Source organism: Musca vetustissima, unplaced genomic scaffold (assembly GCF_032173495.1).
Source record: "Musca vetustissima isolate MV318-11 ecotype Yass unplaced genomic scaffold, APGP_CSIRO_Mvet_v1 utg14204, whole genome shotgun sequence".
Lineage (NCBI taxonomy): Eukaryota > Metazoa > Arthropoda > Insecta > Diptera > Muscidae > Musca > Musca vetustissima.
Window position 1 is genome coordinate 186,149 of NW_026882906.1, and position 144,179 is coordinate 330,327.

The 144,179-nt window shown below is 33.3% G+C and overlaps 13 protein-coding genes across 17 annotated transcripts; 7 read left to right on the top strand and 6 right to left on the bottom strand.

The window, feature by feature from the left end:
• Positions 1–16,771: 16,771 nt before the first annotated feature.
• Positions 16,772–18,945, top strand: LOC133329628 (homeobox protein B-H1). Its single transcript, XM_061538104.1, has 4 exons — positions 16,772–17,570; positions 17,638–17,662; positions 17,704–18,021; positions 18,494–18,945. The coding sequence occupies exons 1-4, from the start codon at positions 16,791–16,793 to the stop codon at positions 18,943–18,945; spliced, it is 1,575 nt and encodes a 524-aa protein (XP_061394088.1). The 5' UTR covers positions 16,772–16,790.
• Positions 18,946–19,628: 683 nt separating this feature from the next.
• LOC133329629 (zinc finger FYVE domain-containing protein 26 homolog) lies at positions 19,629–27,240 on the bottom strand. Its single transcript, XM_061538105.1, has 7 exons — positions 25,567–27,240; positions 23,710–25,003; positions 21,887–23,625; positions 21,566–21,824; positions 20,306–21,486; positions 20,127–20,251; positions 19,629–20,067 (listed from the first exon to the last, which is right to left on the bottom strand). Exons 1-7 carry the CDS (start codon positions 27,238–27,240, stop codon positions 19,635–19,637), a joined length of 6,705 nt encoding a protein of 2,234 aa, XP_061394089.1. The 3' UTR covers positions 19,629–19,634.
• A 2,721-nt stretch (positions 27,241–29,961) lies between these two features.
• Positions 29,962–32,988, top strand: LOC133329642 (vam6/Vps39-like protein). The gene is made up of 6 exons (XM_061538118.1): positions 29,962–30,038; positions 30,112–30,380; positions 30,442–30,645; positions 30,705–31,220; positions 31,280–32,587; positions 32,647–32,988. Exons 1-6 carry the CDS (start codon positions 29,969–29,971, stop codon positions 32,953–32,955), a joined length of 2,676 nt encoding a protein of 891 aa, XP_061394102.1. The 5' UTR covers positions 29,962–29,968; the 3' UTR covers positions 32,956–32,988.
• Positions 32,989–33,159: 171 nt separating this feature from the next.
• On the bottom strand, positions 33,160–34,635 carry LOC133329636 (retinoblastoma-binding protein 5 homolog). The gene has a single exon (XM_061538112.1). It carries the CDS (start codon positions 34,628–34,630, stop codon positions 33,161–33,163), a length of 1,470 nt encoding a protein of 489 aa, XP_061394096.1. The 5' UTR covers positions 34,631–34,635; the 3' UTR covers position 33,160.
• Positions 34,636–37,246: 2,611 nt separating this feature from the next.
• On the top strand, positions 37,247–37,964 carry LOC133329631 (DNA polymerase zeta subunit 2). The gene is made up of 3 exons (XM_061538106.1): positions 37,247–37,256; positions 37,303–37,775; positions 37,843–37,964. Exons 1-3 carry the CDS (start codon positions 37,247–37,249, stop codon positions 37,957–37,959), a joined length of 600 nt encoding a protein of 199 aa, XP_061394090.1. The 3' UTR covers positions 37,960–37,964.
• A 62-nt stretch (positions 37,965–38,026) lies between these two features.
• LOC133329634 (splicing factor 3A subunit 3) lies at positions 38,027–39,552 on the bottom strand. The gene has a single exon (XM_061538110.1). It carries the CDS (start codon positions 39,542–39,544, stop codon positions 38,036–38,038), a length of 1,509 nt encoding a protein of 502 aa, XP_061394094.1. The 5' UTR covers positions 39,545–39,552; the 3' UTR covers positions 38,027–38,035.
• A 3,394-nt stretch (positions 39,553–42,946) lies between these two features.
• On the top strand, positions 42,947–84,455 carry LOC133329620 (E3 ubiquitin-protein ligase TRIM33). 5 transcript variants are annotated; one of them, XM_061538093.1, is made up of 12 exons: positions 42,947–43,172; positions 78,950–80,045; positions 80,118–80,402; positions 80,615–80,704; positions 80,823–81,235; positions 81,469–81,595; positions 81,667–81,944; positions 82,027–82,201; positions 82,763–83,099; positions 83,314–83,449; positions 83,977–84,340; positions 84,397–84,455. In XM_061538093.1, the coding sequence occupies exons 1-11, from the start codon at positions 42,978–42,980 to the stop codon at positions 84,337–84,339; spliced, it is 3,495 nt and encodes a 1,164-aa protein (XP_061394077.1). In that variant the 5' UTR covers positions 42,947–42,977; the 3' UTR covers position 84,340; positions 84,397–84,455. The 5 variants fall into 5 exon arrangements, with proteins under 5 accessions (XP_061394077.1, XP_061394076.1, XP_061394079.1 ...); XM_061538092.1 differs by lacking the exon at positions 84,397–84,455 and having other exon boundaries at positions 83,977–84,379; XM_061538095.1 differs by lacking the exon at positions 84,397–84,455 and having other exon boundaries at positions 83,314–83,437; positions 83,977–84,379.
• Positions 84,456–88,056: 3,601 nt separating this feature from the next.
• Positions 88,057–92,060, bottom strand: LOC133329632 (meckelin). Its single transcript, XM_061538107.1, has 9 exons — positions 91,841–92,060; positions 90,810–91,507; positions 90,360–90,683; positions 89,538–90,179; positions 89,202–89,474; positions 88,596–89,135; positions 88,444–88,531; positions 88,220–88,383; positions 88,057–88,137 (listed from the first exon to the last, which is right to left on the bottom strand). Exons 1-9 carry the CDS (start codon positions 92,058–92,060, stop codon positions 88,057–88,059), a joined length of 3,030 nt encoding a protein of 1,009 aa, XP_061394091.1.
• Positions 92,061–94,199: 2,139 nt separating this feature from the next.
• On the top strand, positions 94,200–96,144 carry LOC133329643 (probable ATP-dependent RNA helicase DDX55 homolog). The gene is made up of 3 exons (XM_061538119.1): positions 94,200–94,301; positions 94,372–94,767; positions 94,822–96,144. The coding sequence occupies exons 1-3, from the start codon at positions 94,200–94,202 to the stop codon at positions 96,136–96,138; spliced, it is 1,815 nt and encodes a 604-aa protein (XP_061394103.1). The 3' UTR covers positions 96,139–96,144.
• A 1,313-nt stretch (positions 96,145–97,457) lies between these two features.
• LOC133329622 (DNA replication licensing factor Mcm2) lies at positions 97,458–100,258 on the bottom strand. The gene is made up of 3 exons (XM_061538097.1): positions 99,212–100,258; positions 98,060–99,151; positions 97,458–98,001 (listed from the first exon to the last, which is right to left on the bottom strand). Exons 1-3 carry the CDS (start codon positions 100,175–100,177, stop codon positions 97,480–97,482), a joined length of 2,580 nt encoding a protein of 859 aa, XP_061394081.1. The 5' UTR covers positions 100,178–100,258; the 3' UTR covers positions 97,458–97,479.
• A 2,478-nt stretch (positions 100,259–102,736) lies between these two features.
• On the bottom strand, positions 102,737–103,254 carry LOC133329635 (large ribosomal subunit protein mL51). The gene has a single exon (XM_061538111.1). It carries the CDS (start codon positions 103,214–103,216, stop codon positions 102,743–102,745), a length of 474 nt encoding a protein of 157 aa, XP_061394095.1. The 5' UTR covers positions 103,217–103,254; the 3' UTR covers positions 102,737–102,742.
• Positions 103,255–103,570: 316 nt separating this feature from the next.
• On the top strand, positions 103,571–106,577 carry LOC133329639 (ribosome quality control complex subunit NEMF homolog). Its single transcript, XM_061538116.1, has one exon. The coding sequence runs from the start codon at positions 103,574–103,576 to the stop codon at positions 106,541–106,543; it is 2,970 nt and encodes a 989-aa protein (XP_061394100.1). The 5' UTR covers positions 103,571–103,573; the 3' UTR covers positions 106,544–106,577.
• A 2,442-nt stretch (positions 106,578–109,019) lies between these two features.
• Positions 109,020–111,061, top strand: LOC133329633 (alpha-1,2-mannosyltransferase ALG9). Its single transcript, XM_061538108.1, has 4 exons — positions 109,020–109,123; positions 109,199–109,564; positions 109,625–110,102; positions 110,172–111,061. Exons 1-4 carry the CDS (start codon positions 109,020–109,022, stop codon positions 111,048–111,050), a joined length of 1,827 nt encoding a protein of 608 aa, XP_061394092.1. The 3' UTR covers positions 111,051–111,061.
• Positions 111,062–144,179: the final 33,118 nt, after the last annotated feature.

The following is a 144,179-nucleotide window of genomic DNA, read 5'->3' on the forward strand; positions in this document are numbered from 1 at the left end:
TTTTCTATTTGAAAGTATGAATAGTGTGTCCTCCTTCCGTTGCCATTTTTTATTCGGTTGGCTGTGCGCACATCCGCACAGGAGGAGAATATGTTATGAAGTCAATGATGATATTTTTTGGTTGTAGATTTTCTGTAATATGTTTTTTTTTCTGTTGGTTCTCTAGTATATCCTTTTATGAAGGTCGGTGGTGAAAATGGGTTATGAAATGTTGCTTTATTTTAAAATACGAAGGTCGGTCATTGAAGGCGGTCAAGGAAGAAGAAATCCTCAGTTATCAATTTAGTCATGGACATTTAAGGAACTATCGCCGCTATAAGCGCATAATTTTTAGAGAATATTTGCAAGGACTGCTAGCGAAATGTTTTATCAATGACTATCACAGGCTAAGGCTTGTTTTCTTTGAGTAATATTTATTCAATGACGAAGTAAAATGTTAAATCAGATTCACAGGCATGGACTATTGGAATATAAAGATATTTCTTCAAGGAATATCAGAGGAGTGAATTTTTAAAGATATATTTTTTCAAGGACTATCAAATTTAAAGACACGGTTTTCAAAGAAATATTTTTTCAAGGACTATCAAACTTAAACACGAGGATTTCTAAGAAATATTTTTAAGGACTAACGGGATCCGGATTCAAAGGCATTGATTATTAATATATAATTTAAATGATTCCAAGGTTTTAATTTTTAAAAAATATTTTTAAGGTCTATCCTAAGAGATTTTTAAGGAATATTTTTTCAAAGTTGTGGATTTTTAAGACATATTTTTAAAATACAATCCGATTCAAAGGCGTGGATTTTTAAGTAATATTTTGTGAGCACTATCCGATTCCAAGGCATGCATTTTTAAGATCTGTTTTTTAATGAACATTTTTTTAAGAATTAGGCGGATGGATTTTTTTCAAGGACTATCCATTTTAAGGCATGGATTTTTAATAAATATTTTTTCAATGACTATCATCGGTTCAGGCGTGGATTAAAGAAATATGTTTGCCAAGGACTATAACAGTTTCAAGTTTGTCTTTTTTAAGAAATATTTTTAAGACTATAAGGACTTAATATGTTTTCCAGGACTATAAAATTTAATAGCGTGGGGTTTTAAAGACTATCCGATTCAAAGACATGGATTTTAAAGGAATTTTTTACAAGGACTATAAATTTTTAATCCGTCGATTTTTAAGGGTGTTTTGAAGGATGATCAAATTTAAAGGCGTAAATTTAAAATTGGTGATTTTCATACAATATTTTTAAATGACTATCAGATTTAAGAACAATTTTTTATTTATAATGCTAGATTGTTAAAAGAATATCTAATACCTTTTTTAGTCAAATAATTGAAAGGATTATAAAAGAGTCGAATATTCTAATCCTTCATATACTTGAGATTCATTTTTTTCCACATCCTGAGTTCGGTCCTCGTATTTCTGTTTAACAAGATTATAAATTTTGAAGAACAAAATAAAAATTCATTAAAAGAGTCCTTTAGTTTACTGATGTTTCATGGCATTCTCATGATAATGATGATGATGGCAATTATAAATGCTGCTTGTTTTTGTTGTTCTGTTTCCTTTTTTGTTTGGTCAAAATTAATATTGATAATATTAATTAAACCCACTTGCCAAAGGAACCGACACACACACGTACGTACATTCACATACACAAGTTCAGATTAACGATAAAATGTTGCCTTTATGGAGCAACTTAACTTTTGGAGCGAATGAAAAATATTCTGCCTTACAAGCATCCTCACACAACAATGGAGACAAACAGACGGCAAAAGGAATGGCTATGTGGTCGCTTCCCTTGTGATATGGGGTTGGTTTGTTGGTTGCCTGACATTTTTTTCACATTTTTTATATCAATAACATTTCGCTGTACATGTGTGTGTGTGCATGTGGGGCGGAGATGTACTATGAATGCATAACTTTTGGGGGGAGAGAATTTGTGGGCATGGGGGAGCAGCGTTGATAATGATGGTAATTTTGTTTCCTGCTCATACACAACAGCTTTGGCATGCAAAGAATTTCAATTAATTCCCATAATTTCCCTCCCTCGCCTTTACCGCCATCATCATCAACATCATCACTAAGAGAAATCTGAACAGAAGACCTACAAGGAGAATGGAGAGGCTAGGCAAGTAACTGGCTGGAATGGCTACAAGCATTTATGTAAGACCAAATGTTAATCGCCTAGTTAATGTTGATATATTTTTTTTGTTGGACGCTTATGAAGCCAGCCAGTCAGCCGAAAAATTACATTAAGAGCAGCAGCAGCAGCCAAATGCTGTGTGAGGACTATTAAAATAAGTGTTCTGCTTTATTAGCTAAAAATTTAATGGATAATTTGTGTGTAAAAGCAGGATTTTTAGTTAATCATTATATTCAATTTTTAGATTGGTTTGTGTGTAATTAAATGATAATAAGGAAGAGATAGAGGGGTAAGATGCGGTGATTTGAAAGTGAGAGGAATATATATTTACCATAAGTTTTTCGTAATCAAAACTCTACAATATAGAAATATAATTGACTAATATCTATGTATTCTCTGTAATGAAGAATATTTTTATAGCAATAAATCAATCTTTATTAATCAGAATTTTTTGGTATTGAAAAATATAAATTTTTTCTATAGAAAATATTAGTTTTAGTAACGAAGAATTATTTCTATAACAAAAAATTAGTGTAATTTTTTTCTAGACCAAAAAGAAAAATAATCCTTAGAAATAATTTGGATATTCTTTATTAGTCCTCTGTAATGAGGATTTTATTAATAAGAAATGAAAATCCTCAGTGTTGGGATAGTAATCAGTACTTTATCAGTAATGATAATTTTTCTATACAAAAAATCAGTCCTCAATAATGAGTATTTTTCTCCTATAGAACAAAATTTGTTTTCCATAGTTAGGAATATTTTTCCATAGAAAAAAATCAATCCTTATTAATGAAAATCCTCAATATTTAGGATTTTTTATATAAAAATATCAGTTCACTGTATATAGGAATATTTTTTCTTAAAGAAAAAAATATTATTAGGCAGGATTTATTTCCTTGGTAAAGCATTTTCAATTAAAAATTCTAAAGTATTTTTCCATTAGAAAAAAAATCTATTTGGGAAACTAGATTTGGTATCCTGTAGAATGTCACATACACACAAAATTTTTATATGTACGCACGCCTGGTCATCTATTAATATTTCAAATAAATATTTAAAACATGTTCAATGAAAAACATTTTTTTTTTAAACAATATTTTTATTCATCTTTTTTGTTGTTGTTGTTGTTAAAATACCAACAATTGAAACGTTTATTAAATTCTTTGAATTATTTTATTATTTAGGAAAATAATAATAAAAAAATAAATAAAATAAAAACAAATAAACCGATTATAAGCCTAAAATTCCTTTACAAACACATTCAAACATACTTGGCCATTTAGAAACACCAATACAAACTGACATAAAATAAAAATACAGAGATTACAGAAATTGGTTACCAAAAAGTATACGATCAAAAAAGAAAAAAAAAACGTAATTTTTGAAATGCCACCCATCCTACCGAACAACCTTTTCCAACATTGTTGTCTAAAAATAAAAAAAAAAGAAAACACGAACGAAAGGAACATCGTTACAACCAAAAAAATACAAATCATAATGGGGATAAACAATAACAACAACAACGACGATGACGTTCTGAAGCATATAAAAAATAGAATAAGTCAAACGAAAGAGCAACTTTCGAGGGTTATAACCCTCATCCAATAGAGGACAACATTATTAAAAACATACCACAAATGTTATCTCCATCGTCGTCATCTTCGTCCTACTCCTCCTCCCCATCTCTGCTCCACCTCACTCCGCGGAGCTCATATTCAAGTTTATTTTGTTGCTGTTGAAACATGGCAATATAATTAGAACGATAATAATGATGTTATGTTATATTTTGCTGTTTGCTATACTATTTTGTTGTTGTGATCGAGAGGATGCGGTAGAGGAGAAAGAAGAAAATGAAAGAATAACTTTGTTTACTAAAACTCATAAAGCTATGAAATTCCAGTTATAATAATTATATTGAGATTAAGGCAAGTCTAGGGCGATCTTAAAGCTTCCTATATGCTTGGAATGTGAAGATATATGTTGGGCGCCATTTTTATGATTTGTTTCTATCTCCACAAAGAAAAGACTTAAAAATTATTAAAAAATCAATTCTTTACTTTTTCCAGTAATGCTATTAAAATATACCCTTTAAGGCACAAATTCTTAAAAGATCCAAGGTTTAAGATCTTCGTAAAATATGTAAAAATCTTACAAAAAAAACCTTCAAGGGAATGTGAAGATATTTTTTGGGCGCCATTTTCATTGTTTCTTTTTATCTCCATTAAATTGCGTGGAACATTTCTTTACAAATCCTTTTTAAATTATCAATGTTGAAATTTAAAAAAAAATATTTTTTAAAAATCTAATCTATAAGGCCTTAATTTAATAATCCAAAGTTTAAAAACTTCGCAGAAGCTGTAAAAAATCTTTCAAAAAACTATGATTTTACGCCTCAAGAAATGTCTTTAAAAAACCTTTAAAACATGATTTAAGTCCTTAAGGAAAGCTGTTTTTAAATCACAGGCTAAAGGCTTTAGGACATTAAAATTTTTTTTAAAAAAAATCAGAAAAAGATGTTTTCAAACCATTTAAGAAGCTTTGAAAATATACGCTTTAAAACACAAACCAGATGTAACAAATCTTTACAAAAGGCCTTCATACTTACTTAGATGAACTAGCCAACGTAGTCGCTGCAGCTCGATCTGACTATGTCGATGTCCGAGAATAGATGATGTAGCTCATGGTTCATTCGACGGCGATATTCACCATCGATCTTCCGGAGAATTTTTCCCTCAAACACTCCAAGAGCTTCAGATCCTGCTTGCTTTCTCAGACCATTACAAAGCTGATGTTATTAGTTTTCGGGCATGTTCTGGCATTCACTTCAATTTTGTATACTATTATCGGGACAAGAAGTGCTTTCGTCAAGCAAGTGGGTAAGTTGAACGGAGTAGGCCTCTGCTACCTGTTGTGTTTGCAGCTTTTTCGTTTCGTTTCTTATGTGTGAATTCGCGGCACAAATTACAACATTTTTAAAAATTATTTTAATTTCTGTAAAAAATCTTAAATATATATTTTTTTAAATATGTAAATGATCATACGCCACCTTAGTTATTATTTGTATAGAAAATAATCATTCGCCCTATTGGACCCGATTTTTCCCAAGAAAGTCTATACTATGTTATATTGAAAAAAATATTGTATTTAAAGAAGAGGTTTATAATTTCAAAAGACCATTTTCATCATCTGTAGGGTACCAGATATGCTCCTATCTCCCTGGCAAAAGGAATCACAGCCAAACATTCATCTTGTGTAAACATCTATTATGTGAATATTAAAATGGAGTAAAAATAAAAAAAAAAACGTTTATATACACACAACCATACATAACTTTTTACATCCTTACAAATTGTATGGTGAATGTTGTTGATGATGATTTTATTATACCTACCAGAGAAAAGGCAAGGAAGACCCTTGTTGGTTTGGAAGGCGGCGAATAGATACATGGAAAGGTACTCGTATAAAGTAAAAGTTTCAAAAATTGTTTAGCAAACAATCTGAGTTTGCAACAAAATAATCTCAATTCGTATATGTTTATTTATCTGTGCGTGTATATAGTATGTACAGAATGGGTGAATGTACCATATTGCGGGATGAAAACGTAAATAAAAAACAAATATCTACAATATATTGTTTCGTTATTTAGGTGTTAATTGGTCCTATTTTTAAATGGAATAATGTTCCATATATTACAAAATAGTAATATACCAATCAACGCTTTAAAACTTCATAATCTACATTACTGATCATGTCCTCCAAGCATAAATATGACGTAATTGAGGAATGGTAAGTAAGGCGACCAGGTTTTAAAAATTTGTTTTAAAATACAGAAATTTATTTTCTAAATATTTGAAATTCCATAACATTTATTATTTTATTTTAATTTACAAAAATAAATATTGATCATGGTTTTAAAAATGTAGATTACAAAGATGAAAGATTATAGAAATAGATGACAGATAGAGGACATTCATTTTATAGATGACAGCCAGATAAAATAGATAATTTTCCTCTAAAACAGAGGACGTATGGTCACATTAATGTAAGAAAATTATATATTTTTCAAGATCGCGACATATGGAGAAAATATTGAAATAAATGGCCTTTACTAAGTTTTACATTGGTATACGACATATACAACTTTGTCACACAGACCATCCCTGCCTTCAAGCATTCAGGAAACTATGTTTTCCAATTTCAATCTCTATCTCTATGTTTGCAAAAACTTCGCTTTAATGTAATCAAGGATCTTTAAAAAAATCTAATTCAAATTTTACAAGACTAAATGACATCGTAATAAACAGCTCTTTTCAATATTATTTATACAATATTTAAAATCTTATTTAAAACAATTATCCTTCTTAATAATGAATCCATTTCAAACAATCTTAATCTGCGATCCATGATGCGATATTTGTAATCCTTTCAACAAACAATGAATAAAAATATTAATGAAATCTCAACTAAAGCTCCTTACTGAGGATAATGATGTAAACTAACAGCAATATCTGTTTCTGTAGTTGTAAAACCCAAATCATAATGATTAAATGGTGGAGAATTTTTATAACAAACCCATTTTATGGCTTTAAAATAATGTGGCTAAGAGCAACAGTACTTCATTCGAGAAATATGTGCGGGAGTGTGTGTGTTTTTTTATATGTAATAGTGGAGAAAAACGATAAAAACTCACGAAGTTTATAAAATGTTAAAAAAGATGGAAAATAACAATGGCGGCTATATCGTCTACGACACGCACACACACACATACATACGTATATGCATAATATTAAGCCGACGGAAAACCATTCGCCTCCCCCATAAAAACCATAAAAATGGCATAACGAAAAGAAAAAAACTCTACACACATACAAACAACAAACTCTCACAACAGCCATTGTATAATGTGACCCCCCCTTCCCCACACTCACATGAATTCATAACAAATCGACCACCATCCACAGCCAACCTCTAACTAGATGGAGTTATTTGCCACCATATGAGTTTGTTTGGAAATTTTGTTGGGGGGTTCTCATCACCATTTCTCTGCATGTATGTTTGTATGGGTGTGCTTACTTTCCTCTAGTAAAAGAGTAGTAACAATTTATTGCAAGAGAGAAAGAGAAAGGAAGAGTATATTATTATGATAAAAAGCAAAACAAATCATAATTCACCACAATTTCTAAAACAAACATAACACCTTAGTCATAAGTACCAACCCACCTCTCCCCTCTTACATGCTCTCTGGCTTATCATTATTCTCATTGTTTATGTTTTATTTTTTAAAAAATCACATTCCGCTTTGGGAGATACAAAACAAAAAACGACATCGTTTGTACTTTGTTGTAAATCTGAATATTTGTGTAAAAATGCTTAATTTACTTTGCTTTATGAGAGCGAGCAGTGATTTTGCGCAGATTTGTATACTCTCACTCTCTCGTCATCTATCTCTATTTTTGTTGTTTGCTCTTTTTGTGGGATATTGGCAAATTAGCTGGAATGGCTAAATCTCTTGTTGTGAGAATTGAAGGCCATGAAACAGGAGTTGTCCTAACAATGGAGTTACCATTAAATTTTCGGCCAAATTAGTTACTGAACCTTTTCGGCCTGGAATTTAAAATGAGGCATTATTTTAAAAGGTTAGGGTAACATTTGACATCATTTTGTTGTAATGAACAATAAATGATTTTTATGATATTATCCTTGGTTCACGGTCACAAAGGTCCTATTTCAATATTTTCTCCTGAAAACATCATATATTAGAATACTTTTCTGTAATATTAAATTTGTGTTTGTTTTACATCGTATCTTTAAGTTAAAATATATTTTTGGTACAAACGTATATTTCGAACATCTGGTAACCTTGCTAAAGGCATCCCTGTAATATTTGTGGGTACATTAGCTCTAATGATGATTGAAATGTGTTCTGTCTTCTTTTGTTTTTGCTTTGGTTCTATTAAATATCACTGTGTTTGTGTGTGGGTGTGTTTTTGTGTCGTTGGGTGTCGGTAAAGGGTTATTATTGGTTAAATTTTTACAAATGACTTTTTTTGTTGGTATTTCGTAATGGAGTTGTTGTTACATTTGACAAGTTAATAAGCGTGTGGATAATAGCTACGTAACCAGTTAGTATACGAGAACGAGTATAAATTGAAAATCACGAAATTGTGTTTAAAAAGTGAGAAAGTGTTTCAATAGAACAAATTTGTATTAGATTTGTTTTCAATCATCCTGGGTAGATTTAAAAAGTATGATGTGTTCACACTTTTCATAAGTACCGTATTAGTAGGAAATCTATAGGTCGAAAATGCAAAGAATATCTAGGCATCTGACATTTTCAATGGAGGATTTGACTTTTTAAGCATAAAGTACTAAGTACAAGTTGAGGTCATATCAATTAATTGGCTGAAGCAGAATGTGCCAGCCGAACTATTCATGGCCGGTGGTCAGACGCTGATCAGGAGCATGCACCAACTGATTAGTACAATTTGGCGACAGAAATACATGCCCAATGATTGGAAAATCAGCATCCTGTGTCCGGTGGTCACACACAAAAAAGAGGCAAGCGTGCTGTGTGAAGCCAAGGTCAATGACATTGGACCATACCAATGCGGATTCAGACCTGGCAAATTCACCATAGACCAGATTTTCACACTGCGCCAAATCCTGGAAAAGACCCACGAATATACATCGACACATTCCACCTATTCATTGACTACAAAACCGCATTCGACACTCCAATCCGCTCTGAGGTGTTTAAAGCCATGTCTGTGTTTGGCATTTCTGCAAAATTAATACGGCTATGCAGGATAACTTTAACTGGCACAAGCTCAGCAGTTAAAGTTGGAATGAACCGCTCAGGGTCTTTTAATACCGAACAAGGATTCAGACAATGTGGCAGTTTGTCGTGTGATCTTTTTAACATCCTTTTGGAAAAGGTCATACGAGACGCAGATATGAACAGAAATGACAATCTGTACATCAAACAGCACATGTTGCCTACGCCGACGATATCGAACATTGCGAGCGGTAATTGTCACCTTTGAACGAATTGAGAAGGAGTCTACCGAAGAAGAACTGACAGTAAATGGCGAGAAGACTCGGATCAACTGTGGAATTTGAAAACTACATCTTCTCTACATGGAAAAACAAATTTCCATGGAAAGCTAGCTATATTGACCCAATTTTTTCTTGGTCAAAACTATAGCAACTTTTTGATTTTTTCTCATAAATAAGTAAATTATAAGTAATCGACAGGATAACCATTGAATCTATAAGATTACCAATTTGATCCTTGGGTATACTACTATGGTTATAGGTTATGTTTGTTTCTTCTTTTGATTTTGATATCTATGATACTACAAAGATGTTTCTATAGGGCGAAGATCTGATGATGGTCTTTAGAAACCGCTGATTTTTTGACTCCCGCAATCCATAAAAAGAAAAATATCCCCATACCCATATTGACTTCCTTTAATTATTTGATTTTCTCACTGTCATTTTGATCGTGTCTGAGTTTTCAATTTTTAATATAAATTCATCCGGGAACATAACATTTCTCCACTGAGTTGGATTCCAATTAATATGTCCTTTGAGAAAGCCAGTGTGGCATTCCGATTTTTTTAGAAATAATATGGCTTTCATGATAGTTTCCGGGCATGGAGACCTGCTATATTAGCTCGTCCACATTCTGTTCTTGAACTCTTAAAAAAGTATTTTTTACTTTATATTATATTTATATTTTTATTTATATATACCCGATTTAAAACTAAAAAAACAACACGATATCTTTACTTTTGAAAAAAGTTATCCGGCATTCCTCTGGGATAGTTCTGGGATAATAGATATAGCTCTTCTATGGCAAAGGAATTAGTTACGAATAGAAGACATATTACTCATCTATGAAAATAAGACCGATAGCTCGTATATGAATAACGACCTTAAGCTCATCTATAATGTAAGTTTCTATAACTATTCTATAGATAGACAAAAGAATATATATAGGTATTTTATGAGTAACAAACCTATAGTTTGTATTTTTAAGGAAGATCTATAGCTTTTTAGGAACAGAAGACTATAGCTCTAGTATGAATAGAAGACCTTCAGTTCTTTTACAAATGTAGCACTTAAATATTTGTAAATACCTTTTATAAAGACCTCTAGTGATCTTAGCTCCTTTCTGGAATAACCTCATCTATTTGACCTTCTCCAGAACGTGTGCAGTAGTAAATGTATCACTGAAAAATGCAATGCATCTTCAATCACCCTTTAGTGACAATTTGTATTATCTTTCAAAATTTTATAAAATAATTTAAAAATCCGTTAAATGTAAATAGTTTAAATATTAACAAAAATATATTCCAAATAGAAGATTATGCCAATCGAATGGGATAGTAAGCTAGTTACAACATAATAAATTCCGCCTAAATGACTCTTAAATAATGTTTCAATTGTTTAAATACAAAAAAACAAGGATGAGTTAGAAGGGTTACGCACATTCCCAACATCACTGGGGAAAAACATGCTAATCATTCTTGTCTAATAATGATGTTATCCTTAAACAGGCAGGCAGCCAGCAAACCATTCCGCCATCCCCATTCAAAAATAGAAAAACAGCAACAAAAAATTAACCGCCACAGTCGACCAATATTAGAGAGCAACAATTCTTTTTGGTATATGACGAGGGCGAACATTATTGTGTTTCCTACAATAACCACCCCCCGAAAAAAGGATATTGAGCCTTATCACCACCCAACTACACTTGTTTTTTCGTGTCCTCCCTTGCAAACCTTTGTTACCGCTGCTGTTGTTGCTGCGATGATGATGATGATGCCTTTTTAATGCTGAGCAAATATTTTAATCGTTCAGTTACAAATGTGAAAAGCTCGTGATAACACGTTTTATGTTCCGCAAAAATCAACAACTAACGGCAAAGGACTTCACTCAACTACAGAGCAAATACAAATAAATAAATCTTAGCTGCTCTCTTTCTTTACTCCCCAAACAATTGTGTAAATGTTGTAAAACGGAAGGAAGTTATTTGCTGTTTGCCGACGGATTTTTTATCAAAAATTTTATTAGTGTGTGTATGGTGCTATAAAAACGGCGTATTAAAAAAATAAACATTACTTTTATGAACTAATAATACAATTACATTTAAAATACATTTTTATCATCAACGTATTTTTTGGATTATACCCAATTCATGGATTATGAAAAGAGAATTATCTAAAAGGTTTGTAAATACATTTCACTCAAAATAATTTTGTAATTATAAAAAAAACGTTTAGTATAGATGTTATAGAATAGAAATATAAAAAGTATAAAATATAAATATAAGTAGAATACAAAATATAGATATTTTCTTATATATTTTCATCCGTAATATTTTTAACATAGCTTAAAGTTTACGTATTTGTATATTATTAAAAATATATATACAAAAACCAATACACTCCTAGGACTGTATCGGAATTCTAGTTAAAAAAATATAAAAGGCATTCTTCATTTGTAGAAGAACGTCCATTCAGCGAAAATTATTAAAAGTAGGAAGAAGGAAGAGTAATAGAAATCATAGTATTGGCCAATTACATAATCGGTCAATTTGATATGGAATTATATGTCGGTTTTATGCAACTAAATCGGCAGTGAACGTTCATAACGGAGGAAGGCTGCAAAATAACATCCGTTCTTACTGATTAACACATTGCCATAGCAGTAAAAACAACCCATTCAAGGCTTCGAGGGAATTGAGGTTATATCCAACGATAACCACGTTGGATATAACCTCAAATAACAGGGGTTTTATAATGGCCAACACAATCATCAGGTCGTCTCCCTAAAGAACATTTTTTGTAATATCATAGATATCAAAATCAAAAGGGATGATTATGTTGTCGATTACTAGAAAAATTTACTTATTTCAAAGAAAAAAATCAAAAAGTTGCTATAGTTTTGACCAAGCAAAATTGGAAGAATTTAGTTTTCCACAAAAGAAGTTTTTTATTTCAAAATAAAGTTTGCGTTTATGTTTTTTGTTATTTAAATGTGAATAAATTACCTATTTATTTCTGAAAAACTTTCACCATAAGTTTTTATAAATTACAGGACATTTATACTGTTAGCAATTTTAGTTGCTTTGGTTTTGGCCACCAGTGTGTATATGTCAGCCTCCATAGCCCCACAATTCTAAATTACAGTTACTTTGGTCGGGAATGTAATTAAAATCTTCCATATACTGGAATTGGGTTGGCACCTTTATATAGGAGATTTTTCAAAACATGGACCGGTATTAATATTTTGAAGTAGGACGACTTGACACCCATGAGAATCCCAAAATACCAAATAATTGATCATTTTTGTTAGGTATATTTTCTACCCAATGAGAACAAAAATATCAAATTAGAGCCAATTCGTATGTAAAAAGCGCTTCAGCTGTCCTAAATACTGAATTATGGGAGGTACTGTAATATGGGGGCTACCCTATAAAGTTTACCAATTATTGATCATTTTTAGTACATTAAAGATTATGTTGAAGACTTGCAACTGTACATACATGTATCTGAAGACTGAAAGAAGAAGAAAATAAAGTGACAAAATATTGTCATGTTGATGTTAGTTTTTTTTTCGATGACGGGCATGATTGGCCGATCACTGGAACATAGTTCATACGATTTCTAAGTATGTCCAGAATAACGTGCTAAAATTTGAAACCGATTGGATTGCTAGTTTTTGATTTATTATGCCCGCCCAATTGTAAAAATACTATTGCAACAAAAACGCGTTTAAAGTTTGAGAAACACTGTTGCCGTCGTTTGATGCTAACACAATAAATCGGCTATATCTTCAAGAGTTTTGAGATTTCACTTGAAAGTTTAATGAGGCATTCTTGAGAAGATGTAGGTTCATATTAAATAAATAAAAAAATAATGATATTTTGTAACCGATAATGGATTTCTTTCCCAACAAAATTCCGTTATCAACATTTCCTATTCCTATTCAATTTATTTGCTATGGTTAATCTGCAGTATATTTGTTTAACTTTTAATTGTAATATGAATATTGAATTTGACATTCTGTTTGCAACATCTCGAAATATTCGTAAGATTGCTGAGAAGAAAATGTCGATTCATTCATACAGATGAGTGAAGAGATTGTAATTTGGAATTACGGGTTCTTAGTAAGTTAAAAAACTCTCTTATAAATATAAAATGACTTTTTCCTATAACATCAAAATTCGATTTTTGACCCATTTTACATAAAAACTTGTAATTTTTCTCAGAAAAATACACGAAAAATAGTTAAAATATGTATGAAACGCCCTCTCGAACCCATGAACCCCCCATATACAAAGATTATATAACGGTGAATAAAAAATCGATTTTTGAGTCAAAATGATGTTATAGGAAAAAAATTTTTTTTTTGAAAAGTGGGAGACTCGAAAATCGGTATAGACCTATGGTTCCCTCACCAAAGTTACTTTGAATTGCCCATAGAATCATCCTAGAGGCTAGATTTAATCGACAAAAAATTTGGTTCGCCCTAGTGCACACCCATAAAAATATATTTATTAAAGCAGGTATATCTTTTCACGGTTCCCCAATTTAGGTATTTTGATAGTCCTAGGCGAATTATGTAGTTTGGTATTCCGGAATCTTGGTTGGTATGTTTTAGAGCATTTTTGGAGCGTCTCAAAAACTCAAACGATTGACGAATTGATATCTGTGACACGAATATCAAAGCTCAAATTTGCCTAATGAAACCATTACCCATTATTTACGATAAATAAAAAACGAAACACTGAGTCCCGATCCCCTAGTCCTACGTATTCCCAAAATTGGGGCGATTTTCAATACATAGATATATTACTTCTTCTTTAGTTGAATTTTTGGTTATTGCTAGGGATATCCTATGAACCTGTGAAGAAAAAGAGATCCATTATTTTTATATGAAATATAGGACTTTATTTAACAATGTCCCATTTGGGCCAAATATGCACCGTTTTATTATATGATTTGTTGTCATTTTAAATGTAACTTCATAATGCCTCTCTCATGGAAGTCCTACTCCTGCTATTTGCAAAAAACTGTAGTAGTCGATTTTCACCCATCCAACGAGCATAAATCTGTAATTGTTTGATCTATACTTTACGCGAAATTTATCAGTACAGTTATCTGCCGAAAAATAATGGATTTCTTTTTCCCTGATTTTTTTTTTCCTTTTGAGTTTATTAGATATACATTTCCTTTTACTAGTTATGTTAAATAAAGACCGGAAATTAATGTATCTCATTTACTCTATTAGATATCAAATCACATGTAAACATACATAGTGATATTTAATTTAAATGTGACATGACTGAATACTCCGAACATTTGAAACGCTTGTAAAGATGTGACATTTAAATACACGCAACTTCCGTAATTATGTGTCACTGTTATCGTCGTTGTTGCCCCTGCAAGTTTAGGTCCACTGCATTTGTAGTCTTCTTGAATGACAACATCCTCAGCATATTAGCACTTCATAGAATAGCCAACAACATACTTTATGTGAGGTGAATAATTGTCATGTGATAGCTTCATTTCGTTGTCGCATTTACTCTATTTTATATGAAGTTCACTTGAATGTTTGGAAAGCAACATAATCATGGCAGTGCATTTTCATTTTGATAAAGTTAATTCGTAATATGACGACATTAGAACCTACTGGACAAATCATGTGAGCGAATATCCTTTAACACTAATATTAATGTGTAAGAGGTACTAAATTTCGTTAATTAATAGAAGATTATTTTAAAATGGAAAGTGATAAAAGTTACTACATAATCAAGAATATTGTATTTAAAAGGAGGTAAAAAACTTAAAAAATGTTTGAATAATACGATGTTCGAATCATACGATTTTTTTATTTATAAAAAATACAAATATTTAAACTTTGATTTTTGTACATAAAACATTTTTGTTAAGATTCATCCTTATGTCTCATATACACCCTAATGTACATAAACTAAATATATGTTATCACATCGTTATCATAGTAAATGTCACATTCACATCTTCATTTAGTTAATTCAATATATATTTTCCTAAGATGCACACTTTACCATGTGATGACAATGTGATTCAATTGCAACGACTACGGGAGTAGTTACGTATTGTGGTACAATACATACGTTCATACATATATATGTGGCAGGGTATATGCCGGCACTTACTACTCACATTTATAAACTATCCATGCAACGGCAACACAGCAAATCTTCAAGTACTTTAAAAGGCATTTGCACTCTGGGACGAAAAGAAATGTGATGAAGATGTGGAGAGTGTAATTTAGTCAGACATACAACCACATGGTGCAATTGAATCACATGTTACGTCTAATGTTTCAGCATTCCTATTTGTGGTTTAAATAATAAGGTGGAACAAGAACTTCATGAAGTTCGAGGTTGAATTATCCGGAATTGCCCTAATTGAATTTATTTTGCAAATGTCATACTTCACAAAATACTAGTAAAGACGTCATAAAGGTCGACCCGATTTTTATACCCCTCGCGATGAAGTAGACACCTAATATGTATAATCGGTTAGTACCTTTAAATGCGGCCATGATAAATAGCTGTCACAAGTGTTTTGATCACCTGAAAAAGAAAAAAAAAACAAATGTAAAACTTAGGTTGGGAAATTCAGCTAGGTCCTTCAACATTCCATTCACCATACCTAAAATGGGAAAGGGATTTTTATGTGTGGCATATGTATTACAAACGGAAATGCAATTCTAATGTACAGTCTGGTTTTCCGTTAAAAGATATATTAAAAAAATAATAAATACAGTACTTTTCGTATGTATACATATATAGTCGCCCTACGAGGATGTCGGACATGTGAATATTTTAATTTATTTTTTTGTGATCTAATTATACAATGAGTTTCTTATTTATTTATTTTATTATTAATATTTTTTTGTTTGTTTTTTTTTAGTATTTCAAATATATATTTTTTTAATCCCCTTTTACCCTAAACTTTCTTTATGAAAAAAGAAACAAAATCGTTAGTTAACTAACATAAACCAAGTTTAAATTTAACTTCTTTTTCCGCCTGGTTTAGGTTAATTGTTACACTCGAAACAATTACATATCGGATGACACTTGCCACGAATAGCCACAAAATGCCTACAACAGTATTTAACGCCATCCAACTAATGTCCAACTTTTTTCTTTTCTTCTCTCTTCTTCTTTTGCATTTCCCACACTTTATATAGAAAGATTGCAGCCACCATGGCCATACATATATACATGGAACAATAGCTAAGACCATTGACCGAACGACAATACAACGCAACAATAGCTGGCTATCTGGCTGGCCCCAAAACTATTAACCAAAGATTGTCACTTAACTAATGGAGCTATTTTGCTGCTGGGCTCAAATGCAAAACTGACACCAAAGTGCCAACAACAGACACGTCGTGCAGTCCAAAAGACTAAATACCAACAGAATACTTCTATCTACGGATAACTTCATCAACATTACAACAATTGCTGCAACAGGAGCGCAAAGCTGGACGGAGTTACCAAACATATGCTGCACACACAACCGCACCCACAGAACTAACAAAAGCAACAGGATTTCTATAAACAAGAATGCTACAGAAATATCATCCGAATCCTTTGTCCCATTTTCTGGCTCTGCACAATTCACAGGCAACGCACAATCATGTGGTGGATGCCCATACCTTGGCGACAACTATTGCAAATAGTCACAGTCAATTTCAACAACAGCAACATACCCTACATCACCACCATCATCTTCACCAGCAGCAGCAGCAACAACAACCACATTTGCACCACCATAATCAGCCACAACAAACTGCCACGGCCTTATTAGCGAATCAACATCACAACACCCACCATCTACAACTGGCAGCAGCAGCCCAACATTTGATCTCTCATAATTCGCCAAGCCAACAACAGCAGCTGTTACACTCACCCATACATTCACCACGCGAAGGCCAAACAACAAACCCCAACCTGCGCCATTCCACTACACATAACACCCCCACACACAGACACACACAACAGTTAATAGAGGAGGCAGCGGCAACAGTAAATACAACCCTTGATGCTGGCAAATCCTTTACAATAGCCGCCATTTTGGGTTTACAAAAGAGTGCCATGGAGAGCTCGGGCAAAGAGTACAGCAACAATGTGATTAACCTTTCATTAAATGGTGGTAGCTCAAATTGTAACAGGAGCAGCAACAATAACAACGAAGAAACCGTCAATGGCCATGATGACATAAATGGCCAACAGCACCACAATCTAACCACCCCCGAACAAAGAAATACAGATGAACCCCCACCACATTTACCAATACACCAACAGCAGCAGCAACAACATCATCATCCACACCATTTGACCCATGCCAACCTTAACAACAACAATAATAATAACCACAGAGATATTATAAATTTAAATCTAAATAAATCAGGAATTTCCTCATCATCCTCCTCCTCGTCATCATCAAATATTTGCCACAATATTATGACCTCTGTAGCAGCGGCAAATAATGTAAATAATAACTGTGATAGTGTTCCAGTTGCAACGGCTGCTGCAGCCAACGCTCTAATGAATCGCTATCTGCCCTCGGCCATGGTTAATGTGACAGGAACAGCATTTGCCACAACACCGGCTATGGCTCATCAGCAACATTCTCGGGCGAATAGTTTTGTTGCCGCAGCAGCCGCGGCTGCAGCTGCTGCCGCCAATGTACCAGGTGCACCATCGGCATTACAAAGCCTACAACAACTACACCAACAACATGCTGCCGCACATCAGTCGAATTTGAGTTTTCAACGTGAAAAATTGAAAGCTGGTATGTTACAAATGAATGAATAGATATTTAGGTTTTGAATATAAAGTAAATTTGTTATATATGGTAAATAATAAGATCTCTAATGGTTCTCCATAGCAATTTCTATTTGTAAGACTTATATAAACGGAAAGCCATATATATCTCCTCTATATATAAGATATATCTATAATCAATACATATTATAATAGATTCGCTCGTTTACACAATAATTTGTACAAAATTTGTTTACCCTTCTCCTTTCGCTCTTGAGAGGGAAAAATCGTATTTACTCTCTGCAAATTCTTACTAAGTTAATGTTACTGAAAAGATAAAATATAAAATACTAAAACCTTCAGAAGGTCTTTCGGATTAAAAACCTTGCAATAACCATTGGAGAACTATAAATATTCATAATTTTGACATACTATATATTTGTATATAATCTACATTCATATGTTCCAATTTAACATATTTTCTTTTTTTTAATTTTCAGATAATAATTCGAAAAAATCCTCATTGAAAAACAAAAGAGTACGTACTATATTTACTCCCGAACAACTGGAACGTTTAGAGGCTGAATTTGAGAGACAACAATACATGGTCGGTCCCGAACGTTTGTACTTAGCGCACACACTACAGCTAACCGAAGCTCAAGTCAAGGTGTGGTTTCAAAATAGACGTATAAAATGGCGTAAGCATCATTTAGAAATGACCCAACAGCGATTGGCCCTTCTTCGACAAACACAAATAGTACCAGAAAATAATAATACGGATCAAACAACAGTTAGAGTAGATGGAACCGATGATGAAGATTGTGATAATATAAAACGTGAAGAGCTTAGAGATTTAAAAGATGATAGCAGGCAAGATACCGAATCCGAATTGTCGGTGTGTAATGATTCAATGGATGCTGAAAGTATTTTAGATGATGAAGAAGAAACGTAAAAAGTCGAGGACGTTGGCAGAATATTTGTGTTAAATTGTTTTAGTAATTTGTAAATAGCGGTTTTTAATATTTTAGGTTATGTTTAAATGTAATACAGTGTAAATAACTTATTAGTAATTTATGATTTAAATTAATTCAAAATAAAAACAAAATGTTAAAATCAAGGCTATGACTGAATTAAAAATAATGGATACAAGATTTGAGAGTACGCAGTCAATAAAACAGTTTACATGATTTGCTTCTCCCATGCTGTTATTATTATTTTTTGTTCGATTCTTGGTGAAAGTCGTATGTGCAATATATTATTCCAAAAGAAGTGGATGGGCGAAAAATCTATTTTTATTAGTATGAAGGAATTTTCTCCCTAAATAAAGTTTTTCTTCAATGAACTTTTTTATTGTCAAAGCCCTATAGATGTTGTAGAATTGACAGAGGTGACAGTCATTGCCCAAAAGAATCTCACGTCCATTACCGACGGTTACTAGTTTATAAGTAATTTAAATTAAATTAAAAAACTAAAATATTTGTATATAAAAATATGTTTTTATTTATTATATAATATGATTTAAATTACAAAACAAGAAATATTATTATCATAAAATAATACGAATATTGTATAAGTGTACATACGTATATATTTAGAAAACAGAACAAACAAAAAAATAATATTCTTCATATATATCACATATTATTTCGTTTGACTTGTACCCGACAAAGTCATTTGCAGTTTCTTTTCGCACAACTTTTTTATATGCACTTGATTGGTGGCCTCTGCTTGTCTTAGTATTTTGCGAATATCTCCAATACGTTCGTATTTGTTAGCCAACAAATAGGCCGATTTCAATTGACCAATATATATGTGTGCCGAAATACGCATTTCCACATTGTGTATCTTCTTCGTTAAACTATCTAAAATGGTCTTGGTTTCGGTTTCATGATTATTAACAGCCGAATTAATGGCCACCATTAGGATTTCATCAATATCTTGATTATTAGTTCCCGTGTTGCTGGTAATACAGTTGATGAGCTTTTCAATTTCTGGAAGACGTTGATTAAGTGCCAAATATTTGGCGCTGGCCGCATACACTTTTAAGGCCGGTAATTTATAGTGTTGAATAATTCTAAGCGAAAAGAGGTATTAATGCACAATTAATATTGAGATGTACGTGAAATCTCTTACCGGTATGTTAATCCAAACCCTTCTTCTATGTTTTTACCACATAACAAAATTAAAATGCAAATTTGTATTTTTTCTGGATTTCTATCGAACAAGGTGGGTAACGATTTTGATGTTTCAATACGCAGCTAATAGACGGAAATTGGTTATTTTTATTAAAAATAATTTGAAAAAATAATTACCTGTTTTAAAAACTTCTCGGTTATCAACATATCTGCTGAACAATTTTCCACCTCACATTTGGCCAAAAATTTGGCAACTTCTAATTGATTTTGTATTGTATTTATGTGAGCATTCAATGATCTGGCATCCATTTGCAAAAAGAAATTTCCCCCACCTCCCAGCGAGCCCGTTGTGCTTGATACACTTGATCGACGACTACCACTTCTAGTCGATTTTCCCATTGGTAATAAATTTATTTTCTCCCATTGGGCATTATCCAATTCCGATTGCAAATGCATTCGTGCATTGTGTAAATGTTGAGCATTCAAAAGTTGTTGTTGGAAATTTTCACAATCCATGGTATAGAATTTCACGCAGGTCATCGATGCCCGAATGGGATCTTTGAGTAATATTTGTAGTTCATATAGGGAATTCAAAAGATTTTGTGTTTCCAAATAACGACAAGTTTGCAACAGCGTCGGTTGCCATATTACCAAACGACTATCAAAATCTGTTAGCATTTTTATGAGATTGACAATTTTACCCTTTCTTAGCAAATCCATAAAAATGTGTTGAATAAAAATGTCAGCATCAAGTTTTTGGAGAAGATAATATTTCAAAGTAGCCATCAAATCATTGTTATTCATCAAAAATTGTATAATATCAGTGTGAGATCCATAAGTTAATAAATAATACAGACATTCTTCGAAACCACGTGTTTTGCGGAATAATTCTTTGCGCAGCATAGCAGGTGAACCTGAAGCTAGAGTGCTGCTACTACCACTTCCATTAATTCCACCTGCTGCGTATTGGCCTTTGCTTATACGTTTCAAATTGGCTAAGGTATTGAGAACATTTAATGCTGGCTCGTTCATACGCTTAACGTAGGGTTCTTTTTTGCGTGACAATAACGATGCTAATGATGTATTTGAGCTGCGTATAATTGAAGCCCGTTGCAAAGTCTCTGGTTGGGGTTTATTAAAGGGCAGAGATTCAATAAGTTTTAAAATTTCCTGCAGCAAGGGGGGACCATTGTGTGGACGTTTTATAACAGATATGTCATTATCTTTAGCTAGTGCCAGTATACTTTCCACACTATCCGCACTTGCATTTATGTTGGGGTTGAAAATAACCTTTGTTATTGCCACATTTATTGTTTCATTGGTTAGTTTGGGCATACAATGATAAAATTTCTCACGGGCTAATATATTCATGCATTTTAGAAAGTTTTCAAAATACGATCATATTATTTCAAGAGTATTTAAAAGAGAGGTACTTACCAGTATCAAAACACCCAGCACGTATACATGAAAGGCCATGTGCTGCCATAACTCCAGCCGTAGATAGACCACATTTTAAATGCACCTCCAAAGCCAAATCCCATCGTTCAGCCTGCACCAATGAGTCGGCAAGTTTGCGTAAACCATGATTATTAAGTGGATCGGGTGGTATTAGAGACTCACAACCATTCTGCACCACTGATATTATTATTTCGGAATGTTCACGAATCGTTTCGAATTCAGCAGATGCTCCACGAACCTGGAAGGAAACAAACATATTAACCAAAAAAGTATAGATAGACACTGATAGACATAAAATACCTTTGCAGCCAAAGCCAAGCAATTCATCATTTTTGCCACCAATTCATAATCAACTTCCGGATTAGGTATCATTAACTTTTCCAATTTTCGGCAATGGAATAATAGCAAATCTACACACTTCTGCTTATCCAAATGATATTCCAATATCGATAGACATAACGCCACACTGGGAGCATGTTCATAACAAAATTCCTCCCGCAATACCTTGTCATGTGTGATATTACCACTTAGCTTCCATTTGAAGCGCTCATCTGGTTTGCGGCGCACACGCTGTTCTGCAACATTTTGTGAATCTTCAATTTGACTATCACGATTTGCCTTACGTTGACTGATGTCCTCACACAAACGTTGGCAATCATTACAAATTCGAACCTCAACATCTTCGTAGAGTTCGGGAATACGCATACGATGAGTGGAACACGAGTAACATACAACACGACCACAACGGCGACAATGATGTCTACGAATTAACATAGAAAATGCGGAACGTCGACAACACATACAATGTGTAGCATCCTCGTCGCGTATCCATTCGCCACGAGTCGGGGCCTGAGACGGCATTTGAAAGGCACCGCATAACGAATCCAAAGATTGTTGCATATCACATGTACTCTGTGAACAGGGTTCCGATGTTGAATTTGTATCCGAGATTTGATAGTCCAAGGCTTTTGTAGCGTATATCCGCAACAGCAAATCAATACAATCATTTGTTATGAAATGATCCTTTTGATAGAGATTAAAATTGAGTAAAATAAAGGCGGATACATTTGACGACTCGTGGGAGCCCAACTGGAAGCGAACTTTGTGTGGAGTGTTCGGAGCATTAACTTGCATATTATAAACATTACCATTCTTGTCGTAACAAAATGAACACAACTTCTTGTATTCACTATCTTTTCTCGTTAACTCCTGCCGGACGGAGGTTAAAACCTTTGTTAGTATCTCAAATTTAGCATTCATAATCAATTGTTCGACAATTAACAGTGGATACTTTAGGAGGCTCCAACAAAGTTTACGTAGGCATGGTGGTAGTTGTTCAAATATCATTATTGAAATTTTATAATTTTGAAAATAACTTTTCTCCTCCACTGGAGCTGATCGTTCCAAATATTCAATAGCAAATTTTAACAAAACCATACAGCGCAATTTGTCCTTGTTTAAGTTAAGAAAACTTTTGCAATCATCTGGTGGAAAGAATGTTTCCAATATTTGTAGTAAGTATTCATAATCGTTTAATTCGAAATTATCCATTTGATCTTCGTCGACCAAATTCAATAGGGCATCAAGCAGAATGTTTAGAAATTGTTTACGCTGCGGCACAAATTGGTCTAGTTTAACCACTTTACACCATTTGTAGCAAAGTTTATATAAACGCAATTGTAACAAGCGTTCAAAAATCGTCGTAGGAGTTCTCAAACCAAAATCATATGCCTGAGGCCAGGATTCAAATAGTAACACATCGGAGACCTGAGCATATACTGTTATATCGGCTAAAGTTACTTCGAGTTGTTCTCGTAGTTCTTGTGGTATTCTCTTGGCGGCATATCGATGGTGTAGTGTAGTCTCAATTATTTCTTTGGCTAAACGTATTGTGGCGATTTTAGTAAAATTCTCATAGATAAGTTTGGCACGTATGGCTATGTCATGGATTTTGGAAGACAAATAAATGTTTTTAGGATCCTCGCGTATTAGGTCTACAATAAGGCAGTCCATGCGTTTCAATTTTAATGGTCGAGATTCTGGAAGGAAAAAAGTTTAAATATTTTTATATTAGTTCAAATTTTATTAACTATAAAAAATTATAACATATTTATTAGACATACCTTGTATACCCATTTCTAATTGCAACAACTCCAATTGTTTTCTCTTCGATTTAATTTCATCCAATAATTTGATACTAACATGATCACTTCGAAGTGCCGAGATTACTTTATTCCCACCATACAATGATGACAGCTTAGCTATTTCCGGCATATTTATTAGCCTTCCTAAAAATCCCGAATGTATTTCATTGACCCCTGCAACCGATTCGTTGCCAAAATGTTCTCCATTACTGATGATACCTTGTAACAGGAAAACCAATAAACGATTACAATTGGCAATATAATTGAGTATAGTCGATTCCTTTTGTGGTGGTATAGAACGTTTCTGGGCCGAACTTTTACCCAATATTTCCGGACATATATTCAATGCAATAACATGAACTAAATTCAAATTTAATGCCGTTACATTGGCTTCAATCTCCAGTGGTGTCATATTTCGCATAAATATCAATTCACCTATCACATCACAGACATCTATTTTTAACAATTGCTCAATGTGATATTCACAATTGGAATCACGTAGATGTACCAACGTTGTAAGATGCTGCACATAATTACAGAAACGTTGATAATAATTATATTTCGATTTTAAGGCAGCAAATTGAGGCATTAGCGATTTTAAGTCTTCGCAACGACCTAGATCCTTGGACCTCTTGTGGAACACTTCATGGAATATTTGCTCCTTTGCCATTTCCCTAGACAGTTTTTGAGGTTTTAGGGAATATATGTTGTCACACAAAAGATCCTTTATGGTTTTATCACTTTGCACTCGCATACAATCGGCAATGTTCTCCAGAAAATGCAATGGACCAATATTGGAGGGTAATTGTAGTTTTTCGACCATTGTTTCGATTTCATTAAAATGTGACTGTATGGCTTGATGGCGTTTAATAACCATTAGAATGCTAGTAGTTATATCACGATTAAATGGCATACTCAATATCAAATCACAAATAATGACAGCATTTAAATTGCCCTCCTCGAATTGTGAAAGAAATCGATATTGCGGATTTTGTTTGTGTTTCTTTATTAGGTCCTTAATCGTTTCAGACTGTTTGATACGTTGCATTTGTGCAAAATTATCAATAATACTGATAATTTTAGATATTTCAAAACCCTTTGCAGCAACATTGCGTATAAGCTCTACAGTTGGCATCGGCTCAATGGTATTGCGTGTTTCCTTCTCCTGCTGCTGATAGTTATCGTAAATTGCTGTTAGTTTTTGTTTAACTTGAATTTGTTGTTCCATATGTTGTAATTCGGCATTTAATTGAGTATCGTGTAAATTGAAATTCTGAAATGAAATAAATGAATACAAGTTGTAGATACTGTTGTACAAGATTCTTCTAAAAAAACACACATTTTTGAATCTAAGAAACGTGCCCCTATACCAATAATTCGCGGTTCCACCAATCTTGGTAGCTTAATACATAAAAAGGTTGTCCTAAATTACAACCAATTATTTCTTTTATATATATTTTTACTAACAGAGCCAAAGTAGAAAATAATTAACTTAAATCTATTTGGCCTATAGAAAATAATGTTAATACAATTGTGTCTAATACGTAATGTATGTATATCACATAGATATATTTCTTGTTTCGTTATAAAAACAGAAATGTATATTACAAAATATTATCTTATACAAAATATTATTATTTTCTCCTTTACAGATACTACAGTTGTATTTAACATGGATGCATGTGTCATATGGGGATATAATATGGGAAGAACCTCAAATTGTGAATTATTATTATCACGAAAATTTTCCAATATTGGAAAATTCTACAATATAAATATTTGATCACTAATTTTGAATATTAAGTTACTAATTAAATAAATTACATTCATTCATACCTCAATAATTTGTTTCGCTTCGTGGAATTGACGAAATGACAATGCCAAAATTGCCAATCGTTCGGAGGAACTTAACAGCTTTGGCACTACACTCTTTTCCTCAGCTACATCCAATGTCGGCAATATTTTCACAGAATTCGATAAAATACTGGCACGTAAACGATGTTGTAGTAATGTCTTATCTTCGCCAGATCCTTTCGCCGATGGAACTACCGTGTTACCACTAAATGTTGCACGACGTCTCTTTTTGATCGATTTACGACGTGACAATGTATATTCATTGATCAAATTAATATCTTCATCATCACTCGATATCCGATTCATATTGTCCACATGAAAATGTACAAGTCGCATCAAATTATCTCCCTCAAACTGTACGTAGGTGTCATTGGCCAAACTTTGATCTTGTGACCGTTCCATTTTTTCGAAAAATTCATATTTCCACAGTAAATCCGTTATTGTGTCCAGTACATTTGAAAAACGACATTTGATTTCCAGTGCAGACAGTTTGTATTCGGCCGAATGAAGTTTTTTGGTAATATATAACTTCAAGAAATTGCATAGACTTGTAAATGATTTAGAGCGACATATAAAACCAGTTTTCATACTTTTCAAATTCGCCTTGGCATCATTTCCTTTAGAAGATTTCGTGGATGAATCTTGGATAATGTCATCATCAGTGTATGAGGAACCGGATGACTTTTTATGAAACCTACTTTGTTTGTCATCCCTGCGAAAATGTTCCCATCTGAGATAGATGCATTTTAGTATATCCTCCATGACTTGACAAAGCAATTCAAAGTTTTTGAGTTGGCGTAAAAGAGAATTGAGGATTCGTAGTTTGGATGAATAGTATTCATCCATTTCTATGGTGGTTGTGGTAATGATATCACAGACAGTTGATAAAATATAATAACAGCATAATGTATCTGTCTCGTTTTCTTTTAGGGATAACAATGCTAAATTTTGTTGCCATGTATAATACGATTCCAAGAAGTCCTTAGCTTCCTCGTACGAGTTTAGTAATTTGTGTTTATTCATTATGGCCAAAATGTTTGTGGAATCCAATATCTCTTCAACGTTTATGTTGGCTGTAATTGATTCTGGAAATGTGCTCACATAGTGCAATAATATCGATAAACGTTTAAAATCTTTATAGAAGAGTGTATAAACGGGTAATAATTCTTCAGACACATTTTCCATATCCATCGACTCTAATATGGCATCCAAATGAGGCAATTGATTTAGACTGCGTGAAACATTTGTGGAAAATTCATGTACCAGTTTTAAAATAATTAAATTATTTCTTAATGTTCCATCTGTAATATCATTAAACACGTTCAGCTCCTTGATCATTGGATAGATAAAATGAATTTTTGTTTTCAATGCATGATAGAGTATAAATTCTTTACTACCCAAAGGTTTTTGAAAATATTGCCATTGTGTTTCTTTTAAATATTCCATAATGTCGAACAGCAAGTGTTGATCTTTGCGACATAATAATGATAAATATAGTTCCTCCTGCATGTGGCAGTTGTTTTTGTTGTCAAGACAATGCTTAAATTTTTCTCTTAATTCGCCCTGTAGTGCCTCATTAAGTATATCATCGGGTAGACGAATAAGAAATTTTAAAAAGTTGGATGTAATACCAGATTTTGCAACAATTCGAAGCATTTCTTCAAAGGTCTTAATTATGGCCCATTTTATGTGTACCAAAACATGTGGTGGCTGTAAAAGTAATATGTTCAGTACCGGATATGGTTTATCTTGTAATAGGCGGAAAGGTTTATTTTGCAGCAGGGTTTTATTATTTAATTGGGGATTTTGTAAATATTGCTGTAAGTGAAAATGAAAAAACAAATCTATTATTAGATAACTTTAAAAATACATAATTATCAGATGTATAGAGACAAACTGTTTGCATTTCAAAGTGAATAGAAAAATATGCCCATATAAACAAATTTTGCTTAATAATCAATTTAAATGTTACATTGAATGACACAGTTGTATATTACATTACATGATAACAACAATACGACATATGTATATACACATGTAAATTTAACCAGATAATCATGGTAAACCGTTTATAAATATGTACTAAAACTTTAACCACAGAGTCATTGAAATGCAGCATGGAATGACATTTTCTTTACCTGCACCTTTTACACTGTTTGAATATTTATATATGTATGTAATTGTAATTCGTTATTAAAAAGTAAACATTAAAAAATACGTTTCGAAAACATTTATTTAATAATCTGTATTTAAAATTTATCAAGCCAAGTGCAAGGCTCCGATATTGTGTTATGCACTTTTTTACACCCATCTACGATAATTTACTCCAAACCCCAAGGTTGTTATCTATTCAATAATGTTGAAACAATCAAAAACAAACCTTAAGAAACTGTCGCTCTTCTGGACTCAATAGCAGCATAAAATGTTTCTCCATATTGTCCATTTTGAATTAGATTCCTTTGTCAGCTCGTCACTGGTTTCGATGATTTAGAACCAACAAATCAATGCTGAGAACAGTAACAAAAATGCTGATAAGTAGGAGTTCTTTGATCCACCCTCCCTTGGATTTATCAGCCACAAGTACGTTTACATGAAATTACTTAACAACAACAATGACAATGAGGCTCATTACTGTGCACGATTTAATGTCATTTTATTTCTGACAGTATCACATTTTATGGACAACCCATTTATTCTTATTTTCTGGGCAATGTTTCAAAATAATTTAATTAGATTAAAAATAACAGACGTCTACGAAATCTTCCCACTAGCACCAACTTCTCTTTCGATGACCTGACTGACTGACTGAACTCAAAACAAAAACAAACAATAAACTGAGAATTTGTGTTGCGTAGCTCAGATGAACAATTGAACCGCAGGGCAAATGAACTAATTGCCACAAAGGTTTATATTGTAGCAATAGGGGGAAAATAACCCACTGAAATATAAATATAGAATAAACGATAAGATTAATAACGAACGACTGAATATCTGAAGCAATAAAACAAACTGTATGACTTGGAAAACATTGTATTAGGAATGCTCTTTTCGGCAAACCAAAATTCCCACCACTGTTGAAAATTGCAGATGCAGCAACAGCTGTTTTCATTATAATAGGGTTGCCGAGTGTTATATTAATCGCCTGTGTAAATTGGTAAAATATTTTTTTAGTAGCCCAATATCCCTCCCTTTTATATTTTAATGAAATTTATATTTAATTGTGAAATGTATTTACAGCCGTAAGGTCTAAACACTGGGCAATATGATATAACAATAATGATTGTTATATATTTTTTTAATTTAATTACAAGTTAAAATTTATATATTTTCTTGAAGGGTATAATATTGAAATTATCAGTATATTAATAAATTGGTTATTTCGTCCTCATTTCTGCAAACAGAGAACTCAAGCTGATCATGGTATAATTATACAAGGTAACTGCAATACTCAGCTGATTTGATTATATTGTAATACTCGTGTCAAGTTCGATATTACATGTCTGATTTATGTAGAACAGTTGGAAAATTGTATACACATTATATTTGAAATAAAAAATACGATAATACAATTTGAGCTTTTCTATATATAGGGAACCAGAAAAAAATACAACATAATTTTGTGAAAGGTTTGACTTTTTTTGCTATATTTCAAATCTGCTGATTTGAAATATTATTAATTGAAAAGAGTACAAATCGCGCGTTAGCAATTATAAATTTTCAAATCAAAGAATTCGCTACGTTGTAGCAACAAATCCTGCAAATAAAAATTGCTATTTTAACGCTATCCTTAGCGCTTTTGTATAAGTTACCTCTACACATGGCAATGACTCAAAGCGAATTGTAGCGAGAATGTACCAAAATGCCTAATTATCGGGTCAAATTTGGACCGAAATATTGACAACGGTAACACTGGAAACATATGATTTGTAACCGCATATGCGCATTCCCACAACAAACAACGGTTGTAGTACAATGATATGTCAACAATATTTTACAAAAACAACACCGATTCATATGAATTTTTACACAAATTCATTAAGTAAATGTTAATAAATGTATTGCTGAACAAGCTCTCCAAAATTGGGAGAATTTCATTTATAATTAAGATTTTTAATTTTTTGCTTTAAATTACAACAACATTTTTGACATTTATTTGTACCAACAGCTGAGCTGATGCGGTTACATTATTAATACTGCCTGGGCTACAATAATAATTCAGCTGCTAAAGCAGATAAGACAGCTATTCTTATTGGAAAAATGCAAAAAAAGTGCAGTAGTAAAAAATAAAAATTTACATATAATTCAAATTTCGGTTTGCAAATTGTATGCTTTCGGGGAGTAACGTAAAACAAAGAAGAAGGAAAATACATATTTCTGGTTCAAAATGCATCAATCATACGAAATACATTCCATACTAAAGCAAGGGGTTCATATTGAGTCAATAGCAGCCTATGGTAAGTTCTTTTTACGTTTGAAATACCCACTTATATACCTCATGTACAAACTCATATATTTGATTTTAACCAGATAACAATGTTATCCTGGGAACACGCAGTGGCCAACTTATTATGTACTCAGTGGATGAAAATGGAGCCGTGGATATGTTAATGTTCAATAAGAATTTCAGCAAAAAGCCCATTGTCCAAATGGAGGTAATTGAGGCGGAGAGTTTGCTGTTTGTTTTAACCGATGCCATGATTCATGTCTGTGATATCAGTCACATGGAGAAAAATTTCAGTTTTATTCACAGTTCGGAACTTACCAAAGGATGTAGTCTGTTTACGATGGATGTCAAGGTAGGTGATGGGTCTTCACATAATTCCCAATAAAATAACTACTTGAGTATACTGTCCGCAGACAACCAAATCTACAACAGGCAAAACTGTCAATGTCCTTAGAATTTGTTGTGCCATTAAAAGACGTCTACAATTTTTCTATTGGAAGCCATATGTTTTGGAGTCACCCAATTTCAGCATTGAACTGAAAGATGTACCAAAGGCATTGTGTTGGGTGGATGATTTGATATGTGTTGGCTACAAAGATGAATATGTTATATTCAATGTAAGTATAAACATAATTTAGATAATTGCCCATAATATAATTTGTTTTGCACATTTCAGATTAAATATAATAAAACTGAGAAACATGATTTAATTGTAACATCATCATCACACAATATGGATCCTTGCATTTGTCTGTTGAAAAACATAATTGGGTTTTCAAAAGATGAATATCTGGTAACCGTAGATCCAAGTGTATATTTGGCACGGAAAGACGATAAAGCAAAAGCCCAAGTTGCAATTGATTCCCCCAATACGAATAATGGGAAAAATCCTTTGAAACCCATAATGTGGTCAGGTCCACTTTTAGCTCTGGTATGGGATGAACCATTTGTTGTGGGTCGTGTATCCAATGGCATTGAGATACGTTGTTTAGAAGCAAATGGTATTAACAAGGATACTCTGGTACAGTCCATACCCGAGTTAAGCAAAACCAAACATTTAGTGCGATCAGCTCGTGGCACCATTTTTGCTGCAGCGATTTCTGAATTATGGTGTATTCGCATGGTGGATATATCCGTACAGAGGCAACAATTACTGCAACAAAAGAAATTCCAATTGGCCATCGAATTGACAGTAAGTCTTGCCTATTTCCTAGAAATACTCTCTTTATATTTCCAATGTCATTCTTTTAGAACATATCCGATGAACCAGAATTAGCCAAAGCTGAAACTATACGTCAAATTCACATGCGCTACGCCAAAGAATTGTTTGCCTTGAAACAATTTTCAGCAGCCATGAATGAGTTTGAAAAGGCCCAAGCAAATCCATATGATGTTATACGTCTCTTTCCAAATCTTTTGCAAGATAAGGCGTCCAGTGATAGTTACGATGCTACAGTGCCGCAAGTAAGCAATATGCCTCAATTGGAAGATAAGGATTTGGAGAATGCATTGCTGGCATTAATTGAATTCTTGGCCTTGGCCAGACAGAAAGAGGTAGTCAAGCTTCGTGATACCAAAAATGCCTCAAAATCGTTGCTGTCGATTATTGATACCACACTACTAAAATGCTATTTACAAACCAATGATTCCTTAATAGCTCCTCTATTGCGTTTAAATCAATGCCATTTAGAGGAATCGGAAAAGACTCTCTTGAAGCATGACAAAATCTCAGAACTAATTATACTTTACCAAACCAATGGACAGCATAAGAAAGCTTTGGAATTACTAAAATCACAGGCCACAAAGGAAGGTTCCAATTTATTTGGCTATGAGAGAACCATACGTTATCTACAACAATTAGGCTCATCTCACATGCCCTTGATATTGGAGTTTTCCGATTGGGTTCTTAAAGCAGATCCCAAAAAAGGCTTACGAATATTTACAGATGATTTTATAGAAGTGGAAAATCTACCACGGGCCACAGTGCTTGATTTTTTACTAAGCCACCATAAAAAGTTGGTTATACCCTATTTGGAGCATGTGATTAATGTTTGGAAAGACCATAATACATTATTACACAATGTTTTAATTAAACAGTATCGGGAAAAAGTTCAAAATCTAATGAAGGATTTAGAGAAGGAAGATTTGGCCACGAAAAAATTAGAAGATGAATTGAAAGAATATCGTGGCAAATTATACAATATCTTGGAGAACTCAACTAACTATTCACCGGATGTTGTTTTGAAAGATTTCCCAACCAATATAATGTTGGAAGAAAGGGCATTGATTTTGGAACGCCTTAAGAAACATGAAAAAGTCTTGGCAATTTACATACAAATTTTGGGAAATGTTGACAAGGCTGCCAAATATTGTGAAAGGAATTATGATGATGAGCCGGATATATTCTTTATGCTACTAAAAACAATACTCAGTCCAATGAAAGAACCACCATATGAAGGTGCTGCATTACACGAAGACTTTAAAAAACCAAATGAAGATATTGCTGTGAAGCTATTGAATAAATATGCTACCAAAATTGATCCTAGCAAAATATGGCCGGTAAGTTTAAAATCTGAAACTTCATTGATGAAAATCCATCTAACTTGTGTCTATTTCAGTTCTTACCAGATGAAATGCCTGTTCACAGAATGCTAAATTATTTGGACACGGTTATACGTACTAAAGCAGCCCATGAACACCATATGGAAATGAAGAAAGGTCTGCTGCAGGCTGAAATACGACGTTGCACCGACTTGGTGCGAGAACAACAGAATATAAGTTTTGAAATTAACGAGTTTACAACATGCCCGGAATGTAAGAAACGTTTCGCTAACCAAAGTGCTTTTGTACGTTATCCAAATGGAGAAATTGTCCATTTGTCGTGTCACGATAAACGTACGATGGCGGCAAATCTTTTTGGGAATTAAAAATATCTATTAAACTCTGTGTTATATATTTTTTATATAATTAAAAAAAACAGTATTCTTAAGTTATTTATATAATTAAAGTATTCAGAAAAATATAATCACAAAATTGAGAAAATAGAACACGAAAAATGACAGAGTTGGATCATCAAGTACATTTTATATTTATCCATTAAAACTATTTGTATACATTCTCTTCAACTTACAACTATTTCTTAGGTCGTCCTGCAGCCTTTTTGCCCCCAACTTGTTTGTCTTTGTTTGTTTTACTCGATACCAATGGATGTACTTCTTCAACTGGGGCATCCGGCAATGAAATATCGTAGCTATTCATTTTACGTTTTTTCGCAGCCACAACATCGCCATAATCATGCATGTTTGACGATTCTGTATCTTTTGAGTTGCTACCACCGCCTTCCAGACCATCCTGCACAGCCCATCCATCTTCAGGATCTTCAACTTCTGGAGCCATTGGCAAAAACTGTAGGGCATTTTCATCTTCGCCCTCCTCATCGGACGAACAGAATGCTGCCACCGGTTCAGTCTTTGTCACATCCACTTCAATCTCTTCATCACATTTTGCATCGGCATTTAAGTCAACCGACTTGTCTTCATCAGTTATATCGAATTCGGATTCGCGTTCTTCATATTCTACATTCTCATCAAGTTCCTTAAAATCCGGTGCAAAGGCAGACCAATTTTCCACCTGATTCTGGGCCCATATTGAAACCAAGCCTGAACTTATGCTTGCAATTATGGGACGCACCGGATGCCACACAACATCAAGCAGCAATTCACCTTTGGTACCATGCAAGATTTTTACCAAATTCCCAATAGATTTTTCCCAAATGTACAGAGCATGTTGACGAGCACTACCCGCACATATGTATTCGCCATCCCCGGAAAAACAGCATTTCTTCCACGTTGTTTTATTCACCAAATCCTGGAGTTTTTGGATTGGTTCCGGTTCGCCATCCTTTCCTAAAGCCAAGACTTCTTTGGAATCATAGACACGTATAACTCGGTCGGATGTGTTGATGAGGAAACCATCACCTCGTCTGGCAAATTCTATGCTTTTGACAGCTGTTGCACTTGATGTACCAACGATAATGCGAAAACTGGCCACCACTTCCAAGGTCTCCACATCTAATACCATTATTTTGCCTTTGGCATTGCCGGTATAAATATGTTTTCCGCGTCGATCAAACGAGGCCACGATATTCAAATCACCGTCCGAATCGAGGGGCAAGCATTTATGTGATTCGCCAATTTTCACCAATACTGCTGCGTAACGCATTGGACACACCAAAAAACGTTTATCATTGCGGGGATCGAATTGCACCTTAAGTATGGGTGAGGGGAAGCGGTATTTATGTTCACATTCTCCCGACAATACATCCCAAATACAAACATTATTATCTGTAGATGCCGACAGTAGTTTGTGGCCATTCCTCGTCCAACTTAGACTGCAAACGGGATGAACATGGGCGGATATTATTTTGGCAATGCCGCGTGTGAGGAAATCCCAAACTACAATGCGCCCATCGTTGCATCCCACCGCCAACAAGGTTCCATATTTGTTGAACACACATGTCACAGCCAGTGAAATGCAATCCAGCGATCCATCAAATTCCTCGGGATAATTTTGGCCAAATGATTCAAGTAGTTCTAGATTCATAGTTATTTCATGTGGTGATGTCGTTCGCACTGCAGTACTCCAAGTGTTAGGTGTTATTCCATGGACTTCAACGAAGTTTCAATGGAATTCGATGGTCACAACAATGTTATTGTGAATTGCCGGAGCGTTTGTGTGGAAAAGTAAACAAAGTTTATAAAATAACCGCTTTTTCTTTTAAAAGTTTAAGTAATTACCACTTAATAATAATATTAAAAGCAGTATTATGTTATTTATTAAATACAGTGAGTGTAATAAGTATTTTGCCTCAATAAAAATATGAACATTTACAAACATATACGCCTAAAGCCAGCAAACTAAAGATGTAAAATGAATTATATATGATGGAGTACGTTTGTGGACATATTTAGATCGTATTTCTGCAAGAATCACAGCGAAAGACCTATTGGTCTCGAAGATATCGGCTGAAATATATAACAACCCAAAAATGTTTATCACAAAAAAGTATTTTGCTTTTTATTATTATTTTAGAAAAAAATGTTACATAGGACACGTTTGGTCTTTTTATAGTTGCCATTGCGGGTAACGACATACTATAAGTGATTTGGCAACGATTTCAATAAACCACGGCATATTTTCGCGAGTATTTTCTTATATTTACGTTCAATACATTCTCCAGCAATATTTCATTTAATATCTGGTAATTTCTCGTCCTAATCTCAAAATCAGAGAATTAAATATAGTCGTCGCGTCTTCAAAACATTCCAAATATGTTAAGAATAATAAAAAAGAGGATTTACAAAATATATTGCGAGGACAGGACCTTAAAAACTATTAAAACCAAAATCCGACAAACAAATTATCTAAAAAAATTTCGCGAAACCCCATTTTTCTAACTTCGAAAACTTTATAGTTAATTTTTACTGATCTAGGAACCAAAATATACGATAAAAATAGCAATAAGGAGGTCAGATTCAAATATATGGACGGTTTTCTGGCAATAGAAATACATCTTATTTCGAAAATGAATACATCGACCCGTTTATTCCCTACTGCATTTTATTCGCAACTGATGGTGTTAATCGGAGATAAAATATAGAATGCGTATTCGCCACCAGCAACCAGAGTTTTTCAAAAGACAATAGGATTTGACGAATAATGATGTTTTATCCCAACTTCATGTATTGGTTTTATTACTATTGCTTTAGAACTGTTCATATCTTTGAATCTGACCCACTTATTGGTATTTACATTGCATATATTGGTTCCTAGATCAATATTACTGGACCATAAAAATTTCGAAGTCAAAAATTTTGAGTTTCGCGATTTTTTTTTAAATAATTTGTTTGTCGGATTTTGGTTTTTATAGTTTTTAAGGTTCTGTCCTCGCGTTATATTTTGCAAAACCTCTTCTTTATTATTCTAAACATATTTGGGATGTTTTGAAGCCCCAATGACTATGTTTAATACTCTCATCTTAAGATTAGGACGAGAAAATACCAAATATTAAATGAAATACTGATGGAGAATGTATTGAATGTAAATGTGAGAAAATACCCACGAAAAAATGCCGTGATTGAATGAAATCGTGGTCAAATCGCTTATAGTATGTGGTTAACCGCAATTGTAACTATAAAAAGACCAAACGTGTCCAATGTAACAATTTTTTCTAAAATAATAATAAAAAGCAAAATACTTTTTTGTGATAAACATTTTTGGATTATTATATATTTCGGCCGATATCTTCGAGACCAATAGGTCTTTCGCTGTGATTCTTGCAGAAATACGATCTAAATATGTCCACAAATGTACTCCATCATACATAAGTCATTTTACATCTTTAGTTTGCTGGCTTCAGACGTATATATTGGAATTTTTTCAAATTTTTATTGAGGCAAAATACTTTTTACACTCACTGTATATTTCTAATTAATAGAATTAATGAATAATGAAAAAAGCCGAAAGTTCTTGCAAAAAAACAGAAGTAAACAAACACAGAGTATGAAGCCGACCGATATTCTAACGGCGATGTGTGTCTTGTCAGTTAAGATCCAGCCACACTCAGCGCGTTTCTCGTTTCATATTACGTCTCCAAAAGGGGTAATAACATCAACCAAGATCTATTAATAATGTCACCCATCTAGCGAAAGTCAGCTGTTTTCTCTTAAGTCTAATGTCAAAAATGTAGTGTTTGTTTACGTTTTTATAACGAAAGTCAATTTACAATAATAAGTTTAAATAGCAACGCTTGAAGTTGGTTTGCGTTGACATTTAAAAGTTTGGCGTAATTATCCTTTTATACTCCTTGATGTAAGATAAAAAACGGCATTGTTTATTTTATGTAATGTCAATTCACAAATATCAAATTTGAGAACAGCTGATCTTTTTAAATGACCTTATTAATAGGTCTTGATACTTTGTTTTGAATGAAAAAGGTTCGCAGCTGAACTGGTTGCCTTGCCACCTCAGAATTTGTCAAGTTGTACATTCCCAATAATTATTTGAGTGGATGGAGTGGTCAGGACCACATAAAGAAAAACGTTTGATATGTAAAGGATTCATAAACAATGCTTGGCATGCTGTACTAAATTGAAAAATGTTTTAACCACTAGCAATCAATTTAAGTTCCTTTTTTTCAATATATAGATTGTCTAGAAAATGGATAACGGTACGTATACTAACATATATTCCAAAAATATTCAATTAATTTGCAGAAACTCGTTCAGATTTAAATGACATTATTATTGAAGCAATAGAAGTCTTCATTAATCACATCCTTTATACACGAGATGTATATCCATCACAGATCTTTAAGAAACGACGGATATATAATACACCGGTGTTGGCATCAATTTATCCACCACTAAACACATATTTATACAAGGTATTGCGAACAATAAGAGAACTCTTAAAGACCGGCGAACTGGATGGTGTAGAAGTAGTGCTATACAAAGATGATGTTGAGACCTATGAAAGATATAGATTCCAAATAAAGCCATTAACCGAGCGTATATCTGTGGAGGATGAATTTCTAATGGATATGGAAGAACAACTTAGAGCTTGCTTATATTCTCTTGCCGAAAGAGTCAAAACACTGGAGAAATTACCAGCGGATTGTAAATTTAAAGTATTGATTTATACCAATCAAGTTGGCTTTGTTCGACTTTCACATAATCCTCATTATCAGGTTGTGACCTCTGACAGGCATGACCCTTAACATTATATTAATAGTATCTCCTTTCATTGTTTTTTAGGATTTCCCATGGCTACGCAGCGATTTGAAATGTTCTAATTCTAAACAGGAAATTTCATTGTTACCGCTTACATCTTTAAGGACAATAGGTCTACTGTTAACAGCAGAAATATCTTGAAATAAACCATTCCTTTTGTGTTTTAAAAAATTTATTTATTTCTTTTTATTAGGCTGGCATATGTATTACCATATACTTAAAGCAAACCTTGTCTCTTCAAATCTTCATACGTTTTACGATTCACCACATTGCCCTGAGAGTCTTCGAATTCCTCCTCCTGATCGGCTATCCAACGTTCTGCCGTTTTTTGTGATTTTAATTTTTCCCACAGTGTAATGGCATCCTCAATCTGTGTTACATTGGCAAAATGTGCTGTATTGGGTATACCCAGACATCGCATTCCGTGTGCATGTCGCCACTCAGCAAAATGACGTTGAAATGCTTTGGGCCCCTTGTATGTGTAATTGCCGCAAATTTCGCAATTATAACTTATATTTAAACCATGCAATTTATACAACCAATATGGAATGGGTTTGCCATCCCAACCCAATGGAAGGTTTTTGGGATTATATGGAATATCATCGGCATCTGGATCATCATCCAGATCCGAGTCGCTGGCCTCAACATCACTGTCGTTTCTTTCCCCACCGGTTCGTGCCTGTTTACGTTGGACATTTTCCTTGGTAGCACTTCTTTGTTCAGACACCAGTTCAGCATACTTATAAAGATAGGCTTCCAGCTGTGCAATTTCCTTGTGACGTTCATTTTCCCTGGATTGTACACTTGTCGTCTTTGAAGGTTTTTTGGCCATAAGCGACGGGTCTAATGTTTTCTTGCCTTTTGTGGAAAATAAACGTTGTGCTCTTTCTTCCAGAGTACCACCACATTTCAGTCCCAATGCCATGAGAGCTGACTTCAGACGATCCAGTCCGAGTGAGGCCAATTCTTCCCAACTCGAAAATGCAGAAAGATCCAAGTGAGCACCCGTATTTGCCAATGCCGATTCCGTTTCTTTGCTCGCCCAACCGGGGAAGGTGCCCTGAAGCCATTGTTTCTGGAATTCCAATTCAACTTTGACCAGATCTTCTTCGATATCGTGTAATGGCTGCACCCGCATTATAAAATTGTGTAAATACTCGTTTAGGGCCTCCAAATATTTCTTATATTCTTTGTTCTTTCTCTCCTTCGAAATATCGAAGACGTGATCGAATGTCATCAAATATGTTATATAGTCCACCTTCTCTACTCCTCTCAAATTGATATACATCTCGTAGCATTCATTCAAATCCAAATAACGACCACCTCCCTCCTCATCCGTAAATTCGACCAATGCAGACATTTCGTCTGGATTATTGTAGGCCTTGACCATTTCTTCAAATTCCACAGATAATGGAATACTGACTTCGCTGGGATGTTTGTTGTAAAATTCTTTAATTTGCTTTAGACGATTGTAGAACTCATTGAATTCATTTGGTCCGGAGAGGGCTTGAATTTCAGTTTTCCTTTCATTGTCCTTATCCTCATAGAGTTCTCTAAGCTTGGAAGTTGAGTTATAATGCATGTCCAGCAGATACTTCAGCCGGTGTTCGGAATATATGCGGTCTTTTTCATTGGCTTTCTTGTTGGCATACTCGTCGACCATGAGTTTTACCAAGCGTTCACGTTCTTCATGGTAGCGCCTTTGCTGCTCCAGCAAAGTTTCCATGTTGTTCTTAATATGTTAAGTGGACTTTAATATGAAATAATCGAACAATGGATAATCAACTTTCCCTCTGTGTGATGCGTCTATGTCCAGTCTAGCCAGCAGCCTTGTTACCTTCACCTTCTTTACTTCTTTAAGGGAAGCTCACATTCATAATTTGAAATCCAGATGGAAACCAACGAGCCGAGGAACAACTAAACAGCTGTTCTTTTTGCCGGTTGTTACCTTCACCTTCTTTACAATTATTTGTTTTAATTTTCTGACAGAATATTATGTGTTGTGTAAACCAAATTCAAATTATTATTTAATAAATAATGTTTTTTATTATTTCGTTAAAAAACGTCCATTATCTTTGAAAATATTTGTTTTTTAACAGTACTGCCATATGTTTTGATATAAATTTCCATTGAAATGCTGAAATGGCAACTCAATTGAGAGCAAGAGAGAAAATTTGTGTATGACGCTGAGCAAAAATCAATAAAATATATTCTAGCGTCAAGCTGCTAGACGCGAACGTCAGCCGTCGCGATTTCCCGTTGCCAATATAAACACACGGCAAACGACTGTCGCTGACTCTAGACTCTATGGTTGCGTTTAGACTCTTATTATCCTCCTATTCCGGCAATATGAGTGATTAGTTCAATTGCCATGCCGTTCATTCGTCCATTTGCGTTTTATGTGTAAAATCAAATTCGATATAAATAATATTATTATTAGTATTTATTTATCTACATTTATTGTCAAGAAACTTCCACATAACGATTTGTTTCTTTTTCACATTTATTTTATGTATATTGCGAATATTTAATTTAAAGCTTTTGGACATTGCATTCAGGTTTTATTAAAGCTAAAGGCACGTTGCGCTACGTTACGATCATTGGAATTAGTGTTAGTGGGTGGTTGAAAATGCAACTCAGGTGCATTCGATTTTAAGTTGCTGCTTAAAGCTTAAGTCAAAGCGGACATTGTACATATCAAAGTGAAAATTAAGAAATTTAAAGCCAATTGGAATGGTTTAAATCATGGTACAATAATATAAGGTAGGGCAGCTTGAGGTGAATAACAAAAAAGCAACTATGTACGTGTGGCTTCTTCTGCCAAAAATAAAATAAATAGACGCAACAAGTGTTTGTGTTTATTTGACATTTTTTCAACACAAAACAAAAAACGCGAAAAATTAATGAAAGATTATGATTTCTTTCCAAAATTCAGTAGGGAATACCATAAAATGTTTGTTTCATCCATAACAAAGTAATCACTTCCAGACGAACGTGTTTAAAACATCATTTTCATTTCAATTAAACTTTAATATATTTCAATTTATTTTGAATTTATTTGACATAGTATTCAAAACAATTCGCACACATACACAAAATATGTATTTTGATTTGATTGAACAAGCCACCTTGAGGGAAAATTGTAATCAGTTGGTAGCTGTGCCCTACCTTGTAATTATTATACCGTGGTTTAAATTGGGGAAAATACCTCTTCTTCCAAAATAAAAAGAAGTAAGGCCTTTAAATTGTTTACATTTTTATTTATTTTATGATAATGCAAATATTTTTATGTTATTATTAAATAATAAAATTAATCATTCATATAATAGATACTAAAATTTTCACTAAAATTTGCAATGTTTTGATCAATTTAGAGAAACTGAAGTTCTTATTTTTATCCATATCCAGAGGATATGTTTACCCGTTGGCAGATACAGGTACGCGTCAATATTTAAATATCATTACTTGAATACCCTTGGGCATATTTGAATGACGTCGTATACTGCATCAGCCGACAAAACATGTACGTCCAATTTCAATCAATGGAATACTCATCCTGTAACAATAAATAAAATAAAATATTTGTTCTGCTACCCACGACTCCGGACGTGTTTTGTGCAAATCGTCATTTATTTCACGGGTGTGCATGACATAAAAAATCTTATAAGATTATTGTACAATAAATTGAAATGCTTGAACAGAGTTGCATTTTCTAGTTGACTAACGTAATTTATTTCGGTGGCAAGGTGTGTTACAACCCTGGTTAAACTAGGAAAGATTCTATTTACAATATTGTGTTCTCTTTCTAACCAATGTAGAAAACAACCACTGAAAAAATGTCAAATATCTGTACAGAAAAACAGCAAACACTTCATAAGAGACGCGAGGAAAGCGAGTAAAAAAGTTTAAAAATTGTACAATTTTTAAACAAAATTTTATAAAACCTATCGCTGGTTGATAAAGAATAAAAAACCCAACAAGTTCGAGTGCAGTGAATGCAAGCAATTTCATACAGTTGCGATTAGTGCAAGTTTCTAGAAATCAACATTCAATTGGCGAAATCCCAATGAAAAATGGAAAAAATTTTCACTTTTTTGGTGTGTATGTGTGCTAAAGAGAGAGATGGTGGTGTGTGTAATTGAAAGCAACAAAAAGGTTATATTATTTAAGAGCCATAAGAAAGAAACCTCTAAATAGTGAAAATGCCATTGAATTGCAGTGAATATTCTCAATAAGACAAACGGGCAAAAAAGTGAGTGAGCGAGTAGTGAGTGACAAACAAAAAAAAAGGAACGACATCAATTTCCAATCAAAATCGTGGAATTCGAAAACGAGGATATTTTTATTCTTATTGTGCTATGACACTCCTTTGTGTGAATTTATGCTCTTTCGATTTCGTTGCAAAAAAAAAAAAAAAATAAATAAATAAACAAGAAACGAAAAAACAGAAATATTTTTACGCCTTTGCTTTGTTTCTGCCATTTGGGTGCTAATTTACCCACGTTTGTACGTACAGTACAACATACGACGTCGCGAAAGTTTGATTACTTCGTTACTTTACTTTGGGGTATCGTTCATTACGTTTTCTGCCGCAAATTCGCATTCGAAACGCGTTCGGTGTCATCGCTGTGCTAAAGTTTGCATTGTGTATGTGTGTGTCTGTATGAATATGTGCCGTATCAGAATAGTCAATGTAGCAATAACGGAGCAGACAACAACATCGGCGACGACGACGTCAACGTCTTGTTTTTAATGGGCCCTTGTGAACAGCATACCCTTGCCTTGTCGTTGTGTATGAACCCGGCTGTGTTTGTTATCATGCCGCGAATTACCATAACAACAAAATAAGAAATAAAGCAAATAAACAAAATAGCAAAACAAGGAGAATAACCTTACCCAATAAGAAAACAAAAGTGTTGGTGGTGTTGTTTATCAAATAAAATCGAAATAGAAACAAAAATAAAATAAAAAAAGAAAATAATTTGTCGTTGACAGAAGTATGCTATCAAAATGTCTCAATCGAATAGAATTTGGATAATACTTCTATGAGAACGAAAGAAAAACTAAAGAATTTATCCCTTTTAATAAAGGAATTACAACGATAAACTTCACCTCCCCCTTTTTTACAACAACCACAACAATAATAAACTGTTGCCATCATGGAGTTGGAAGAATTATCAAATCTCAGTAAAAATGACTTTTTACCATTAATACCATCGATAAAACAAGAACAATTGGATACAAGTCTAACCGAAATGGATACTCAAGATCATTTGGGCGGTGCTGCTGGTTCCACTGCAGCATCTACAACATCCTCGTCTATTGTTAATTCGTGTGATAGTGCTGAAAAAAGGGTAAGTTTCACATGGTGACCGATATTAGTACACTGTGTACTCAAAAAAAAAAATCGAATCAAAACAAAACAATAAACCGCAATATCAACAATGAAATGAAATTCATAATCAAACTAAATAAATAAAACAAACAAATAAAACAAAAAGTCTAACAACCTGCTGCCTGTCGTCATTATCGGCGTTACATTTGTTTGAACAGCGACTGCGGAAATAATGACGTATGTGTACACATGACAGCGAACGACGATATGTGTACATGAATTTGTGTTGCGGCATTCCTCATTTAAAATGTATCACTCATTGTTTCCGTTTTTTGTTTTTTTATTTCCATAGTTTTGCTCAATTCTCTCGTAAAGCGGAAATTGATGACATTCAACTTTCTTTCGTTGAGAGTTAGGGAGTTTGTTTGATTTGATGTTTAGTTGCAAATGGGTTATTTTTTGTGTTTTAAACACTTAATTCAGGTGAAAAAATGGAATTGAGCTTAACAAAAATATCAGCAATATTCACATGTTTTCTATGAATTGTAGAACTATTATTTTATAGGATGATTTAGAAATGCCAAGTTTAGTTAGTACGTAAATATTTTTTTCAATATAGGTATTTTAATTGTCATTTATTTTTACGAATAGGAACCTAGCCAATAGGTCAAGATCGGTTCCAGAAACCACTATACATCTACTACTCCAAAATCTTAAACGTAACAATAAATTTATCATAACAAGGAATCTTAAAAAAAGAAATTTAAATAATAACATTAAATCAGCTATGCAACAACAATATCATAACAAACATTAGAAAGGAATATCCATCAAAATCCGTGCAAATTAATATATTCAAGCAAAGCTTACTTATAACATTTAATGGAACCACAGAATGCCTTGAGGCCCTGTGGTAAACCGTTGAATACTTGAGCAATTCTTGCATACCTACTAAATGACAACAACTGCAATACGGAGGGAGTGGATTAGTTTGTCAAAGGGTTTTCGGATAAAAAAAAAACATTCCGATGCGCATATTTAATATTATCATTATTAACAAGTTTTTTTTTAATAGTCGTCGATCAATCTATAGCAAAATTAAAATAAAAATACCAAGTGTTGGTAAAGCATTCAATTGTATGGCTTTGTACTGCATTCTATAGGATTCTTTATAGTATGTATATAATGTAGTTCCTTCTAACACTGTATACAATTTAAGTTGTTACATAAAAAAATGAGTGTTTGACTAAATAAAAAATGGGAATTTTGGCAGTTTGTTCAGTTTGTCTGGCTGGGGAAAATCCCCCGCAAAATGGAATAAAATTGTGCTAAAAAATAATTTTATAATAACATGCAAACGGACTATCCGATTTTAACGAAACTTTGTACAATCTATTATCTTTACCAAGTCTAGATCAAGTAGGAAGATGGGACCCATTGGTCCACTCATTCTGGTACCTCCCCCACAGAGGGTCAACATTTTTAATATTTATGAATCCAATATCAGGCAAATGGAATGTCCGATTTAAATCAAATGTTGCACAACCTATTATCTTTACTAACCCTGGATCATATTTGAAGATGGGACCCATTAATCCGCTTCTTCTTGTATCTCCCCTACAATGGGTCAAAATTTTTAAAATTTATTAATCCAATATCAGGCTAATGGAATGTCCGATTTGAGACAAACTTTGTACAACATATTATCTTTACCAAGTCTAGATCATGTTTTAAGATGGGACCATTCAAAATTTTCAATATTTATAAATATAATATCAGGTGATTGGAATGTCCGACTTAAACCAAGCTTTTCACAACCTGTTATCTTTACCAAGTCCAGATCAAGTCCGAAGATGAGGCCAATTGGTCCACCCCTTCTGGTATCTCCCACACAAATGGTCAAAATCCTCCGCAAATCATAGAACAGATTAATAGATTTCGCGACTTACTTGGGTAAGTTTCATTAACAGATGTGACTATTCGACCAGAAAGTTACCAGCCGCATAACAGAATCTGAGCAAATGCTGGTTTAAATAGACTTAGAGTTTGAGGTTTACGTTTCAACAACGGGCAACCTCAACCGAATTATGATTAATTGTTAAACATTCTGGAGACGAACTGCAACGTGCATAATAACTATACTTCTGTCTGGTGGAATACATTGTTAAAAGTTTACGTGCAAATTTGTGAGCTGTATCTGATGATTGAGGTCGATGAAGATCTCCAATCAGGGGTTTTCAGTACAGGCGAACAGGCAAGACCACAAACAGTAGGTCTGCTAAAACAACTATAGGTGAGGATGGAACAAGAGTAATAAGTAGACATTGCATAACCTTTGATCATTGCCCCAAGCTCTTAATTATAAAGTTTGTGCAAATTGTTATAATATTAGATACATTTAGTGTATTCAACAATATCCATTGCAACTATTCGATGTAATCTTATTCTCCCTGACTTTAAGATAAATTGCAAGAAACTGCATCTTAAATTCATCGATTTTTCCTTTTTTGCGTTTGTTTGAAGCAGCTTGTATTGAAAAACTTTTCCAGTTACAAAATGTAAGCTTTTATCGGAATATAAATATCAATCTTTATAATTACCTATTACAAATTTACAATGTCTGGGTTTATACATGCAACTTTTTTAAGCAACTCACTTCACTTATAAGAACTCAGCAGAGTTGCTTACAAAAGATTCATGTATAAAACCATAAAAAGTAATTTCCCCATTTTCCTTTTATTTGTTACAAATCAATTGCAAATTTATACTTATCATTAAATTAATTACTTAATAGTAATGTTATAATTATAAATTATATTGTGTCAATTATTGAAACGGATATTGTGGTCGTTTATAATCTGTTTTAGATATCCATATCCCCACATTAAAGTGCTGTTATTGTTGTTTTTCGTCATTTGAAAAAGTGTTTTATCATTTTAATGGTCTCTGTGGACGCTGGCTTGATGCAAAACATATGCGAACAATTTACATACATATGTTTTTGTACACTTAACCACTTCGAAATACATTCACAATGACTGCAAACAACATCGTATTTTCAATATATTCTTCTATCGTCTGTATTTGACATGATTTCTTTTATGCTTTGCCAGGATAGGCCAACGAAGAAATTTGTTTTTACAACTGGGGGTGCCAACTAGCATAATTTGCGTCGTGTGTTGAATACCAACACGTTTTAACCTAATTGTTGTTTGAGCTTAGTTTTTGTTATTTAATGAAGAAAGTAGTAGTATTGAAGTTTTTTTCACTATTCAATTTTATGGAAATTTTCAAAAACTATTTTGAACATAGTCATTCTCTAAATGTACACCCATAGTCCTCTTATCTCAGATCTAAAGATTATTATCGTGTTCATAAATAAAATAGTAATTTTGTAAAATTGCATTTTTAATAATTCAAGTTTTTCCATTATTTCTTATCCGCATATGTTTTCGGAAATACATTTGTAAACTTAAAATCAATTACCTATCCATTTATTGATTGTGTGTGTGTGTGTGTTTTTTTGTACGATTGAGAATTTTAATTAAATATTGTACGAATGTATTTGACAGACATGATTGATATTTATGGATATTGATCGATTTCAACTGTGGTAGTTGAAATAAATTTGTAAATATTGATGTATACTATTTGTGCAAGTATCTCCGTGTGTGTTTTTGTGTATTTGTCGTGTCCCTCACGTTTCATGCTGTTTTGTGATGTTATGCCGTAAAATAAAACTTATGATTGACATAATGATGAAATGATGTTATATATGATGACGTTGTTTTATTGACATAACCACAAAATTTTGAACGATACTTTTGTATATTAAAGAGGGGAAGTTGTAAAGACAGAGGAATGATTTGAGAATGTTTTAGACATACATATAATTAGAGCCTTGCTTGTAATTTGAAACTTCGGAACAGTTATAAATGTAAAGCATACACAAAATTGCTTAATTTTGGTTCAAGACTTAGTACAGTGGTGGGCATAACTAAGTGAGAATAAATGTGGATGAGCTGAGAATTCATCACCAAAAATTAATGAAGAAAAGAGAACAAATGAGACTGCATTTTTTTTTACCATTTACGCTAAAGTATGATTTTGGGAAGTTTTGAGTATATAACGCGGTACGGGTGACCTCAGATACGAATGTACATTAGTTTGTTGTACAGAATTTACTTCATCTTCATGCTGAATAATACTAACCTCGATCTCCCTTCATGTAGCTTCTGTTCTGGTAGATTAACATTTAGTGTAAATATATTTACCTTGACGCTCATCTCAAAAAATGGTTTGGTTTTATATTCTACGAAATAAAAAGATCCCACGAAGGAATAAACATTCGTATCACATCTCATGTGAGTAAAATAAGGAAACAAAGCAAAAACACACATTGCACGAGCTTTACGACACGATCGTATGAAAAACACAAAACTAACAATATATAGATAAACCAACCTGAACAGATTTTATACGAAATGATAAAAAAAACTGAAGAAAAAATACAAAAATGGCCGTACAGAATTTGTAAAACGTGCCACAAACACATGTTGTCATTTTGTTTCATTTGTTTATTCGATATTCGGTTTTATTTTTTTTTCTCCATTTCTTCGTTGAGTTTGTTCTACACACATATTTACACACATCTCCAAAACTTGTTCATTAAAGTCCATTGATTGTGCTTGAGCTGAGCGAGTGTGGAGTACAGGGGGGTATTTGTTTGAAATAATCTCTTGCAAAAATGCAATAAATATATATTTGAAAAACAGCTGCAACAGCAGCAATAATTAACAAATTTTAATTATTTTTATATGTATATAAAAAATCGGGAATAAAATAAAACAAATGAGGAAGGAAATAAACAGGTTTAATGGATTTGAAAGAAATTATATTTATTTAAATGCATCATGTCTATATAATATATTAAATGAAATGTTTAATGTTATGAAATATCTTACCTGATTCGGAATTAGATTCTTCCACTAAAAATGTAGATTGTTAGTAATGTATAAATTTCCAAAAAACCCAGTGAACTCATACATATTTATATATTGATAGCGAAGGGCCCGTTACTTCGAATGCGGAACTTGGTACAATTTGGGAATACACAAAAAAATAAATACTATTTTATATGGAAATCGTGAATGCTGCATAATGTGTTGTAATATATTTCCGTTCCATTCAGCACTTTTCGAACAGATAAGTGCACATTTTCAAGACTACCTCCATATATCGAGGGTACTTTTAATTTCCTTAAATTTAGTACAAGTTAATACCTAAAACCCTTTGGAACATCCCTTTAACTCTCCATCACTGATCCACATTTTAAATTTTAAGTTTCCAGCCTACACTTCAACAGTAATCTAAATTTCAAGTCTTTGTACTCCAGTTCTATCTATTTTTCCCATATGTAAATTGTACCAAATTTAGTAGCATTAAGTCAAAATTTAAGAATTCCACCTCTTTCTGTTCACCAAAATCAAAACTATACCGCATTTGGTACCATTGTGTACTTTTTGTACTCATATTTCAAACCTACCTCAATCTTACACTCCAACTCCGACAAAATTTAGTACTTTTCATACCCATAAGTACGAATTTTAAAAACTACCTCAGTCATGCACTCCAATAATAATTTTAAGTACACATTTAAGGATTATAGTCGTATCCGTTCACAAAACAACCATCTTGTAACAAATTTAGTGCAATTTATTACATTTCGTAGACGATTACTGTTGTAGTCAACAGTAATTTTAATTAAAAATTTCCTAAATTTCATGAGCTGGTCATTCGTTCATATAGAACGACATTGTACCATATTTAGAACTTTTCGTATTTGTAAGTTGGGATTTCCAACACTAACAACTTTAACAGCAATTTTAATTCCAAATAAAAGCTTCCCATCTCTATCAGTTCACTCAAATCTAAATTGTACCCAATTTAGTTTCATTTAGTGTACACATAATTACGAATTTCCAAAACTACCGCCATATCTCAATCGCGCAATCCAATAGTAATTTTACTTTCAAATTTCATGATTCGTTCACACAAATCCAACGTGTACCATATTTTGTACCATTTAACATCGTGCCCAATGGTACAAGCCAATGCTACTCTCCAACAGTAATCTTAATCCCAAAATTTCAGGTTATCAGCTCTATCCGTTCACCCAAATTAAAAATTGTACAAAATTTAGTACCATGTAGTACGAATTTCCTAAACTACATTCCATTTTAATTCTCAATTTGGAGGCTGTAGCTCTATCTGTTGACCTAAATCCAACTAGAACCAAATGTAGTACTTTTCATACACATACGTACGATTTTTTAAATCTACCCAAGTCTTGTACTTCTGTAGTAATTCAGAACTCCATCTCTTTAATACACATAAGTACACATTTCTAAAACCATTTTCATATATCAATATCACTTTCCAACCTGTATTTCATATAAAATTTCAAGATTCCAGCTATATATGTTCCACATATATACAATTTGAACTAAATTTAGTAAAGTTTAGTACTTTTCGTACACTTGTAGTTCGAATTTCCAAAACCCTTTGGTACTTTTTTCTAAAATTCCATCAGTGACCCACATTCCAAATTTCAGAATTCTAGTACATGGGTGACAATTTGTAGTACCTTTTAGCACTCTTTGTAAAAGTAAATGTCGAATTTTCAAAAATACAACCGAAAGACCTATCGCAATGTAGGCTCTTGGAATATTGGCAGAAGATCCACTTTATAGGAGTATGCTAAATTGGACTAAGTGGATGGACCAATTAAGGCACAGTCGCGGTCAGCAGTTGCTTTAAATACTCTTCACGTGTTAACTAAACTTTCCTATAGCTCGTAAAAATTCACCCTTTATATTCTCTAATTAAATCTTTAATACAACCAAATATTACATACACAACCATAACCCATCAATAGACACATTATTTGCCTATCTCCATCAATTCAATCTACATTTTGTATTTCTTAATAATATCTATTTTAATTATACGTTTATATTTTTGTCTTCATTTTGAATAAATCCTTAATACAATTTAAGCTTCTCGCACAATTCAATCATGCATGCATACAACACACTCACACTAGCCTATCCAAGTACACACACATACATATTCTCAATCCTCATCAACATCAGCATCATATTACCAATAACAATACCTTACAGCCGATGCTAAGCGAGTTGTATCAGGTAAATTTTGCTAACAACAACAGCAACAAGAAAAATCCAATCTACATTTGTGAGTGTTAATCCGATCATCTGAAATCCGATTATATTATAAGCCATTCCATTTTTGGATTTAATAACAGCAATAAATGGACCATACGACGTCCCATAGGGCTTTAGACAAACAGTGGACTCGTCAACAATTGAGGGTTAGAGGAGGCTACCTACCACACCTTTTGTTTTCATAAATAAAATATGAAACAATCGGTGATTATTAAGTACTTCAATATTATTACTTCAGAATATATTGTGATATAAGTCGTTTATTTTTTCTTAAAGCCTGACAGATGCAATCCTCAAGAGGGAATTTTTGAAAATTGAACAAATTTGGGTGAATTATGCTCCTGAAAAATTAAAAATCAGTAAAGTCCACATCACAACATTTGCGAGTATTTGAAGGCAATGGAAAACTAAATTGACTCAATTTTTGTTTGGTCAAAACTAATGCAACTTTTGGTGTTTTTCTTATAAATAAGCAAATTTTTGCTAGTAATCGACCTACGATGCATTGAATCAATAAAATGCTCCTTGGATGTACGATTGCTCGGATCCTGAACCTTTGGAAAGATGTTATGTCTGTTTGTTTACTTCAATATTATTACTTCAGAATATATTGTGATATAAGTCGTTTATTTTTTCTTAAAGCCTGACAGATGCAATCCTCAAGAGGGAATTTTTGAAAATTAAACAAATTTGGGTGAATTATGCTCCTGAGAAATTAAAAATCATTAAAGTCCACATCACAACATTTGCGAGTATTTGAAGGCAATGGAAAACTAAATTGACTCAATTTTTGTTTGGTCAAAACTAATGCAACTTTTGGTGTTTTTCTTATAAATAAGCAAATTTTTGCTAGTAATCGACCTACGATGCATAGAATCAATAAAATGCTCCTTGGATGTACGATTCCTCGGATCCTGAACCTTTGGAAAGATGTTATGTCTGTTTGCTTCGAACTCCAAAGATTTTTCTATAGGGTAAAGATCTGATGAATGCGTTGACCATTATAAAACCCTAATTATTGACTTCCGAAACCAATCTTTCTTATGATTTGGTGTATATTTTTTGCAACTGATCCCTAAAACACTGAGCAACCCTAATATACGTACTTACAATATTGGGTTTTAGTGGTTAGCGTGTTTACTTCGAAGATGCTGAAATTATCACAGCGAAAATTCCATTACAAAAATGATTCATAGAGGATTTTATTGTAATTATAATCGCTTCATAAAAACCGGGATACCTATTACTTTTTCTACGTATTTCGCTCTAGAATTTATTTAGATTGATGACTTAGATTATCATACACCATGACCCACCCTAATATGTTTAGTTACAGTATTGGATTTTAGTGGTTTGTATTTTTGCCTTCACTTGGCTAGTTGGCGGCTTTCGCTGGATTATTTTTGTTTTGTGGTTGAGGTCGAGCCATGGAAATACAGCGTTGCCTCTTTTTTTAAGTTGGCATTTTTGCGGTTTTGCAAAATTCAAAATGGAGTCTATGAAATAATAACAAAATCTAAACAACAACCATAACTTTTAATCAGTATTTCATTCCAATTTTTTTATCTCGGTTGTGGTTGCTCTCTTCCACCATTAACCACCATGTCAAATAGGGGTTTTGTGTTTGGCTTACGAAGATGTGGACAGATCTAGAAAGGAAATTGTTTTCGAATCGAATATAGATGTGGGAATTCGACATCCAATCAAGCGGAAATGAGTAATGTTGGGTAAATAGTCGGACGTTGGTAATAAAACTAGATACGGCGTAGACTAAATTTTGTATTGATAACTTCAGTAAACTTTGATATCATACACCTTTAAATAATGTATTCAAATTTGTGCTACATAACTGCAGAAATTTCAAATGCAATAATGCAGATATCATAAATGTTGTAACAGCCCTTGTGTTAGGCAAACTTTTTTGGTGATCTAAAAAGGATTTTTATAGTAAAACGTATCCTTGAACTTAAAAAGTATCATTTCAGACAGCAAACGTTATTTTGCAGATCAGGGATGCAAAAGTTGGTACAATTGTACTAATTTTAGCACTATTTGGAAGTCAAAAATACAATAGCACCCCAATGACATATTTAGCACTATTTCTAAATTGTATCAAATTATTATCCCTTAAAAGTATTATAAGTGCTTAAACATACAATATGGAATGAATCGCCATCCCCGCTGTCGTTACGAATGGATGAATTTGTCATAGTTTAAACGCAGTGTCTTATGCCGCTTCAAAATTCAGTATTCCCGATCAGATTGATAAATTCAGTGAAGATATTAATATTAATTAATTATTATTTTTTGTAACTGTTCTATGAGAGACATGATTTTTCAATGTTTCAGGAATAATTCGGTACATATATTCATGTTATTTTTAAATACTCAACAACTCGATGGCTTTCACGTCAAGAAGTTGTTGAAGTAATTTTGGCGCAGTGGGAATCACTTTAATATTATTTTACACTAAATGATTTCGAAGGTGATTCCCAAAAGTTAAGACTATCTATTATTTCAGAATTTTCAAACCCTTTTTATACCCTCCACGATAGTTTGGAGGGTATATTATTTTGTCATTCCATTTGCAACTCATCAAAATTTTAAATAAGTATTGATCAGGGTAAAATTCTAAGACGATCTAGTCATGTCCGTCCGTCCGTCTGTAGTAATCACGCTATCTTCTGAAGGAATTGAGATAGATCGTCAAAATTTTGCAGGCAGGTCAAGTTCGAAGGTGGGCTATATCGGTCCACGTTTAGGCATAGACCCCATATAAGGGTACAGTCTAATTTTCGATATTTTGGGGCTCTTGAGCGCGCTATTCAACCGAATTCGCCAAATGTCGCGACTAAAAATTATAAATATCGGTCCACTTTTTCGGGTAGCCCCCATATAAGGGCATCCCCAATTTTGATATTTTGGGGTTTTTGAGCGCGTTTTTTAACCGAATTCGCTGAAATTTGGTACATTGGGTTCTTTTTGGAAAGCGCGTTTTTAAACCGAATTCGCTGAAATTTGGTTTTTTGTAGTCGCATATGGTCCCTCCCTCCCAAAAAATAATAATATTTGTCCCCTATTAGGGGTAGTCCCATATAACCCTTTTTTATATTAAAATAGTTATCTGATTTGTTCCGCGTTTTGAGTCGGGTTCTAAGACTTTGTTGTAAATTGAAATTTGAAATTTGTATTTCATGTATGTCACAGCAATCTTCTCCATATAATTATAATTCCTGAAGGGAAGAATTGAGATTCATAACTAAAATATTGGGTTCCAAATGTATATATATCGGTCATTAATTAGGCATAGCCCTCAAATATTTGTATAACCCCAAATATTTGCTAATTCCTACACTATGTAATCTAAATTAAAAAGTATATAAAAAGTACAATCGGACTGAAAAAAGTACACTTTTTATTGAAAGCCAGTACAATTTGAATAATTTCATTTCGCATCCCTGTTGCAGATAAGTGCAATACAGCTAAATCAAAAACATATTTTATATTCACCTCTTAAAGTTTTGATTTGAATTCTGTTTCTTTGCTGTAGTTAACTTGTCTCTGTTTCTAGAAATTGTTCCAGGAATGTATATATACAAATAACAGTAAGGCAGCTAAGTTAAATCTAGTCTAATTCATAACCGTTGACTTTTTTCAGCCGAAATGTAAGCCATGCTTTGCATAAATGTCAATTGTGTCTTAATTATATATGCAATCATTTTTTAGTTATTACTTTAAATAAATACTTTTAAAATACTTATCTTCAATGCTATTTTTTAAATAATAGATCATTAACATTTATGATGCCATTCGTAATAATTACTTTCAAGTTAATTGAATCCTTTCAATATTTCAAATTGCTACAATGTTTTAAATGACATTGAACACTTTTGTTTAATGGATTTTCCCCCAAATTAAAATGATAAAAAAAAAACATTTAGTGTTGCTGCCATTTCTCTGTCATTTATCTCTTGTTGTTTTTGTTATTAAACAAAAAAGTAATAATAAAAACATCCCCATCTGACAATCAACTCAGAACATTTAATGATGGCCACTGAGTTTGGTCAATGAAATAGTACATTTATTACGAGGTCATTACTGCTGACCAAACTGCTGGATATTGACTATGGTCATCGTCAATGCTTGACATTGTTGTACCACAGCAAGTTCATTTATGATGACAGCAATATTTTCCAAGCTATAAATATTAACGTTAATTGTTCTACGTATTTTATCTTCGTTGCAAGCTTTATACGTATGAAAGTTAATGAAATTTTATGAAATGTCAAAATTTTCACAGTCATCAAACTGTGGCCGGCCATTAAGCCAGAGTGACAAGGCATTAAAGTGAATATAGCGTTGCATCCATTTTCCATTTGTAATTCAAATGACTTAATTTCAATTCGAGAATTACATTTGCAATTCAAAACATATCAGTTGTATTTCGAGAATTTCGTTTGTGATTCATAGAAATTCATATATTTCCATTTGAAATTCAAAAGATTGCATACATAACATTTAATTTTTTATTCATAACATTTAATTTTAAATTCAACAAAATATTAATGGTAAAACACAAAGAATATGTATGAATTTGAAATGAATTGTTACGAATTACAAATGAAATATTGTGAATTACAAGTGAATTGTTATAAATTTAAAATTCAATTCTTTGAATTTTAAGTGGATTTCTTTGAATAGCAAATAGCTAGATGACCAGTCTGTTGAGAAGATTCTTTGTAGATGATTTGACGCTGGTTTTCATATAAATCACAAGAAAGGAACTTCCTTTTAAATCACATGCATGAGAATTTTAAGTTGATTGCTTGGTCTTCAAGTAATTTAAATAAATTCTTTGCCTAGTTAATATTCAAGACAACGCATTAATTATTCCTTTTCTTCGTGAGGAACTAATTTCCATTTTCGATTACAACAAACGATTCACAAACCTGTGTTGTTCCAAGAACCTTTTCCGCACACTTAAATCTTTTACAGGCTAATCAAAGGCAACAATTCCATTACCGGAAATGTTTTAATGATTCCGACACAGTTGCAGATGTCGTCGACATTTTCTTCGAGCTTTCTACCCCTGATGACCGACCTGACCTAACCAAAAGTGAGTGATATTGCTGTTGTTGTTGTGTGGTAAAATTTAGAGGGGATGGTGGTAAAGTCAGTCATTACCTTGTCATTGTCGACGTGGATGTCCAGAGTGGTAGTGGCTACAGAGAGGAGAAAAATCAATTTGTGGCAAAGTTCCTTTCATTTTGCCCATTAATTACCTGCTGCAATAATAATGACCGACGGCGGATGCAAATGTTGTTGTTGCTGCTGCTATCGTACGAGAGAGGTGGTCTGTCATTTACGTAAATTGTTGCTGTAGTTGTTGTATATCAGTGGTCTTGTAGTTGTCGAATTGACAATAACAGATAGTTAACAAAGCGAAATATGTATACACACACTCACAATTTTGGGATACCGCAGTCGGAAATGATAGCAATTAAGTTCGACTTTTGACTCTTTGTAGTATTGCAGGTTTTGTTGTTGTTTTGCCGTCATAGCCTCTGCTATCATTAGGCAATTGATGTTCCTATTGTTTTTCTGCTGAGCTGTCATTGTTGTTGTTCTTCTTATTATATATACTTTTTGCTTATTCACCCCTCTTTCATTATATAGTATCGAAATTCACGATGACTTTTCACAAGCAAAAAAAATGAAACATGTGATACGTGTCCTATTGTTCTATTCAAAGGCATACAACAGTGGGTAGAGTTGAATCGAAAGGATTTTACAGCCACAGAGGAGGTTTGTGAAAGGTCATCTTTGCAAGAAATTTAGGAAGCGTAATATCCACTGGAGGATCTTATATACATTATTAAAAACGTTCTCATGGCAATTATAACATTAAAGGGTATTTTTTATGTAAAGGGTGATTTTTTGCTTTTATCATATTGTTGGCAACACTGGTTTAAACAGCTAATTTGCATTAAATAATCTCCAAACATTGATTTCATTCATTCAAATATAAAAATCACTGAATACAGCCTTTAACACGATTTGTATCGTGAGCAGATTTTTAGAAAATTATCTGTCTACGGAAAACTGTTAGAAGAATTTGGTTTTCTCCGATGAGAAAGCATTCGTTTGTAAACAAACAAAATGATCGTGTTTACTTGCCAAAGAGGGTCAGCTGAAAATGTGCACCTTCGGTTGGTCACCAGAACTCAAGCACTGGCCATGGTGATGGCTGCCATAACAGCCAATCAGTGGTCGCACTCCGCTCCTATTAATCGACCATGGTATCATAATAAATACCGAATATTATCGCGAAAATATTCTGGAGGGTGTATTAAAGCCTTAGGCACGCAAACATTTTTGCCGCAGACCTTGGGCATTCCAACAGGACTCAGACCCATCGCACTCAGCACTCGGCACCCAATGATGGTTACAAAATGAGGTTCCTCGCTTCATTTCCAGCGCACAATGGCTACCAAAATCTCTGGATTCCAATCCGTTGGACTATTGTGTCTGGAGTATTTTGGAATGCAAGGTTGGCACTAAAAAATGCCAAAGTGTCGATCACCTCAAGCAAGTGATTCGCCGGGAATGGGCCACAATACCGCAGAGAAACATTCGACCAGCCGTTTGCAGGCCAATTCGACAAAATCTAAACTTATTCTAAAATTTGATGCTATTTCTGACATTTTTTGCTTTCATTCAATAAAATTTATAAAAAAAAAAATTAAAAATTACGGCTTTTGACTTTGTTTAATTTTTTTATCTCACCCTGTAGTTCTATGAGAGGCTTTCGATCTATGGAAGACCTGGGAAGAGAAAACACGAAAAAAGGCCTTGAGAAGGCCAGAAGTTCATTTGTCTATAAAAGATATTTAGAACGTCTTTTGTATATTGAAGTTCCTGTAGAAGGTAGTGTGTCTTTGAAAGATCTGTAAAGGTATTCTGTCTATTTAGACCCCTGCAAAAAGTTTTGTCGTTAGACGATCTACTGGGAGTTTTCTGACTGAAGGATACAATATATCTTTTGAATATAAGCAAAATAAGAAAAGTTCTTCTGTCTACAATAAATCTGTAAGAGGTCTGCAAAAGACATGTTACCTATAAAGGTCCGTATAGGGTCTTCTACAGAGGTTCATCGGTCTATATATGCGCTCAAACGGATCTGATGTCTCATTAACCTTTTTGTGAGGAGAAGTCCTGTAGAAGAGATTATATATATAGAAGACCTTCTGTTTATCAAAAGAAGGTTGCGTAAAGATTCGCTCGCGAATTATTCATTTTCGTGTGAGATCCTTTTGCGATTAAATTTATCGCGATTAATTATTTACTAAACGAGCATTCGCCAAACGAATGTTCGCACACATATAACAAACGAGTGAAAGTGCACAAAAACGATCGATTCGCTTGCCAACAAAAACGAACATTCACGAATGTTCAAAACAACAACAATAAAAACCGAAACGTTCGTGAACTCAATATTTGATGGGCATGTATTTTGTTATTCCACATATGGCTAACAGGTTCTGTTACTTTTTTATGATCTTTTTGTTTGGTGTTGTTTTTAACAAAGTTCGTGAGCATTCGCAAACATTTCATTTTTTAAATGAATACTCTTCAGCAACGAATGCTCGCGAAAGACCGATTCGACGACGCTTGCAGCGATGTTTTGTGAATTTTTCGTACAATACGAACATTAGTGAGAGATTGTAAATGCTTCTTCATTCATTGTAACTTTATCATTCGCGATAAATTGAAGACAATCAAATTCTCGCCGTAAATATTCGTGAGAAAGAGCGTATTTTAATCGTTCGTCGCACCTTAGTTCAAAAATCTTAGCTTTCGTCTATAGGTGAGCTATAGAAGACCTAGTGGATATCTTTTTTTATTTTTATTTCAGATAATTTAACAGGACCAATCTTCGATCAATATATGAGACCTGTTGGGGGTAAGCCTCCACAGGTTTCTGTATAGGAAAGAGCTGTGTATTCTGAAATTTTTATACGTTTCAGCTTATAGATGATATTTGGAGGTCTTCCGTAAGTCGATAGTCTAAGATATGTCCTGTTAATAGAAGAACGTTGAAGTCTTCTAACTATGAAAGTCTTGGCGTTAATAAAATATCTTTGAAATGTCTGAAGAAGGCCTTCCGTTGTAGGAAGAATCTATAGAAAATAAAAAAGGGTGTTTTTTCAAAAAAGTTTATTATTTAAACTATCGAAAGCTTGTGTCCTAATAGCACCCAAAAACCTGCTGACGTGTCTTATAAATTAACATTAATATGCACTTTCTTGTGTACAAACTACCCTTTTCTCCAACTATCCTTTCACCTAAAATGCTGCTAATGAAGTTCGAACGAAATAAATGCGGCATGTGAAAGATATTTGTCTGTGCCACGTTTTTATGGTCGGCATTTGTCTGGGTTGGTGGTGCTCGACGAGTGGTAGTAGCAGTTGTTGCAGTAAAATAAATAATTGAATTGCAACATTTTAATGTTTGTCCTGTCTATTTTACCATTCTCTGTCTACTTCGACTTGTTCGTATTTCTTTCTGTTTTTAAGCCATCTTTCTTCTACATTTTTGTTTATAAATAATTTATAATTTCGATTTTTCTTTTATTGTTATAAATTATTTATAATTTTTATAATAACATACACACACTAAGAAATGGGTTTCGGCGGAGATTTATGTGGTACTCAAAACTGAAAAATACATAAAGCAAATGTAATGCATATTTTCGAAATGTATTTTAGGCAAAAAATACAAGAAATTCAGTCAAGTCATCGGGTTGGTCCGACTGTCAGTGACTGAGTGAGTGAGCCTGCATGTCTGTCTGTTAGCCAACTCATTCATTTATTCATCCGTGACAGAGACAATGCAATTTTTCGCCATTTTGAAAAGTTACCCGACCGACTGCAAAGTGTAAAGGAAAAAGCACCGACAAATATAGTAGGAGCCAAACAATTGGTCTGACCGACTGACTGACAGTTCTGACTGTCGAAGGCGAAAACAAGCAATGACATAACAGAAAAACAACAAAACAATGACGTATGTTATATTCCTCGGCACTTGTATTTTATTTCCATAATGACGGGGTGGATGGATGGATGAGTGATGGTTTTTTTTGTTCGTTAAGTTTATGGATGGGTAGGTTGGTAGGTGGTACCCCAATGAGAAAAAGCCACTTGAAAACCGGTAATATTTATGACTAAAATTCAATATTTTACAGTTCGTTAAAGTGTGGATAATGATTTGTTTAATTCTTCAGACCGATAACAACTAGAAACAACATCGAATTCCTTATTTTAAAACTAAATATGGAAATATGACGATCTGGTGATGTCATGATCAGTCGACCATAATATTTTCATCACTCAGTTCCACTTCATTTTATGATATTTCTTAGTTTCCTCAGTGTTGTGGATTTTATCCTTTCAGTTTGTTTAAAGGAATGTTCAAATCTGGAGAAATCTTTAGCATGAATTAGTTCCTCATCTGGACTCGACATAAAGGAATGTGGATAATACCTAAGATATGATTAGTCATATCTAATTTCATTCGACAATAATGACTTAAATTCCAATCAACCGAGATAGATCGATTTTTTACACAATCTCATATTGAATTACCGTAACATGTACAATGATATTCCGAAATATTTCTTAGAAACCTTAGTATTTTAATATTTTATTTTTAGTTGGAATATTTATAAGTACGTTTTATTTATTTTTTTAAATAATTGATTTTCCATTTTGTAATGGTAGTTTTGCGGTTGCCCTCTTTGATGTTTTGTTTTGTGGTCAACAATTTGCGCAATACAGACCAGTACTACAAATGTAAATTTGTATATGTGTGTGTATGTGCAACATTCATCACATGTATACATTCTCAAAAATACATTTTAAATTGACATTAACAAAGAAATGCCTGTTTTTAATATTTTTTTATTTATTATCCAATTTAATGGGTTTTTGTTATGACAGCTTTAAAAAGAAAATTAAATAAGAATAAAAAATCCCACACAATATAGGGAGGAGAATGAACATAAAATATTAAACGTGGGGTACGTCAATTTTAGGAATTGTTTTTGGAAATAAAATTTTTCGGACAACTTCGCCGATTGGATTAATCCTAGCTCATGACAAAGCAATGTACAAATGTACAATATTAATAACGTGTTAAAACTGGATCAACATTTTGAATAATCCCAGATATATACATTTTTCAACGATACATTAGATACATTTTTCAACGAAGAAAATCACACACGTGCTTCAGAGCATTCGAATCGATTTATTCGAATTCGAGTGACTGTCATTCGTTCGAATAGATTTTCGATCGTCTTATAAGAACAGACGTAAAATTTTTAGCATTTACACATTTCCGCACGTCAAAAAAATTATATACACTGGCGGCCAAAACTAAAGCAACTAAAATTGCAATAAATATCAGCCCCCGTATGAATATGTTAATTGCCTTGGCTTCGTGTATTTTCATTGGACCCAATGAATTATTTTATGGTTTCTCTGTGAAATATGTTTTTTTATGATTTCATTTGCAATTATTTTTCCTTTACACAATTCTTTGTAATTAAAAACTTAAGCATAATAAATTCTTTCAAAACTAATAAAATTCGTTTCACCATAATTTATAATCCGTGCACCGTGCGATGTAAAAGACGTCATGCATTTCAAAAAACAGCGGGATTTCAAATGAACAATATTTTCTATTTTTATTTCTGCCATAAAACATTTTTATGTTCATACATATATACAGGAATATATAAATATATGCTTGAATATTGCAGTGTATTGGAGAATGTACGTGTTTATGGAACACTAATCCTGATTCTAACATGGAATTAACATGTATCGTTATATACATATCAATATTAAAAGAATTTGAAAATGAATTGTCTTTTTTGGGAGACACAACATACTAAAATTTTATAAAATATCTGCCCTACACAAGGATGATTATATTTATTATCGATATGATCAATTTGAATGTATTTCTATTAACAAAATGGTTTCTAGAACTCAGCTATTGCATTACCTGTAAGTGAAGAAATAATGGGTAAACACATTACATAGTAATGAGTAGACCTGGCAAAGACTAAATTTATTTATTTATATCAATATACCTTTTTCACATGTTAATCAAAACATATCAAATGTAGTTCGAGAATTCCATTTGTAATTGACAACATATAGTTTACAATTCGAGAATTCTATTTGCAATTTACAACATATTAGTTGTAATTCGAAAAATTCATTTGTAACTCATAAAATACCTTTGGAAATTCAAATTAATAAAATTCCATTTGAAATTCAAAGAATTCCATTTTAAATTCATAACATTTCATTTGAAATTGAAAATACTTCATTTGAAATACATAACATTTCATTTTAAATTCAGAAAACAGTTTTATTGGTAACACACAAAGAATATGTATGAATTTGAAATAGATTGTTACGAAATACAACTGAAATATTATGAATTACAAGTGAAATGTTATGGATTTCAAATTGAATTCTTTGAATTGTAAATGCATTTCTTTGAAGTTCAAATGAAACTCTAAGACTTTCAAAGGGAAAAATTCAAATCACAAAAGAAATTCTTTAAATTTCAAATGGAAGTTTTTGAATTTTGAATTCTCGAATTACAAATAAAATATTATGAATTGCAAATAGATTATTTTTGAATTATAAATGAAATTCTCGAATTGCAATTGAAATGTTTTGATTAACATGTTGAAATGGTATAGCTACCGTTTTATAACTGATAGTTATGATTGATAGTTATGACTTTCACAACAATTTTGTAAACCCATTATTTAGTCATGTAAATTTATTGCTGTAGCGAGTCCTTAACATTATAGAACGAACTCATAATGATGATGCTAAGTTTTTTTTTTTGGTAGACAATCTTATCCGATTTTTATTTAAATTTAAGATAAAATCTCAAAACTACAAAAACCATAAATAATGATAACAAAAGATTTATGATCAGATTAGCGCATATTTAGATAGCACTGTTTAACACCTACTCACTCGCTCGCTAGCTCACTTAATTTATTTATTATTATTTCCAAAGAGTGCTATGCAATGTCACAATTTTTTCTTTCGAAATAAAATATCTAAATGTGTGGAAAACTCCCACACTATGCAGCTATTTTTTACACCCACTGTAGACTGAAAAACCCCGAAACAAAATAAAATTAAGCACATGCAATAAGATTCATTAAAAAACTCATGCATATTAAGTGGGATGGGCTGATGAGTGAGTGGTGTGTGGGAGGAGATGAAGAAAGTGGTGAAGGGAAATACATATTTTCATTTTCTGTTTTCCTTGGCATTTTCATAATTTAAGTTTTTTACTTTTAATTTATATTTTTGCGGTTGTCTGCATTTGACAATATTTTCATTTTTTTAATGCTATTTTTTAGTTTTTGATTTTGTCGATTAAACATTTTAGTATTTTGTACAAGTTGTTAGTTGACATTTTAATAGTTGAAACTAAATTATATGTTACTTCAGATGTTGATGATAATGTACAAGCAATATTTCCAACAAGTTTGTTACTAATAATAGATCGAGAGAGGGGGGCATATTGTAGACATGCCGTGACTATTGTTTGTGGTGTTAATTATATAAATTATAGCAAATTTGTAATATCTAATTATAATTATATTAATTTTGTGTATAGTTAAATACATTTGTGTTTTTCACGAATTATCAAATTTCGACATCTTCCGGGGATATAATTTCAAAAAATATATTTTTTAGTGGTTGCTATCAAGTTTAATATTAATGATATTAAATTTGTCATTTTGATTGCAATACCTAGACGTCGACCTATAGACGACTTTAAAAATCACTGGCGGTTTCGAGCAATCTTTATTGCAAATTTATCTTTTTACCATTGAGTATTCAAAAATTTCAGAGATTTTGAGTAGCCATACAGGGCTATAGATTATTTTTGGAAATGTTAATCATAAAAATATTTGAAATGTTATCGAAATCAAAAGATTTTGTAAACAATCAACCCTAAAAGATTGTATAATAGATAACAAAATCAAAAGCGATTCACAAAGACACAAGCATAGCCTCTTCCCACAGGTTCGAGGAGTAGTATACTCAAGGAACATATTGAGCATATTATAGATTAAATGCTTCGTATGTGTGCGGCCGTAATCAAAAATAATGGTTATGCTGTCGAATGCTAGCAAAATTTTTTCATTTTTAAGAAAAAAATCAAAAAGTTGCTTTAGTTTTGTCCAAGCAAAAATTGGGTTAATTTAGTTTTCCATAAATAATTAAATTACCTATTTATTTCTGAGAAATAACTTTTAAAAATAGTTACAGTCATTTATTCTGTTTGCAATTTCAGTTGCTTTAGTTTTGGTCACCAGTGTATTTAAAACCATATGACAGCCATATTTGAACTAAATCTTTCTGAGTAACAAATTTTAACTACGAACTTTTTTCTCTTTATTTATTTCAACAATTTCAATTTCAATCTTAATTTTAATTTTGTTTATAGTTCCCCCATATAATACACACATAAATACATATATATGCAATAAATGCACAAAATAAACAACAACGCGAAAGTGACTATTAAAATTTATGATACGACACTAAAACTTTGTTACGACCACTACCACCATCACCGCCAACTATAAACGGCATTAAAATTGCTATGAGACTGTTGCAAGTAAACAAAAAAATTAAGTCTCATAAAAATTTACAACCAATTCTTATTTCGTTGTTTTTTCCATAAAATCCTTAAATTACTCTCGAAGTAGAATGTTGCTTTATGTCCATTTTTGATGTGAGAAAACTGCTGCAGACCTTAAAACATTACACTCCAAAAGAGAATATTGTAACTTTGTATCCTGACTGAGAATTGATACAATGTATTGTTCTTACAAAAGGAAATTCTCAATATTTCTCTTTAGCCTATAATAGATATTCCATAGGTAATAATCCCTATGTGGGGATTATTGCGAACTCTTAAAAGAAAAAAAATACAGCAAGAAATGTTTCCTATAGAATTATGTTAAAATATATAAAATAAACTATAAAGCCTTTTAAAGCACTTAAAGAATTTTTTGAATTGAAACCTCCCTAAAAATGTGCTACAGAATTTAGAAAACACTCCTCCCTAAAATTCTGCTAGGAATACGCAATGTGGAGATACTCGGTGTATAAAAGGCTCCCCCTTGTAACTTACTAAAAACTTTCTTCAGTTATTCGTTGAACCAACAAATGCTAAACCTCCTTGCCGTTTGCCGTGCAAAATTTCATTTTGAATAATTCTCAAATGTCATTGTACACTGAGTAATTTTAAGGCCCTATTGTAATTTGCCGCTTTCCAAATGAGTATTTACAATGGCACAACTGAATTCTAAACAGGAAATTTACAATTTTAATTATATATGTAGAATTATTCTTTTCGAATACGAATTCCTTCTATGGCATATTTTAAATATATATTTCTTTGAATAAATTGAATAGAATCGAACAAATTTTAAATATTTATAAGATGTATTTGACGTTTCTTATATAAAGACACAAATAACATTTGCAATTTGAACTTGAAAGGGTACACTTCATTAAAGGATGGGAAAAGGTCACAAATCGAATACCAATTTGAACATTTTTTTAATTATTTATTTCATTCATTATTATTTTCGGTTCTCAAAGGACAAAGAATTCACCAAAGATGGAAGAGAAGACTGATCCAACGAGTGTTGTTAGTGGAAGAACCACTTCGAAGCCAACACTGACACTGTGGTTACTGGCCAATTCATCTTATAGATTCAATACCTCGTAGGTTTGCTACCGTAATCAAAAATAATGGTTATGCTGTAGATTACTAGCAAAATTTTCTTATTTAAAAAAAAATCAAAAAGTTGCTTTAGTTTTGACCATGCAAAAAATGAGACAATTCTTTTGTGCATAAATTATTATTTATTTCATAATGAATTTTGCATTGATGCTTTTGTTTTTTTTTTTTTTTAAAGAAAATAAAGTACCCGATTTAAAACTAAAAAAAACAAAACGATATTATTATTTTTGAAAACGTTATGCGACATTTATTGCATTACGCAAAGGGATTAACAAATATTGTTATTTACTGGTAGTTGCCATTATTACATCTATAATATTGAATCATTTATTATAACCACCAACAAATACAAGGGATTTTCTTCATATCTCCGTCGTACATTATCCCGACAAATGACAGTTGTTGGTTCCATAACAGCAACAACAATCTACAGTATTGGAGAAATTATGGTATACAAAGATTTTCGATGTAACACTGATCCAAACGTCTAAAGGTAATTTCCAACATAAATTCGGAATTCAAAAACATGATGCTACGACCATGACGGGGGGGATGACATTGAATTGAAAGTATGGGAAAATTCGTCATGTATGTATACGAACACTCGGCACATGAAATGCATGACCTGATGTAAATAAGAAGATGTTCAGAGGGAACTGTTGTGTCATTGCATCCAGACAAGTGCAGAATGACAGCAAGATAAAACAACAAACCACCATTACATTTACAAAATACAAACATACACTCACTCACTGACAGACAAACACACCGGCAAAAAAATATTTATCATTCTTCTTATTTAATGTGAGCACCTAACCATGACAACAGACAATTTATTCAAAAAATGATATCGAATATTTTTGAAAATGATATAAGTCCATCTTTTTGGATATTGTTTACAAAAAAACTTTACTAACAAGAAAAAGCCATTACTAAAGGATTCAAACTGCTGCTGTTGCTGTATTTGAATCTGCAAGCATGAAATGTCCATAATAATGGACTTAGTCACATTTCATTTGCAATGCGTCGTGTTTCCCTGCTGCTGCAATTATAAATGAACAGCTGCATTTTCAATATATTTTACATTGAAAAGTTCAACAAAATGTTGCTGCTGTCATGTACTCAAAGAAATTATTCAAGGATTACAGAAAACAAAAACAACCCAGTGCAGAACTAAATGTTGTTTCTTAATACCGTTTGTTTGATGGGAAATTGTTCTTAGAAATACATTTCTTTTATTGCAGTGGCTTTTTTGTGAAACAATTTTAAATGTTTAATGAATTTACATGAAATTTATTTTACATTAGGGATTTTTTGTAATTATTTTTACTAATAATAATTTTTTTATTGGTTTTTCTTGTATTTTTAGGTAAGTGCCTTCACGACTGTACCGTTTTTTTAAAAACTCATTGAAATGAAATATGAAAAGAATTAACTGCTAATTTGTAAGTACTACTAGGGAAGTTGATAAGGTTCTGGCTGGTGTTCTGAATCAAAACATACGCAGGCAGAATGACACATTTTCCTTGCATGAAACTAAATGTACCAAAAAGTTCTAATTGCAGAAAAACATAAGAGTATTTGTCGCAAATCCTTACTTCTATTATCTTTAAGAAAATATTTAATAATATTTTATATCAAAATATACACTATAAATTTTGCGTACATAGCTTGTAGAACGATTTTTTTTTTTTGAAATTCGTTATATAAAATATTACCATATAAATATTTACGAACAATACAAAAATGCTAAAAGTTTTCAGCTGCTGGTTTTTGGTGAACTAATATAGGAAATATTATGGATTTTGATATGGCGATCCCTAAAACTAATACTATTTTGTGTATACATATACACTGATGGCCAAATCTAAAGCAACTGAATAAATGAACTGTAACATATTTGAAAATAAACTTATAGTGAAAGTTTTTTTTAGAAATAAATAGATAAATTATTGATTAAAAAAAAATATATATATATATATAAACGCAAAATTTATCTTGAAATAACAAATATTCTTTGGAAAACTAAATTGACCAAATTTTGCATGGTCAAAACTAATGCAACTTTTTGATTTGTTCTTATAAATAAACAAATTTTGATATATACTATTTCTTGCATTCTAAACCTTTGGGAAGAGGTTATGTCTGTTTGTTTGTGAAACTCTTAGATTTTGCTATTTATGATACTCCAAAGTTTTTTTCTATAGGGTAATTATCTGATGATTGTGTTGGCCTTTATAAAACCTGACTTTTGACTCCCGCAACCAATCTTTGACATGTTCACCAATCTTTGACATGTTCACCAATCTTTGACATGTTTGACAAACAAGACAAATATTTTCTTCAGCGAAGGGAACCAATAGCGTTTTTCAACACATTTGTATAAAACTTTGGTTCCAGTAGTTCATAAATATATCGAACTCCGTAAAAAGAAAAACAGCCCAATACCATTTTTTACCCTCCTCCATGCTTCCCAGAACCTTTGCAATACTGTGGTGTGAGCCTGTAATTTTTGGGCTTTTTCGCGGTAATTTTTTCATGTCAGAGTCTTTAATATTTAACGTTATATTTCTCCCCTGAGTCAGATTCCAATAAATATGAGCTTTTGCGAAAGGCAATCTGGCTTTCCGATTATTTTCCTCTGCACTCGTTTAATTGAAATTTATATTTAATATATATATTATAAAATTTTCTTAATTAAGAAATTCAATGCTACATTTAAATCGATTATATTTATCCAATTAATGTAATTTGGAATTGCCTGGGCCTGGACTTAATGATATCATAGTCATCATCATCAACATCAGCAGGCATAATGGCCAGTGAAATTTCCATTGAAAATGCGTAGTAATAGTTCATATTGTTGTTGTGTTTGTTGTTATTGTATAATATTACAAAATACCATTTAATTACATTCCCAATTGTAATGGGAAATTGCCGCATTAATGGCAATAAAAAAAAATCGATATGAAACGAAATGAAAATAAAAATAAACATGATTGGTGAATGATATGATGACGAGTGATGTGTGTGTGGGTGTGTATGTGTATGTACGTGGAAGTAAATTGTACTTCCAAATTGCACGAAAGTAAATATTGTTGCAAATTACCATTGTCCTTGTTGTGTTTTTTTTTTTTTTTTTGTACATTTAATCACATTTAATGGGATAATTGCAGATCTAGGCACGTCAATTGTATTTTCAAAGTCGTTAAAGAGTACATTGAAAATATTTTTAGCAATTTTTGCATTGGGAAGCATTTTCGTTTCGGTTTATAAAAAATTTAAATACATTTGTATTTTGATTGACATGTTAATTATATTTTTTTAAATTCTACTATCCATTAAGGAACAATTTATTAATCAATAACAAAAATGCTGTTTTTTTATTTTACTGTAATTTTTCAAAGAATAATCTAATTAATAAAAATTACAATATCAATAACATTAACAACTAATTAGTAATTGAAATAAATTACATTTCCAATTGTGTACAACTGGTCACCAGTTGCCAACTAATTTCTGCAACATTTCTAAGAATCTTTTCGCAGTAATAATAATAATCAATCAATTAAAATGCAATTAAAGTTCACCATTATAGAAAATACACAAAATGAAAGTTTTTTTTTTTTGTAATTAGCTGTTTCATTTTATATAACTTTTTGTTTGTATTAGTTTCTGCGCCCCTTAAATTGGATTAAACAGCAAAAAATAAAATCAATAAAATAAATACACATCCATACGTTGTTCTTGTTGTTGGTAGGGATACATCTTGTTTTATCCATTTAAAGTTTCAATATACGAAGGTGTGGAATTACCGAGTCTTAAGACACACAACGACGAAAGAAAACTCACACACACACACACACACACACAAACTCACACTAACCACCCCACAAAACGTGACTATTTGTAATCCATAACAATCACGATTTCAAATTTCTAATTACGTGATATTCGGATCACGACGAAGTTACTTCTCTTTTTTTTGTTTGCTATTTATTTTTGATTACGTTGCGATTTCAATGCTCGTTCTTCTTCTTCTCTCTTTTATCATCACACGGTGCAAATAAATTTAATTGTATTGCAAAAAAACACCACTAATTTGTGACGCCATTTTTAAAATATTTTAAGGTTATGTCCATTTCTTTAAACTGAGGGTTAAATGGAATGTATAAAATGTGTATGTCTTGGAATTTTAATAAAATTTTTAAAAGAGAATCGGTGAAGAAGGTCTACTTTATCTAGAAAACCTAGATTGGGACTTCTGCCTACAGTACACCTGAAATTATGTAATTTTTATAGGAGTCTTGGATAGGGGTTTCAGTCTATAGACGACTTGACTTGTGTCAAGTCGTCACTAGAAGACCTTAAGAATAACATCCTCCATATATGGCCTAATGAAGGATTTGTGTCTTCAGAAGTCGCGAAGAAAATCTTATGTATATAGAAACCTGAAGAAGGTATTCCGTATACAGAATGCTTAAAGATATCAGAAGTCCTGAAAGTGTTCTGTTTGTAGAAGATCTTAAGATGTAAAATATGTCTGTAGAAGATCTTCATAGGACCTTTTACCTATAGACTACGAGATGAAGTTTTTCGCATTCTGTCTATACAAGACTTGAAGGACTTATGTACACGACTTGAATGTCTTATATCCATAGATAACCTGAAGATGGGCTGTAGTCTATATAGAACCTAAAGATCATTTTCGTATATTCTCTTTATAGAAGATCTCAAGACGTTGGACGTCTTCTGTCTGCAGAAAACCTGGGTAGGACTTTCTGCCTATATTCGACCTGAAAAAGATATTTTCACTTTCGCCTTGGAGGTGTGTTTTTCGTCTACAGAATATTTGAAGGCTTTATTTCTATAGATGACCTTACAGAAGACCTCAAGAAAATCTGCTGGTTATTGAGGACAAAAAAAACTTTAGTCTATAGAATATTTCAAAAAATTGCTCTAGAATGTCTGAATAAATGTGGGGGCCTATATCAGATACCTTGAATAAAGGACTTCCGTTTATATTCTTCTGGTTCCTATATAAGTAGAAGACTTGAAAAACTTTATTCTACAGTTGGTCTGATGAGGAATTTCTGTCTACTTTGTCTAAAAATGATTTGAATTAGGTATTCTATATTCTTCTATAGAGGACCCACACAACTTCTATTATGTTAGGACATTTTAAGAAATTGCCAGTCTATAGAATATCTGAATAAAGTCTTCAGTCTATAAAACTCCTGAGGAAGGTCTTCTGCTTATAAAATATATGAAGAAGGGTCATTGTCTACAGAAAATCCAAAGAAGGCCTTCTCTTTATGAGCAGTCTTCTAACTATAAAAGACCTTATAGAGGTCTGTCTATACGAATGTAGAACATCTGTAGTTGATCTTCTACCTATGACAATTTTGAAGAAGGTCTTCTGTCTATTGAAGGGTTTATATATAAATTTTTTCTTCTGTAGAATACCTTCTATATTCTATATTTTAAGGTTGCATGTGTGACCCTCTTTAATATAACTCTAAACCCTCTTTATTATAACTCTAAAGTAGTATTATTACGAAATTTTTCCTCCATCCTGCATTTATAGTTCTTATCAACATTGATGGTGGATAGTAGTAGTATTGCTATAATTATTTCTCATTTCCTGCCAAGATAGCCTAGGCAGCAGCAGGGCTGCATGCATGGCCTGACTGCCAAACTATAAAATTTATGATGGTCATAAATTTCATGACAAGACTCGATTGTGGTTTCTCTCAGGCCAAATGAAAACAGATAATCGAAACGATAATATTTATAACTACAACAACAAAATATGAAACTGTACATAACAACCAAAAAATGACTTTTGACCTTAGTTATCTGTTGTGTTTTTCCTAGAAACCAAATCTATAAAAATATATTTAAAAAAAAAATATATATATTTTTTTAATTGATATTTCTATTAAAAAAATAACCCCTCGAACTCGAACCACTTGAAATTGTTTTGGAATACTCTACAATCTACTTTACTCTTCGTGTACATTTTAAGTGGTTGCATACACAAACACACACACAAAAATTCAATTTAAATTTTCAATTTGTTGAAATTTAAGTGCTGGTCGGCCGGTTGTACGGTCGGCCTTTTGGTCTCTGCATGATTTAACTCTGGGTCTATGCGGAACAAATAAAACAAAATATGTATTTTTTATAAAAAACATATATGTATTTGTACAGTTGGGTTGTTTTTGTTGCAAAATCATCATCGTCTATATACACAAATCCCATCGAATACATATGCAAAGTTAAAAGTTTGTGCTCATTCATCCATGTATGCACCATTTTATATATGTATATGTAGTTGTGTGACAGCTTAAGATTGATTAGTATTATCTGAGTTAAGTTTGTATGGCTCACATAAATCTTATTGATTGATTATCTTTCATTGTACATCGCCCTGCCTGCCTACCTACCCCTCAACCCATTCATTTTGGTGAGCGGCATTGTTTTGTTGGTGTACAATGAGTGTAGTTGTTGTACTGCGAAATGATCATTCAACATTCCATACCATCCATGTATATCCATCCATTTGCTAAAAGTGCACAGACCCTTTCGCCGCAGCGTACTGAAATTAATAACCAACAGTAAAGCTTCCTAATGTCCTTCGAAACACAAATGAAACTGCAATATTTATTATTTTCTATTTTGTAAGGAATATTTAATCGATATATACGACTTTATGGGGTACTCTATCGGATTCTATATTCGCTTGTTTAAGTAAACTAATCTATATCGAAGATATATGAAAATTATTTGATAAAAGATGGTATTAATTTTTACTACTATAACAATAAATGTATCAATACTCACTGATGATAAAACTTACAAGTGATATTCAATATGATTAACATATTTAGTTGGGAAACTGTTGTAGAACTGCACCTTTTGACATGTTATTCAAAACATATTAAATGTAATTCGAGAATTCCATTTCTTATACATAACATACAATTTGCAATTCGAAAATTCCATTTACAATTTATAACATATCAATTGTAATTTGAGAATTTCATTTATAATTCATAGAATACCTTTCGAAATTCATAGAATTCCGTTTGAAATTCATTAAATTATCAAATCGAATTTTATGAATTTCTAACGATTACGAATATACGAATTACAAATTAAATTCTTTAAATTTCAAATGGATTTTTTTTTTTTTGAATTTCATATGAAAAGCTTAAAATTACAAATGAAATGTTTTAAATTACCAATTACATTCACGGTTTACAACAGAAATATACATTAAATAAGAGATTTTGAGAGTAGAGAAAGCAACATTTTCGTTTATCAAATGAATATCCTTCATTATTTTTCTTATCGGAGAATTGCAAATGAAATGATTCCATGTCCTGAAATATGGCAACTTTCTTAAGTAAAGGTAAAGGTAACAATGATGAAATTGCATTTTAATGTTTTACGAGATATTCTGATGTAGTCGTCATCAAGCACCACCGGTGCAGTTATAAAATCTTTTTGCACAATAAAATTGCCCAAAGTCTGACAATGAGTCATTATTATAGCATTTTAATGAACATATAAAAGGAATTATATGACTTGAAGGATGTATAATATAATCAGTGTTTTTTTTTTTTTTCAACAACAATGAACTGTGCATTATATGTGGGAATGTGTATTGTTGCTGTGGTTATGTTGTGACAGGCAATAATTACATGATATTAAAGTCAAAACATGTCCAAATAACAAAGAAAACCGAAATGCTTTACAATAAACAAGAAACACAGATCTTCTATAGACATAGGTCTTTTAAAGACAAAAAATCAAAGTTGTTTTATAGGTCGTTTATAAAGGGAATACCTAAGCACGTACGTCCTTCTTCGTGCCTTTTTACAGGCATACATATCTGTTTTATTTATAAAGAGAACATTTTTCAGTGCACCACAAAAGCTTCTTTCTTAAATTTACTACAAACTCATGATCTTCCATATGTTCTTTTTAAATCCGAATATATAGAGAGCCTTGGGATATATGCAAAGGTATAGACCTTCAACAGATCGATCTTTAGTAGATTGTTTATAACTCTTCTATATACAAAATACCATACCAATGAACACTGTGCACATGAAAGATATTCTATAGGTTTTCTTTAGGCAGAAAATAACCATGGTTTTGGATAAAAAGCCATTGCCTGTCAAGTTAGGGCTGTACTGCCGATTTTCCTACAATTTTTGGTTTTTTTCGGTCAGTGGTCTTATTGCATTATTCCATGCACAAAATATGCATACTTTTATGCAGCCTGCTTTAAACACTCTAATTTGTTCAAAGTAATTGTACCGGCCCACAACAACACTCGATTAAGAGCATTGAAACATGTTTAAATAGGAGGAACATACATAGATACAAGCACCTATGTATGTAAGAACTCCACCGGTAATACGCCTACGTAAGATTATTATATGTTACGTATTATTATTATATCAACTACAATTATAGTTGTACTACTCGTATGAAGCACAAGTTCAACTACGAACGTTTTAACCGCAACAACTTTAATATACGCTACTGAAGTTACCGCGGCTACTGGCACCGGACTTGCTCTCCAATAGATCATTGTTGAGGGATTTAAAGTGTACTCATTCCAATTACAGAGCCTCTAATATGAGTCCTCAATTGTTATTTTTCGTCACTACCCACACCCGAGCTGGGTGTGGGTAATTTACGCGTCTGCTGCCTTCCTTAGATGTGGTTGCCGTTTTGAAGGCTCCCTCTCCGGGATCGAACCCTGATTCCCCGTTGCAACCATGGTAGTCCTAGATACTGCCATCAAAAGTTGATAGGGCAGACATTTGAAAGATTTGTCGTCGGTACGAGACCATACGATCTGCAAGTTATCTAGAGTTCAATCATATAAACGATCAAAGACTGTTTGGTTTTAGACTAATGAAATGTTTGAAATGCATGTATTAGCTCTAGAATTACCACAGTTATTCAAGAAACTGTTAACGATCTAAGGAACCATAACTGATATAATGAGCCTTTTGTGGTTTCACTGTTAATTCCTGTGTACTTAGACACGCATGGCTTAATCTTTGAGACAAGCATATAACTACCGGCTGGATCAATCAGAAACATGTTTAATTGTATGTTTTTCCATCGACAACTTAATGAAAAATCATCGAAATACTGAATGGCATCTAATAGATCTTAATAATTCCAGCGAAAGAAAAAAGCGACCATTTGCATCGAATTGCTTTTTCGATTTCTTTCAATTGTTGTTTTGTTTCAGGTTCATACGATTCGATTCTGTATGCCTTACCTGTGACGGTCTTATAAACGTTTTTCGAATCATCACACGGGATTCAAATCTGATTGACACGAGCCTATTTTTGTCTGATTGTCTAATTGTGTTGAATACAATGAGATCAGTCCATTTTCATGTAAAATGTTGTTGGAGGAAGTGTCCCAGAATGCTCCATTCCACATGACGATCTTGCATTATCACTTCGCCATTGAGCGAGCGTTGCCATGATTAAATTAGTTTTTCACAGGACTAAACGATGATGCTTAATCGTCTTACAAATATGTAAGTTCATCAATGCACTCACCTCGTAATGGTCCACGCTCAAAGTTGTTGAAAAATATGGCACGAAAATGTTCGAAAACTAATTCAATTTTTCTGTCATATCCATTCATTTTTAAAGAAGGCCAATATTTCAAAATATAAATAAGTTTATTTTTTTATTTTATAATTTCCATTTTTTAATAACATTTCCAAAATTAAGACTAACAAGAAACGTTTTAATATTTGTACAAATAAATTTGCCTAATTGGATTCGATTGATGTTTATTAAATTTCAAAAATTTTATTATTAAACATTTTTTCTATGTCATTTATGCTGTTATCAGCTGGTGATGCTGAGAGTAACGGAGAGAGAGAGAGTGTTTGTTGCAACCATCTGTCACTCATATCCATCAGTGTCATTTCGCTGACACATTTCACGTCTCTGCTATGTTTCAATGTTCGAAATGACGACTCAACGACGACTAATGTTAGTAGTCGTCACAGCTGTGCAACATTTTGTTGGTACAGAGTCCCCAAATATAAATGTCCATTTAGTTGAAATTTTATACGACGTTTGTGTGTGTGTGTGTGTGTGTGCATTTAACACAACATATTGCGTGACAGTTTTTAGGGGGCACTTTTTATATGATTTATGTGAATGAAAAGCCATTTTTTGGAATAAATCATAAATTTCAATTGTAATTCAATACCTGTTCAAAAATTGTTATGTAAAATATCAATGACATGAATTGTTACAACTTATACTGAAATTATTGATTAGATATTCGTAAAATTGTTTCTATGAGACCTGGGCATTTCAAGTAAAAATTCCAAGAATTCTCAATTTAATCCATCTTATTTCTAAGTCTTCATTATTTTGCAAAAATTTAACTTTACGCCTTAGTATTTTTTTTCTTTTTTGTAAAAAAGCTAATTATATTTAGATATTAATATATTTTGTAGAATAATAAAAATATTTTTGTCAAGTTTGTATTTTTGTACGCGGCAAACCTCGGAAAATCAGTTTTACAATATGCCTAATTAACGTAAAAGCAATTTTTTAATTTTTGTTAACGTGTACAGATGTTGACCTAGATTTTAACCTTAAAACGTGTATATGTCTCTGTAAGGTATTATTTACATTTACGCAGACAAAATACTAATTCAATGAACCAGCTGTCTGTCATAAGAAATTTCATAATTTTGCTTTGCTCTAACGAGCTGAATCCATCCATACATCTTAATTGCTTACAATATATTTTTTAAGTTTTTAATTTCGAGAATTTTTAATAAGTCCAGAGAAATGTGTAACTTATTGTTGGATTTTTCTAAAAGGAAAATTATAGAATCAGTTTTCGAAGTTTCGTAATTTTGGAACTTGTGCAGGTTTTTATTTATTATACTAATGTTCTTTACGTTCGTTATAGATGTAATGTTGATCGTGTTATGTCTTTGATTTTTGTGCCAGTATTTCTTCGCATGGATATTGTTTATGATATATTAGACTCAGATCTCCTTGAGAGGGTCACGAATCATGAATTTATCATTATGACGTGGACACCGATTTTATATGAATTACGATAAGCCTTCAATATTATTCGTTCAGAATATCTATTAATTTTTAATTTTATGTTAAATATAAGCATTATTGTTCGAAATACAGAAACCTAATAATTTTAAATATAAATTTTAAAATAAATAATTTGCAATTTTGAAATTGCCTTTTTTCATGTCATAAGAAGAATGCTATTATTTTTCGCTACAAATCGTATTTAGCAATGGAATGAACAAAATCAACAATGATGATGATGGTGATGAGCAAAAATAGAAAATTAAAACTAATTTAATTAGGAAACATGAGTTAACTATCCAAAACATTCGTAGCATTTAACACATCACTTATTTCGAAATTTGTACAATGTATTTGTATGTGAGTCCCTGTCGTTGTGTGAGCTGCATGTAATAAAAGGAGAGTGACGGTGGGGCCTGCCAACGGAGAAGCCATAACGAACCATGAGCGGCGTCAAGTAAATAAAATGTGAGGATTGATGTATGGGTTCGTTTGGAAAGAGAAAGTTTTTTTTTCATTTTCATCATCGTCATATACATCAAGTACTGCCGCCTGTCTTCCATACGGAACAGCAGACACTAATGCCATTAGTACAACCTACTATTGCCTGGTCGAGAGACCAACCGACCGACCGACCAGTCGTGTTTATTTGGTTGGGTGTTTGGTGATTCATAAATCATTTGACACCATCCATTTTGAAAAGTAACTCACGCATATACTCACACACACACATTGCTTACATAAATATATATAAAATTTTTGCACTTTTACAATTTATAATACTAAAATCGAAATATACAAACAAACTTCTCATGTCATTTGTTATGGCTGCTGTGGCCAGATCTTAGAAGAAAGATAGAATGTTTTCCAAACTCCCCACATCCACCACAAAGAAAAGGAAACCCAAAATGTTCGAAGAGTTCGAGTTCAAAAAAATGGTACATACGATATTATTAAGGTTTGATGTTGCGCTTTCCTATGGCTGCATACAAGTATTCGTATTCGCCCGCTCCGTCGATTGCATGCTTGCTGCTGGCTGGCTAGCTGGTAGATTTGCCCCCAAAACAAATGCCACTGGCCATGTCTCAGCATGCAAGTCATTCATCATGCTCGATGCCTGTCGTCCATCCAGATGAAGGTAAAAGGGAAGAGATAGGGTTCGGGAGGAATGTTAGGAAATGAAAATGTCCATATATCATTGTTAGCAAGCGAGAGAGGAATATATATTTTCTTTTGGTCTTGTGGCTAAGGGGCAACTACCTCTGGTTATAAATTTTAATGTTTTCTTTTTTTTTTGTTTTGATCTATAAGATATCCTGGAAATATGATTTACAATTTGAAAAGGATTTTGTTTCAGTACATTAAATGTTAATGTCATCTAAATGTTTTATAAAGAAATAAAAGAGATTATAATGATGTTGGATTTTACAAAATTTCTTAAATCTGAATTCGGGTTAACAAGTTTTGTTTTTAAACTCTCAGAGCTATAAACATGTATTTTATAATTAAGTTTAGGTTAAAAATTGTATATCCAATGCTGCAATTAATCATCCAATGTTCCTGCTGCTCACCCTCAACGCATTATTCATGGTTTTGGCAAAATGTAAACTCCATTATCTCTGAATAGTCCTTTTGATAAGATAAGAAAAACAAACAAAAGTAATTAAATAATATGAAGTGTTTTCTTATCTCACATCAATAAATCAATTTCCCTCAGTTGGTCTCACCATAAAAAGATAAGATTAGATGTTCAAATACGATTTTCTAGAAAAAAATATTAGTAACTGTAAAGTTTATGATATCATCTAAAAGAAGTGAATAAAAATCGCATTAAGTTCAGGGACAGAAACTAATATATACATCACATATCAAGCTAACATAATGATCTGAACAAGTAAATCTGGAAAACAAAACATTTAGGTACAGTTTTATGGCGTTATATCTAGCCTATTCTAAAACATCTAAAAATGATAATGATGAAAAATGATTTCAAATCATATATGTGAGAAATTGTGTAAAAAAACCATATATATTATATATATATATATATACAAGTGAGGACCGGAATTACCACCTTTTAATACTAAACATATGATAATTCTTTGACCCAAGTTTCTTAAATTTATCATCATCATCTACATTTATTTAAAATACCTTATATCGAACGGTATCTTTATGTACCCAACCACCAAATAAATTTGCCAAGAAGTACATGGCTAAATCACTCAACAAGTTCAACTTCTGCATAGGAATTTCCCTTAAACAATCACACTCCGTCCTTTAGTATTACTATAAACAAAGGAAATATAATTGTTTATAACGTCATCGTTTAAAACAACATATCGGTAATAAGACTGTTTCCAAAAGTCCCAATAAATGCTGTGCCCTTTATTTCGTATATTTTAAAACGAAATATCGATTATAGCCACCAATTTCGATCGTAATTTTTAAATTTATTTTCGATTGTATTCAAATTTATTTATATATAATTTTGTTTTAATTATTATTTTTTTAAATAACCATCTCCTTCTTTTCTTTTTATCTTACAGTCGGAATCCACATCAAATTCAATATCATCGAATAATTCCAAACCCATCGCCACCAAATGTGTATTTTGTTCGCAAACATTGGGCGTTAATGATCGACCCAAATTACTGGAGTGTTTACACGTAACCTGTGCTCAATGTATGAGCACCAAATTTGCCGAATTGGATCGAACAATGCAACCGCTCATACATTGCCCAATGTGTAATATAGAATCACACAATGAATTCATCATTGATAATCAATTCCTCATTGAACACTGCACGGCCGGTGAAATGCTTAGCGATGCCAATGAATCGTCCGGTGGCAGTAAAGCCTCAGCCAATATACCCTGTAGCAGTTGTTCAGATAATAACATTGCCACATCGTGGTGTGTCGATTGTTCCGAATATATTTGTGATAGTTGTGTGCAAGCCCATCAACGTCTTAAGATTACCAAGGATCATACCATCAAACCCAAAGAGGAGGCTAACAGCGAACAATCGCCCAGTTCGGCGGTAGATAAATTACACATGTGCAACTTGCATCCGCAAGAAAAACTCTCGCTGTACTGTGAAACCTGTGAAAAACTAACCTGCCGTGATTGTCAGCTCTCCGATCATCGTGATCACAAGTATAAGTTTGCCCATGAGATAGCCACTGAAACTAGACAGTCCATAAATTCAATGGTGGCCGAAATAAACTATAAACGTTTCCTGCTCTCCTCCGCCATGCAAGTCATTGCCGAACGGCAAAAGGTTATATCGGACAAGAAGAAGGAGTTAATCAAAGAAATAACCGCCATGGTGGTGACCATAACCAACACGGTGAATATGCGTGGCAAACAGTTGGTTATGCGGCTCAACGAAGTGTGTGACAGCAAGCTGAAACTGCTTATCGACAAACGTGACTCGTTGATCTCGCTATCCGACAACACAGACTATTGCATTGAGTTCATCAACAATGTCTTGGATAAGGGCAGCGATTATGCCATATTGTCGAGCAAGAAATCGTTAGTGCGTCATTTGCAAAAGCTTAAATGCCAGCGTGCCGACATACCCAATCCAGATATACCATTGCGTATTGATTTACAAATGTGTCAAATACAACAATTGCAAAAAGGTATTATATTAAATATCAATATTATTTTTGAAAAAAACTATTAACCTCCATATATATTTTGTTTCTTTGTAGAAATATCCCGACTTGGCAGCATTCTAGTTGATGGCAAACCATATCCACCCCAGCCTTCACCACCGCCCCAACAAGTGCGACAGCAACCCAGCCCAAATATGGCACCACCCCTACGGCCGGGTATGCCACCGGGTATACCCTCAGGCCTATCACCTGGTGGACCACCACCGGGAGCATTTGGTGGTCCCCAAAATGGCCCTGGCCTGTATAGTAGTAGTTCACAACAACAGCATGTACATAATATGCAAATGAATCGCAACTTTGCTGGAGACGGGCCAGGTAAGGGTAGGCAAAAATCGTTCACAAAGACACGTTTTAGTATTTATTTCCATTAAAAAAATAAATTGCTTTTTTGTAAAAACGAACAAGAATAGTTCTTGGTTATATAATAATATTTGCATTTATTTCTGTTTTCTTTTTCTCGTTTTATTCATTTGCATTTTAATTGACAACAATAATAATAACAACAACAATAATACCTACTATGATAACAACAGTGCGTTATAGCGGAATGCCACCCACATTGGCAATGCAACGGCAAGGAGGACAACCCCATGTTAGTTCATCAACACATCCCCAAAATATGGGTAAGTTTATAAAGGGAATATAGAAACATAGCATATTAGGATTGAAATAAATTTGCAGATTTAATTTTTATATAAATTTATTAATTTTCCCCCAATTTATTAATTAAACATTTTTAAGACATAAGCCTTCGTGGTTTGTTGAACAATCAAGCTGCTCAGAGTCCAAATCAACCGCCTCACATGCAACCTTTCAATGGTCCACCAAGTTATCCGGGCGGACCACAGGGCGCACCATCACCGCATCAGCAAATGGGTCCACAAATGCGTCAGCATTTTATGACAGGTCCACCGGGTCAACATCAGCAGAATTTCCCACCCACGCCGCCTGGTGGACCAAGTAATCCGAATTTCATGAACAATAGTGCAGCCGCTGCAGCAGCAGCTCGATTTCAAACCTATCAACGTATGTCAAGTCATGCACAACAACAAGCGGCTGTAGCCGCAATGGCCTCAAGCGGACCAGGTGGCGGACAAATTCCGTCACCGGGACCAATGCAAAGGCCACAAATGCACCACTCACCCATGCAAAATGTAATTATACCAGTTTAATTGTAGAATATTTATAGATTGAAGATTAACGAGTTTGTAGTCAGAGTTAGGAACGATTTGAATTACTTAAATACAATTGAAATAAACGTTCTTTATTATTGTACAACAAAATATTGGATAAGTGAAATTAAGTTTTGACTGCAAACTCCATTATCTCCTGTTTTGTAACATTATATTTATATACGTAATTTGAATATTAATTCTTACTTATCCAGAACATGGGGTTTCACGGAAATCAACCCAACTACAACCCCGGCCATCCCCAAACATCGCCTCAACTAAGTGGCAATAGTGGTGGTAGTTTACACATGGCCAAATGGCACATACCTCAATCCGCTCAAGGTAATTATAATTTTCTGATTAATTGTTCAAATAAAATATTTTGTTGTTTTTTTCTTATTTTCGTTCCTTAGCTTGTCCCCAACAAGGTCCTAATTTGATGGGGTTTGCCAATGGTCGCCAAAATGAAAATTTTAAAATATCTCTAAAATCACCAAATACTCTCAAGAATACAACACCTCCCACAACAGCTAGTGGCCCGGGCCATGGCATGCCCGGCGGCAGTAGTGGTTCAAGTTCGGGCGGTAATTCTCTAATCAATGCTGCATCGTTGGGTTTAAGTCCAGCCGTTTCTATCCTGCCAAATGTAACATCAACAAATCCCAAGACACCAAGTCCAAGTACACATGAGGTAAGAGTAGGCGTTACAAAAGTATTTATTTATTAACCCGACAAATAAAATCAATTTAAAATTATTTACTCTTCGATTACAGAATCCTAAAGATTTTACCGAACCCATTGATAAAGTTCGGGATGATTCCATAAATGATTTAATGGCAACTATTGCCAAACTGGATTCAAATGGCGTTCAGGTACTACCAGAAGGACGTACAAAAACCACATCGCCACAAGTTCACAGTTCAACAGATTTATCCAATACACAAGAAGGTATGTTTCAATAGTATCCAAACTTTTTTCGTTGTACATTTGCTTCCTATGGATTTAGTTCAATTTTACCCTCCCCGATCCACACAATAAACACGTACACTCTAGTATTTTATGTTCCTTCTATAACTATCATCTACATGATTTTTGCTAACCCACAACACATCAGATTTTCTCTACAGAAATACCTTATCTTTGCAAAAACACTGTCCCCTTTTTGTTTAGACAGTTTTGTGTTTACTAATGACAAATTCCAATATAATATTTTTCAACAATTAACCAATTAATATGTAATAATTTTTAGCTGCTGGTAGTTTTTTATATAATTACTTGTAACTTTGCTTTGTTTATTTCTTTTCTCGAAAATAATAATAAATAAAAAATCCAAATCATTAACCTAACGCTCATTGTTGTAAAATCAAACCAAAAAATCAAATCCATGTTGCCACCATTAACCTCATATAAATAAAAACAAAATCATATATAAAATATACCCAAAATAAATATCAATGAAAACACATAACTAATCAAAAGTCCATAATAATACCAAAACTACCGAAAAAGATGATCCCAATGAAGATTGGTGTGCCGTTTGCTTGGATGGCGGTGAACTGATGTGCTGTGACAAATGCCCCAAAGTTTTCCATCAAAATTGTCATATTCCTGCTATATCATCGCTTCCCGACGAAAGCGAAAGTTGGCAATGTCTACTCTGTGTCAATCTAAAAGAGTTGGCAAACAATCCGGAAAATCTGCAAAAGAATGCCGGTGAATTGAGCCGTTTGGAATTACAGATACTGCAACGTATATGTTTGGAACTGTTTTGCCAATATGAACAAAGTTTACATTTCCGTGAGCCGGAGCCACCATCAAATACGGCATACTATGAAATTATATGCAAGTAAGTAGAAATACTACAGCATGACTATAATATTTCCCCGGGAGTATAAAATGTCCTATAAAACCTATTGTAAGGAATTGTCTTTAAAAAAAATGAAAAATAACACACTTATTTGCTAATACATTTCCAAAAGGTGTGAAATAGATAAAATCTCCCGGGAAGTATTAATATTTGATTTAATTATGTATCTCATCATATATCTTTTTTGTTACAGCCCCATGTCTTTGGATGTTATACGCACACGTTTGGATCCATCAAGTCCCAATCATTATAAAGACATTGCTTCATTTATAGCAGATGTTCGCTTGATTTTTAAGAATACTTACCTATTCTATCAAGTGAGTAATATGGTAATGATGTTTCATTTTTTTCATTTTGCCTTACATTTTCATCTTTTCATTTTTCTCTTTCCTTTATTTCTATCAAAAATCATTTTTATTTTTAATACGAATTTTCAGTTGTTGGGATGAATATAAGATGGGTGTGAGAAGTTCAAAATGTTAAAGAAAAAGAGTGAACATGAATTTTTATACACAAACGTGGAAAATTGCCCTCCAGTCTAGGGTAGGGAAATATATGAAATTTAACCATTGGGCTGATAAGGGGTGATCTTCCAAAAGTTTACAAAATGCAACGACTTAACCGACCTTGTACTCTATATATACCAAACACTTCAAAACAGACACCAACCACATTGAAAAAGAAATTCCGAGAGCTTATAACACTAAATCGGAACAATAGATATTTTTAGATTAGTCTTTAGAAAAATCGATTTCAGACTTTTACATATTTGTTTTTGTAATCTTTGCTTTATTTCTTCTCTTTTGAATGTAAAGTTTTAAGCCATGTTAAAAAATATTGATAATTTGTTTTTTAGGAGGATTCCAAAACCTATACCAACGCTAAATATTTGGAGAATTTCTTTGAAGAGCAATTATCGAAATGGTTACCCAGTTATGCTAATAAAAATCACAACAACAATTCCAATGTTTTGCTAACAAATCCTCTAACAAATGGAGGCGGCGGTAGTAACAGTAATGCTGCTTCTACATCAGCATCACCGGCACCGGGAGCACCCTCCCCATCGCTAGACAACAGCGGTCGTAAAAGTGTTAATTCGGCCATACTTAATATGAATACGAATAGTAATGGCAGTACAGCATCTTTACATCGTTCCGGTGATGACAATACCGATGATGGGTGCAATCCGGCAAAGAGAGCGCGTAAACAGACCGAATAGGGTAAGATTATTGAAGACAATCTAAATATATTCATGGAAATATTACAGAAAATATAGCATTACGCCCATTTGCAGCCGAATGCAAAATAACAGTAACTAAACTAGAAAAAATAAAATGACAAATATGAAAACCACAAAGCTAAGAAGTAGGTGTGGTAGTCGAAGTTATTTTATACAAAGACAAAACAAAAGCACAAGAATGTAAACAATTTCAAAATAAAAGAATATTGAGAAAGAAAATGTGCGATCGTTTAATAAGTAACAACATACCTATTGAAAAACAAAATCAAATCTTCGAATAATTGCGAAAATCCCTTTTTATGAAATAAGAGAATTGGCATTGACATTTAAGCTAAGCTGATGAGAGTTTTTTATTTAAAAAATAAAAGATTTTTGCCCCTCTAAATCAACTGATCTGACACTCACATATAGATACAAAGACACAAAGTTAAACTTAATTTTGAAAAAAAAAAAAAAACAAATTGAAGTAAGCTAACTTCTTCGTAAAAGGAAATGTATAGAAGCAAACTCGATAAATTCAAAAATACTAATGAACAAATTCATGATGCAACAATTTTATATATTAGTGTAAATAATAGAAACCACAAAAACAGTAGGAGTTTAAACCACTCCAGTTATCGTTTAAATAATAAGGTTATACTACATGAAAACTAACTACAAAACATAATGGATTTTAATTATACATACAAGAGTCTTTTGTAAGCAGAAAATAAAGCAAACATTTATACAAATATTGAAAGTATTTATTGTATGCATAATTCTTCATTCATTTTTATTAATTTATATACATAAAAAAATACATTCAACAATTCATTAACAAAGTCTATATTTTTTGTGTCACTTTGAAAGTTTATATATTTTTTAAATAATTATTGTGATAGTTTTGCAAAATAATTACAAAACAAATACGAATTATAATATTTTATTCTCATTAATTATTTTTGTCCATTAATTCCTTTACGTGAATATCTTTATAAAAAATAATGATTTATTTTTTATATCATCAATGTATACGGCTAACGGCTAGAAGACATTATTTTTTAAGAACATAAACCAATAACTCTAATCTATGTTAGTTTATCTGCACATTAATCCATCAGCAATTTGAAAACACAGAGAGAATTATATTTTTTTGAATTTTAGGTAATAATCTAATCTCATAATTTTTTGTATTTAATGTTGTTATTTTTCGCTTTGAATTAAATTTTTAGTGTTAAATGAAGAATTTTATGGTGGATCGTGGGGAATAGTTGGTTTTTAATAGGATTCGCCCACTATTGTGGTACAAATTCATGGCCCACTAAAAATATAAGATTGATAGTCCCTTCTCTTTTAGATGGGACATATATTATTACAATATCTTATCTGAACCGCCGGTATAAAGATTTATGATATTGACCGTTGGTTTGTAATATTCTTGTTTATAATTGTGCCAAAAAAATTACAAAAAATTGGCAAATTTAATTTTTAATATTATTTAAAATGTTTATCATTAATAAAATTCCAAAAATATCTTTTTTAATTTGACAATCTATGTATCGCACTCTTACATTTCGCAAAATCATTGAATGATGCTATTTATGAATCTCTAAATAAAATGCCAACGAAATTGTGAACTGAGAATTATAACCTAGCAAGAAATATTTTACAATTGTAAACTTCAAAATGAAATATGATATTATTATATGAATGTGTTAAATGCCAACGTTTCCCGGGAACACTGAAACAAAACTCATTTGAAATTTACATATTTTTGTATTTATTTTCTTCAAACCCCTCACACACACTCACATTAAAACATATCTAATGAAAACATTCTCTTCATGCCCAACATAATTATTTCAATTCCATATTTTTGTTGTTTAATTATTAAAAATAAATCCAGCAGAATGCTGCAAAGCTAAAAGTAATGATAACATAATCCAAAAAGTATAAAAGTATTGTTGTTGTGTAAAAACGAAATTAAAATATATTTCAAATAATAAAAAACAAAAAGAATTGTGGAAATTAGTTAATACATATACAAATACATTAGATTTTAGAAACAAATATAATGAAAACATAATATATAATACACACTTACAATTATATAAAATATAATGAAAAAAATAAATATTAGTAAGTTAGTTTAGAAAAAAACTCAAACACTGTCTCTATCTTTATATAGTGTTTAGTATACAGACATTTTAATTTTCTTATTGTATGTACCATATAACTAAATATTAAAAAAATACAAAACATGAAATTAATATAAGATCACTTCCTAAATAGATTAAATAAACTATAGATATGTGTAATTGATAAGCAGGAAGAAGTTTAAAAAAACAACTATGTAGGAATGTCCACAGAAGACAAGTAAAACTCAAAATCTGAAACTCATTAGTTTAAAAAACTAATTGCAAGAAAAAGTAGATAAATTTAATATTTATCTACTATTAATACATAATATATACTACTACATTCGTAATGATATCTAATTCAATGAAATAAAGAAATATAACTTCACTTGAAACACAACTAACACCACATTTGATTTTTAAGTGAAATCATCAAATAAAGTAGTAATATTCACATTGAACATTAAAAATATATCATTGAAATATAAAAAAATAAATTGTTTTTTCTCCAAAACATGACAAGACATGTTGTCCACAAAAGTAAATTATACAACTGATCGCAATAACACATTTGACTACTAACACCAGAGATGTAAGGAAATCTTATACAAGGAAACATTATAAAAAAGAAAAGAAAAACATTACCATTCACTAAAATTCATAACAAACTAAAACCCTTCCACTCTTTTTAAATTATTACCAAATAAATAACAAAACTGTAGTTATACAATTTTGAACTAAATTGTATGTATCACAATTCAACACAATTAAATTATTACATATATCTTCCCTGAATCATGTTTATAATGTTGGTATGATTTCTTCTCTATATTACTTGGATTTCAACATCTATCGCCTGATATCATTTTGAGTTGTTTTTATTATAATTTAATTTGTTTTAATATTACCACAACAAAAAGTAAAGCTGATTGATGATAAGTTTGTAAAATGTATTTAATAATTTTATCTAAAATAAAAACAACAAAACAAAATATTAATAATAATAAAGCGACAGCAAAATTACAAAAATAATAAATAAAATGCATATACATATTATCTTATAAATAAACTTCGTATTACATGTAATGAAACAAAGCAAAATTGTGTTTTATTTTTCAAAAATATTTTCAATGGGCTTTTTTTTTTGACTATACGTCTCGAAAATGAGTTGTGGAGATATTAGTGGAAAATTATGAAGCAGAGAAATAAAGTCGTCTTGGGGTCGGTCTTACAGTAGTTCACACTAATTGACTTTGAGGGAATGGAAAAGTCAAGCGAATTAGCCAAAAGGGATCATCTTTGAACTTCAGAAAAAGTCTGTGGCTATACCTCTGAAGTTCTTAATCGCAGAACGGCATTCCAAATCAAGTTTGAGGATACTTGGAATTCATAGTACTTCAAATTCTCCTGTATTTTTTCATGTTTAAATCTTTTTACTACCCATATTTCCACATTTAAAATTATTTTCAGTTGTAATAAAAATAGATATTAGAAATTAAAATTAATAAAAAATATTAATATGTTTTATTAATTAATGAACACACACAAAAAATGCAAACAGAAATATTAATTAAATTGTTTATATTAAAAATCTTTTATCAATTAATGTTTTATTGGAGACATTTTCCTTAATGGAACCAACAAATAGCATTTGAAATATCTGAAATGATAGTAAAGAATCAAATGGTATTAGTTTGCAATAAAATATAATGTGTATTAAACGAAACTGTTCGTGTTATTACCTTATTAAAAAAATAAATTATTATTGTAGCAATTAATAATGAGCGAAACATTAAATACACTGACAAGAACAATAAAAATTGCACAACAAATATTTGTAATTCGTTGCCATAGAGAAACATTTGACTAAACGATAGATTTTTATCAATGTAGAATGTTCCTTTGTCTGTAAAAGAAATAAGATATCATTCACTAAAATCACCTTTGTTGTAAAATATTTACTTACGATCGGTTAAATAATTATCAAATTCGCAATTGAGAAGATTTTCCAGAAAAGTTTTTTCCTTGATAATATAATCCATGTCCTTAATGCCCTGCAAATATAATAAATGAAATTATTTTATTCCTGTATAAGCTTTTTTCCCTTGAAATACTCACATGATCAATGAAAGCACAAAAGAAACGATTCACACTGCTGAACGCAATCGATGTTTTCTCTAGCGAACCTTCTATTGTATTCAATTTCTTTGGATAATTTGTTGTATTTCCTCCTCCACTAGCGGTGACAGTAAAGGATCGTTGATATGGCAGCAACAGTTTATCAAAATAATTGTTTAGATTTCTAGGTGGCATTATAATGTAACACTGATCGGTGTCACTAAGTAAACCACGACGTCCACACATACTCTGAGTCTCTCGCTGCAGCTGCATTATCATTGTGGTCATATCCGAATCGGCAAAACCATGTGGAGAACGACCATGTATATAAAAACCATAGGATGGTTCAAACAATACAAATACGGAAATATTTGCCAATGAACAGTGTTCGGCAAATTTTTGCAAACGATTTCCAAATAGGCGTTGTAAAATCAGCGATTTAAATACATATTGTAGTATATAGCCACATAAATAGATAAGTGTTATGTAAAATACTTCCAAGGTAATGTCATTTTGTGTTCGATTTGAAATATTAAAGATCTAAAAATTATTTTTTGTTATTATTTAAAATAATATTATTCAAATTGGAATATTTGTAAATATTACCTTTATTATAACATATGTGACAATGCTTTGCATCAATGTCGATGTTTTTTGTTTGCCACATAAATATATCCATTCATTGGCCAGGAAAATACTACGCCATGCCGAGACATTCGTTTCACTCACATAGGTGCGCACACTCGAACAAACGGAAGAAGTTTCAAGATTATTTTTCAAATTGTAGTGATTTGTATCACCACATCGGGGACGTTCCCAGTCAATGAAGAAGATGTTGAAGTGTGATAAACGCCAAAAGTAGATAAAAACAAATATCAACTGTAAAAGAGAGAGAGAGATTAAACTCTTCAATAAATTGTAATGATACATTTTCGTACAAACCTTTAAAACCAAAGCAGCATAAATTATAATCTCCAATGAACGCTGATCTTTGACAATTGGCACTGTCAATTCCACGGTAGTCTGGGTCAAATACGTCAAAGAATTAATGGCAATGCACAAAAGAAAACACAACAGAAAAACAATAGCCATATAGGATATTAAATGCAAAAGGAACTCTGTAAAATAAGCAAAATGACAAAAATCTTCACTATTAGTTGCCGTTGACAAACAACGTCTTTGGCGGGTATTGCGAGCACGTATGAGGGCACCAATCACAGCCAAAATCAGGAGCAATGGTAACATAATTTCATTAACCAACTCTCCGCTACTACCAGCGCCATCCAATTCAATACGTTGATGGCTAATAATAAATTGGAATTTCAAAGGCATATCCAATGTGGTATTGTTGGTGAATTCAATATGACGATATCGTAATTTCACAATCGGTATAGATATACGATTATCATCGTAAATATCATAGTGTATTTCCAGACGTTCAACATAACGCAATGAACGATAGAGTAACAGATTGTGGACATCTTCATAGGTTGGAGATATTTTTGATGTAATGGAACCGTGACGTGCGTGTGTTTCAATCATTTGAAAACGTTTCACCAATTGCCAATCTTCTTTTTGGGGGCGCTGAAAGGATTGAAGATTAGATATGTGCATAACAACAAAACAACATTTAAACTACTATTTTCATGAGGAGTAAATGTATTGACTACTTGCTCCAGTATTGATTTATAGATCGTATATAGCAATATAGAGGTTTATTGTATATAAAAATATTTGTTTCATCATCTTTATGTTTGGCCTTACCTTATTTTCCAGTGTTATATCTTCAATCAATATTGGTATTGCGTGCAATATCATTTTATCCGGTTCATCAACTCTTGAATAATTTAAAAATAAACCCATAAATCGCTGATTGCCATGCATTTTGGCCATATCCAACATATGTTCCAAGGTGAGATCACACTCTATGACATCGTATTTGTGAGCAAATCTAATGGCATTTTCCCTCAGCACCATTTCATTTTTGTAAAAAGGACATACGAGTAAGTCTTGAAGTCGCAATTTTCCCCATCTCTGTAGACTACCATCCAGGGCATATTGAACACTGAACAAATGTATACGATTGTTCTGAAAAAGAATAGAAAAGAAAAAACGACCAATGTACAAACTTTATAATTCATCTAACCTCTCTACCAAAAATTTCGTTTACTTTCAAAAATATAAATAAATATTTTTTCAATTAATTTCACTTACCTCGATTTTCTCGTCCAAACTAAAACGTATATCCCTAATGGGCTCCCTCAGTTCCTTAGCCATTTCTTTGCCTTTGCGATAATACAAAAATGGTTTAATTTGTTGATGCGACATTTGTTCATCAGCTCCGCCATAGCGATAAACTACATCCGATGCTTGTGATAAAAGGAATTTACTACATGGCGAATTTTTATCGAATGAATAAAATGACAAAATACACAAATTCGCCAAATGATTGCAGGCTGTATAATTATTTAAAGCCATGCAAAAGAATGCAACAAATTTCAAATCACCAAAATGTTGTCGGGTCGCCTGCCAAAAGGAATTATAGTTTAGGAATGGTCTTAACAGACCATTTGCTATACAATAGCCCTGGTATTGGAAATTGTACTCCAGATCACATTTATCGCATAGGCCATCATATTGCCAATTGATATTAGCGACTTCAATAGATTTGGAAAAATCCACCGCTGCCGCAGTTCGGGTACGATTTACATATTTATATTTGCATTGCAGTTTTGGAAGCATTTCCTGATTAGTTTGGCAATATTGTGGTCGCAGTACAGTGACATTTTTGGTGGGTTTCGAGCTATGGGTGTCATTGCAAATATTTCCACAAGTTCGATATGCCTTGACAGTATCGTAAATTGTTGTTACCGTCGGTGAGAGATTTGACATTCTGCATGAGCATGTAAATTCTAAAAAAGAAGCAGAAAATAAATGGATGTTATTAGCTTATTAATAGAGTATCGTTATCGAAGAACGAGCTCATATAAATTCTAAAAAGGTGTTTGAGGATGTTGTTTTACTTTAGTTTGAGTTCTCCGAAATATCTTTACATTTTTTAGTATTATTGCTAGAGAAAAATATATTATTGAAATTTTTATATATTTTAGCTGTACTCTATTCCACCCTAATATATATTTTTTTTTCCTTGTATGACATTAAATATAAATATCAATTGAAATTCACACACCCACCCCTTCTAAAACGACAAAGACTAATTAAAACGCTTACACAATATTACTTACTATCCACGGTAGGTTGTAAATTTTCTCCCAATATATTGCAGGGGACACAGCGAAAATAATTCATATCAAAAAATTCATTTTTAGCACAATATTTAACATCTTGGAAGGTGAATATGGTGGTTTCATTATAATGCTTATCGCGATCATGGCAAACGACGACATAGTTCAAATTTAAAATAGAACCCGTTAAAACGCTCAAAAACACAATTTGGAAGCTCATTATAGTTTTGGAGTATAATTCAATATTTAAAGTAACTATCAGAAATGAATTTTCGATTTTTTTTCTTTATACAGAATATCTTGTATTTTATTATTTTGCACAACCGTTGTCCTTTAACTCCTTTTAATAACTAAATGTGTTTTTGCCTAACTACAACTACTTCCTTTAATGTACAATAACAACAACAACAAACGTAATAAAACTAAATTCACCTTGCACGGTTCTGTACGAATCACGTTATTGCCCAGACATATTTATGTAAATGTGTAGTAAAAAAACACATGTACAAAAGGGTAATTGCAGTTTCACTTTTGTGTAAAAGAGTGATGGAGTTTTAAATAATAAAAAAAATGAACGAGGAAAAAGCTTAGAATATTATATGTTGAAAATGAAATGTTTTAGATAAATATAGGATCTACAATAATATAACTTATGTTTTACTTGAAACGTTACAAGAACATTAGTTTTTTTTAAACTCCACAGTATTACTTTATGTAACGTGCCACCCCAAAGTCCTCCTGAGATATTTTATAAGCTCTATTTATAATTTATTATCATCTCTTTGCTCCTTACTAAGAACACCCTTTCTATGTGTTTTCAATATCTAATTTATTCAAAGAAGTTACTATAGTTACAGACAGTTTACATACATACAGTATATTTAACCACCACCCTTGAAGGAAGTATTATTTGCCAAGTCCTTTGGATAAAAAAAAAAAACAAAAATACAAGTACAGAAAATTACATGTTGCGTGCAGTTAAGTCAGTACACCGGTATCCGGCACCTAGCTGCTTTTATAATTTACCAATCTATTTTTACGTAATTGGCGGAATTTTTAATGCACTTTTCAGAAGTAAAATAATGGAAAAAATTATATTCATTTTGAACACCAACGTATTGAATATGAATACAATATTTTTATTGTCTAAATTAAAGACTTATAATTATCCAAAAAATCTCAGACTGAGTCTTAAAAATGAAAGAAATTAATATAAGCGAAGAAATAATAACCGAGTTATGCTCGAATTCAATTTTTTATTACCATGGAATATAATATGTTTTCTCTTATCAATGATAGTCTTGATTTAGATTAGGCGAGTTTACTTGCGGCAAGTCTTTGTTTGTAGGAGAGAGGGGCAAGGGGTATAGAAATGAAAAAAAATTGCTCGTACCGACAATTTTCTGGCAATTCGTTTTGTGTTTTTCGTATTTGTTGACATTTTATTTATATTTAAATGTGAAAAAAACAACAAATAAAAAAATATTTTGGAAACCGAATTGCCTTGTATAGACGCATGGAGCAAGTTCAAAAGAGAACGATAAAAATTGCCGCAAGTAAACTCGCCTAATATAAATCAGGACATATATTTATAATTGAATTAAATTTATAAGGTTGGTTTTAAGGTCCACATATACCACAGGGAATACAGAGCAGCATTTTCAACAATATATTTATATTTGTTAAAGAATATATTTATGTGTGAAAATTGGATGCAGTACGAGGTATATCTCCACTGTAACGGACATCTACTAATTTTTCAACTGATATAACTCCGTCGATATTATTAAAAAATATCCTAATTTTATAAATGTATTATTTTCGTGTCGTTTTTATGAAGTTTTTTGTCAGTACGAGGTATATCTCCACTGTAACGGACATCTACTAATTTTTCAACTGATACAACTCCGTCGATATTATTAAAAAATATCCTAATTTTATAAATGTATTATTTTCGTGTCGTTTTTATGAAGTTTTTTGTCAAGTATTTCCCTTCTCAAGTATACCTTAATAATAATAGTAATATAAATTGCTAATAATTAGTACATAAATTATCGAGGTTTTATTAAATAACCATCTCTAAAAAATATGTTCAGCTCATATACAAAGTATTTTTTTAATAAATAATTGAAAACAATCCATATCATATTTTAGTGTGAACCCACTTACTATTATATTATATTGCTGCATATAAACACCCTTTTATAAGATTTTTTCTGTCCAATGCCGCCGTCAAAAAAAATTGTTCCGCTTTGGTGTGTTCTTTTGGTTTCACGTGTAAAAATCAAAACAAAACAAACGGATCACCAACATAAAAAAGAAAAATCAGATTTTATTTAAAAAACGAGCACAAATTACAATGTCTCGCAAAAAATGGACTTCGTTGGACAAACCGCCTCTATCGGAACCCGTGTTAGAGGTTATACAGGATATGAAATTTGAACTAATGACTCCCGTACAGGTTTGTTAGAAACTCCATTCCCATTTATAATTCAATAAAAAATATCACTCGACTTTCCCATCCCGATTAGACAGCAACAATTCCTCTATTATTAGCCCGCAAAGATGTCTCTGCTGAAGCCGTAACGGGTTCAGGAAAAACGTTGGCATTTATTGTACCGCTTTTGGAAATGCTACAAAGGCGACACAATGACACACCATGGTCACCCAAAGAAATTGGTGCATTGATTATATCTCCCACCCGCGAATTAGCCATGCAGATATCAGAAGTCCTAGAACGCTTTTTACAACATGAGAAATTAGCATTTATGCGACAACAATTGATTGTTGGTGGCAATTCCATTGAAGATGATATCAAATCATTGATTGCAAATGGACCCAACATATTGGTGTGTACACCGGGTCGATTGGAAGACTTGTTTCAGCGTAAAAGCAATTTGAATCTAGCGGCACGAGTTAAAAGTTTGGTAAGCAAAGAACCCCCATGTTAATTGTCTTTCTAATCCTAACTGTAATTTCAGGAATTATTGGTTTTGGATGAAGCAGATCGTTTGTTAGATTTGGGATTTAAGGCCACCATTAACAATATACTAGCCTATTTACCACGCCAAAGACGTACTGGACTCTTTTCGGCCACACAAACCACTGAAGTAACAGATCTCATTAGAGCTGGTCTCCGTAATCCTGTTTTGGTTTCAGTTAAAGAAAAATCGACCATTAACACTCCAGTTCGTTTGCAAAATTTCTACAAAATAGTCGAAGGTGATGAAAAATTTATTGAACTCTTGAATTTCCTTAAATCGCCACGTGCCAAAAATAGTAAAATAATGATATTCTTTCCCACCTGTGCCTGTGTTGAATATTGGAGCGATGTAATGCCACAATTCCTTAAAGAGCGACTCATCCTTGGTATTCATGGTAAGATGAAAAATAAACGCAAACAGGTTATAGAGAAGTTTCGAAAAGAGGATAAAGCCGTGCTGCTGTGTACAGATGTGCTCGCTCGTGGTTTAGATGTACCCGAAATTGATTGGGTAATCCAGTGGGATCCACCATCGAATGCTGCAAGTTTTGTGCATCGAGTCGGTAGGACGGCCCGTCAAGAGAATTATGGAAATGCCTTAGTATTTCTACTGCCAAATGAAGATGCTTATGTGACATTTTTAAAAATTAATCAAAAAGTTGAACTAACACCATTGGAGGACGAGTCATGTAATAGAGACAACTTACAACCCACACTGAATAAGCTCCATAAATTGCAAGCAGCAGACAAAGGTCTTTATGATAAAGCAGTAAGGGCGTTTGTCTCACACATCCAGGCATATAGTAAACACGAGTGTAATGCAATTCTACGTTTAAAGGATGTAGATTTGGGTAAAGCTGCAACAGGCTATGGATTACTACAAATGCCACGAATGCCAGAACTTAAAACATTGAAATCTGACAACTTTATTGGGCCCACTTTTGAAGTGGACATCACAAAGTTGAAATATAAAAATGCTCAAAAAGAAATGGCACGTTTGGAGAAAGTAAAGACATACGAAGAAACCGGACAATGGCCGGGTAAAAAGAAGTACAAAAAAGCAACCGAATCTTGGGAACTAACTAAAAAAGCTAAAATGGATGCTAAAACTAAAAAGGAGTTACGAAAGGCAAAGAAACAGCGTAAAAAGGCGGATGAAGCAGCTAATGGATCAAAGGCAAAAAAACGCAAGCCACAATATACACAAGAGGATCTGGACGAATTGGCCAATGATTTACGTCTGTTCAAGAAACTGAAGAAAAATAAAATTTCCGAAGAAGATTTTAATAAGGAAATGGGTTTAGAAGACGATTGAAGAAAATTATTGTGCCGTGTATATACATGTACCTATTTATAAGTAATAAAACATATATACAGTACAAAATCTATTTTTAGAAAAAAAATAAATTGTTTTCAAGAAGACTGAGTTTTTTATTGAGTATTCTTTAAAATGTTTCCACACTATCGGTACACAAAACTTATTATTTCATGCTCTATTGGTACTTAAAAAATATTCATTAAAACATTTACGTTATATTAGTAGTTGAAAAAACATTCTTTAAATAACCTCTGCTCTATAAAAAAAACTTGGATAAATATATAAATATAATAAAAAATCTCCACTTTATCGGTACATAAAAATTTCCTTCAATAATCTTGCCTATGGTATTTTTAGTAAAAATTTAAAGAAATGACAAATTAAAATAAGTTTTCTTTTATTTTATTGATGCACATCAAAACTACATCACTCCCTCTATCCAATAGTAAATATCTCCATTCATCATCGAATTATGGCCATTTGAAATTGACCATGTGTCAAAATATAGCTGCTACACGATTCTGTTTGCCTAGTACGACAAATGGGAAAACTAAAGAAATTGCAATTCCACAAAAACAGAAAAATACAGATGTGTTGCCAGATTGTTTACTTTGTGTTTCCATGTTAGTTTGCATAATAGTGAGCATACTTTTAGGCGTTTCGCAATGCAGGAAGCAATGTGGCAACACATCCAGCATTTATCTGTTTTTGTGGAATTGCAATTTCTTCAGTTTTCGATTTGCAAGTAATAGGCGAACAGAATCGTGTAGCAGCTATATTTTGACAAATGGTCAATTTCAAATGACCATAACTCGGCGATGAATGCAGATATTTGGATGAAACTTTCACTATTGCATTCGTGAAATATTGTAGTTTTTATGTGCGTCAATAAAATGCAAGAAAAAATATTCGAAGTTGGAGTTGTTTTCAATAAACTAAAATACCAGGATAACTTCTATTACCTCCCCACGAAAATTTTGCTGAAAATTAATGTTACATCATGGGAAGTGCGTTCGCACCAGCCAGACAGGCGGACATTTGTAAATCGACTCTAAATTGTCTGAAACGAATTTGGTCTAAAGAATCTTCAAGTGTGAAAAAAAAAACAAACTTCAACTACAAACTTATTCCTTTAATATATATTTTATTCGATTTGATTTGGCCAATTTCTATACTAAATAATGAATATATGTAAAAAAACATCATAAAAAATGATATAATAAAAACATAAATGAATTAAGAGTAAACAAATTTTGATGAAACCTACACTGAGCTTAAGTATGTGTGGTACAAACCCACTTTGTAACTTATATTGATAACAAATTTATATTCTTCGCTTTAGACTGCCGCTTCTTGAACAATCTGCAAAATGATACGTCTCTTAGGATCATATGAAAATCCATTCTGTTTAAAGATTTCCGAATCATAGAAAGGTTTCAAATTGAAGATGTCCAATTGTTTGGCACGTTCCATTAAATCACGTTCCATAATTTCAACGTGTGTAGCAGATGGACCATCTTTGCAGCGAATATAGGCCAACTGATCCAATGTGAGTTGACGCAATATAAAGAATAGTAGTTCGGAATGGTCCTTCTGGAAGGCCAAATATTTTTGGAAAGTTGCTCGCATTTTCTTCATGACACTGAATTTTTGAGCTTCGATAAATGATTCCAACATCATACGTATGGCCATACTAACATCAGCCTCCGTAACAGTTTCTCGTAAATGCATTCGGGCATGGGCTTCAGCCATACGAATAACACTCTCAATGTGTCTCACAGTAATGGGTAGTGAACCGGTAGCAAAGGACTCTTGACGCAATTGAGAATACATTTTGGCAATTTTATCCTCATCAATATTCTGTAAGGTATAGTAAAATTTAAAATAAATCACAATCATCAATGTGTCCATTACTTACCGAAATTTTAGGCCTAATATTCTCCTTGGAATATACAATATATTGCCTTAAAAGTTCCTGTGGAATTTCACTAATATTCTGCTGCTGTGAATCCTCTACGTCTGTCTCACTTGATGGATGGTGTTTGATATGTGAGTTGACAACGAATTTAGCCAAATGCTGATCTTGCATGGGATCGAATTCGTCTTTGACTACACACAATACATCAAAACGAGACAAAATTGGTTCCGACAAGTTAACATTTTCCGAAAATGTCATGGATGGATCATAACGACCGCCAATGGGATTAGCAGCAGCAATAACAGTACATCTAGCTTGTAGCGAGGTTACTATACCAGCCTTGGATATAGATATAGACTGTTGTTCCATAGCTTCGTGAATAGAAGTACGATCCTGATCGTTCATTTTGTCAAATTCATCAATAAGACAGACACCTTGATCGGCCAACACTAATGCACCTGCTTCTAATGTCCATTCCTTTGAGATGGGATTGCGCCTAACGTACGCTGTTAAACCCACAGCACTGGCACCTTGGCCAGTTGTGAAAACTGCGCGTGGAGCAATTTTTTCGGTATATTTTAAGAATTGAGATTTTGCAGTACCAGGGTCACCACATATCAACAAATTGATATCACCTCTAATCTTGTGCTTCTCTCCCGGATTTTTAGCTTCACCGCCAAACAACGCCAATGCTAACGCTCTTTTGATGTAGTCATGGCCATAAATTGAAGGAGCCATCGAAGCAATAATACGATCTGCTATACGAGGATCTTTGCTCAATTTCTGAATGGTAGCGATATCTTCATCTGTCAACGATTGAACAACTTGTTTACAATCTTTAACGACAATGTGATTGGCTATAATGACAGTGGCAAAAACTGGGAAGCCCTGATCCGTATTCAGAGAACCATCATAATTATTGGTGTAAATGCCGGTAACTTCCAATTCATCGCCTGGTTTACAAAGATCACATAGATCAGCCAATAGAATAACATCCTTGCTTCGGGGGATACGACCAGCTGGAATACGTCCAGGAGACTCTTGAAGTGTAATTTTTTGATAGTTCCGGTACAAAGTTTGTTCCATATTAATCTGTAAAGATGACCATGTTAATCAAAGAACTTAAACATATAGACATTCACGAATATTTACCGAAAATGGCCCAGTACTCTGACACTCGGGACACGATCCAGGTTTTACTTCTGTGTTCTGTGACTGTACAAATGGACCCAGGACATAACCACACTTAACGCAATCATATTTAATTACTGAAAGTTGAGGCAAAACCCCAGTTGTGGCGGTAACTACACCCAGTGTTCTCACCAACTGATTCAAATGCAATTTACGGAACGTTCTCAACTCTTCAATTAAGGGCAATTCTGATATGCGGACGTGGATTTCTGTGGTAACCCGTTCGTATGTTGGAAAAATTGATAACACCATATCTTTTGCAACCTTATCGAAGATTTCCAACATTTGAAATGGTGCTTCGGGCAAAAAGTAGGCCAACACATGTTCCTTGTTGGCCAAATCGGTATAGGACACAACAAATGATGATTTGTTTTGTTCGCACATACGACGAATGCGGTCACGATATGTGTAAGCACCTCGTTCATCCACAAAAGTACGCAGGAAAGATTGGAAACGATTGGCAATTTCAGTACGTGGACCTAACATGCTAACCCATTCCTTTGTAGAATGACCTTTTGTATCTTCCAAATTTTCAATGGACTCAACCATTTCCTGATCTTCTACCTCACCGGCTGCAGCTTTTTCACCAGCTCTTCTTTTAGCCCTCGGTCCAACATCATCCTCATCATCACTCTGATCGAAGCCCAGATCGCGATCATCTCTGTGTATGCCTTTGGCACGATCTCGACGACGCATTTCAGCTTCGGCTGCCAAACGTTCACCTTGCGACATTTCAGAGTAATCCTCTTCATCATCCAACATAGCGGGATCATAGTGATCCAATTCCGGCATTGGACGATAATCATTTTCCATATTATCCCCAAACAATTCCTCTCCATCTTCCTCCTCCTCATCGCGTACTGTTTGATCTCCCAAAATTTCATCTTCATTTTCAAATGGTTCGAAATCGCCCACAGGAGATGTCATAGCAGCGCGCAAATCACGTCTATCGGCAGCATCGCTTGGAGTTGCTGGCGGTGGTGAGCTTGGTAAATCCTTTAAGAAAAAGAAACATCTTAATTAGTTTATATCAAAATATTCGAATGCTACATTACTTACAGCCATATTCACAGAATATTCTTATATAGATCAACAAAATATACAAAACTTAACAATAACAATTTATTAAATTTATTCCAAAAGGTGTGCGTCGGTATTTGCCTGCAATCACCAAACGAATGACAATGAATGGAGACAAATGTTGCAAAAATTGCGAAGTTTGTTTGTTTATGCACACACGCGAATCATTTTTGGCGGGTAATCAAAGTTGTATTGTAGCTGTAGTACAGGGTTGATTGCACAGCAGAGTTGTATTTGGTATTAGAGTGCTCTGTTAATAAAAGTAAATCATGATTATTTATAGCTATCTGATCTTGTTTATAATAAAAATCAAACAATTATAAATATCGAAAATACAAAAAAATGTAAATTTTATATAGAAAATTTATTTGATGTGTACATTTAATATGAATGGATAGCGTAAATGTTTTTTCGTTTGTAGGCATTTTTGCTTTGTGTAAACACTAATGACTCGTTTAGAATACAGCTTTTATTTATTTATTCCAAAAAATGCAATTTGAAGCCATTAAGGCCGATTTGAATTAAGTGCATTACCTCCATTTAATTGCTAAATCGAGCTTAATTTATCTCCACTTACCGCATAAAAAATAAATCGATTTTTATGAAAATATATATAGTCTGTTCCCGTACTGCAATTATAAATATCGAAAATACAAAAAAATGTAAATTTTATATAGAAAATTTATTTGATGTGTACATTTGATATGAATGGATAGCGTAAATGTTTTTTCGTTTGTAGGCATTTTTGCTTTGTGTAAACACTAATGACTCGTTTAGAATACAGCTTTTATTTATTCCAAAAAATGCAGTTTGAAGCCATTAAGGCCGATTTGAATTAAGTGCATTACCTCCATTTAATTGCTAAATCGAGCTTAATTTATCTCCACTTACCGCATAAAAAATAAATCGATTTTTATGAAAATATATATAGTCTGTTCCCGTACTGCAAGTATCTACTTTGATAACAAATTTTCATTTATGATAACGAATTGAACAAACAAATAAAAACTTACAAATCAAATTTATATATTTTTAATACTAGTTTAAACAGCTAGAATTTGGTAACGCGTTTAACAAATCGAGTCGAGTGGGTTTCAATTGTCATTTGCATATATGCCAAATAAATCCTCATAAAGTAGGTTAACCCGGTAAAAAGTTCTAATGTATATGACGTTTAAACCTACTTTATGAGTATTTATTTGACAAATAGGCAAATGAATTGACAATTGAAACCCATCGGGTTAACTAAATCTATTATAATGTAACGTAGTATAAACGTGCTCATAAGGCAAACGTTAGTCCTGTCTTACACTATGCAATTCTAGTTGCGCATTTCTCACTTTTAAATTAATTAAAATTCTTTATTTTATGACTTCTCATAGGAAAAAACAGTACAATAACATTAAAACAAATAATGCTTAAGCTTAATGTGAAAGATGCACGAAAACCCAACGCCTTTGTAAAGAAAATCGTTTGAATTTTGTTTTTGCAAAATAGGCAGGCTGAATCCCAGTTTGTTGTTTTTATAAAAACAACTATTTATTAGTCTTCCCTGCCTTACCCCTCGGCAAACAATGCCATACATTCCCCACTAATAAATAGTTGTTTTTATAAAAACAACAAACTGGGATTCAGCCTGACTATTTTGCAAAAACAAAATACAAATGGTATCCCAAATAAACCGCCAACACTACTGAAAATCGTTTGAGCTTAACGTCTGTACTAGAACGTACAACAATGTAAATTTTTTATTATTGATGATTTTCGTTGGGCTTTTTTGGTCAGGTGAAAGATTTCTCCTTTATGATATTGAAGAAAAAGTAATTAGATTCTTGCAGGGCCGTCCGACTTCGGCGATTTCCTTCTATTTTCCTCAAGCAGCTATTGACAGTATGAAGCCAATATGACGTTATATACTAACATATTGGGAACAATTAAACCCTGATGGTAGGCGGCATTCGGGCGGAAATCCAATTATTTTTATCTGTAGACGAAAATCCACGCCGTTTGAGCCAAAAATGTAGTTTTCTGTGGACATACATATATCGGTTTGTAAGATTTCTTTAAGACGAAATCCTTAACCCTATATGTTATAATAAAAGTAATAAACAATTTAATTGTATAAAGAAAACACATGCCGGATGCTAAAATAGTTGATTGCTGTTGTGCCAGCCCTACATAAAGCGATGGGGTGACAGTCTTTGGTTAAGTGAAAGTCGGGTTGTTTTGGATCGAAGACTCCACCGTCTTGGAAACGAAAATATTTGAAGTTAACGTTTGGGTACTGTCTCATTATTCCTACAACCATGCTATGCAGCGTAATTAAAATATCCATTAATAAATATAATTATTGTAAACAATAACAAAATTTATTCATAATTATCAACTTAACATTCAATGCACATCTTTCATTTATTGTTTGGAGAATCCCGTTTTCGTTTTACGATTGAGGAATTTATACAAATACAAGATACGTTTTTCCATTTGACGCCACTTAGTGGGACGTGCCACGGGGGCAACTGTCTTCGATAGTATCTTCCGTTTTCGCAACAACACTTGATATTCATTGCCCGACACACCACGTAACCAGGATGGTACAGAATACAAAACCTTTGTGGGATGTAGGCGATCATTGCCTAGTATATCGATGTAATCGTTCTGTCCGAATAGGGCACGTTTTGTGGTCCAGGGATTTTTGGGACGATACACAGGCATTGGCAATTTCTGACCATTATCCAAGTGTGGCAAGAGACCTCCTTGCAAAAGATGATCTTTATAGCCATAACGACGCACCAATGGTCCTCGTGCTCTCTTCTCCTCCCAGGAAAGTTGTCGGCTAGTTACAATTGTGGTACCGTTGATTAGAGGCGTTGCGGTCGTTTTCATCAATGAACCTGTGGCTTGACATACTTTATTGAATGTGGCCTTTATTCCATTTGGTAACAAGGACATTTTTCAGTAGACAAAAATCCAAAAATAAATTAGATAATTCCAATGTTAATGTTTTTCTTCTCCGGTCTTGCACCACACTTTTATTTCAATCACAATAGAGATGGACTGACATCAATAACAAGAAGGCACATAGTCGAACTTTGAAGATAACGCCGTCGTTGCCGGGATAATATTTTACAGTGAATAGCGTGTCGAGTAATTATTTTACCGTGGATTGTCAATCCAGTATCTTCTGGGAATCGTGTGTCGTGTCCGTATTTTTTATTTATAGTATCGATTGAAGGAAAAGAAATGAAATTACGATTTAATTCATTCGATATAGTATGTGGCGTAACCGAACTCCAGAGTTTGGTTGGCCTCCGGGTCAACCAAATCTACGACATCGATAACAAAACGTTTCTGATTCGTTTTCAAGGTGGTGGAGAAACTAAAAAAGTGTTACTGCTGGAATCTGGCATACGTTTCCATACAACGTCATTCGAATGGCCAAAGAATATGGCACCATCAGGATTCAGTATGAAATTGCGAAAACATTTGAAGAACAAACGTTTGGAACAATTTTCGCAGGTGGGCACTGATCGTATTGTGGATATGGTATTCGGAACCGGGGAAGCCTCATACCACATTATATTGGAACTCTACGATCGGGGCAATATTATATTGACTGATCATGAAATGAAAATTTTGTACATTTTGCGTTCTCATCAAGAAGGGGAAGAACGTTTTGCCATTCGAGAAATATATCCTATTGGTCGAGTGAAGAAAGAAAATTCCTTGCCAAGCGATGGGGAATTAAAGGAAATGGTATCATCCTCAGCTCCGTGTCACAACTTAAAGAATATGGTTATGTCCGTAATAGAATGTGGCCCGGCCTTAGCAGAACACATTTTAAAAAAACATCAATTGGATAATTTGTCCATTGGAAGCGTGGATGATAAGGGCGAAGAAGCTGGAGAGCAGCAGAAGAAGTCGAAGAAAAATAAAAACAAACGTGAGGCTGCAAAACAAGCTGATAGCAAACCATTCGACATTGAAGCTGATTTACCAAGACTTATGGATGCATTGAAGGATGGCTACGAAATAATGAAAAATGCCCGACAAAACGTCAGTAAGGGCTACATAGTACAGCGAAAAGTGGAGAAGCCAACAACCGAAGAGGGAGCTGAAGTGGAACATTTCTATCAAAATATAGAATATCACCCTCTGCCATTGTGTCAGTACGAAGGCGAACCAATGGCCACTTTCGATACATTTATGTTGGCCGTAGACGAGTTTTACTCTACTCTCGAAGGACAGAAAATCGATATAAAAACTTTGCAACAAGAGAAGGAGGCTTTGAAAAAATTATCCAATGTTAAATTGGACCACGCCAAGCGTCTGGAAAATTTGACGAAAGCCCAAGAGGTTGACAAGCAGAAAGCCGAACTAATTACTGCCAATCAGGTTCTTGTTGATAATGCTATATTGGCCATACGTTCAGCTATTGCCAATCAAATGTCTTGGCCTGATATTCATGAGTTAGTCAAAGCTGCCCAAGCAAGTGACCCAACTGCGGCATCAATCAAACAACTGAAACTTGAAATCAATCACATAACATTAAAGTTAAGTGATCCCTATGGAAGTGCTGAGGATGACGAAGAGAATTCAATGCCCACCTTGCTAGTGGATGTCGATTTAGCTTTATCTGCTTGGGCGAATGCACGCAAATACTACGATCTGAAGAGAACGGCAGCAGAGAAGGAGAAGAAAACCATTGATGCGTCACAAAAAGCCTTGAAGTCAGCCGAAAGGAAAACCCAACAAACACTCAAAGATGTTCGAACCATTTCGACAATATCGAAAGCCCGCAAGGTATATTGGTTTGAGAAATTCTACTGGTTTATAAGTTCAGAGAATTATTTGGTTATTGGCGGAAGAGATGCCCAGCAAAACGAACTTATTGTCAAGAGATATATGCGTCCCACAGATATTTATGTACACGCTGAAATTCAAGGTGCGTCAAGTGTTGTTGTTCGAAATCCAAACGGTGGCGATGTTCCCCCCAAAACTCTTATTGAAGCTGGCACCATGGCTATTTCATATAGCGTTGCTTGGGATGCAAAGGTGGTGACAAATGCTTACTGGGTACGTAGTGATCAAGTAAGCAAGACTGCGCCAACAGGTGAATACCTGGGAACTGGTAGTTTTATGATTCGTGGCAAGAAGAATTTCTTGCCTTCTTGCCATCTCATCATGGGACTTACTTTGCTGTTCAAATTGGAGGATAGTTTCATTGAAAAGCATCGCGGCGAACGAAAAGTGCGTACTTTCGAGGAAGAGCGGGAACATGGAGAACATCACATAACCACAGAAAATGAAAAACTTGAGGATGTGGAGGAGGTAGAAGTCGAACTTGAGGAGGAAGATGAAAGCTCACATTCAGAATTTCCAGATATTCAAGTCAAGGTAGAGCATGATACTGGCCGTATAACAATAAACAATGAAGAAAAAACAAATGTAAACGAGGAGAAAAATCGGAAAGAACAAGCAACTTCCAAGGAGCAGAAGGACGAGGAGGAAGAGGCGACAATTATTGCAGCTGTCCCATCTCGTAAAAAGCAGCAAATGAATGCCAAGAAACGCAAAGAAGAAAAGGAACGTAAAACACAACAACAACAGATACAAACGCAGTCTTCCGAAACTGCGGATAATCGCAATAATCAGGCTAAACGTGGCCAAAAGGGAAAACTTAAGAAAATTAAATCAAAATACAAGGATCAGGACGAAGAGGAACGTCAACTCCGTATGGAGATTCTTAAATCGGCTGGCAAGAAAACTAATGCCCCTTCATCTGATCCAAAATTAGAAGAATGTGCTCTAGCTTTAAAAAATGCAAAACCCAAACAACAAAACTTTGAGCCGAAACCAACGCAAGAAAATAACGACGATGATGATGGCGATGATAAAAATACTGGCGCTGATGTGGATATGATTGATTCGTTAACGGGCCAACCCTATGAGGATGACGAATTACTGTTTGTAATACCGATGATTGCACCCTATCAATCTATACAAAATTATAAATATAAAGTAAAACTTACACCGGGTACGGGTAAACGTGGCCGGGCGGCTAAAACTGCCCTTACCATGTTTGGAAAGGATAAAATGTGCACCAATCGCGAAAAGGATTTACTTAAGAGCATAAAAGAAGAGGCCTTAGCTCGCAATATACCAGGCAAAGTTAAATTATCTGCACCACAACTACAAAAGTTCAAGAAATGAAATGAAATTTCAATTGTTATGAATGTAAATAAAATGCGTTTGTAAATAAATCATGTTTAATTCTTTGTAATATATTTATGGAATATTTTTGGTATCGGTTAACTTTTTGTATCGTTTTTCCCAATTCAAAAAGTTTTAGTTTTTAACTTTGAATTTGCTATCCCAACAAAAACTTAAAATTGATTGAAGAAATACGTAACATACTTTGTATTCTTTTCTAGAATCTATACGAATCTTCTATAAACGATTTTTTATTTATATTTGGTTACATTTAAAAAATCGCACTTATGTGTACAAAAAGTACTAAAGCGTACTAAATTTGGTGCAAATGAACATATAGAGCTGGAGGTAGTTTAGGAAATTCGTACTTACTATACGGTTCTAGATTTAGTACAATTTGTATTCAGCTTGAAAGGATAGAGCTGAAAACCTGAAATTTGGAATTAGGATTACTGTTGAAGATTGAGCTATAGAGACATTTTTAGAAATTCGTATTTGTGTGTACGAAAAGTACTAGACGGCACTAGATGTGGTACAATTTGAATTTGGGTGAACGAAGAATTCTGAAAACCTAAAATTTCGAATAATTGTTGCTGTTGGAATATAGAATTGAGATATGGAAGCATAGCACTTATGTGTACTTAATGATACTATATTTGGTACAACTTGATAATGTGTGAAAGGATAGAGCTGGAATTAAAATTACTGTTGGAGTGTAGGATTGTCGTAGTTTAGGAAATTCTTAATTATAGAAACAAAAAATACTAATTGGTACCAAATAGTTTACAAATTGTTTTTTGTGTGAATGGATAGGGCTGAGATTCTGAAATGTCGGGAGTTTTGAAAATTCGTCGTTATGCATACTAAATGGTAAAAAATTTGGTACAATTTATATTTGAGTGAACGCATAGAGATGGAAAATTTAAATTTGGAATGAAAATTACATAATTGATGTAGTATTGGAATTTCGTCTTTATGGATATGAGAAGCACTAAACGGTACTAAATATTGTACAATACGTTTTGTGTGAGCGGGAGTTTTGAAATAACATTAAGGTTGGAGTGTAGGATGAGATATGGATGTAGTTTGGTAAATGCTTAATTATGTGTTCTAAATGGTACTAACTTTAGTACAATTTAGATTTGAGTGAAAGGATAGAGATGGACAAATTATATTTGAAAATTAAGTTACTGTTATAGCACAGGATTTACACAGTGTTGGAAATTTGAACTCAAAGGACGAAAAGTACTATATCTGCTACAATTTGGATCTATGTGAACAGATATTGCTGCGATGCTGAAATTTATGATTAAAATTACTGTTGCAGTATAAAATTGATGAAAACTCGTACTTACGTCGACGAAAAGTAATAAACGGTACTAAATTTGGTACAATTTGGATGTTGGTGAACGGATAGACCGAACTACAGAATGGTATCAAATTTGTTAAAATTAATGAACAGACAGAGCTGGAATTTTTAAATTCTATTTGAATGCAGGATTGGGGTACATTTGGAAATTTGTACTTTTAAGTACGAAAAGTGCTAAAATTGGTACAATTTGGACTTTGGTGTAAATAAGATTACTGTTGGCGTGTAGGATTGATGTAGTTTAAAAAATTATTTCTTATGAGTATGAACAGTACTAAATGGTTCAAAATTTAGAATATTTTGGATTTGGTTGAATCCTGAGATTTGGAATTTAGATTACTGTTGAAGTGTGTTATTGAGCTAAAATATATAATTGAAATTCTAATCTATTTTTAATCCGTGTAATGGAAATAAGAAAGAGTTTTCGGAAAATTGTGCTTATGTGTATGAAGAGTTCTAAATGTTAGTAAACTTGTTATTCGATGTAGGAGTAGGGGTGGAATTCAGGACTATAGTACAGCAAATTATACAGTATTCACGATTTTCATATGAAATATTGTTTTTTTTTTTTTTTAGTATTCCCTTTTCGTATACGAAGTAGCGGGCACTTTGCTAGCCCTTTTATAAATATTGACATTTTTATTTCAATGTGTAAAGCAATGTACGGCCACGCCACACAAACTAAAATGAATCATTCATGATGAATCGTACTATTTGTACCTTTGACAATATTTTCCAACTCTACTCTCAATTTACCAATGAGAGAAAAAAAAACTCTCATGACGAATACCCATGGCGAATAGTATAAAAGTACGATTACCCAACCAACACCTTCATATCGCAATCTTTATATTTCTTATATTTATCGAGGCTCGTTCAACCAAAATTTAAGATATTTCTTTAATATTTTGTTGGACATGATGATGTTGGAAAACATTATACAAAGAAGGGCTACTTTTGAAATGCAAGATTGTTTTAACGGAAAATCGTGCCCATTAATCGATTTAAGAAATCGAACGGTTTCATCAGAATCGCAATTATTGGACTATAGGTGACTACCATGCGAGACAAAAGTCGACGTACATATCCCTATCAACCCAATGAAGGATGGCACCGGCAAGGCAAAGGTACAATGCCAATTCAATACCCAGGAAACCTCCAAAGAAGCTAGCAAGTGCAGGAGTGTCAAGGAATGAAAATAAAAAGTTAAGGTAAGGCTGAGAGCACACGTATTCCAAAACCGATTTCATCGCCCTTCTTATCTATATCATTATCACCATAATTAGCACCTTAAAGAAATCATCAGTCAGTGAAAATACATCCATATCGGATAAATCAAATGTTGTGCCGTCTGTGGCATTTAAGACTTTTGTCAGTGCACGTTTATGCAGTGCCATCTGGGCCTATATCTCCGACTGCGATGAGACATACAACTATTGGGAACCGCTAAATTACATTATAAATGGTCATGGTTTGCAGACGTGGGAATATAGCCCACAGTTTGCTTTACGTTCGTACACGTATTTATTGCTACAAGGTGTTCCAGGATGGATTTATCAAAAGCTTTTCCACCCAAGCCCGGTTCTAATATTCTACATGATCCGTTGTATGTTGGGTTTTGGCTGTGCAGTTATGGAAAGGTTTATGTACAAGTAAGTAAGAACGATAAATGCAATCTTAAAATCAATTTCATTACAATAGGATACTTGCAGATCCATTTGTCAGGAATTTGGTATACATATTGGTCGTCTTTGGCTTATTTTCCAACTGTTTAGTGTTGGCATGTTTATATCTAGTACCGCACTATTGCCTTCATCATTTGCAATGTACTTCGGTTGCTCAGCATTGGCAGCTTGGTGGACTAAGAAATACCCTCTGGCAATCTTCTTTGTTGCCATAGCAGCCTTATTGGGTTGGCCATTTTCTGGAATTATTGGAGTACCCATCGCTTTGGATATGTTAGTACGCCAAAGAATGTTCCGTACGTTCTTTTTATGGGCTGGTATTTCTTTCGTGACTATTGCTATACCTATGATAGTGATTGACTCCTCATATTTTGGCAAAATAACATTTGCACCATTGAATATTGTTTTGTACAACGTATTTACCAGTCATGGACCCAACATATTTGGTACTGAACCTCTTAGCTATTATTTGATCAATGGATTTTTGAATTTCAACATTGTTTGGGTATGTGTTTAAGTATATACAAAGTGAATTTGGAGAGATTTGTGTATATATCTCTATTTATATTTTCAGATTCTAGCTTTGATTACACCAATAATGCTAATCATCGATTACTTTGTGGTACCAGCCAAATCTAGTTCTACGTTAAACTTTCCCCGCTACATAACACTGGCACCATTTTATCTATGGCTACTGGTGTTTTTTGCCCAACCACATAAGGAGGAGAGATTTCTTTTCCCTGTATATCCATTAATATCGTTATGCGGTGCAATAACCGTCGATGTTTTCCAGCGCATATTTTTCCGCCTGAAAACATTGGTGGTTAAAATGAAAAACTCCAGCACAGCAACACATTATTTGGACCATACAATGTTCATTGCCATAATTATAATGATTATAAGTACCGTTGCCGGCTTATCGCGAGTATTTGCCTTGTATCGAAACTATCACGCTCCCATGGATCTAATGATGGAATTAGGTCAATTTAAAACGTCCAATGAATATAGAGAGAACCAAATATATAATGTATGTATAGGTAAAGATTGGTACCGTTATCCTGGAAGTTTCTTCTTTCCTGCACCGAATTTCCGACTTCGTTTTTTGAAATCGGAATTTAAAGGTATGCTGCCGGCTTATTATGCTGAAGGTGAAAATGCCACCAAAATTATCCATCCATATTTTAATGATATGAATCAAGAGGACGATCGCATGTATTTCCCATATGAGGATTGTCATTTCTTAATTGATTTTGATGAGGGCAAATATACCGAGCTGGAGCCTAGTTATTCAAAACGAACCAAAGATTGGACAATAATGAAAAGTTTGCCATTTTTAATACAAGATAAATCGCATCGAATTTATCGAGCATTTTATATACCATTCCTTACTGACAATTATACCTCATATGGTAGTTTTAATTTATTGAAAAGAAAGAAAATGAAATTAAGCTAAATATAAGGATTAAAATAAAGCGTCTTCAGTTCATTTTTTTTTTTTGTTTCATTTCGAAAAAATAAAAATGAGAAGATTGAATGATTTGTTAAAAAATTTAATATTTTTGGCAATCATTAGAAACGAGTTCAATCGAAATGGTGGGTAATTAATGGTGATTAATGCAGCTTCTGAAACATTAGGTGTGTTCATTTACTCTTCCATTTCAAATTACTCAGTTACTTTTGCTGAGATATTTTACTCTTAACCCCTTATAGAACTATTTTCTGTGCACAGGTTTAATGCAACTTTCCCACATAGGATACGTACAAAAGTCAGTATATTCTTGGATTCGGGAAATACAGTACTTTCTCTCTGAAAAAAAAAATCCAATATCGAAAAAAGTGAAAACAATAAATGCCTTTATATTATTCTTTGGGATTATTTTTACAAGATTCAAAAATAATTTTGAGGATACTATTCGTACAATTCGAATACAAGCGATTTAAATAATTGGACACAACTTAGTAATGTACACTTTTTGTCCTCAACTATTTTGATTTTTTGATTTTTCTTGTGAAGTATGTCGTCCATTATCAGATTTTAACTAAGCTCCAAAACTATTCGTTTCCTTTGACATTTGAGATCGAACGGATTTTGAAGATCTTAACGTACTTTAACTTTATTCGTTCTGTTCTCGAGAAATTTTTTTTTGACATATGGCCAAAAAAAATGAAATCTTAACAACTGGCATTTAACGTCGTGGGAACGTCGAAAAAAACAAATCAAAAATAATTCTGATGGTGCAATTCGATTACGAAACGATTTACATAATTTGTGCTGTACACACATATGGGTACTGTACACGTATGGAATGACATATGCATTCCAAAAAAATATATACTAGATGTGTATTAAATATGAGCTCTAAAAACTTTTGTTGCTTGCATGCATGAACAAGCACATATTCTTGAGTAAACGAACATACCTATTAACAAAATTTTGAATGTAATATCCAAACAAATTGATTGGCGCTCCATATAATGTTCTTGCATGTGCAGTAATTGAACATGACAGATCTGGTAACATTCATCAAAGTTCCGTTATTTTCCCAATGAACTGGCGTCGTTTTCACTCCTTTCATTGATTTAATTTTCTGGTAAAATAACAAAGTAAATATTTAAAAACTTAAGTTTGTGTGAAAAGTGTAGAAGAACGGAGACGATGTCGTCGCCACAGACGGATTTGGGTGTTGCACTGGAAGCGGATCATCAAGTTCTGAATTCTGAGGTTCGCCAACTACGCAGTAGAAGTTTATCCTTAAATTCCAGCTCCGCTGGAACACCAACAAAAACAAAGTCTCCCAAGTCTATCAATTCACCATACTCCACCGATTTGGATGCCATCGAAACACCAACGAAAATAAAATATTCGAAAACTAGAACCAGATCTTCAGTCGTGGAAAGAAGATATTCGGAGAATTCAGATAGTCATAATAAGGAATCTACTGTTGTGGTCGGTCGTCGTCAGCGTTCACTATCTTCGTGTTGTACTTTTGTAAAAACCGATACTTCCTTTATGACCCAGCAGGTTACTACTTCCACAAGCGAAGCAAATCCATCGACAATGGATGTAGATGTACATGTTATATACGGAGCCACTTCAAGTTGTTTATTAAATGTGAATAAACAAAATGTGAAAGGTAAGCACAAAACTACGACGATGAACAATTCCAACAATAGCTGGAATAGCAACAAAGCAATTGTATTGTACACACATATAGGGATTGGGATTGTGAAATGTGTAAAACACGAAGACAGGCTTAGATTTCTTGACGACGGCATGAATAACTTTTTTGCAGATGGAAAATGAAGAATAATTTACTCATTCTTAATCTCTGCCAGAGAATAAACTAAGAAATTTTAAAAAGCAATATTCACTAAAAAATATATCTTACAGCAGGATCCAAGCGTTGCAATAAGAAGTCAAAAGTTATCGATAATATGCCTGGGTCAATTGAACCTGGTAGTTCTGAAGTTGCTGTGGATCAGCGAACATTTGCAGTGCCAGAAACACCAAACAAGAATATAAAAAACTCTAAAGGGAAATTGGAAAAATTAAGGAACATAAAAAATTTCAAAGTGAAACTTGAACCAAACGACAAAACTAAGAGACGTGTTGGGTGTAAACGAATAGCGAGGAAAAAAGTAAACACAGACGTAAGTAAATTTTCATACAGCCAATGTTAAATTATAATTTTCCACTTTTGATGCAGACCACGTCACGTTCCACACAAACTGAAGCAACTGTAAAAATGTCATGTCCTAGTTTATTGAATATATCACATAACGAGGCGAATGCCGATCAACCATTTCATCAACCAAGAAAACTTGCCGAGAACGAAACAGTTCAGTCAGATAATTCAAGTTTACCAGAATTAAATTTTTTAACATCTCAACAGCGCAAGTTGTTGTATAGCTATAGAATAACCACTAGAGATCAGTTAATGTGCCTTAGTTTAAAGCAATTGCATCAACTGGACATAATTCAAGGCAATTATATTTTTGATTTAATACAAGCAGTCAACATAAAGAAAGGCTTTTATTTAAACGATACAACAGTTGATAGTAACAATTTGATAAGATCACCCGAGGAAATTATTGAAATTGATGACGATGACTCACGATTAGTAATTGATGAAAATCCAATGGAAATTAACATTAATAATGTAAGTACATATATTCATGGTTGAATCGATTTTTATTTTCTATACGATTTCACGTTTAAACTGTATCAAAAAACATTAAATAGTTGTTCTATCCCATTACTCTATGTTCCTTATTATTTTCCTTTCATTTGATACTTGTTCCACATTTTCCTACAGATAAAAGAAATGACAGTCGCAAACAATAACCCAGAACAACATGAATATGAAGAAACATATAAATTTATAGAAGAATCGTATATAAAAATGTTTCAAGACAAGTCTATACCTGCCAAAGTTAGAGCATTAAAATTAATGAACCTATATGATCAGCTAATGAACAATAAAGAGAACAACAATGAAAGTCATTCAACAACTGACGTATTATGTAATAATGATAACGATTGCATTTTGTTACATGAGGACAATTCTAACATTACTTGTAGCAAAGAAAATGATGATCAGTTACATATACCCGAATATGTATCCGAGACTATTGTACCCAATGCAACAGAATCAGCAGATAATTCAAAAGAGATGTATGACTTTATAGAAAATGAACATGTATTAGTTGTCTCACCAAGTCCAAGTGAAAATGAAATGACCAATAATAATGATAATGATTGTATTGTTGTAATATCAACTTCGCCCCAAATAGACATGGATTCCAATATATTAGCCCAACTAAATAGTACAAACGATGAAACCAATATAAACATAGATGTATGTGAAAATATTGATCATGTAATAGACTGTTCAATTACTCCCACTGAAAAGAAAGACATCGATACTCTAGATGATTCAAAAGAACAAGAAAAAACGCAAGAAATTATCGAAGACATAGCATCTCCACCATATGAAAATATTTCCCAATATACGGAAAATAATCCGGAAACACATACTACTCCAGCGACTACTGAAAAAACTTATTTGCCACCAGAATCTATAAAAGAAATTTCAGTCTCTCAAATTCAACAAACTGATGTAAACATACCATTACTAGCAAAAGATTATAAGCCAAGAAAGCTAAAAATTCATAAAACAGGATATAATTCAAAAAACAATAATGAATTGAAGAATTCAAAAGAGAAAGATTTAACAAATTCCAAACATGTACATATTATGAAGGATGATGAAAATCATACCCAAGGCGAATTCAAATTTTCGGATGGTAATGTAGAAGCAATGATGTCAGCATTATACTCCGAAGAAGCTAAAAGCAATGATAATCAGAAATCTAGTAGAGACATTGAATTTTCTTTTGAAGAAAATCATTCCAGTAGCATTGACCAAAACTCCAAACGAAAGGACGAACGCAAAAAAGTGGTCACTGTAAAGATTGCAGCAGGTCTGCCAAAAATTAAACGATTAAAAACGACTAGAAATATTACCATAACAAAATCAAATGTCAAGCGCCGTGTATCCTTTGATATACACAGTAACGAGACAAGTCAAACACAAAACGATGTAACTGCCAACAACAAATGCCAAAGAGGTATAACGATAAGTTGTTATTAATCAATAAAATAATTGTATTCAAATAGAATATCTATAACACACTCACTTGACCTTTACAGGACAAAAGAGACCTTGTAAAAACGATTCTAAAGAAAAAGAAGATGAAGACACTATGACAACACCCGAGAAGATAAAGAAAATTGATGCCTCAAATATCGGAACAGGCGATGAAGTTAAACAGGCGCCAAATAACAAAAGCGTAGATTTAGACGGTAAATAAACATAATTTTTTTATGTTTGTGTATAAATATATTATTTAGATTGCCTCCAAAAACGGATTCATTTAAAATTTTCGATATTGCATTCATTTCTATAATAAATTATTGCATATTCCTCTTTTACAGACGTAAGCACAACAGACTATTATTCTTCAAGTGATGAAAGGCAACAACAAAATGAACATCAGCAAACTGATGGCCATAAATCCATGAAACAATCAACAACTACAGAACAAGTAAGCGACGAAGAGAATATATGTTTGCAAAATCAAGGAAGTGCAAAATCAAAGAATACTCCTACAATCAATAAGGATAACGTATATAAACATAGTCCCAATAAATCGTGTTATGGTATGTATGGCAAAACCTATAAATTAAGCATTAAAAAAATTATCTTGTTTGTAGAGGTACATTTGCGTTCATCTGAACATGTTGTTGATTTAAAGCGTGATCCACTTCTCCGAAAAAACGGTATATAAAAATAATTGTTATACTTATATTTTATGTCCTCAATCATATTGTTTTTAGTACGCCTTATTACAAGTGAAGGTGCTATTGTTAAATATGACGATGATGAAAGCAATGTGACTATGAACAAAGAAAATGAAAATATTGAATATTATAAATATTCGACATTGTATGCGAAAATATCCTCATCAAAAACGATGCCAAGCATTAAATTGAATTTCGACAGCACTACGGCCACTACTACAGGGTCGAATATAACACCAATAGCATCACCAACTCATGAACATTGTGAAACAATTGCTAGTCCATCACCGGTCCGATCTAATAGAACAAGTGGATTACTGGTAGCCACTGCGGATTATCAATATGAAGATATAGATGCTCGTTTAACATTTCCACCTATACCATATATTGTAAGTAGCTAGTAATTGTATAAAATTCTTTTGTTGTTGAATTCTTATTAGTTTTAACAAAACATTTTTTTGTTTTTAACATACATTTTTTGTTTTTAATTCTCACCTAATTTTATATTATTTTAGCTCCACATAATAGATTTATCTGGATTAACTGTTAATAAACCGGATAATATTGATAAGTTGATGAAGACAAAATTTTTGGATCCACGCATATTTCGATGTGGAACCCAGGTATGAGTTGTAATTTTAGTTCAATCCAGTACCTAATATTATATTACATACAGGCTGTAGCTAACATAATGCACAATCAAGCCCAGCACCAACCGACAACTTTTTCTGTCCAGAATGCACTGCCAAACATAATGTATCATCAATCACAACACCAACCCCAACCATCACCTTCCAGCCATTATATTCAACCAATAACAACAAACTTTCCTTCTACCACGAATTATCCCTCTATGTCTCACAACGATCCAAGAAACCGATCAGTGCAAATAAATAATTCGACGTATGCACAAAATGCCATGGTTTCGTACAATTCAAATCCTGCCCCAACGGCGGATGTAATGCAACTTTACATACCAACATCTCCAGCCTCTCAAACAAAAACTCCAAATATGATTATATACGAAAGTATTCAGAACTCAGTTTGGTATCAAAACCTAGCAAGTTCTCAAAAAATGCAAGTAAATCAAACGGTAACCAATTTGGTAAGCGCACTAAATAGTTTCCAAAGAGAACGGAGAATTTATTCCTCGTTAGTTTTTGATATTTTCAAACTTGACAATGCCATAGAACTTTTAGACATTATGAAGAATTTGGGAATTTCAGTTGACGGAGATGGCAATATAACTAAGCAACAAGTTGTGGTACATAGTATGCCGGGCCATTCTTGCCAGGCTGTGCGGCCAACGCAACAGGCTTGCAATGCCACATATAGTTTTATACAACAAGTTTTAACTCCATCGGCACAATGTCCAGCCGCCATGCCAAGAATGTGCAATCCAACACTGCACGAACCATTTCTTAGCTGTTATGTGCAAACACCAATCCCAGCCGCCACATCATGCTGTGCACATAAACATCAGCTCCAATCAGAAGAACCTGCACAACACAGTTCAGCAGTGGATCACGAGCTTCCATCGTCTGAAGATGGTCACTATGAAAATCGTCGATTTGGATCAAATAACAATAACAACCAATTCAGAAGACCATATAATCAAAACCAATCTCAGAAACCATATAACAACAATCCGAGATATAATAATCCCAGATTTTTCAAACCATCACAACATGGTGGGGGAGGAGGAGGAGATTCACATTCTCCCACCCGAACATCATCGCCGCAATCACAAGATGGATTCGGCGGTAGGGGCGGCTATGGAGGAGGGCGTTTTAATCGACGGCCACAATATAATAATAATGATGGTGGAGGAAACGATGGATCTTCGTGGGGCTCGTCGCCTCCGAATAATTCATCATCAAACTCGTTTAATAATCGCAAATTAAATAGAAGTAACTTCTATAAGAATTCAAACTTTGACAATAACCAAAATACAACATCACCCAAACGATCGTCTTCTCCATTAGGGGGAGGAGGAGGAGCAAATTACTATGGACAGAAAAATCAATCGCCACCTAGGACATCACCACAATCATCTCCTCGTCCGCCAATATCTACCTCACCAGTTCTTAGTTCACCAGTAAAACAAAAGGCTCCAGCCAGCGCCGATGAAGAGTGTTGGGATTGAATTTGGTACAGCTACCACATTGAATTACCACGACTTTTTGTATTAACACATTTAGTTTTACTTTTAAAAAAAGTATATATTTTTCAAATCGTAGTACTTTATATAAAAAGTATGGACTTTTCAAGTATTCCTATTTATTTTTTTAGTTCATTTCGAAAATTGAATTTAATAATATTTTTGTTTTATGTTCCTTTTCAGTTTTTAAACTGCTTATGAATAAAAAGCATTTCATTTTAATATATAAAAACAATAAAACAAACTTATGTTTTATTTTTCACAATCTAACATGAATTGGCCATTGAATACATCGCTAAATCAGTACATAGAGGACACAGTCTTTTAAAGATTTGGTTTCATTTATTTACTACGCCCGATGTCTGATTTTAAATACAGAAAGTTAGAAAATGCATCAAAAACGACATTTGGGTAAATTCTGACAGCACAATTTATGAAATTTGAGTAAAGTGTTAATACAAATAATGATTATTTTTAATTTCGATCAACAATAACTACCTTTTGGTTCAAGAACACTTTGATCTGATTTTGATTTATTGTTCAAAAGAAATCTTTTGATTACATTATTTTCCACGTATTGTGATGAGCAATATTTGTGTTTATATTTTTTCTTCTTTTTTGCCGCAGAACTAATAAAAAATAGGTTGCATGCTGAACATGCAGTTTTATTTAGTATTTTTTTTTGTATCGTACACTGCAAAAAAAAAACTTAAACTTAACTTACAGATATTTTGGAAAGGTGATATAAAAAACATGAAAGTAATAACCATATCCGAAATGGTTAGAATACCTCCTCAGAACTTCCTTCCAACATAAGTTATTGGTCTCTGAGATATATGTTTTTACAGGCTACAAATTAGAGAAATACGTAGATAGAACAAACATATCACCTTGGAAATGAAAACCGGCGAAATTAAATGTGTGATTTATATAGATATTTGAACCTATTTACATAAAATCGGACGAAAATATATATGGGAGATATATCTAAATTTGAACAGATTTTCACGAAACTTAGCACACATTATTCTACACTAAATTCAGTACCCTATGCCAAATTTCATGCAAATCGACGGAAAGGGCTTTCGTACACTATTTGCATAAAATCAGATGAATATATATATATATATATATATATGGGAGCTATATCTACATTTGAACCGATTTTCCCAATTTCAATAGTGTTCGTCCTTGGGCCAAATAAGTTAGCTGTTCCCAATTTCATCCAAATCGGATCATAACGATTTAATGTCCAATTTTACATGGACAGACAGACGGACTGATATACATAAATCGACTTAGAAAGTGATTTTTCCTGTTACAAGCATATGCACAAAGACATAATACCCTGTACCACAGTGTGGTGAAGAGTATAAAAAAATGTGTTAGTCGGTGTTGCCGACAGATATATAACCTCAGCTTATGGTTTTCGTAGGTCTACGGTGTTTATTATTCTTTGTATAAAAAGTAAATATATATTTTTATTAAAGAGCTGACCATCTGTGGAGATGTGCCAGAAACGGTTGCATATAGACCCCATCTTCGAATTTAAAACTGAATATATTACGATGTGCAAAGCTTCGATGAAAACGACCGGATTACAATAAATGGAATGACGAATATATTTTCTTAATGCGTTGAAATTTCAAGACAATCAAAGAATTTTGGAATATTTCACAGTGTATAATGATTATAATTTGTGAAAAAGTTACACACAAACATATGCAACGTATTTAAAAAAAATCTAGACTATGCACAATTCGCATTTAGATAAAAAAAACTACCGTTTAATTAGTGTGTGACAAACGTATTTCTTTCATGCAAATACAGATCAGCAGCTGTCTGTTGTCGTAATTTAATACCGACGATTTTATTTTGCGTCTCGGAACGAAGTAGTTGTATGATGTGACCTTTATAGAGACATGTCTCAATGAGTGTGATGCGTGACATTATCGCAATTTAATTTCCAAAGCAAAATATATGAATCGACCCTGATCAGAAAACCGAACATCTACCAGGAAACGAATCGTATCGAAAGAAATATCCAATTGAAACCCACAACCCGTTTTCTTCTTTTGATTGCAAGAAAAGCAAAAAAAAAAAAAGAAAAAAATTGGGTTAAGCAGAAGACGAACCGAATTATTACGGTGTGTGTGAAAAAGTGCAGAATTTCAAAAAAAAAAAAAAAGTGGAGTTAACTGGGGCAAAAGAAGAAAAAATGAACATACTCAAAGTATAGAAGAATGCGGTAAAACTTATAACAGCGTATGCATTTTTCAGCTAAAGAGGTCACGGTTCATTTGGAAGTCTATATTTTAACGCTGTCTGGCCGATTAGAGCTCAGTGTGATTTGATCAACGAAACGTGCAAGAAGTTTTTCGAACAAAAAGACGTGGTATTTTCGAATACATTTTCGCGACATATACGGGGTTTTATTCCATACGCAAACGTTTAGATATTGTGGAAACATCCTTTCAAGGACTTTTGATATTGGAAAAAAGGATAATAAAAACCTATACAACAAAAAAAGTGTTCTTATTTAAAAACTCCTATATTGTTTTATTATAGTTTCTAAAAAAGTGTTTAATGCCAACAAAATGAATTGGGTAAAGTGAAATAGTTACAGATCCTTAATACAGGACACAAGTGTTAATTAAAAAAATACGTATCCTTTTGTCTACATTTTCCAGTTAAAATTCAGTTTGATTGCATTGATGATATTCTGCCACTATACGTGGCTGGTGTCGAGTCAGTTGAATACCGATTTATTGACCGGTGGCCAATTGGATGCTCGGCCAAACAATGTTCCAAATTTCTTAACACAGGTACAGAGTCTGAAAAATTGAACACCTTTGACATGGAGCTGATCTCCTCTTTTTAGCTATTCCAGCAACCATTGAACACCGGAATCTCCTACAACCCCTTTAGGAGTGTTAGCCACAATATTGGTTATAATTTGGGCCAAACATTTGGTAGAAGTATGGATCCTTTTTCTAAATCATTTCCTGGAATAGGTCAACTTATATCGTTTTGGTTTTCTCAAGCTCCCACAGCGGCAGCTCAATCTTTAGATGTGCAACCGGAGGCTTCCAAAGTGGTCTTAGTGCTGGCCAATGATACACCTATGACGTCGGCTCTACCCCAACCTGACGAGGAGACCTTAAGACGTTTGGTTCGAAATCCAGATTTTTTCCAGGAATTATTAACCCGCATGGAGTCCATTAACGAGCAATTGACACAGCATGTACCAGCCATTACGCGAACTTTTGGTCAGGGTGTTAACGAGGCCCTGTCACAAGCCCCCATTATAGGTCAGGCTCACCAATCGGGAGCCATTGACTATGCTCGTTTGGGTCAAAGTTTCGGTGAGACTATATTACCGCAAAATATGCTTGCCTCAATAGGAGATTCCTTAAATATGACATCAACATCATCATCCGATAACGGCGAAACAACTCCCTCGCCCACATCTGAAACAGAACAGGTTGAACAAGAACTAGCACCGGTACCTGCATCAGAAAATCCACAGCCTTCAGAAGAACTACAGAATCAAGAACGGGCCCAAGCACAAGCTCCACAGGGATCCCCCTTCGATAGCATTTACGACAACCCATTGTTTAGGAGCTTCCAGCAATTTGTACCACCACCATTACCACCATCTACTCCTGATGGCAATCCATTCACCTTTCCCTGGTTACAGCAGCCTAATGTGGCTCCCCAAGCGGCAGCCTCCGATATTTCGGAGGTACGTGTAAAACCGGACACCCCCAACCCATATCGAATTTCACCCAAAGAGGCGGATGTATCGCAAAAAATTAATGAAATGAAACTACGGGCTGCCATGAAAGATGCCTTAACCAAGAAAACTATTCCCATTCTATGGTTCCGCATACCGGACAAGAAGGAAGACACTTCACATCGTCGTCCAGTCGCCAATAGAGATACCGACGAGGATGACGATTTGAAAATGCAATTAAAATTAGAGGCATTTGAAAAACAACTGATTGGAGAGTTGCATCAGCTGCAGGAGGTCGTCAAGCTAGCCAATACCATGAAGAAAGCCCAACTTGAATCAAAGGGCAAATCACGATTTGAGGTAAATGAGGCCAATCTGAAACCGTTGACATTGAATAACACTCCCATATACAAAATCACCCTGGCTGATATTGAACGAACCCTCAAGGATGAATATGTACAGAAACTCCTGCAAATGGCTGCCCAAAGTCGCAAGAAGGAGCAAGAGTTGAAGAGCAAGACCTTCTTCAACAAGTACTCCAGTGAGTCAGCCAATAACCCCAATAAACGTCAAACGATTGGTAGCGACTCTGGCTTAGCCACCTTAGATCGAGATGATTTGATGAAAATGATGCTCTATGCTTACCGAACGGCCACCGTTGAAGGCGATAATATGTCATGGCTGAAGGAGAATACAAATAGTGCCCATAATATGGCTATGACAACATCCGAAAAAGCCACAAAACAGCAGGCAGATCCACAACAGCGCATGCCAACGCCAAATGAAATGACGGATGAACAAAAGTGGATGATGGATAAAAAACAACAACAAATGCAAATGGAAATGAATCGAGCTCGTGATATGAACCAAGGGAAGAAAGTTAAGGAACTCTTTGTAGATTCGCAGCTTAGTCATCAAAACCAGAATCCTTATGACTCGACTGGCCATACATCTGGATTTGGACATCCACCCACATCTGGAAGTGCAGGGCAGATTGCCAGAAGTGAAGCGGAAATGCCTCAAGCCATGCCGGCAAATAAAGATACTCCCACTATGATGATGAACCCTCAAGAACAAATGCGTTATGGAGGTGATAAAATGACCGATGACCTATCAAATCAATGGATGTCAGAGGGAAAAATGTACGATCATCAGCAAATGCGAAAGATGTCAGATGGCCAAATGCAGCAGCAGAACATGCGTCAAGGAGCATGGTTAAACAATGAAAATGGAAAAGAAAACACTGAACAAACCCTGAGGCAAGGAGAGGGAGCACAACAAACCAGTGGCGGACAGCGAGAATGGTTTGAACCAAATACGCCACAGTTTCAAGGACAACCAGATCCTTTAGGCCAAGGACAACGTTTTAACCAAGCTGCACCACCAAACATGGCAAGGGATATGACCATGGCCCAATGGGCGGAAATGGTTAACAATCCAAATATGCAAATGAGACACCAACAATGGACCCCACCGATGGAACAAAATCAGTCACCCCAAGCACCGGCCGCTCATGACATGCCTTTGCAACGCCAAATGTTTACACCACCCGCAAGTGATACGCCCGCTTCTGTCGAGGGAAAGCAAATGAGTGAACAACAGCAACGACAAATGATGAATGTGGCACAGGCAGCTCTCATGTCCATGATAAACGATGCCCGCAATCAACAGCAAACAAAAGATTTGTCGTCCGCTATGGAACGAGCTCAAACCAAACCGGTCGATGATCGTAAAACCGAACTCACCTCCACCACTGGCGGCCAACGTCAAATGACAAGTGAGCAACAAACTGCAGGAAAAATGTCAATTGGTGCTGAAGCCACACCTCAAATGCCAGAAAATGCTGGAAAGGCACGTCACAAAGGTAATCTTTTTGGAGTATTTCGTCACAATTATCACATGATTAATCCTGATTCTTTCTATAATCATCATCGACATGGTGGTCGTTCAGGTATTGATAAGTTTTTGGATGATTTGCTTGGTCATTCCGAGCCTGATTTAAAGGATAAACATAAAGGAAAAGCGCATGGTGCGGCGGTAATTAATTATTACTACAATGCAGGTCCTAGTCGTTACCCTCCCTCTTATGCCCCACCTGCATATGGAACACCAGCTCCATCTCCACCTAAATATAATTATGGTAGTGGTGGTAGTTATGCTCCCAGCTATGGTGGCGGTAGCAATAGTGGTTATTATGCTCATCCACCCCCACCGCCGACTCCCAAATATACTGCCTCACCCTATTATGGTGGTGGAGGTTATGGTTCGAATGCGTATGGTTCGGCCGGTGCATATCGTACTGCTGTGGGCGATGCTGAAATCGAAGAAATGTTAAGAGAGCATCAAACATTACCGGTGAGTGAAATTCCAAGTGAAAAATTGAATTATTTTGTTTTTAAATTGTCCATCTTTTGTCACAACCTCATATTCGCGTTTGTAAATTACGTTAGTAACTGAAGTAATTTGTATAGGGAGATGACATATTGCAATTTGTAGAAAATATCTTGGAAAAAGTTTGGACCCAGTATTTGGTGCCGATTTTGGAAATGTATTGTCTCATACACATTAAGAGTGGCTGATTTGACAGATTTATGAATGCCAGTGGGCCGAAAATATCTTTGTTAAAAATTCAAATGGCGTAATTCTAATATAAAGTAATGCAAGATTTTGAAAATAACCGATGTCATAATCCTCATAATTTCATTATGTTTAAATATTATTGCTACGTCTTATAAAATCAATAATATTAATCATGTCCACGTTTTAGTAAATTCTCCATATGAAGATACCACCAGATTTGAAGAATGTCAATGCTACTGATTTTATTTTTCAATTACATAAACTCTAATTATGACATATCTGGTACTTAGTGGCAACTTTGGCTTTACGACTAAGAAAATAAATAACAAGTAGATTGAAAATAGAAAAAATCTCAGTTAGTTCGTATCTTAGCTATGTTATTGTCGAAAACGTGAGGTTATGACAATTCTATTATTTATACAAATGTCTTCACTCTATCGCTACCGACCTCTTCTCCTCACACTGCACTCTATTTATTTTTAAAACTTATGACAAATATTAAAGTCTCACTCATTATCATAAGCATTTTTCTTTATCTGCACCAACCGATGATGTACTTGCCCTTCCCTCCATTGCCTCATGCACCAAATGTTCACCACCCAACTCCATCAATCACCATCCCCTTCAACCATCACAAAAAACTTCAATAACAGATGGTGACACATTTCAGAGAATGATGTTACTAATCCGACCAGAAGAACCTCAACGCTCCAGAAATCCAACTGCAACTACAACCACAACTGATAACAACACAACATTAGAACCAGCTACCAAACATGGCGAAGTGGCAAATTCTCAAACAAAAAGGTTAGCCAATGATAAATATGCTAAATATAAAAGTTTTCTTGTAGTTCTAAGACCCAAATCCGGACATAAACGTAGACGTTCCAGACGTTCCACTGAATATGCTACATTAGAACCTATAGATGAGACTTCATTGAGTGAGTTAAGGAAAACCTATAAGAATTCGCTAAAGGAGATTACCTTAAATCCCAATGAAACTCCGGAGGAAGCTTTAGAACGTTATAATGCAGAATCGATAAGAGAAGCCTTGGCCAAAGCAAATAAAGAGCCAATGGAAATATCAGCAGGTGATGAAGCCACTGAAATAGATGGCAAGGATGAGCAGAGTACAAGCGAACAACAGCAACAAACACAATATGTTACAGAACAAAAAGGACATAATCAGGCAAATCTCCGCCAGCAGCAACATTCACAGTTGCACTATAATGCCTATTTAGCACAAAATCCTGTCAATGAACCAGCCAGTAGATTAAATCACATACCCAGACATCAAACCCAATATCAACATCATTACATTAATCCCTATCAAACGAAATCGGCAACATCATTGGCTCAAAATCCCTTTATCTCTGTGGTGAATGCCTATGAGCCAGTTACGGTTGTGGATGATTATACACCTACTCCGGCTAGCCCCTATCAAATTAATACAGACAATGGAGTTTATACTGCAGTTAATCCGGGTAAATCAATAACGTATGCGGTACCCTATGTTAAACAGCCAGAAATCAGTAACTACAACAGCCGGACCCATCCCCTGACTGTCAAATTATCCCCACCCACCCAATATGCGAATAGTATATCAAGAGGTCCGCTATATGAACACCGTAACAGCTATCACAAATCTCCGGCTGCTCGAGTCGATTATTCCCACAACAGTATTGATAAGGGTAATCATGCACGCATTACTTATAGCCAAATAAATAATGACCTTGACAAGGCCAACGATAGTAGCCAAACATTTGAGAATTTGTTTGGTATCCTGAAACAACGTCTAGCGGAATGCTGTAACGAATGTAAAGATAAATTAGTAAAGGTTCTGGAGAAAGCCCTCAAGCATTCCGATTTAAGTCATCGACTCGATGATGTGAAAACATCAGATTACCCCCTAAAGGGGCAATATTCAAAGCCTAATGATGAGGAAGCAGATTTCCAAGATTGGCTAGAAGAAATGACCGAAAAGGGTTATGATAGAAATCACTTGACCAAGGAATTGCAACGGGAATATATGGGCAATGGACGTTATCATTTGGCCATAAATGAAAATGATAACTCCGATGAGCTACTGCATGGTCCTAATCAATCATTTAAACGGGAAACTACAATTGCAGAAGCGGATCACGATGACATAATGACTCCCGGGCCAATAAATCAAACCCCAGAAGAACTAGAAGAAGGGGCAGAGACGGGAAAACAAACACAAATTAAAGAAGAAGATCCGTTAAAGTCGTCAAAGAATGAAGCGGACAAGAGAATAGCCAAAAATATAAAAGAGAAAATTTCATCAGATATTGAAAAGTCCAATAAAATATCCAAAAAGGATCTAATGGAACCTGCAGAATCCACTACCCACAGTGTCTATGCTTTGAGGGGTAAATTTAAACCGAATAAACGTAATGCGACCAATTCAATAACCCACAAGCATCATGTCAAGAAATTTGCCCATCACAAGAGTGTAAATAAATTGGGAAATATTAAAAAGGCCACCAATGAGATTTCCAAAAACGAAACCAAAGAAAACAATTCCATTGATAAACATAAAAATTTGGAAGAAGTTTTAGATTTTCTTTATGAACTGAGTAAAGTTAACCAAGAGAAAAAGTTGAAATGGTCAGGGAATGAGACAACATCCCCATCACCATCATCATCAACAACAATAACAACATCTAAAGTACCAGTAGTAGCTACTAGTTCATCTGTGGCGGCAACAAGTAGTACCACAACAACAACGACAACTGTCAAACCTAGTACCACAGCATCGACAGTGCCATCTTCTTCTCCGCCATCTTCATCGTCACAAAAACCCAAGCGACGAAAAATTAAACCATCTTCGAAAAAAGTTATTCCTTCCAAAGACTCAGATCAGTTGAAAAACTGAGAAAAAATCATGAGAATGAATAATCTATTTCCACGATATACCAGTATAATTAATTTAATTATTTTTTTTAATATTAACAGATTTTCAAAAAAAAAAAAAAACTAAAAATGTAAACATTTTTAAGATAATATGATAGATTTGTATCTCCTTGAACTGAAGTAGATCGATTCAACCGTTGTAGAAGGGAATTAGTAATGTTTTCAAACAACTACCCCTGTTCGATAGTTGTTCAGGAAAAAATTACTCACCTATATTTAGTAGAGCAATATGGAATTTATTGAGCTTATCATTAGATAACTATTTAAAATTTAAAAAAGACCACCCCGAACATCTTTCCATTATTGGCCTGAAAATCTGTTAATATAGTTCTAAGATATTTAATAAGAATCTTTTACATTTCATTTCAATTAATTTATTTTCATTTACATTTCATGAAATGAAACACATCACTGCCATTCATCCATCAACTCAACTCATATCCTAACGTCATACTCATGCCAGTAGTAATGCAACATTAAATTCACCAGAAACTCCTTCAACATCGGAATCAACGTCATCATCACCCACACCATCACTCCCATCACCATCATCGGATTCCTTATCAGCATCCACTTCTGTGCATTCATCATCCTCAAATCCACAATATCACGACCAAGATAGCGATCAAGAACGCTCCGTCTTTACGTATGATCCAAAGGTATTACAACCGTTTATGGGTTTACACGGTATTGACCGTAAAGATGACCCATGGCATTTAAAACCATATAATTTATATCAGCCCATATTTACGGGTGGTGGTACCTTTGAATCATTGTTGAATCGTTTCCGCCGCAATGTCTCTACGGATCCCAGCAAAACAAATACCAAAGAATTGCCGAATGTTCTCACACCCAGTATGTTGGAACGTTTGTTACGCATAAAAATGAATTTTGAAAAAAACTATCCCTTCCTCTATAAAACAATGATGGGTCACATGACGGGAGATAAGCACACAACATTGAGTATCACACCACCGGAAATACCCCAACATGTTTCATATCCGAATGTGGAATTGGCTGCTGCCGAAATAAATCAATTGGAGAATTTGTTAAAGGAATTAAAACCTGAATCATATGCTGAGCAACAACCACAGCCAGCCAGAGGAGAAAGTGAAGAATTTTCAACACAACAACAACAACAACAACAAAAGCAGCTAAAACCACAATCAAAACGCTACTGGACTTCTTCTCAAGAATATTTGGATAATTTTGTAAATGAGGATAACAGCTTTTGGCATAATTTAGAAAAACGACCAATACGAAAATCCGTTGACGATCATTCATCATCATTACCCGAAAATAGTTATTGGAATGAATTTCAAGATAAATTGGAATCAAATTCGGCCTTGCGTAAAAGAGAAAGTTTCTGGTCAGCTTTGGAAGATGCCGAAGAGAGACAGAACGACAAACGTGAACGACAAATTAATGATGATTTAGATCGTATTTTTAATTTTGATGACGATGACACAAATTGAGTTATGATGTTGTAATGCCATTTAAAATTATGTAAAAAATCAAATATGTTTTATATATTATTAGTTGTAGTCGTTTATGTTATTGAATAGGACAAATATGATTTTGGAAATTAACGAAAAATAAAATTACTGTTTTTGAAAGTATTTAATATGTAGTTATAAATATAATTTTACAAATGAACTGCAGCATGAATAGTTGGAATATATTGTATATACAGTGACGAGAGAAATAACTATTCCTTAAAAATAACAAATTTTAAAAGAACCAGAGTGAAACAGTTATGGCTGTTAGCATTACAATAGCAAAAAAATCGATCCTACTATTTTGTCCGTCACTGTATACGTACATGTTAGTTTATGTGTACAAAGAGCGGTGATTTAATTGCCAACTTTTTTTAAATGGTCTAGAGGAATCTAGAGGTATCAGTGTATTCACATTTTAAATTCAAAATTAAAAAATGGTTGGCTCCTTTTGCATAGTTTATTTTAAAATGTCATAAACTTACTTCCTATATTTTTATTTTATAACAGTAAAGCTACCTTGGTTGATTAATGTTTAAGTCCCAGCATCTATTATATTCCCTTTTACCTTTAACGAAATTTATGTTCCATTTGCATAACAAATTTCATAACCAAATGGCATTGTTTACGAACCTTTTTCAATCCAATTACTTGCAATGTCCAAAAATGCCCCTAAATACAACCCATTCCAACTAATTACTACCAACCTCCTCTAAAATTTAGCAAGGGGAGAAATAAACTAAAAAAGTGCATCATTAATATTTATATGTATTTATAAGCAAAACATAAGCCAAGATACAACATTTTTTTATAGACTGCGGTTACTGATGCCGTTTTTTAATTATTTACATTTAATAGACTCAACCATTTGGTTAGTGAATTAACGCCACAACAACAACATGAACAGGAACAAATAAGTTACCACGCGAGGAGAAATGACGGTGCAAGGCGATCCGGTCATGCCATTTAATTAAAAACAAGAAAATTGTGCACATTGAATGCTTTGTTTTTTGTGTGTGTTTATGAATGCGTGCGGATTGTGTGAGCTTTGAAACATTTAACGATACTCGAAGGACCATTAAGGGGAAAAGGAAAAAACATATCATATAGTTACACAGTTCTACAACGAATAAGGTTTAAAATTAAAATTTAGTGGACCTATAATGTGAAGTCGAACAAAATTTAGATTCATTTAAAAACCTTGTCCGATATATCATATAGAATATTCTCTAACAAAGAAATAACGCCCTCGACAGCTTCTCTGAGCAGTAATAGTTCTTTCTGCATTTTTTTTAAACGTATAATCACTGAGACGATTTTTCCTTCCAAAAATATATATACATATTTTTTTTCTCGGTGTACTGACCATTGTTTACGACATGAATGCGTTTTAATTGGCTTGGACTAAAAACGGAAGGATGGAAGGAAGGGTAAATTTATTTTGCAACTGAATTGCATGCATAAGCAAATGTTGTCCCTTTTTATACGCTGTTACACAATTTTTTGGTCAGGCCATAAAAAAGGACGTGTTGAAATGCTGTTTCCAGTATATGAACAAAAATAATACAAACAACAACAAAAATACATTTCAATGTACAAAAGTGTTAACAGATTTGTTAAAACATTTTAATCCAACACGTAATGAATAATGAAAGAGTTGTATTTGCTTTTATAAATTAAAATATAATACCTATTTTAGGTTAGACTGTTTATAAGAAATCGAATACTTCAGCTTCATATTGGATTTGAAAGTTTTCTACATTTTTGTTTTGTGGGGGGAGATATTCGAAGCATTGCATCGATATGTTCAATTTTCGGAACAAATCTAGGTTTGGTAAAATATTTAGTACTGCTGGTGGGTTGTTGGGGATACAATTTGTATCCGCAAGTTAGGATCAACTTCGAAACTACGTTAGTTTGATACCATCAAAATGTTGACCATCTTATGCCGGTGATCGCAAGGATGATCCATGGTATTTAAAACCATATAATCTGTTCATATTAACGGGTGGCGGTACATTTGAATCATTGTGGTGTCATTTTCGCCGCAATGTCTCCACAGATCCCATTAAACCACATTTCAAAGAGTTATCACACCCAAAATGTTGGAACGTTTGTTACACATAAAAATAAAATAAATTTTCTCTATAATACAATAGGAGTGGATAAAGGGTATCCCACTCACTCTCGATTTCAAATTTCGACGAGTTTCAATTGACTGGCAAATGACCACACATTATGTTAAAAACTTGTAGCTTGGCATACGTGTACAGTGGACTCTCGATAATGTGAACACTCAAACTGACACAAAAGTATTAAAAAAATCAATGAAAAAATTTGAAAAGATCAATTGGTTGAATCGAAAATTTTAACAAATTCGACATTAATTAGTTCACATTATCGAGAGTTCACTGTATTGGATGTTCACTTTATCGAGAGTTCACTGTATATGAGAAATTAAATAAGAATAAAATAAATTGACAAAATGTTGTTGTTTTTTGTAATTAATGAAAAAGCCTTCTTTTCGACGGTAGGTTTGATTGACGATCACTGTAACATTCGAATCTCCAAATTCCAACGCAATTAGAAGGAGCAGATATTTGGCTAGGATTATTGACTTCACTAGAAAATTAGCAAAATGATGGACTTAGGAATATTACTTTTTTGGAAAATCGTCTATTTTTGTCCAAAAACCAAGCTGGAAAATAGGGACGATCTTCACCGATTTTGTTTCAAACGATAGCTTTGTAGGTCCAGAAAAACGTGTTAAATTTGGAACCAATTGGATTAATAATTATTGAGTTATCGTCAATCGTAAAAACATGGTTTCAAGAAAAACGCGGCACAATAAATCGGCTACATCTTCAAGAATTGTTAAGATTTTCACTTGAAATTGTAATGATAATTAATGTTTTTTTTTTAAATAAAAATAAAAAAAATATTTTTTTATTTTAAACCGAGAATCCCCTTAATAGACCCCATCGTCGAACTTATGGAGAAGGAATATATCATTCAAAATTTGAGCCTAATCTGGGGTTATTGATCAACGATCATTTTTATACATCGATTCCAAATTGTCTGAAGCAATTTGGTCCAAAGCCATTTGGGTTCTAACGCGGATATAACGATGGAACTCATTGTTGACGGTATCAATGATTATATATCCCCCCAGCAATGATATAATACAATCATCTATAGAACTTCTGTTGATGAAAGTCGGTTATCAACAAAAATATAATATATCCAAGTTCCTTAAGTAGGTCATTTGCAGCAGAATAACTCTATAAATGTCTTTTATAAATAGAAGAACAGGAGCCTCACTTAGCTGACTTTGAAGACATACTATATATCCTTCATTACATAGAACACGCCTTAGAAGTCTGAATAAGCCGATTACTTCCACTTACATACCTTCTACAGATTGGAGACCCCAAGAGTTCAATGATGATTACCTTACTTTTTCGGATGGCCACCGAGATCTTGTAACACTTCGCAACTTCTTTGGGGCAACTTTGGGGCAAAGTGAAAGATAAGGTCTGCGCCAGTGTCTATTCAAGTCATCAAATATAGATGAGACTGTCGAGAAATGAGGCTATTGAGAACATGGAACAGTCCCTATTTTGTTATAATACATTTCCATTAAAAGAGTAGGGTACCAATTTTTAGCAGCTTAGCTTCTTCTTTATTTTGAAAAAGTACCTGAAAAAATTAAACTTATTGAGTACCCCTAATTTTTGATTCAGAGTAGGATATAAATTTCGAGTTTTACACCACAATTCTTTTTGAAGTCTTTGGAGAAAGATGTTGCCAAAGCATTCAACACCCATGTTTTTGAGGTGTAGCCCTTGAATAACCTCTTTTACCCTTCTCAATAATGACTTCACCCTAAATGACAAATAACTCATTATTTAAATGTATTACTGACTGACTGAAACGTTAGTTAACCCATTGGATCGTTTCCAAAATGTATCAACTAATGCTTACTTGCAAATTCCCCTTTACATCCATTGTTCAAAACATTCATACATCGTTCACAAATGCAATTCGTTTGGCTGAACAACAAAACGAAAGCCTACAGCTAATTGATGTATGCAGCTAATATGACTTGGCTGGCACGTGCGGTGGCATATGGCGGCTCGGCTGATTACTTAGACAGCGTCTTGGAATTTATGACATTTCAGCATGTCTGCCGGAAGTCACAAACGGCTTAATTTAACCAATGTTTATTTCTGGTTGCGTTGCAAGTTGCAACTCGAAGGAACCTCGCAGTTAAGAGCGACACCATAAAGGAGGTTTTGCCTTTGATGGCTCACACTCACACATCTGTACTGTAAGGATATCAGTTTATGTGTGTTGTTGTCGGTTTGTTACCGGAAATCAATTTAATGAAAACAACTGAGTTTGCTACGATTCATACAAATTTCCTGTCAAGTTGCAAGTTTTGGTATGTGTGTGTGTTGCGCTTTTGTGTGCCCCAACGTCCATTCCTTTTAGGCCTCTATTCTATGTTTGTGTGAGTATGTTGCAGCCAAGTTATGAACTGTTTTTTAACATGACATTTTGGCTTAAATTACGATGTGTCTTTCTCTATCTATGTGTGTGTGAACGTATGTAGCAGAACATGTGTATGAGTGACATGCACTGCAATTTCATTTATTGTTGTTGTTGTTCTTGTACATGCTGTTGCCACACTTGTTACATGGATGGCCTCGTCACAATGTTTGGCTCTCGCCTGCGTGTCTTTCATTCACTTGACACAAGTGGCAAACAATGAATGTAATTCCATTCTTGGAGCTGTGTGGGGGATTTTGGGGGGAAGGGTTACAAATTCATGAAATAATTTCTTAACAATTTTCTTGTCATTTCGGAAGTTTCCATTGCTGTTTGGCAAAAACAAAAACATTGGAAAGAAGAGGAAGAGGTGTTAACATAAATTGTGTGAGGAACATATATATTCGAGTGTAGGTGTTGCAGCTGGAACTTAATTAAAAATTTCAATAAGAAGAAGAAGATAGGATTTCTTTAGTAAGAAAAAGGTACATGGATGGAATATTTCAACCTTACATATTTGACTGCATTTGCCATTGAACTCATGTCTATAAGACAATTTGGCATATTGAACTGATATTATCGCAAAGAAATAGATGAAATAGCTCCCATTTAAGTGGTCTCATATAAAATTAAACGTACCAAACTGTATGTGTTTTACAACTTAACTTTCTCAATATTACACGACACAGTGGGGTAGAATTTTTAAAAAAGGTTTTTAGTTTTCCATACATACTTTAAAATTAATAAATAGGATTTAATCTAAAATATATTTTTAACAATTAAGCGGTTATTGTAGAGCATATATGGTGTCTATGGGTTAAATGTCATTACATTTTTTAAATATTGAATAGGCATTTGACTTTTTAATTCTGTAAATATGTATGTTTTTTGAAATATGTTTCGAATTCAAAGCAATTTTCCCCACTGTGCTTTCATTTCATCATCCATGCGCCACAACAATTTTAAACTCAATTAAAAGTTTTGCAAGGCATTAGCATAACTCATATGAAAGCTGAAAAAAAAACAAACTAAGCACCAAGGAATTTCAATAAAAGTGGAAAGTAACATTCTTTGTTGTTTAGCCATGCTGCAAGGTCGGAATCAATGGTCGATGATGATGACGATGATGATGTTGAAAATGCCTCTGATATTTATTTATGCTTCCTGTATAGTCAATGGGGTGGTAAAACAAGAAAACCACAACAAATTAAACAGAAGATCATTTGTAATAATATTCAGAGCCTGTACGATGGACAGAGGAAGACTTTAATAAGAAAACATAAAGCTCTTCAATAAGAAGGCCAAAATCTCTTCAATGAGAGGATCGAGGACTTTTCTATAAGAAGATCTAGTTCTTCTATAAGAAGACATAGAGTTTTTCTAAGAGAATACCTAAAGCTCTACTATAAAATTAAAGACAAGGAGCTCTCTATAAGAGGAGATAGAATTCTTCTATCAGAGGACCTTCAAAAAGACATATAGCTCTTCTGTAAAAAAGATATACAACTCATCTATAAGAAGACCTAGAATTATTCTATATGAAGACCTGGAGTCCTTCTACAATAATACCTAGAGTTATTCTATATGAAGATCTAGATTTCTCTTCTATAAGAAAACCTAAAGGTCTTCTATAGGAAGGCCTGGAGTTCTTCCATGAGATGACATATATTTCTTATATAAGAAGACTTAGTGTTCTTCTATAAGAAAACATAGATTTCTTCTATATGAAAGCGTAGAGTTTTTCTATAAGAAGACCTACATCTCTACTATAAGATGACTTAGAGCTCTTCTATTAGAGGACCTAGAGCTCTTCTATAAGAAGACCCAGATAATAAGTATTAAAATGCTCTTCAAGAAGTCCAAAACTTTTTTTCATAAGAAAATTTATAACAATTTTAGGAGAAGACTAACATCTCTTCTTTTCATAAAATTCCCCTCTACTGAATGTTTAAAAACCAAAAGATGACCCGATGCTAAAATAATTCATAAATTTCCTAGAAAAAATTCTTTCCAAGAAATTAAGCCGAACGAAAAAAAAAACTTGAATACCAATTTTCTTAACTATAACCACAAAAAAATTCATTGAATTTAAATTTCGAACATAGATTTCAATGGATGCGAAATATTTTGTTTCCTTAAGAATTTGCCACAAAACGACCTGAACAAAAACTCAATAACCTTCAATCACAGATGTTGAGTGGAATTTTCTTAGTTGAGTAGGCAAGGAACCCGTGAAATCGATTTCCTTTTGCCAAGATTATTTGGTTTGCCAACCAGCAGCTGCAGGCTTTCAAAGACACACACAGACACACTAACATCTTCTTTACAGACAAACTATAAAACTGCGAACGTTTGCAAGAAGGAAGGATCAGCAAAACCATAATCCAGTTAGCAAAACACAATGAAATATTGTCAAATTAATGCAGAATGAATGGCGTGTAATATGAATTTAAGGGGAATTGCATTCAGGTGTGCCAGTTTGAAATAGGAAGAAAAAATAGATGATGAAGCAGTAGAAGTAAAACATCCTGTTGCTTTTAATTTATTGTAATCTCTACTGTCAAGGACCAAATTGCAACTAAGAAACATATATAAAAGAAACTATGTATGTGTGTGGATAGTGAGAGAACTATTATAACACTAATGAAGATGTGAACCACACAAACGCACACTCACACATCCATACTAAAATGCTCAGATTCATTACAACTTGTGTTCGCACACTCACCTTAGTTCAAATTCGTTGAAAGTTTTCCGTTTGGGGTAGGCCAAAATGAGGATTAAAACGATAAATATCAAAGGACATTAAGAGTGTCCTAACCGCCCCTCCTGGTGGGTCTTCCTGCAACATACACACTCTGCACACCTTCGGTATGTACAACACAAACATTGTTCTATGCCATCCTGCTGTATGCCGTTTTGGTCCAACAACTTTCCATTTCGAGGCAGTAAAAGTGCAGCGATCCATTGCAGGTTGTGAGAAAATGTGTCCGACGGTGTTTGTGTGTCTGTGTGAATACGCGCGAGTGTGACAATATGAATTTATTGGATTTGTCCTGAAGTCATCTCGTTGAAATGTTGTCGAGGCGAAACTTTGGTGCATAAATTTGCAACTTTTGTCACCCCGTCCAACAGAAGGTTACATCCACGCAAACGAAGGAACGGATGCGCAACTTTAAATCGTAGCATGCCCTGACTGAGACAGATGAGATAATCTGTCTAACATCTTAAGATTGGAATTTAATGTGTTAGATGGTTCAATTAGTAAGAAAGTGAAGTGGGAGGATACTCTTTAAATGAAGAAAATAATAGTTCTTCTTATAGAAGAGCTCTAGGTCTTCTTATAGAAGAGCTCTAGGTCTTCTTATAGAAGAGCTCTAGGTCTTCTTATAGAAGAGCTCTAGGTCTTCTTATAGAAGAGCTCTAGGTCTTCTTATAGGTATTCTTATAGAAGAGATCTAGGTAATCATATAGGTCTTCTTATAGAAGAGCTCTAGAACTTCTTATAGAAGAGCAGTAGGTCTTCTTATAGAAGAGCAGTAGGTCTTCTTATAGAGGAGCTCTAGGTCTTCTTATCAATCAGCGCGAAATGCATACCCAGTATAAATATTTTAGTATATCTCCCACATTTGAGTACATACAATAACACAAATACATACAATCGACAAAAATAAATTTTTTGGTCCATTTCATCCTCTAAACATTAACCGATCAGTACACACATGTCTCGAGATATGACGATCGGTATACTGTGAGGTGGGTCTAGGAACAATATTTCGCGACGTTAAAAACTCTTGGGGCTGCACAAAGCTATAATACCCTGACAACATAGTTGTGTAGGGTATAAAAAGACCTTGTGCTTACCTGTATAATATGTTGTGATCATACATAGAAGAATGTGTTCTAATCTCCTATAGTAGAGGAGCTTCTGGTTTTCTATAGCAGAGGAAGACCTTATATTCTACTATACAATACTTAATTTTCATTTGTAGAAATCCTTCATATGTTTTTGTCTTCTTCCTTCTTATATTGTGTAGAAGACATAATTTTTCTGTAGAATTTCTTCTTTCTTCTATATAAGGAATCCTTTTTGCATTCTACAGAAGATGACTCTCTAACCTCCTGTAAAACAAGCCCTTTTGGTATGAAATAGAAAAAGTCCGATTGGACTTTTATAGGAAAAGTACTTTGGAGAAAGGAGACCTTCTGATATTCTATAGAGAATTCCTACTGGACTTTTATAAATAATGCATTCACCAATAATACATATATGAGTCGTTAATTTTGAAAGTGGTTTAAGTCTATTTTAGGTTGTGATAAAAATCTTGATTTTAACTTTAAATATATCAATATAAGAAAATGTGGACTTAACCCACTTTCAAAATAAACGACTCATATGTAGAAGAACAATATCTTTTATACAAACAGCCTTTATGTTGAAGACGGCTTCTTGATCCTCTAAAGAAGAAAAATATGTGTCTTCTATAGAAGTTAATGTGGTACTTTAGGGATTGATACCTTTGGTCATCTTTAGAAAAATACCTTCTGGTATTCTTTAGAAAAATACCTCACTTTGTGATTTTTGTTCATCTATAGAAAATAACTTTATGATGCTCTATAGAAAAATTGTAATTTTCAATTTACTTATATGGGAAAGTGGCTTTATAAGACTCTGGGTTACAGATTTTATTGGGACGTTCATGTGCCGCGTTTGAGAATAAAATCCCTGCTGTTTTTACAGCAAATATAATTACATAATATTTACATACACGTGCCATATACATTTAAATCCTCAAGCTTAATATATAGATATTTCCGACATATTAAATAATTGTAATTGCGCCATGAAATTTAACTGTTGATACTTAAAGCTTTCCTGTGAAATATAAGTCAGTTTTAATGTGATTGTGATGGGATTTGAACCTGAATTATAAATAAATGAATGAAATGAAAACTATGTGGAGGGAGGAAGAGGTCGATTCACAATAAGCACACACACACACACAGACATTAATAAATGCAAAAGGATGCCTCATAATATCCTTAATTTTAATTACTTTTGGTATCCTTGAATGGCAATGCTTTATGCCACCACAATAACAAAAACAACAACAACTCATTTATGGACTCACTCACACATGCATGCAAACCAGAAATTTATGAATTTTTAAATACTCTCTGTCTCTTCCTCTCATATCATTTACCAAAGTTATATCAAAAGGATTGGCAAATGTAATAAGTGTGCGTGTATGTGTGTGCCTGTGCGTAAATGTCTGTCATTCACTCACTAGTTGGGGGAAAAAACGAATAACCATCATAGCTCTACAAAGTTATATAGTCCTTACTTACTTATGACACATATGTTGTTGTTTTTTTTTCTCTCTTCATATTTAATGCCCTTTCCGGGAATATTTTTAATGTTGCTGCTGCTACATATTTGACGAGAAGATGAATATCATAAAAGTATTTCTCTGAAGCATGACAGCAGCAGCTACGTTCGGCAAGAGATCAGTTTGTATTTTGTGCAAGACAACAAATGCTAGACTTCAATTACAACATCAAACCGTACACAATTAAATGAGTTGAAGTTAATATTTTATGCGTAATTTACAACACAAAGATGATGTGGGGAAAACGTTGCTTGGGAAATTTTATGAAAAGGGTAATCAGGTGTATGCTACCTAAAAAAACTAAACTTAACAAACTGACATTAAAGCATTGAAAAAATCAGGGAATTAGCGCTAAATAAGCTGGGTGAATCGAAAATGTGAACAAATTCGAAAATATGAACTACTCCGACATTAATTACTTCACATTATCGAGAGTTCACTAAAATAGTATTTAAAAAGACTTTCGAGTCATTCTTACTAAAAATATAATGTCATATACGGTCCAATATTATCTAGAACTTTGCTAATATTGGAAAGTGCGACAATTTTAGATATACAGTGAGTGTAATAAGTATTTTGCCTCAACATAAATTTGACAAAATTTTAATATATACGCCTAAAGCCAGCATACTAAAGATATAATATGAATTATGTATGATGGGATATGTTTGTGGACATATTTAGATCTTATTTCTGCAAGAATCACTGTGAAAGACCTATTGGTCTCGAAGATATCGGCCAAAATCTATACCATCCAAAAATAATTATCACAAAAAAGTATTTTGCTTTTTATTATCATTTTTGAAAAAATCATTATATAACACACGCTTTGTCTTTTTATAGTTACCATTGCGGGTAACCACATACTAAAAGCGATTTGGCGATGATTCCAATAAACCACGGCATTTTTTCGCGAATATTTTCTCACACTTACGTTCAATACATTCTCCAGCAATTTTTCATTTAATATATGGTAATTTCTCGTCCTAATCTCAAAATGAGAGTATTAGATATGGTCGTCGCGGCTTCAAAACATCCCAAATAACTTTAGAATAATAAAAAGGAGGTTTTGCAAAATATATCGCGACCCCAAAAACTATTAAAACCAAAATCAGACAAACAAATTATTAAAAAAAAAATATCGCGAAACTCCATTTTTCTGACTTTGAAAACCTTATGGTTCATTAATACTGATCTAGGAACCAATATATGCGATTAAAATAGCAATAAGGTGGCCAGATTCAAAGAAATTAACAGTTCTAAAGCAACAGAAACTACAAACAGTACATGAAGTTGGGAGAAAACATCATTCTTCGTCAAATACTATTGCGATTTAAAAAACTGTGGTAGCTGGTGACGAATACGCAGTCAATATTTTACATCCGTTTAACACCATCAGTTGCGAATAAAATGCATCAGTGAATAAACTGGTCGATCTATATATTTTCGAAATTTGATGTATTTCTATTGCCACAAAACCGTTCATATCTTAGAATCTGACCTTCTTATTGCTATTTTAATCGCATATATTGGTTCCTAGATCAGTATTAATGAACCATAAGGTTTTCAAAGTCAGAAAAATGGAGTTTCGCGATATTTTTTTTTTTAATAATTTGTTTGTCTGATTTTGGTTTTAATAGTTTTTGGGGTCCTGTCCTCGCGATATATTTTGCAAAACCTCCTTTTTATTATTCTAAAGTTATTTGGGATGTTTTGAAGCCGCGACGACCATATCTAATACTCTCATTTTGAGATTAGGACGAGAAATTACCATATATTAAATGAAAAATTGCTGGAGAATGTATTGAACGTAAATGTGAGAAAACATTCGCGAAAAAATGCCGTGGTTTATTGGAATCGTGGCCAAATCGTATGTGGTTACCCGCAATGGTAACTATAAAAAGACAAAGCGTGTGTTATATAATGATTTTTTCAAAAATGATAATAAAAAGCAAAATACTTTTTTGTGATAATCATTTTTGGGTTGGTATAGATTTTGGCCGATATCTTCGTGACCGATAGGTCTTTCGCAGTGATTCTTGCAGAAATAAGATCTAAATATGTCCACAAACATATCCCATCATACATAATTCATTTTACATCTTTTGTATGCTGGCTTTAGGCGTATATATTAGAATTTTGTCAAATTTATATTGAGGCAAAATACTTATTACACTCACTGTATGTATCAAAAATTTTATGTAAAGGAGCTGAAGAAAACATTAACCAAAGAACTATTTCAAGTTTATGGATCTATACATGGTTGAACAAATCTTTAAAAATCCTATGTATTGAGGGACCATTATTGATTACAGTCGAATTCGGTTAAGCGAAAACGCCTATTTTCAGAAAAAAATATTTCTCTTAAGCAAAATTTTCAATTAAAAGAACTTCACATAATCGAAACTCGTTGCGCATAAACGAAGTTTTCAATCAATATCTGAAAAATCGTGAAATTTATAAATCTTATTATGAAATGAATTGAGTAAGAACTTATATTGTCGTAGACATTTTCTTAAATGGTTAGAAAAATGTTTAAAAAACTACAATTTACAAAAATTATTTTTTTTTCTCTTAAACGGTGTTCGTTTCATATATAATTGTGTTTTTGCAACATAAACGTCCTTCTCTTATACAGATTTTTAATTAACCGGTTTTCCTTTTAAGCAAAGTATAGTGTTTGAAAATTCATTCGAAATATTAGTTTATCCCAATTCGACTGTACATAACTTGGAATTAGCGAATATTTGGGGTTATCATTAAATGAGGTGCTATCCCTAATTATTGGTCGATATATGTCAATTTCGAACCCAATATTTTAGTTTTGTATCTCAATGATTTCCTTCAGGAGATATCATTATATTGGGGGGAGAGACCTAAATGCTTGTCAAGATATTTTATCATCGTCAAGTACGAGATTTGTTATTACGGTACGCCGCACTGTTAAAAATGTAATTTCAATCAGACACCCGTCGAAGTACATATGGAAGCTATGGCTGCTCATCATTCTAGACTTTATTTAGTACGATATGCCAAATTTCGTGCCAATCGAAGGATATATAGGGGCTTTGGTGCACTATTTACTTAAAATCGGCCGAAAATATATATGGGAGCAATATATAAATCTGAACCGATTTTCAAGAAATTTAACACAAATCGTTCTAGACTTAATCCAGTACGCTATGCCAAATTTCGTGCAAAACGAAGGATATATAGGGTGGTGAAGGGTATAAAAACACGCTTCCGGGTCCATAGACGGTTCAAAAAAAATATTTGAAAACCCATGCTTATGAATCCTTACATGTTGAAAAAAATTATTTAGAAAACCATGCTTCTGGGCCCATAGGTGGTTCAAAAAAATATTAAAAAAGCATGCTAATGGTTTCATATATGGTTGAAAAAAAAATATTAAAAAAACACGCTAATAGGCCTATAGACGGTTGAAAAAAATATTAAAAAAAAAAACGTGTGTGGGTCCATACATGGTTGAAAAAAAAAATATTAAAAAAATCATACATGGTCCATACATGGTTGAAAAAAAATTATTTAAAAAACCATCCTTAGATTGTTGAAAAAATTAAAAACACATAAAGATGAATTCTATACCTTAATGAAATTTAACTACATATACAAAATATTATAAATCCCTTCTCTTCTAGGTTATTTTAAAAATATATTAAATATAAAAATATATATTTTATTTTTTATTTTATACATACACAAACCTATTGGTTACCCTTCGGTTATAATTTCTTCCAATTTCCCTACTATAAATACTCAATTTGTTTTCCTCAATTTGGTAATGGAAATTGTGAAACTTTTCGGGTAATTTTCTTTAATTGTTGTATTGTGGCCCAAATGAATGCTAACATCTATTAGCTATTACAATTGTGAATAGAGGCCAGCAAAAAACAAAAAAGAAAAAAAAAAGAACAAACACAAAAATAATAATGCTGTTATGTATTCGCTATTAGGCAAATCTCAAATTATTCCTTAGATTAGCAAATGAGGACAAATGGTCGAAAGAGTGAGTAGAGGTTCCCTCACAACCCATCGAAGAGCAAAACATATATATAAGGAAATTGTGTGGTAAATTGAAAGTGAATACTTTTGGCCAAAAACAAAATTAATAATTTCGTGAGCAGCTACTACTAGCTACTTACTCATCCTTTGTTATATAACAAAACTATACCAAAAACAAGAACAAACAACAACTATTGTTGTAATGATAAAAACTAACCTAATAGCAATTATGGGGGCGTAATTTTATTATAATTCATTTTCGTTTAAAAGAATTCGCGCCGTGTAGTTCATTGTCACCAGAATGAGGAAACAACGCTATGAAATACAACAAAAAATTGATTTAGATTTATATATGAGTTTGCAACTCCTTGTAAGCAACAGGAGTTATATAGAGTTATAAACTCAAATGTGCTATAATTTCCAGGATATTTTTCTTCTTTACTTTTGCAAATAATTTGCGTTTCTAGTTTTTTTCTTATTTTGCTTATTTCAGTTTCATTTCACTTTTTATTCTCTTAACTACTTTTGGTTTTTGTTTGTTAGCTAATCAAGTTTGAAGCAAAGTTGAAGTAGAAAATCGCGTGAGACAATTCAATTACCTTCAAATGAGTCCATAAATGTTGACACGTACATTTGCATGTAGGGCTGGATGGCAGGATGGCTTGCTGGTTGGTTGACTTGCTGACTGGGCATTGAGGCAGGGCATTGAGTTATGTCTGAAACGAATGGACAAAGTTAGGAGGGGGTTTAGCAACAAAAACCAAAAAAATGAGACTAAATGACAAATAAATGTTCGCATTTGTTAAAGGAAAAAGTCCAAAATAGAAATGTTATTCGCCTTTTAAATGTGTCCTTTAACGCCATTTATGAGCTCATTCATCAGACGAGAAAGGTATACTCGCAATGAAATGGATTTTTTGGTAGGTTACATCGAAAAATGTGTTTTTGAATTTGAGTTAATAGAAAAATATTTTTAAAGGCCCTTTCAAGGGTTCGGAAACCTAGATGGACGTTTAATTTTAAGAAAACCGATAGGGTACCTTCTAATTACACCACACTTTTGTAGATAAAATACCTATATATGAGTCATTTATTTTGAATGTGGTTAAGGTCATTTTATATTCTGTTACAAAACAATTTTCTACGCTTTCGGCTTAATAGATGGCTGATTCTTCAAAAATGTAAGATCACGGGAACATAAATGGTTGAAAAATAGCTTTAAAAATCCATGTTTTGGAGGCCATGAGTGGATTAAAAAATCGTTAAAAATACACGCTTATGGATCAATAGGAGTGTGACAAATTCTTAAAAAATCCACACTTTTAAATATGCTACAAACTGAGC

Coding starts and splice junctions, on each gene's coding strand:
- LOC133329642 (XM_061538118.1), top strand. CDS start 29,969: ATGCATCAATCATACGAAATACATTCCATACTAAAGCAAGGGGTTCAT. Junction 30,646..30,704: donor ATGAATATGTTATATTCAAT/GTAAGTATAAAC, acceptor TGCACATTTCAG/ATTAAATATAATAAAACTGA. Junction 32,588..32,646: donor ATCCTAGCAAAATATGGCCG/GTAAGTTTAAAA, acceptor TGTCTATTTCAG/TTCTTACCAGATGAAATGCC.
- LOC133329639 (XM_061538116.1), top strand. CDS start 103,574: ATGAAATTACGATTTAATTCATTCGATATAGTATGTGGCGTAACCGAA.
- LOC133329635 (XM_061538111.1), bottom strand. CDS start 103,216: ATGAAAACGACCGCAACGCCTCTAATCAACGGTACCACAATTGTAACT.
- LOC133329632 (XM_061538107.1), bottom strand. CDS start 92,060: ATGAGCTTCCAAATTGTGTTTTTGAGCGTTTTAACGGGTTCTATTTTA. Junction 90,180..90,359: donor ATATAACACTGGAAAATAAG/GTAAGGCCAAAC, acceptor CAATCCTTTCAG/CGCCCCCAAAAAGAAGATTG. Junction 88,384..88,443: donor TGATAATTATTTAACCGATC/GTAAGTAAATAT, acceptor TTTCTTTTACAG/ACAAAGGAACATTCTACATT.
- LOC133329628 (XM_061538104.1), top strand. CDS start 16,791: ATGCTACAGAAATATCATCCGAATCCTTTGTCCCATTTTCTGGCTCTG. Junction 17,571..17,637: donor ATCCACACCATTTGACCCAT/GCCAACCTTAAC, acceptor TAAATAAATCAG/GAATTTCCTCATCATCCTCC. Junction 18,022..18,493: donor ACGTGAAAAATTGAAAGCTG/GTATGTTACAAA, acceptor TTTAATTTTCAG/ATAATAATTCGAAAAAATCC.
- LOC133329643 (XM_061538119.1), top strand. CDS start 94,200: ATGTCTCGCAAAAAATGGACTTCGTTGGACAAACCGCCTCTATCGGAA. Junction 94,302..94,371: donor AACTAATGACTCCCGTACAG/GTTTGTTAGAAA, acceptor CATCCCGATTAG/ACAGCAACAATTCCTCTATT. Junction 94,768..94,821: donor CGGCACGAGTTAAAAGTTTG/GTAAGCAAAGAA, acceptor CTGTAATTTCAG/GAATTATTGGTTTTGGATGA.
- LOC133329634 (XM_061538110.1), bottom strand. CDS start 39,544: ATGGAAACTTTGCTGGAGCAGCAAAGGCGCTACCATGAAGAACGTGAA.
- LOC133329631 (XM_061538106.1), top strand. Junction 37,776..37,842: donor CACATAATCCTCATTATCAG/GTTGTGACCTCT, acceptor ATTGTTTTTTAG/GATTTCCCATGGCTACGCAG.
- LOC133329633 (XM_061538108.1), top strand. CDS start 109,020: ATGGCACCGGCAAGGCAAAGGTACAATGCCAATTCAATACCCAGGAAA. Junction 109,565..109,624: donor ATGGAAAGGTTTATGTACAA/GTAAGTAAGAAC, acceptor GGATACTTGCAG/ATCCATTTGTCAGGAATTTG. Junction 110,103..110,171: donor TGAATTTCAACATTGTTTGG/GTATGTGTTTAA, acceptor TTATATTTTCAG/ATTCTAGCTTTGATTACACC.
- LOC133329636 (XM_061538112.1), bottom strand. CDS start 34,630: ATGAATCTAGAACTACTTGAATCATTTGGCCAAAATTATCCCGAGGAA.
- LOC133329622 (XM_061538097.1), bottom strand. CDS start 100,177: ATGACATCTCCTGTGGGCGATTTCGAACCATTTGAAAATGAAGATGAA. Junction 99,152..99,211: donor AGAGTACTGGGCCATTTTCG/GTAAATATTCGT, acceptor TCATCTTTACAG/ATTAATATGGAACAAACTTT. Junction 98,002..98,059: donor ATATTAGGCCTAAAATTTCG/GTAAGTAATGGA, acceptor TATACCTTACAG/AATATTGATGAGGATAAAAT.
- LOC133329629 (XM_061538105.1), bottom strand. CDS start 27,240: ATGCTTCGAATTGTTGCAAAATCTGGTATTACATCCAACTTTTTAAAA. Junction 23,626..23,709: donor ATTAGAAATGGGTATACAAG/GTATGTCTAATA, acceptor TTTTCCTTCCAG/AATCTCGACCATTAAAATTG. Junction 21,825..21,886: donor GCTTGGCTTTGGCTGCAAAG/GTATTTTATGTC, acceptor GTTTCCTTCCAG/GTTCGTGGAGCATCTGCTGA.
- LOC133329620 (XM_061538093.1), top strand. CDS start 42,978: ATGGAGTTGGAAGAATTATCAAATCTCAGTAAAAATGACTTTTTACCA. Junction 80,046..80,117: donor AATACAACAATTGCAAAAAG/GTATTATATTAA, acceptor GTTTCTTTGTAG/AAATATCCCGACTTGGCAGC. Junction 81,945..82,026: donor CAAGTCCAAGTACACATGAG/GTAAGAGTAGGC, acceptor CTTCGATTACAG/AATCCTAAAGATTTTACCGA.